The sequence below is a fragment of the Saccostrea cucullata genome, unplaced genomic scaffold, assembly GCF_032062105.1.
Source record: "Saccostrea cucullata isolate Sc308-1 unplaced genomic scaffold, CSIRO_AGI_Scuc_v1 ctg934, whole genome shotgun sequence".
In the NCBI taxonomy this organism is placed as follows: domain Eukaryota; kingdom Metazoa; phylum Mollusca; class Bivalvia; order Ostreida; family Ostreidae; genus Saccostrea; species Saccostrea cuccullata.
In genome coordinates, this window is record NW_026923633.1 from 34021 (window position 1) to 176695 (window position 142675).

General features: G+C 33.7%; 9 protein-coding genes and 1 long non-coding RNA gene across 16 annotated transcripts; 5 read left to right on the forward strand and 5 right to left on the reverse strand.

The window, feature by feature from the left end:
* Positions 1–4601: 4601 nt before the first annotated feature.
* Positions 4602–46310, forward strand: LOC134264537 (uncharacterized). Of its 5 annotated transcripts, XM_062746830.1 has the most exons (14): positions 8092–8304; positions 10012–10119; positions 10857–10919; positions 11621–11659; positions 13599–13723; positions 14196–14397; positions 15093–15190; positions 16567–16784; positions 19769–19899; positions 24122–24185; positions 28239–28268; positions 37177–37389; positions 39260–39351; positions 44772–46310. In XM_062746830.1, exons 1-14 carry the CDS (start codon positions 8179–8181, stop codon positions 44889–44891), a joined length of 1629 nt encoding a protein of 542 aa, XP_062602814.1. In that variant the 5' UTR covers positions 8092–8178; the 3' UTR covers positions 44892–46310. The 5 variants fall into 5 exon arrangements, with proteins under 5 accessions (XP_062602813.1, XP_062602814.1, XP_062602810.1 ...); XM_062746829.1 differs by lacking the exons at positions 28239–28268; positions 39260–39351 and adding an exon at positions 4602–4669 and having other exon boundaries at positions 8042–8304; XM_062746826.1 differs by lacking the exon at positions 28239–28268 and having other exon boundaries at positions 8093–8304.
* A 2035-nt stretch (positions 46311–48345) lies between these two features.
* On the reverse strand, positions 48346–52094 carry LOC134264542 (uncharacterized). Of its 2 annotated transcripts, none has more exons than XM_062746835.1 (4): positions 51920–52094; positions 51217–51324; positions 50292–50417; positions 48346–50144 (listed from the first exon to the last, which is right to left on the reverse strand). In XM_062746835.1, exons 1-4 carry the CDS (start codon positions 51968–51970, stop codon positions 50112–50114), a joined length of 318 nt encoding a protein of 105 aa, XP_062602819.1. In that variant the 5' UTR covers positions 51971–52094; the 3' UTR covers positions 48346–50111. The 2 variants fall into 2 exon arrangements, with proteins under 2 accessions (XP_062602819.1, XP_062602820.1); XM_062746836.1 differs by having other exon boundaries at positions 51226–51324; positions 51920–52088.
* Positions 52095–53231: 1137 nt separating this feature from the next.
* On the forward strand, positions 53232–86487 carry LOC134264539 (endoplasmic reticulum membrane-associated RNA degradation protein-like). The gene is made up of 17 exons (XM_062746832.1): positions 53232–53435; positions 59550–59710; positions 60277–60378; positions 62977–63069; positions 69443–69540; positions 69827–69957; positions 70066–70277; positions 70909–70938; positions 71261–71329; positions 71895–72077; positions 75966–76046; positions 76257–76327; positions 76504–76644; positions 78119–78391; positions 84132–84227; positions 84354–84529; positions 86404–86487. The coding sequence occupies exons 1-17, from the start codon at positions 53273–53275 to the stop codon at positions 86406–86408; spliced, it is 2085 nt and encodes a 694-aa protein (XP_062602816.1). The 5' UTR covers positions 53232–53272; the 3' UTR covers positions 86409–86487.
* LOC134264538 (uncharacterized) lies at positions 55182–58999 on the reverse strand. Its single transcript, XM_062746831.1, has 2 exons — positions 58957–58999; positions 55182–57679 (listed from the first exon to the last, which is right to left on the reverse strand). The coding sequence occupies exon 2, from the start codon at positions 57429–57431 to the stop codon at positions 55962–55964; it is 1470 nt and encodes a 489-aa protein (XP_062602815.1). The 5' UTR covers positions 57432–57679; positions 58957–58999; the 3' UTR covers positions 55182–55961.
* Positions 84381–88069, forward strand: LOC134264540 (alpha-2A adrenergic receptor-like). Its single transcript, XM_062746833.1, has 2 exons — positions 84381–84522; positions 86409–88069. Exon 2 carries the CDS (start codon positions 86426–86428, stop codon positions 87701–87703), a length of 1278 nt encoding a protein of 425 aa, XP_062602817.1. The 5' UTR covers positions 84381–84522; positions 86409–86425; the 3' UTR covers positions 87704–88069.
* A 7040-nt stretch (positions 88070–95109) lies between these two features.
* On the forward strand, positions 95110–95558 carry LOC134264543 (uncharacterized). 2 transcript variants are annotated; one of them, XR_009991547.1, is made up of 4 exons: positions 95110–95188; positions 95258–95291; positions 95394–95427; positions 95530–95558. It is a non-coding gene; the product is annotated as an uncharacterized LOC134264543 (long non-coding RNA). The 2 variants fall into 2 exon arrangements; XR_009991546.1 differs by having other exon boundaries at positions 95462–95543.
* Positions 95559–96817: 1259 nt separating this feature from the next.
* LOC134264541 (potassium channel subfamily K member 16-like) lies at positions 96818–107600 on the reverse strand. Its single transcript, XM_062746834.1, has 5 exons — positions 107106–107600; positions 103262–103423; positions 100892–101224; positions 97854–98026; positions 96818–97072 (listed from the first exon to the last, which is right to left on the reverse strand). The coding sequence occupies exons 1-5, from the start codon at positions 107260–107262 to the stop codon at positions 96887–96889; spliced, it is 1011 nt and encodes a 336-aa protein (XP_062602818.1). The 5' UTR covers positions 107263–107600; the 3' UTR covers positions 96818–96886.
* A 7564-nt stretch (positions 107601–115164) lies between these two features.
* Positions 115165–126864, reverse strand: LOC134264544 (aftiphilin-like). Its single transcript, XM_062746837.1, has 8 exons — positions 126837–126864; positions 124632–126568; positions 122359–122486; positions 121665–121785; positions 121174–121311; positions 119692–119749; positions 117258–117329; positions 115165–115630 (listed from the first exon to the last, which is right to left on the reverse strand). The coding sequence occupies exons 2-8, from the start codon at positions 126492–126494 to the stop codon at positions 115422–115424; spliced, it is 2589 nt and encodes an 862-aa protein (XP_062602821.1). The 5' UTR covers positions 126495–126568; positions 126837–126864; the 3' UTR covers positions 115165–115421.
* A 772-nt stretch (positions 126865–127636) lies between these two features.
* LOC134264545 (WD repeat-containing protein 91-like) lies at positions 127637–132690 on the forward strand. Its single transcript, XM_062746838.1, has 2 exons — positions 127637–129655; positions 129965–132690. Exons 1-2 carry the CDS (start codon positions 127637–127639, stop codon positions 130310–130312), a joined length of 2367 nt encoding a protein of 788 aa, XP_062602822.1. The 3' UTR covers positions 130313–132690.
* A 1667-nt stretch (positions 132691–134357) lies between these two features.
* LOC134264535 (CB1 cannabinoid receptor-interacting protein 1-like) lies at positions 134358–137481 on the reverse strand. The gene is made up of 3 exons (XM_062746824.1): positions 137140–137481; positions 135456–135615; positions 134358–135203 (listed from the first exon to the last, which is right to left on the reverse strand). The coding sequence occupies exons 1-3, from the start codon at positions 137298–137300 to the stop codon at positions 135039–135041; spliced, it is 486 nt and encodes a 161-aa protein (XP_062602808.1). The 5' UTR covers positions 137301–137481; the 3' UTR covers positions 134358–135038.
* Between the last annotated feature and the right edge of the window lie 5194 nt (positions 137482–142675).

Consider the following 142675-nt stretch of genomic DNA (forward strand, 5'->3'; position numbering starts at 1 on the left):
TTCAACAGTTAACGTTTGTGTAGCTTTGTAGCTGTAGTTATTAATAACAGAGTCTCCACACTGACCAACATTCATAATCATAATTAATACGTTACATTTTTCAATATTCAAAGTGATATTTTGTGTTTAAGAGATTATGAAAAGATTAAGGTCTAACTTTTAAAGCATGAACTGTTCTTTTTATCCGTCAGGGCCCCACTGGATCGCTTTATTTTTTCATTTTGATTAATTAGTTCGCAGTAGTACAGTAGTGTGTTACATGTACTTTAGAACTACAGGTGCACTTTACGGGGACAAAAATCTGCTAGTAATGAAACATTGGCGTTTTCAAAGTAAAATATACAAAAATCCAAACGTGTTTTGGAATAAGGGTAAAACAGTATAAATAGACGTTAAAATGTAGCACACAATTCCAGACTCTACTGAAGTATTTGAACTCTTCAACTATGTGGCGTATGTCCTTAATTGTGTGTGTATAGTCTAGTGGTGTATGATGAACTGTTTTTGTGTTTGGAGTCTCCGGTTAAACCCCCACCAAACCCCTATTCCAGATTTGATATGTTTTTCTTTGAATAAAAGCATTAATTTTACCATTTCTCTGAGTCATCCTTTTTAAACAATGGTTTCAGCTTTGAAAGGCTGATATTAGCTCTTAATTATTTATATTAATTTTTTTGTATGCACAAATTCGTTATATCAAGATTATCCTAATAAAACAAATATCTCATTTCTCTTTCAGCTAGTTTAATTCTTGAGCAATTTCTTTTACAAAAACAGTTCATCATAATCATAAGCATTAAGGACATACGCCACATAGTTGAAGAGTTCAAATACTGCAAAAGTGTTCAAGATATCGTTTAGAAATGAAAGTGTTACACGCAGGAACGGAGGGACGGACAGAAGGGCGGCGGGGGATGGCAGAGGGAGTTATGGTATAACATTTAATTGCGAAAAAAAATTCAAAAGCTTCTTGAGATATCTCCTGAAAATGAAGTTTTACACATACACATAAAATGCATGGATTTACGACCTTGACCTTTGGATCTCAAATTTAATAGGGGTCTTCTTTAAACCATTGAGAGTTGTGATTTGAAATATCATTGCAAAAGCTCAAAGGTTAATCGAGATATTCTGCGGAAACAAAACTGTTAAAACAGAGATATTTTTTTAAAAATTTATGACTTTGACCTTTTGACCCCAAAATCAATATTTTTCTTCCTCAGGTGTGTAAGATTTCATTGCAAAAGCTCAAAGGATTCTCGAGATATCGCGTGGAAACGAAAGCGCACACACCTAGCTGTAGACAGTACTACAGACGGACGGACAGACCGAAATTTATATCCACCAGTTTCAGTTAGGGACAAAAAGTATGAACCATGTAGAGCTAATCTTTTCAATATTCAACATATCCATAAAAATTACTTTTTTATATTATATACTAGTATTTTAACTGTTGTTGCATTATTGTCGAGTGCAAGCATCCTTAAAAAATAATGCATGGAAAGTACCCTGGTATATAAATTCAAATGCATTGGAAATAAATAAATCACATACAGTTCTATATATACAAATTGATCTTTGCGAGCATGCAACAATATCCGCATTGTTCAGTACTCACGACAATTGAATATTTGATTGAGTGCATATGCATCATTTGAATTTATTATATGATTAAGTATGGAACGCCATAGCTGCCTTATGTGGCTATTTCATATTATGCTGTGGTTATTTTATATGAAGATGGTGCTCTATTATATTATGCTTTGGTTATTTTATATGAAGATGGTGCTCTATTATAAGAAGATGGTGCTCTTTTATATTATGCTGTGGTTATTTTATATGAAGATGGTGCTCTATTATATGAAGATGGTGCTCTATTATATGAAGATGGTGCTCTTTTATTTATATTATGCAGTGGTTATTTTATATGAAGATGGTGCTCTTTTATATTATGCTGTGATTATTTTATATGAAGGTGGTGCTCTATTATATGAAGATATTAGCTCTTAATATTATATTGGTTTTTTATATATGAAGATGGTTATATTTAATACGCCATTGCAAGTTATCTCTTTTTTCCATAGGCGCTTTGTTTAAGTAGGAATGGTGTATTTTGTGTATATTTTTTTTCCAAACTGTGTCCGAATAAACTCGATAACATACTGTAATAAAAAAATTACTTAAATAAGTATTAGTCTATAATATAAAAAATGAAGTTACGACAATTGCAATCTTCGATATTACTAGGTGCCAGGCTCGGTTCACTCTTGATTTGAATCAATATCTACACTTTTCCTACCAGTTTCGGACAGAGTTTCGGGTGAAATCTACATTTAAAAATGATTAAATAACGCCCTTCAATCGTCTACCAATTTGAACTTGTCGTATAAATTATGCTGTAAACAAAAGCGTCTTGATATTTAGAACTGAAAATGAAAGCAATTGGAAGTGACGATTTATAACTACGTAGAATATAGAGGTGTCCCGGAATGACAGAGACAACAAAACCCTCTAGATTTTCCGACAATGGCAACTGTCGTACTGTATACAGTAAAACAAGATTTTTAAAAAGTGTTATAATCTAAGTGATCGGGTTTTTTTTTTATGTTTTCGAGTGTATTTAGTCACACCTAGGAAAAACATTAATACACAAAATACACCAACCTGAAACCAAGGGCATAATGGAAAAAAGAGGAATTAGCAGTAGTGTATTCAAATGATTTTAATCACACCAATTACTAGTACTAGTATTTGTTTTACTTTCAACCTTTTGAGATAATAGCTCTTAAACTCAGTATTAAACTAAATCTTCAAAAATATGAGGAATATCTTGACATTAAAAATATTCTTTTAAAAATCACCTTCACATAAAAAAGCACCTTCACATGAAATAACCACAGCATAATATAATAAAGCACCACCTCCATATTAAAAAACCACAGCATAATATAATAAAGCACCACCTCCATATTAAAAAATCACAGCATTATATAATAAAGCACCACCTCCATATTAAAAAACCACAGCATAATATAATAAAGCAGCACCTTCATATAAAATAACCACAGCAGCACCTTCATATAAAATAACCACAGCATAATATAATAGAGCACCATCTTCATATAAAATAACCACAGCATAATATAAAAGAGCAGCATCTACTTATAAAATAGCCACAGCAACATCTTCATATAAAATAACCAAATAATATAAAAGAGCACCATCTTCATATAAAATAACCACAGCATAATATAAAAGAGCAGCATCTTCATATAAAATAGCCACAGCATAATATAATAGAGCACCATCTTCAATCAAAATAACCACAGCATAATATGAAATAGCCACATAAGGCAGCTATGGCGTTCCATAATTATGCATAATATTTTAATTATTGATATCACGAAATAAAAACTATTAATATTTTCATTTTTACTCTACACCGGTATCAATTTGACGCTGCCAAAATTCATGCACAGGCCTTCCGCTTCATAAGATTTTAATCAAATTTTGCTTATAAATACATAAATATCAAAATATCAACACAATTACATACATTTAATTTTCCTAGCAAATATCTGCCTACTGGCAAATCAAAAATGAAATTGAAATCTCAGAAAAAGTTTATTTCAACAACTGAAATTTTTTATAGCTCATGCAGATAATTCTCATCCATTATGGCAGTCAAGTAATTTTTGAAGGCAACAAATAAGGCCATTGTCAAATGCTCAACTGTTTTCATTGATATATCCTACAAGAACTTACAGGACAATATTAATAAATTTAACCAACACAAAGTGAAAAATGACTGCTTGTTATGTAGAGAGACCACAGAGGACAGATTACACTTTCTACTAAAATGCCCCATCTTAGACTCTATTAGACAGCCATACCTGACGAAACTAGGTCATTACCTACAAGAAAAAATTGGCACACAGCAATCAAATTACTTTTTTATATTATATACAGTATTTTAACCCTTACTTCACATTTTCAGAGATTCCATCCTTAAAAAACAACAAAATTCAGTATATTTATTGAGAAATAAATAAATCATACATGGTTATATATATACATTGATCCATGCGAGCTCAACAATTATTGTTAGTACACATTCTACAACCAACAATTGAATATTTGATAAAGAGGAATATAAAATTATTTTTAGAGTTGAAATAATTTTTTACATATCAATATTATATGATTATGCATAATATTTTAATTATTGATATCACGAAATAAAAACTATTAATATTTTCATTTTTACTCTACACCGGTATCAATTTGACGCTGCCAAAATTCATGTCTTTTCATCAGGCCTTTTATTTTTAAGATTTTAATCAAATTTTGCTAATACATAAATATCAAAATATCAACACATCTACATACATTTAATTATACATGCTGAAATTATCTGGGTCATTTTTTAAGCTATCAGAATAACAGTTTATCTTTTTTCCTTTCAAAATTTTTTAAAATTTTCCGTTTTGTGCCTTTACGGTGCTTTTAGCAACGCATTGTTTGCTTTTTCGGACTTTGCTACCCGGGACATTCGGTTTCCCTCGTCCTTCATTCGGAAGCGTCGTGTTGCTAGCTGACGTCATTTTATGGAGAAAGTGCACGATATTTTCCGATTTCAATAGAGATTTAAATTTACTGACGTATTTTGGTAGGTAAACAGATTATTATTTTCTTATACCATATTTCATAGAGATGTTTTGCTGAAGTATGTAGGAATAGCATGTCATTTTCATCATTCAATGTTCAAAAGGCGGGAGACAATGTAAACTAAAACAGCCACCAAAGTTAACCATGTTAACCCGAAGTTCCTAAGTCTCAAATCTTCTTAGTAGGTGTCAAGACTTACGGGCTTAATGCTCCGTGAGGACAAATGGAAGTCTGATTTCAGACAAAACACAAACTTTTTATTGAAGATATGATATGAAATGAAAAATAATTAAGTATAAACAATTTATACATTATAATGCAACCCTGTGAATAGAGTTTCACATTTGACATGTTAGATAGTTTTTTTTGGGGGGGGTCGTATATTATAATCATGAAAACTATGTGTATGATAAAATACACTGTCTTAAGATATGATTGTATCATTTATATTAACTGTACAACCATCAAAGGTTTTTCCTAACTTTCAGTATCAATTTAACATACTTTGCAATACTCATGAATAAAGTTGCACTTTCATATATATTGCACCCGCCTGCTCTTCAGACAAATGTAAAATGGGAATACATCAGTTTGGGACAAACAGCCTGAAATACTATTTACTTCAGGGAGATAAATATTACACACCAAAAAAAAAAAAATAAAAGTAAAAACTGAATTTGACTAAAAAGTGTTATGTACTGTATAGCATGAGTAGTCCGAAATATCTTACATTTTCCAGACTCTTTTTTTGTACAGTCTTATTTTTTACAGACCAGGAAAGCGTAAAATATCAAAATTGTGAAAAAAGCCTGGAAAACAACAGATAATGCAGACAATTTAGAATTGAGATTCTGCAGTCATTCTAAGAAGCAATGGTGTCTTTGTTCAAAATTTAATAGCTGATTTAGCTATTTGTTGCCTTAGATCATCTCCTGTTGACATTTGGAATGATGAAAAACCTGAGCCACCAGGAGTCGTTACACTAATAGTTTTTTTAAGCCTGCAAACTTTTGACTCCTGTCATTTTAATGCCACTGAATGACATCAGTAGCATCTGAATACTAGATGGATTTGAAATGTGGATATTATTGCTTTTTCACATGAATTGAAAAGATAAAAATGAATGAAACATGAATAATAAAGTTATGATCTGCATTATCATGATTATACTGGGGAAATGATGGTGATTAAAATAGCTACAATATATGTACTGTACAACATAAAATAAATCTCTTTCCTGATAGCAGAAAATAAAATGAACATAAAATTCATCACATTTTATTCGGTTTTCCATGCAGGCACACGGTAGATGTGTTATGAGATTTCATTCAATTTTCATTAATTACAAGCACCTTTAGTAGCAAGAGTGTAAAATAAAACAGAATAATATATATATATTTTTGTAATGTTTTTGTTTTGTTTGATAAAGGAAAAACTAATAAATTGAGTTCATTGACGGAAATAAAAGCATGAGGCTGAATGTTAAGACTAAATGTCAGATATATACTCAACAAAAAAAAGAAACGCATATTCAGATTAAACATGATAATCTAAATTTTCAGTTTAATATATTTTAAGGGTTTTGATAAAAATTCTTATGTTTGCTTTTAGTATTTTCAATACAAGATGGACTTGATTATCAAAGAAAAAGTTCACTTGTTTGTAAATAAATATATCTGATTAAAATGAAAAAAGTTTTTAATGTGAATTCTAGTTGAAAATTCATTCTCCACTGTATACAGATAACAGATAACCTAGCTACCAGGGGGACAGAATTCTGGTTTCTACTTAGGATGGTGCACAAATTTCAATTTTATTTTTATGTTTTTGACCAAAAATAAAAGTTTCTGTTACACTTATATCACTTGTTTTGATAAGTTTGCATTTGATCATGTGACCTCGGTGTCCTTTTATTTTTAGCATGTTGTAGTGGTGCATCTCTCTTATAAATATATATTTGTTGAAATTTTTAAAAATATGTCATATTATGGTGACTCGATCTGGAGTAAAATCCTATCAATAATGTTCAAATGTTTCCTGTGATTTTTTTTTCTTTCAATGATTGGAACTTACACAGCTGAAAAGCGTATTATCAGATAATATAGATTTAACAAGAATTTAAATGGCGTTTTGCTGTCAGAAAGTCAGTAGACCCCCCTCAGCTTTTAATAAATTTGGTTATTTTGTTAAGCAAAAAATAAACCCCCAATAATCAAGGTGATTCAACTTTTAATGGATCAATTCATTTTATTAATTTCACAGATGAGTTGATTCCGGTTAAAATAATCTCGGGAGCTATATAGTCTAAGGAAATAAATTTATTTAATAGGATCTTTCATTCTTTTCTGAACTATGAACATTATGACTTTTTTGAAAGTATTCTCTTCGTAATCTTGTTGTAAATGCAGTTTTGGGTGCGTAGTAACTTAGTAAGGCCTAATAATTGTGTTTTGATGACTGCATGAAAAGCAGCCAATGACAATGTGTCAAAAATTTGTGAGGAATATGAGATGAGGTGCCATTTTGTCACCTAGCACAGCATCTATTTTCTAAAAAAAACATATACTCCATTTTTCTTTCTGTCAATTGGGCCATAATAATGCGAGTACATACAAGTACATCATCTTTATTTGGCACTCCATCCATACATTACAAAATCCATTTGACCATGCACTCAAAACAAGGGGGTTAATTTTTTTTAGAATGTCAGAGATTCCAAAAAGTGTAGTAGGTATGAATCAATCGGTAAGCTACAATTTTGAAGGTTATATGCTATCCTAGCAGCTACATAGGAATAGGAAGCATTAAGATAGCTATAGTACGTAGCCTTAGGCTAGCTGAGCTACACTAACTGGATTCTGACACAGCCCAGCCATATATAATAAATGTCAGCATTGTTTTAGTCAGAAATCCTTTGACAAAGAGAGATAAACCTCAGTGATTCATGCAACCCTGGTGTGCATTGTGATATTTGTCCCATTTCATTCTGCAGTATAATCGATAAATGCATTCTCCGATCAATTTCTATTCTTCTGGAAATTCAATAACAAAAAAACCTTGAAATGAAGAGATATTACTGATAAACTTTGGTATACTTGAGCCCTCCGTCTTTAGTAGATATATTACCTAACTCAAATGTATAAGTTCAATACAAAGCTCTGCCCCTGAGATGCCTGGGTAGATATCCCAGAAGCGTAAGAGCTTTAAATTAAATCCCAAAACATAGATTTGTCTGTGTGTTTTGGCATTATGTGTTTTGTAAGCAATGCTTTGTCATTTAGTACTTGATAACCATTTGATATTTACATTGAACATAGTCAAATTAAAGGCCCTACTTTAAATTAGTTGAATTCTTTTTTCTGTTTTTTCTCAGATCAAACCAATGGTTGGATATAGAAGACTTTGCATCGAGATTTTGTGGAGTTTTTACCATTGGCAAGTGAAATGATTTTGAGGATGTAAGCAGTACATTGGTAGACCAAGTACCGGTACATCAAGGAAAGTGAAATCATGATGCGGGGTTTACACCCTTCTAATGCAGGGGAACTCCCTATGACCCGGAATATGCCGTTTTCCACAAAAACCATGCCGAGCAAGTCCCACAATCGCAATATGACTGGAATCTACTTGGGTCTTGTAAGTACATGTATCAGGCAAATTATCTTCTATTTACCATTATATGTATGTGTGGCAATTTCAAATTGCAAATCTCAATCACTATTGGTATACTGTGAAATTACTAATTTTCGTGGGGAGTTGAATTTCATTGTTTTCGAGGTCTGGGAAGACCCAGGAATTTATGACCACCACAAAATGTAAGATTTCAAATGCATTAATTACTACTAAGCATTTTCCAACAATGAAATCAAATCCCGACAAACCAATATTTTCCCCCAAAATCTCGAAAATTTGACTGCACAAAAATATGTGATTTTACAGAATGTAGTGCATCATGTTTGTAGGCTTTGAAAAATACATATAAAGAGTGTATTTATTTATGCTGTTTTCATCAAATTAGCACAAAGCTGGAAAATGTTTCCTGATCATGCATACATGTACAAATTAAGTGCTTTGGTTACCGGTATGCTATCCTAAGATTTTGTTAAATATGTCAAAAGATGGATGAAAATGATGATACAGTATAAATTTCCCCTAATCATTATAATTTTGGTTCCATAATCAGGTTTTTCTAGATATGAAAGTATTAGGTAAATGTATTTGCAAATTATTGACTTGTGTTTTCTTTAAATGTCTTGTGTTTGTAAAGTCAGGAGCACCTATTTGATCAGAACTTCATAAGTCCTAAAATTCGGGACGACGTTTTAAGTAGTCATTCAAATATTTTACATATTTTCTATGTTGATCTATTACATAAATAAATAAGTTCTTCATTTTTCAATGAAATGGTTTGCAATCGAGCAGATAAAATTTGACTTTTTAACCCATTACAAGCCTCCTTTTAATATGGAAAGAAATTTTAAAATTGAAATGAAAAATCACAAAAGAACCGTTTTTATTTGATTTTTGTGAGTACTTGAAGTGTCTCTAATCAAAAAATGCAATTCCGTTATTATCTACAACTCAGATTAGAAATGTCATGTCAAGGTACTCAGTAAATGTGTGCACAGGGTGCAATATATATCTATAATCTTTGCTTGGTGACATGCAGGTGCCTTATTTACGGCAATAATGACCATTGAATCCCACGATAAATGTGTCATAAATATCTCTTTGATTTATCAGGCTACCAGGTCTCAAGTCACTTTGAAGAAAATCTTATATTTCGTTTTAAGGCCTGTGTCATTTCAGTATTGGCAACTTGTCATTTGTTTGTTATTAACATATGTGTGAACAAAGTCAGCCAGGACTTAAAAGGCAAGGAAATACACCGCTATCTTGCCAACAATGATATGATAGCTAGATACTGTCTTGTAAATATTTTGGTGCTAAGTTCTCAGTTTACGGTTACCTGTATTATGAAAGTTAATACATTGAAGTTTTAATAAAAAAAAATGAATGTTATATTCTGTAATAAAGATATGACAATGTGAATTTATAAATTTTAAAGGGGCTTTAATTATAGTCTTCAAACATAGCATAGTTTACGAATTGTAATAGATGTGTTTCGATTTAATTATTTTGATTATGTTAAGATTATAAAAATTAAATTCTATATATGTGTACAGTATGTACCTGTTTCTTGATTAATGTATGTTTCTCATTTAATTATGTACAATGTATCATATAACTGGAAAGAGTAATATGATATTTGATTTATCCAGCATTAATTACATGCTTCAAATATAAAAAATAAAATGATTGTATTTATTTTTTGTTATATAGGAAGGCAACATTAAACCTCCAGCTTCAAGGTCACCTAACGTCCCTGTCATAGCCCGGGGGAGAGGAATGTCCCAGAGGATTAGGACCCCCACAGAGCAGAGACGATACGTAAGTGGGGAGGGGGGGGGCTGTTATAAAAGATAGAATATTAATACTTTGATTAGAAATCCATTTATTAAATTTTTTCCTGTTTTAAAGTGATTTTCCAATCAGCACAACTTAGATGTTAAAATGGTATTATATACTTGTATAATTTATGGATAATAAATATTGAAATTGAAATGTCTTTAAATATCATATAATAATCAAAACAAATTAGAAAGCATCTTTAAAAGCAGTGGTTTTAGCTTTATTAGGCATAATATGTCTGTTGAAATTGTCTTTGCATATAAACAATTATGTAAAATGATATTTGTAGTTTTGGTGTAATTTCAATATTAAATTTAAGCCTTGATAAATTGCGTAGGGATGGTATCGTAAAATACTGTAATTGTAGTTAGATTTTTTTTAAAGGATGCTACAATGCCTAAGTTTTTGTCAGATTTCAATGAAACTTGTTACATTAAGAGATTAAATTGATTCTGTACAGTACATACAATAGAAGATGAGAATTGCACTAAAGGAGATGGGCAAACATAGTGTGCAGAAAGCTTTATACCGGTATATAGTTTCAGATATACTATAGACTTTTTAAAATGCTCATCATGTTCCCCGATCTTCTTTGAGCATGCTAATTTATGTAGGTTTCTGTATTTGAACATGTATGTGGGTTTCTGTATTTTGACATGTATGTGGGTTTCTGTATTTTGACATGCAGTTTTATGATTATAATCTTTAAATTACAGAAAATGGTGGAACAGTTACGCATTAAAGAAGAGAAGAGAGGCTTTGTAGGACAACCACTCAAGGTTATAAATCTTAATGACTGGAAAAAGGAAGGGGGATATTGATGTCATTTAAAGAATAAAACCAAGAGACTAGGAGGGGTCTAGTGATTAAAGCCAATCAGAGACTGAAAGCTGTGTAAAACCTAGCTGTTTAAATTTATTGTAATTTATTTTATTTCAATTCTAAGCCTCATTGATGTAATAATTAACATTTTCATTTGAATGCCATGGAAAAATTTCACAAAGGAATTTAATTTTAAATGTCAGATGATAACGAAATAATTATGAACATAACTGACAAGGAAATTATAGTACATGAAATTATTTTTTATGAAATTCAAAATGTCCATGCAAGATTTTCAATATAAAGATTGACCATTATTATCACATTATAAGAGATACCTTTCACCACTAAAATTCCTTTCATGCAGTTAAAATATGGAGGCAATATAAAAGTAATATCATAAAATCTTGCTTTTAATTCTGCACCACCTAAATGTAAAGCAAAGTCAACAGTGTGAAAGATATTCCTCCAAAGAAATTATAAAATTTTGTTTTGGACACTGATTTTTTTTTTTGTGTAACATATTATTTCTCCAAATAAAATGATAAATTCTGATTGGATGGATATTTACGGTAACATTGTCTTAGTGTTGAGTCTCTAACCATGTTTCGATGTTGGTAGTTTCATCTTAGCAGTGCTGATTCTTTCCCTTTTGTAGAGCGCTAGGCGGTCACATTCAGCCTTAGACCCAGAGGAGGTACAATATTTGCATCCCCTTTTATTGGCTTGCATGATTTTACCCTAAATTTTGCATGCATGTTTTTACTAAAAAACGGATTTTTTATTCAACTATAATACAGGTATATAGATAAAAAAACAAATAAATTTACAACAATTTTTTTGGCTAATATACATGTATGATTCAAGATCAGTAGAGCATTTCTGAGCATTTTTTTTTCTGTGTATAGGCCTGATTCATTTGAATACACCTAATCAAAAATTCAGAAACATATAGTATTTTAGTCTATCTAACTGTTTTCTGTGCAAACACAAGTACTTTATAAATTAGCCTGTCTATAACATTAGAACAGTTGGCGATAGATACAGAGTTTTTGTATCCTTCCTTTAGGTACCAACATTTTTGCATTATGTCCTTGACCTTTGACCTACTGGTATACTTTTATTCTACATTTGTAAAACATTAATAAACTTTTGCCATGATTTTTGAAAACTTTAACCTTGACTATAATATTTTAAATGGTTGGCAATAAGACTTTCATACTTCACAAGTGTATTGCTTTTCACAAGACCTGCCTTCAGAAACCAAGAATTTTGACCTTTGACTTAAAGAGATCGAGACAAATACTGTAATAGTAGTCAGTACAGTCTCAGTTTATTATGCATGAGCAAAAGCAAGTATTATTCTTATGAGTTTGCACACACATAAGATACGTTGCATTTAGAAATTAAGCATATATAAGACTTGAAATAATATTGATAAATGAATTTTTTTTATTTAAATGAATGAAAGGTGATGGTGTGCATGAGGGGATTTCATTTGTTGTATATTGAAATTAACACATTAACTGGAGTTTTATGATTTTTTAAATTTTTCAAAATTTAACACATTAACTGCTTTTCTGATCACAGTAAACTTTTATGAACCACTTTTTTGACCAAATAAATTTTTGAAAAATTGTTAAAATAAAGGGCCAAGTCCCCTCACAAGGGGAGATAATCAAGAAAAGACAAAAATAGGGTTGGGTCATTAAAAAATCTTCTTTTTTTTTTCCTAGGGTAGTGTAGATTCTAAATTGTTAAAATCATGACCCCCGGGGGAAGGGCGGGGCCACTGGGGAATCAAAGTTTTACATAGAAATATATAGAAAAATCTTTGTTCAAGAACCACAGGGCCAGAAAAGCTGAAATTTGCATGTAAATTGTTAAAATCATGACCCTCGGGGGAAGGGCGGGGCCACAATGGGGAATCAAAGTTTTACATAGAAATATATAGGAAAAATCTTTGAAAATCTTCTTCTCAAGAACCACTGGGCCAGAAAAGCTGAAACTTATGTGCACATGGAAGGATCATGGGGTAGTGTAGATTTCAAATGTCTAAATTATGATCAGTTGGGTAGGGTGGGGATGCATTATGTATTAAGGGGGAAATCTGGTAAAGAAGATTCAGGTGAGCGATGTGGCCCATGGGCCTCTTGTTTTTTTTTTCATTCCCTAGTTTTTCATCACTAATGTTGATAGATTTGTTATTTGCATGTTTTTATTGATACAGTATAAATATTAAGACAAAAAAGGATCTATTTCAAATATAGATATTCATCTGCAGTAATATTCTGATCTTGATGCCCAGCTACTATAACAGTCCCTGGGATATATACATGTACATTATTATATAGGTGTTCATCATGTTTTTGTTTATCAAACAAATGTCTTAGTTCAATTGTAGTAATTCACTTGCACCTCATTTAGTTACCTTAATTGACACCCTCTTTGTCCTTGACCTAATTTTTCTGATTCTATTTTTCTCATTTTCCTGAATATTGTTAGAAAATTCCTTCATTCATCTTCATTCTGAAATATATCTTGTTTAGAGTCCTTACCCCACACAATCATCTTTAATGGACATAATATTAAAATCAAAGATTATTTTTAATATCTCTGTTGTGTGTTATTTTTAGAGGAGGAAAGCCTTAGGTGCCCCCGAGATCCTGCCCCCAGCAGATTTAAGCCCCAGGACTGCGGCAGCCAGAAAATGGGGCCCAGGAAAAGCAGTGGATAGGAACCAGTTTTATGACTTAATCAAGTAATTTCAATATACTTACAACATGATAAAAAAAATATAAAAACAAAAACCTAAAAACTACTAACACATAATTGTCTAAGATATAGTCTCAGGAACAAATCATGTCCATAATTTAAGAAAAATTTCAGGATTCAGAGAAAGATTCATAAAATTTCTTACACAAATTTGTTACACAATGAATGATTGATTATTCATTACATTTCACATTCAAAATGTGCATTAAAATTAAAAAAAAAAATCATTAATCTGTATATGTTTCCACATTTGCCCTGTAATGGTTTGAAATTGTCTTGGCTTTGAATTTTCTCAAATATTTTACAACTGCCACTTCATACCTGTATTTGATTGAAACATGAATCAATGAATCAATTTTTTTTTAAATAAGACAGTTGTGAAAATTTAAATTAAGGCACGGAATGGCCAACAGTTCATCCATTTTTCATGTTAAATAATATGATGACCCTCTTTGTAGAACAAACCCTCGCAACTATACAGTGGTGGTGAATAATGGAGTGACACGGTCAGAAAACTTGTCAGGACTGATGAGTTTCTCCATGGATCACCCAGACGGAATCCCGCAAATGGTGGACACTCTTGCTGAAGAGGTCAACCGAATCTCAGCAAAGGAGGAGGAGGCAGTGGGCCTGGAGGAGTGCTTCAAGAAAGTCTGCAAGGTCAGTAAATATAGGTCATAATCAAGGTCAGTATAAATAGGTCATAATCAAGGTCAACAAAACTAACTAGGTCATAGCAAGGTCAGCAGAAATAGGCCATATCAAGGTCAGCTAAAAGTGGGTAACAAGGTCAGCAAAAATAGTCATAATCAAGGTCAGAGAAAATAACTAGGTCATAGCAAGGTCAACAAAACTAGGTCATGTCAAGGTCCAAAAAAAAAGTTAAAAAAGAGAGCAAAAAAAATAGGTAACAACAAGGTCAGTAATTAAAAATAGGTCATAATAACATTTTGTCTCTTTGGTACAGGTTGGAACTATTATAATATTAATTACCCAGATGTGAAATAAAAACTTTTTTGGGGATATGATATCCTAAATGAGATATGAATTTACAGTGCAAAAAATTGAAACTTTTAATTTTGACTTTAAGGATCATTAATCTGCATCAAAATACTTAAAAGGAATAACTTTAAGCAAGCAAGTATTTTCTGCATACCTACAGTTTGTTGGATTGATCCCAAAGAAGTTATTAAGGAATGTCCAATGGATCATAAATAATGGCCATACATAGTGACCTTGCATATGTGTCAATTAATTTTTGTTAGAAATATGAATGGTGAAGATTTTGCTGTTATAAGACATATTTATTCCTTTACTCACAATGCAGATTCATTATGGCCTCATCTTTATTGCAGGGTAATGTGGAATCTCTCCAGTCTCTATTTCCATACAGAAAACAGCATTCTACTCTCCAACGGGAACCTTCACAATTCAGCACGGGATTTACCGTCAGGTATATATAGCTATTGTAGACATAGAGACTCTTGTTTCTGTATAAAATGTAAGAATGAAATACTGTAGATGTACATTTTTCCATCCGATAATAATTTACTTCCTACGCTACTCTGGTGCACGTGTATGGTCACAAATTTCTGCGAAAGTTTGTCTCAATGTATTGAAAGTATTGAAAGTATAATTAAGAAATCTACAGATATCTAAAAAAATTATTATTAGATTATTTTCTACCGGCATATTCAACAGAAATTATTATTCCCCAGAATTTTGACTTCCTGGAAAAAAGTATGTTTACGGTATTTCATTTAAATAAATATAGATAGTTATATACATGTTGATAGTCTTTATTAAGAGAAATTGCCAGTGTATTTGTATTTGATCTAACTTTGTCTTATTTTATTACATCTTTGGATATTTCTATACACATGTATTAATTAATCTCCTTAACATAACGTTTCCTTCATTTATTAACAGCATTCACTCCTCCGTCTCTAGGCAGCCCTACTCATGTCCGATTCGACCCCCTAACACCCCCAAGACTCGCCCTGGAACCTCCTCCACCATTAAGAGGGGTCACGTCGTGTATCGGAGCGCTAACTCGGCGCGCAGCATCTCTCTTAGCTTCACTCAACCTGTGTAGTAGAAACTTGGGCCATTCTTCTTTGTAGTAGATAGTTTTTGTTGTGTGAATAAGAGTTACTTCCCTTTGACCATTTCTCTAAGCTGAACGTGCACTCATGTTTGTGATCATTTCATTATTTTGGCATTTTCCTTATCAAGTTGTCATCATGGAGACTTCCAGTGAAATCAATTACAGGTAACTCGGGCTGTGATTGGTGCTTGGTTGCGCACAGCTTTGTTGTCATGGTTACAGGTCTGCACGGTCCAATGGTAGCAGAGCCCTATAGATGACTGGTACTGACTTTGCACTCTATTTTGTGATGAATAAAATTTTAAAAAATTACCAGCAGGTGGTGGGAAGGCATGGAATACCGGTACATCATTTCCTTTCTTGTCATCTGGTTCTGAATTGCAGGGTTGGGTTTTCTGTGTTGTTTTGATATTCTAGAATAGGAATCTGAATTTTCTAGATTCCTTATGATTTCAAAATACCATATGTGTAAATATAGGTATATTGTTCTCACACTTTAAAAAAAAAAATAATGGAAGCTTTTATCATGCATTAGAAAAAATAATTTTAAAATATTTCTATTTTACATTTTGACATTTGTCTGTTTGAAATAAATGTCTTGAAGGAGTAATTAAATGTACAACAAACTGATAAAAGCTTCCAGTTTGGTATTGTCTATAAAATTATATTTAAAAAAAAAATGAATGTTATTTTATGTCTTTTATGAAATTTTTATTTTGTAGGAGTTATAGAAATCCAAACCAAGCCGAAATCATGGCCAACTTTTCTGAGGGTAATTCCCAGCGCCCGCGTACAGTGCCTGTCGACTCTACACATAATCGCCCTATAGTTCCTAGTCCATACTTCTTCCGTCACTATAACAACCCCTACAATAAACTTAACACTAGTGCCTCTAGTGCCAAGTCTCGCAAATCTGCACCCTCTCACATCAATTTTGATGGTAAGTATTAAAAATTCTTAAAAATCTTAATTGTCATTGTTTAATTAATTTAATAATGTCTAATTATTAAGTTCATGGAGGCTATTCTTACCTAGTGAAGCAAGTCTGTCCATGAGCCTCTGATGATGCCTAAAATGAACATATTATGACATTACCATACATGTGTTTCTGTATTCCTTATGCGTACATGTATTCTGAATTTTTATTGGTTGAGCAGATGTATGTTGTCCATCAGTTGTAAACATTTGAATATTTTCAACTAATTTTGGTTAATTGCATCTATGGGTAACAGGGAAGCAACATTTTGAAGTTCATGGGCCCTACGTCCCTGGGGCTTAAAGGATGTGGACAAAATCAATGCAATTTTCAAAAATCTTCTTAACCTCTGGACTTGAAGATTGTCTTGTATAGAAATTTGTAATACAGTATAACTTGTTTTCTCTCTCCTGAAGTTGAAGGAGACATATGAATTAGATAATGATTACTGATTCCTCACCAGGCTGTAAAATAGTTGTCACACACATCAGGTATTCCAGCTTCAAATATAGCCAATGTGATTTTTTCCTAAGACTCTAATGATACTCAGGTGACCATGAAGGCCCATGGGCCTCATATCTATCATGGAACCTCTCAGATTTTGTAGCTTGAATGAACATTACATTGGGAAGACAGGATAGTGGGATTAGCAAAGGTTAATTTTTGAAATCTGAATCTTTTAATGGAATTTTGAAATTAAATGGTACTGTTTATTACACAATCTTAATGTCATTAAATGATTTTGTTTATGGGACGCAAAATCATGAAACTTGTGTGAGAAAGTTAAGACCATCTTAAGGGGCTATGACATCAGTTGTCAGTGAACTATAACTGATGAGAACGGGGGTTGATGAGGAGGTCAAAGCAGTGATGAAGAGTTTATAGGAGACTTGTGATTATAAAGGGCTAATAATGTCATTTACCTCTGACCATCTGTCATTGGGGATAGTGATAGAAAGCTGGTTATAATCGCGATATGTTTTCTATATATATTCAGAGGAGAGAAAAAAAATGCGGGTAATGTAATCATTAGTTGTCCATATCTTATACGATAGAGTGACCTGAGAACAAAGTATGGATAATGGATGCACATTGTATGGGCTGTCATTGACTAAAATTTGTATGTAAAATGGGCAAGATGATCGAAAGAAGAAAAGAAGGTCAGGATTGGGAGACTAGGTCTTGGGATGGAGGGTGGGGGTATACATAATTTTTGCTCGGAAACAAATTTTAGATTTCATTCCTGTAGAGATCTGAAAATTAAAAATGACACTATTAATTACCAAAACATATCTCCAGTTATCTATGACTTAAACATTATATTCATTCAAACATCATGTATACTGGTATTTCATTCAATTATATACATGTATATACATGTATAAGTATTATTGATGCAGTGTCTAGTACCATAATGTGATAGCACATGTTTGTCGTGGTGAATTTTGATTGCATGCTTATACAGCGATGGCATGATTTAGAGCGAATTTAAGTTTTTATTTTCTGCATGCATGATGTTTGTGATTTGACGTCAGTGCTTCTTTATATTTTTTTTTTTGGTTGACCATACATATACTGCGCTTTATGATATTCAAAATCCCAATATTTTTTATCAACTTTTCATGCATGCCAGGGAAACAGTGACGTAGAAGTCAATATTTCTTTCATTTTTTTTAAACAGAGTTAAAATCAGATAAGTAAAATTTGCCATCCACAAAGAATTGTAGTTCTAGTTTGAATAACCTTAACCCTTGCTTTTCTGAGGTCCAGTAACACTTTAGGAGAAAAAAATTAAAATTTTAAAATTCAAAAAAGTTTTAAGGGAGCTTTGAGATATAAGACGAGGAGGAGAAAACTCCTACCTGCTTTCACTGAATTAGATCATAATTGAATTGAAAAATAAAAACAGCACCAGAATGATTTAAGTAGACAGGAAGAGCTATTTTAGTTTAAAATATTGTTATTTTTAAACTTCATTTCTTTTAACATTTGGAGCTGCCAGCCTCTAGAATTGTGCCTGCACAATTTGTATGATACGTGAGATGCAATGTATATAATCATGTTACCCTTCCCACATGTATAATAAATGTTTTGGTATATTATCTCCACTACTTTTTAGGTACAAGCACAACATTTCTATCTATGAAGTGTGTTATATAACCTGATATTATCTTAGTTATATGGCTTTCATCTTTCTTATATATCATACAGGAAATGGTAGATAAAATCAATCTATGTTATCTGATATGAATTAATTTTTATTTCAATTTCCTCAGCGTTACTAAAACAGTCTTATTCATAGGAATGGCATGAACTCTTTAACGGTGATTGCTTTTTTACTCTGAAAATACAGCCACCAGGCCATTCTAATCTAGCAGCATTGCTTCTGCATGGCATAATGCTTTTGTCTCTGAAATGTCACGAATCGTGGAGATTTCGCATCTCCCTCTCTGGCCAAGCTCAGCATCAATTTGAAGGGGATTTTGTCTTGATTTCCTCCCTATCTTTTGTGGGGAGATAGAAAGAGGAGGATTTGAATTTATTCTTGAATTAGAGAACTAATACAAAATCACAAAAGAGTAGAAAATAATTAGAGATCAGTAGTTGGTAAGAATGATTCCGAGGGTGTTTGACAAGTAATATATGTTTGCACACGTATGCAGTATCCCTTCAATTAGAACAAAAAAGTCAAATTCCTTTATTTCATAATCATTTTCTATAAATTTAGACATATACAGTGTTCTTCCATTAAATTTATCAGTAAATTTCAGGTAAGACATAATAAGAAATTAATTAAGATCTTAATTGTTATTTTGTCCTCAAATAATGTATTTTAGTTTTTAAAAAAAATACCAAATGACATGTCTTTTGTATAAGGTTTTTTAAAATATGAAATGAGGACATGATATTTTAAAATATTTGTTTCTGATGTGAATTTGACCTTTTAGGTCAGCTATCCTCAGTTCCCGGAACGTCACGCATGGCTGCACTTCCTGGGGCTGGTGCCCTGTCACGGTCCTTGAAATCTCGATCAGCGGCCTGGAGTGAGAGTGACTTCAAGCTTCATGGAAAGCTACATGTAAGTATCCCCTAGCTCATCAAAGCATTTTATAGCTATATATATATGTTAGCTTTGTTGTTTTAATATATATATAGCCATAATTTAGATGATTCTCTAACATGGATGTGATATAAAAATGTTAAGTAGCTTTTATAAATACTGTATTTCAATTTGGAATTGAAAGTAATTGTTTATTTGGGGGGGGGGGGGCTCAGAATATTAATTTAATCAAGGTATGTCACTCATGAAATTTGTTAAATCAAGGATTTTTTATGAAGTCTTATTTTGGATAAGTACCAGTACTCATATATGTAGTATATGACAGGGGTCAGTGTGTATATTACTGAGCTACGTACGGTACAATTAAGTTGACCTTTTTGCACTTAAATTTTAACTTTTTGGTTAATTACTTTAACCTTCATCATATTTTATCAGATGTAACGATGGCAAAAAATATAATCTTATTTTACAAAAAATAGTTTGAATAATATTTATCATTGAACAAATCTTGCAAATTAATGCGCGTAATTTATTGTTTTACCTTTTTGCACTAAAAAGTAACATATTTGGGGTATTAAAAATCTAAATAGGAAATAAAATATTTGCTTGTTTCAAACTTTTTACGATTTAAGTGCTGATCATTCAAAAGTATCAAGAATTTTAAAATAACGAAAGAAAAAGTTGGGGTCAGTGATGTTAATTTTGAAATATTGGTCAAAACATGTACCAGGTAATTTTCAGGCAAAAAACGGTGTAAATTTTATCTTGACTTCTTTAACATATCTTCATTTCTCAGCAAAATTTGATGAGGGAAGGTGTAAAATTTGTTCTAAATATATAAATTGAAACCTTTATTAAATATTCATAGCATATCATAACGGAAAATATTTCCTGAGTAAAAGTATGTGAGACTAAAGTTCCAAGATATTAAAATTAAGAAATGTGCAGATTTGCAGAATTTTGTGTTAAATAATCTTCCACCACAAGAAATAGTCCCTCATAAATCTTGCTTCTTTGTGGATTTTTGAGCAGTTTTTTCATCAAATTTTGAATAATTTACATAATTTTAATATGTTATAAAAATTGAATTATAATAAATAGTTTTGAAGTAAGAAGCTCTGCACGAACTTTTCTAAAAAGCTGACGAGTGACATACCTTAAGAGATAATTATTTACATGTAAAATATTAAGGTATATCATCCCTCTTCCCATTGGTTAAATAAAAATTCCATAAGGCTTATGATTATACAGAAAAAATATAATTGAAATACGCACCATACTAGCATACCTTCCAGGACAAAATTTTACAGGAATGGCCCTTGGACTTGACAGTTTTATTTTTAGGAATAATGAATATTCATGTATTGCCAGTAAGAGTTATCTTTCTCATAAGAGTATCATTGAACCTTAAATTAAATGATTTAAGGAACAAGCATTTTCTTGTTAAACTTCATTTAAATTTAGCAAACTGCCAATTAAATGGTAACTCTGATTCATATTTAGAAAAAAAAAATGCACTGGAAAAGTTTTCGTTTAGCAAAAAAGTAAGGCATTTTTTTTAGCTCAATAAACATGCAGATACATTAATCCATGAAGCATTATTTATATTTTTTGTGCTTGAATATTGTACATTACCTAGACAAATGAAATTTTTTTCTCGATAACATTGTCATGGATAACACATTTTAGCAGATTTTAATCTTGCTATACACGCACACATACTAATAATCAGCTGGTTTATATGTAAATCTGCTTGTGGCCTTTTTCTTACAGCTTCTCTTACATGAGCTATTTTTCTGCATACTAGGATATTCGTGAGTGAAATATTACTTTAAAAATACTGCATGCTGCATGACAGGGCAATTTATTTCTCATTTATTGATTGATATTCACAATCTACAATTCGGTGTCTTTTCCTAAAAATACATACTCTTTAATGATTTTTCCCTTATTTTATTCCCCCTTTCTGCAGGTCACTTATTTTTATCATGATTGGATGTAATTGGAATCTTTATGGTGTGTTATAGAATGTGTTGCCAATCACGTACAAATTGAGATCTGATATTTCGGCCTTAAGCAATAGTCTGTATAGTAGTGTAGGTCTGCAATAATCTCGAGCTAAGAAAGCACCAAATCATGAACAGTTTGCCTAACATTTTTTGACAACTGTAGAACTAAAAACAGCCATATTTTTACCTGTAATCAAGTGTAAGAGACTATTGGTATCATGTTCTGAAAAGATGATATGGATAGTCAATCAGAATCTGTGAGGATTGACTATTGGGTGTGAAAAGGGGCCAAGACGAAAATAAAACCACATTCATTAACCTTGATGAATTGATACTAATGAAAACTTCTTGTAATATGAGTAAAAAGGGGCTATAGTCGCTGCTGAAGAGACAAACAATAGATTCTTGATCTAGATAAAATGGCAAAAATAATCATCCATTTTTCTCCAAATCCTTATTGAGCAAACACATGTTAAGAACAGGTTGGTGATGTTCTGTCGATACATCATTGATTGGCTCTGTGGGCCACTTATCTCAGACTCGTAAGACTGGTACGACCAGATTATCAACAAACACTACAGCACCGTATAAGGTCTTTGTATAAAAAAAAAATCACCGATCTCAATATCAAGGATGTAAACGCTAATAACATCTGCTTTATTGGGTTTTTTATTATATTCTCAACCTTTTATTAATTCCTACTCTTATGACTGTAAAATTGTCCCAAATATTTTTTTTCCCAATAACTTGCTTTTATTACTACGGATGCATATAATTACCATACTAGCAGATTTTATAGATTCATTTATTCAGAAAAAAAGGAAAGGGGTTCTTTTGATATCATATTCAGCCTATTTTAACTAACTCGCTTTTTTGGGGAAGCTGAAGGGAACAAGATCAAAAATAGAAGCATCTTTCTAAAATTTAAAATGCATTGACATTAATTGGGGATCACCAAATTTCCTGTTTATCAATACAGCGTCAGTGAAAAAAATATTTATAGCTGATCCTAATTGTGTCGCGGGTTTGAATCCACCCTGGAATGTGGAGACCAGTCCTTTGGTTAAGACTGGAGAAATCGAGGCCATGTGTTGTACTGGTGTTGGCAGAAAAAAGATCCCTTAAATCTTCATACGAGGGATGTTAAGCAAAAAACAAACAATATGGCCCAGAGATACACCTATATAATTATAGATAAGTCAGAGTTCTCTGATCTTGAGGAAGTATTTCTAATAGATGTATTGATCCAGTTTCCAGTTTAAAAAACTTGGAGATCAGATTTAGGATAAATAATGCAAGGTTTTTTTTTCAGAAATAGGCAATCTTTTTTTTTAAAGATATATGTTTAAATTGGTAACCTGAATAATGTATGTCAGGTATTGTGGGAGCATTTTGTAAGATTTTGAAATAAGGTTGAAAAAGTTGTTCAAAATTTTGTATTGAATTATATATAGAGCGACAAAAAGTGAGATATCTAAGCAAAAAGAAAGCAGTGAGAAATCTTGGATTTCTAGACTATTTTTCAAACATTGCTTATTTATATATTTAGATTTGAAGGAAATTTCTTGAAATGAGTAATTTCACATTATGAAAATGTGTTAATTTTGAATAAAGAGAGTGGAAAAGAAGAAGACCACATGAAATTACTTTTGTATGCAGTTTAGTATCTTACATAAAAAATTGTTTAGAGAGGACGAGATGACTTTTGCATGAGTTTGATGTTTTGCATGGGAAAACTTTGGTACAGAAATTTTCACAGATTTTTTTTTTGAGTTGGTTAAGTTTTATGTTAGAAAGAGTGAGAAATTGAGTGAGTGAACAAGAAAGAGAGATCAAGGTAGAACGAGAGAGAGGGGAGAAAACTCTTGATTTGGATTTTAAATTTCAACAAATACTGTATTAGCATACATGTATTAGGTCAGCACATTCAAAATTAAGTGCAATTTTCCTTTTCAACTTGTTGGTGCAATCATAAATAAGCACACTTGATTATTGCATTATGTTAATTACATTTTTTATTCATATATGTATTTAATTTAGCTAGAAATCAAGACATGATCAACAACAACAAAAGGAACTAAGATATAATAACCTCTAAAATAAGTAAAATTTTCAGTACAAAGAGTTATAAAGTAACTGAAAAAACTTCATATAGAGAGACCTGAACTGATCATAGATATTATTTTTTGAGTTTGTTTCAGGCATCTGATTATTTCATACTGTCATTTCAGGGTACTCCAAGAGAAATCCTACCTAGACCAGAAGAGAACAGTGTTATGGAGTCTGTCGTGAGAGGTAAGGCTGTCTGTACTGTGAAGTAGAAGCCATGTTCTGTAAATGTAATAGATTTGGTGTGTACAATATTTGGCGATTATTAATATTTCAACAAGTTAGCATAGATTTGACTTAAAGCTATCTAAATATGCTTGATATAAACCTATGATGAACAAGACATCAAGAGATGCGCACTACACTGCTAAATGTAATACCTTTACTGTATATGTTACTTCCAGGTAGGAAGCCTTTAATACAAGGGTTGATCCAAAAGTAATATCACAATAGCTTTAAAGTCTTTAATAATCAAAAATTATTTTTTTTATCTTTTTGAAATGTTGAGATAAGTACAATGTTTATAGTCAAAAGAAATTTTCAGGCAAAAATCAAAATAAATAGTGTTATTAGTATTAAGTCAGAATTTGATGATAACATTGAATTATTAAAGATTTTATAGCAATTGTGACATTACTTTTTGATCAACCCTCTCACAGAGTAAACAAAGTTGAAGAGAAGTGGGTGATACAAATTAAGTCATATTCCTAAGTACAGTAGAATTTTAATCACATGATAAAGTACAGTGAGGAAATTAATCTACCGGTAATTGTCTGTCTTAGACAATGATAAAAAATAACATACCTTACAGTGTTTTTCTTATAGAAGCCCCACTGAGAGAATGATAAAGTCTGGTGTTTGGGGGAGAAAAGTCTTTAGAGTTTAGTTATAAGAGGATTCTGTAAAGTCTTTCGGTCATAAGTGGACAACTAAGACAGTTTTCTTGGTCAATTTTTCAGGGAACTGATGTACATCTGTGTTTGAATTGGCCAGCTCATAAAATTAGAATTACAGTATAGCTTTATAGATACCATGCTTTATTTACTAATATAACCCAGAAGAAATGTTTTAGTACTCTCAACATAGAAAGTTTGCTGTTTGTATGACTTGTGATTAAATTTTGACATATGTTTTCTTGTCATAACACAAAGCTTTCTTAATGAACATCAAAGCCAATGACATATTGTGTAATGATACATAATTCCATCGGGTTTCTACAATTGACTTGATGTGTCATCTTTAATATACTAATGATGTATAGTCACTTTGATTACTATTATAATTTGTACCATGATCCTCAATATCCAAAAATACTTGCACAAGTTGTAGTCTAAAGAGACTCTGCTAGGTTGTGTTGGAATATCTCGGCAGATTTTAAACAAAGCAATTTGCATTTCTGAAAAAAAAACACACACAAATAATTTTTTTTTTAAGAATTAGGCAAATCACTGCAGCAGCTAATTTTTTAAGTAATAAGATGAAGCTGATGATGATCTAGATGTTATTGAAGGGGACTCTGGTAGTCAGAGTTCTGTGAAACGCTACACTCAGTGCTTTATAAATCTGGATCAATAACATGTTATAAGACGGGAGAGTGAGATAGATGGATTTGTGTGATGGCTAGTCTCGCACTATCTTAGCTTGGGGATGTTCATGTAAGTAGAAAGATTTCCTGTAAAACGGAATTAATTCTGGCAATTTATTTCTTGAATTTGAAATTTGAAAAAAAAAGAATGAAGATTTATCAAAACCGCTCACCTTTTTTTTTAACATTCGAATCTTTATGGCATTTAATATGTAAAATTTTTCGTCAATTTTTTCTTTGCTTTATTAAAATGATATTTTTAGGTAATATTTTTTACCACTATTTGTCTTAGTAAGTTATTGGTCAAACTTTTGGTTCAAGCCATGTCTTTGATTCTAGTCCAATTTTCAGACACTATTTTAAACAAGGATTTCTTAAATTTGAAATTAGATTAATAGCTGTATATGGTACTTATTTTTCATTTGAATGCAAAAGAATGAAATTAAAAGAAACACAGCGAAATATTTTTCAAGACATCATAACATAAGGTTATCAGCCTGGATATACAGGTCAAACTTGTCACTTACTTGTGAATTTTAAGATGGATATATTTCGGAGATCAGATTTTACAGGGGAAAAACATTTAAAGATTAACAACAAATTTAAGATTTGTATCTTCTTGTTCATGAAGCAGAAGAAATATTTTATCATAAAAAAGTGTGCTATTGCAAGACTAGTATCTGATGACTCTTTATAAGTATTGGGTTGCAAGCCAGTGTCATGAAAGTTTTTATTTTTATAAGAGCCAGAAATAAACCTAACCATATAACAGCTAGATAATAATTAATGATTACACAATCCTGATCTGAAATACTTGGCTGTGAACTTTTCAACTTAAATTATAGTGCCACGGATTAAATCATTAATTTTTTTTAGCAAATGAAAATCATATTAAGTTACAAAGTTATAGCCATATTTAATATTCATAACAGTGGTATAGACTGTGGTGAAAGAATTACAAAGGTCTTAGACAATTCTTACGTAACAAAAACAGGGATAATGTACCTAGCTAATTAACCAGGAGCTTAGAGCGTTACGTCTAATGAAGTCAGGTGATTTGTCGTACAATCTAGCCTATAACCAGAGGTAATCTTACACTGACATCTAATTTTTCTGAATTAATATTATTTTACCTCTTTGAGTGAGACAGCATATAAGTAAGGTATATATTTATTTATTTAAAACATGTATGAATACTATACAAGTTTATGTCTGGCAAATTTAATTGGGATTTAAATTTCTTATCTTTCTAAGAGTGCTTGAGTTAATTTGTATGATTATATTTCTAGAACTCTGAATTTTCCTGATATTTGTAATGTTTCCAAATGATCATTTCATTCATCGGTAAATCTTGCTTCTTAAATGACAAAAAAAAAAAAAATCTGTCAGTCTCTTTAGTCTGTTTTGGATGCATATCTTTTTTCATTGTGTTAGAGATATCACAATTCTTTTTCTGCATGTTTTAAGAGACGAGATCATTGTTTTTTGTATGGTCTATGAACCATGATAAAAAAATATTCAGTCTCGTTAATTTTTAAAACCTTTTTTTGGCCTCTGGAAAGCAAGGGACTTGGCAAGAATAAGACAATATTCATACAAAAAGTGTTTGCCTTTCAATTCGGTTAATGTGTGGTATATATAAAGTTGTCTGTCAAAGGTACGAGAACATGAACTTTGATGTTTGTCTGTCCAAGGGCTTCAATTCACGAATACGTTATTTATAGCAGGGAAAAACCCAAAATAGACTTGGCTTAATGTATCTTTGCCTAGGGTTGTGAAAATATATCTGACTGTTATTTTTATATGCAAGGATAGGTGTAGAAATGCACTCCATTGATATTTAAGAGAAAGATAAGCTTTTTTTAAAGTGGTAAGTTGACTTTATGTTCTTTTTTTCTGTGTGTGATGTTCACATATTTTAGTAAAAGAAGCATAATTGTAATAAAACCTTCCCATTTCTTTGAAAGTGCAGTGTGCATGCTTAACTCACGCAGCACACTAAAACAGATGTTAATATTTCATTTTTAAATAAATTAATTCTTTTGATATCGATAAAAGCAACTTGACATTAAAGTTTTAGGTATATGGCGTAAAATTCATTTTATGAGAAATAAACAAGGTGAAAAAAGATTTCTCAAACATTTTTTTTTTTTTTGGTTATTAATTGTGATAAGATTTATCCCCCATTTAAGAGCAGCATCTAGCATATTAGGGAAAATTCTTCATTATCTTTTTTTGTAATGAATGATATTGATTATACAATTTTTCAGAATACTGAAATAAAAGTTTTAAGATATGCCCTGAATGTTATAAAAAGTTATTTCTAGTTCCACCAGGCCTATAATTTTATAAAGTAGGGTTATTTTCAGCTTCATAATAGTATATATCTGGGAACCTTCTTGGTACACCCAGTTTTATTGCAGTTAATTGCCAAAACATTTTCGAACTTTCATAAGTGACTACTGGAGATGATAAAAATTGAATGTTGTAACAATTAAACAAAAAACAGTGTGATAGCTCGATCTATAGGTTAAAGAGACCAAGAATCCTTGATAATCTTTATGTGAATTTTCTGATAAGTTTCATTTGATATCTATATTGGAATAAAGTAAATCTGAAATGCAAGCTATATTTAAATAATATATTTTTCACAGGTGCCATGATAAAAGGAAGCATTGGTTCAAGTAGGTACATCAGCCCCCCGCTGGTTTCTCTCTCTAATTAGCTGTCATTTTCTTACCCCTCTGTAGAGAATATATACATGTATCCTCTCTTGTAGAGAAATGCAGAGTTTTTGTACATTCAGTTTTAGTATGTTTTATTTATATCCTTCTCTTCTATATACTTATGCATTCAATATGAAGAAAATTAATATAGATGTAATATTGAAGACATAATTCTCTCCAAAAAATACCCCTCTTTAAGCTTTGCATTGGTTTTTAATGAATTTGATTCAACGATCCTTTTAACCTCCATTTCTTTGAAAGTGCAGTGTGCCCCCCCCCCCCCCCCCCCCCCCCCAGGATGTAAGTGCTTAATCAGACTTTAATAGGATAAAAAATTCTATTTCTGCCCTCTGTTAACCACCCTACCCCCACCCCCAATTTTTTTATTCGAGGATACAGGATTTCATTTCATATACCAGTACCCCTCTTTCTAGATTTGTGGATTGACTTGCAAGTGTTTTTTGCAAGACTTTTCTGTTTCTGGTTGTAACTTTTCCTCTCCTCTCTCTGATACCTAATATAAGCTTCTGATGGCTTGTTACGATCTACCACAATGTAGGACTTGAAACTTACACCTTTGAAAATTAAAGTTCCATGACAATCCTAGTCAAAAAATAGATAGATTAACCAAATTCGAACTATTTATTTTGCTGTGTATTTGTATAGAATGTTTCATCGGTTGTGTATCATTGGCAGTACTAGAAACGCATAAAAGATGACGCGAATAATAGTTGGTTTACAGTATTCCATTGGAGAAGTTAAGATCCTTGAGAAGTTATTTATAGACGGAGGAAATCCAATGTTTTACATCAAGGGCCTGGGATCATTCACCATGATTCATTAACCAATCGATGTCCCAGGCCAAGTCATGTTCCCCGATCATTCAGAATTGGCACTGATATTGATGTTAGGATCAGAGGGCTTGTTATGTAGTACTCTGTTATTAACAGAAGCCATCCTCCAGGAAGTACAGATAAATTGCATTTTAAAGTTTTAGAAAATTGCTACTGAGCAGTATTATTAAGATTTCATTAACTGGATTGTTTACGCACCTTAAAATTGTTTGTTCCAGCTGCGTTAGGCTCATTAAATATGCACTGTAAAAAAGGTTTCAGACAAATTGTCGGATAAGTATCTGCTCAGCAGCATTTGTGGTCGAAAAAACACACCGCAGTCATGAATTCACTCAAAAATCATAGCATATTGTAGTTTTTGTCTAGAATTGGAGACGGATGTATAAAAATTCTTGTTCGTTTTTTGAAAATCATCAAGACCCTTTACTTGTCTAACAACTCACGGCTTGAAACCTATAACAATTTGAACTATCCCTAACATCACTGGTATATATGTATGCCAGATGCAATCTTGAGCATGTGGCAAAGTGATTTTTAATGTAAATTGTTAGATAATTGTCTCTTTTTATTGTTTTTTATCTGCTGTGAAAACTTTCACAGCTTCTAAAGTTTGTTTCGGAAAGTTGGCTAAATTAAGTGCTTCTGCCACTATTATATGTGCACCAGAAAATATAAGCCAGAAAGATTCATTGAGTGCGTGCTACAGAGCCATCTCTCTCCCAAGGAATATATAGTATTAGTCTATAGCATGTCATATACATCATAGCAGCACAAAGCCGGCAAAAAGATGTAAAGACTTATTGACATTTTCTTTGGATTATTTCTTTATATTAAAAGATGACACATCGCTAGATGTTATGGTGAGTTAATACTATACGTTCTATGACATTTATTTATTTAAAGAATCGATTGTAGTTAGTGCCTTGATAGATGACTGGGTTTAATGAATATACTACATGTACTTTGATTTCTGTGGACTGACTGGTAAAGACTTAAAATAGTGATTGTAATAGGCTTGTGTTTATAATCGTCTCAGCTCTTTCTTTTAAAATTATTTTTGGATGCTATTTTCTCAAGGCCAGCGAATTTATTAAATAGTGCACATCAAGTGGGAAGTTCCTATGTTAGAAAAGGTACAAAATAATGCTTTCTTGATTATTCAAATTATAGAGTTGAAATGCCTCTTTAATCCATATTCTTGTTTTTTTTTCCAGGCAAATTGTCTGGGTAAAAGCAAGAAGGTTATATAGATTATCTACCAACCCTTAGGAACCCAGAAAAATAGCCATATTTCAACATTGGTGCTATGTTGTCCTTTATATACTTAATCTTTGTATAAGCATGTGAATTAAATATTGGAATTCCCCTGCAGTTAAAAAGTATTTTGATTTTCAAAATTGGGGTTCTAATGAGCTACATTGGCATGCACATGTGGGTGAAATGGGAAAAAAATCAAAAAGTTTCTCTGGTCAAAACTCTATGGGGAGTAAAATTAGTTTAAAGCAAAATGATATATTTTATCAATAACTGGATTTATGATAAGCATTTAAAAAAAAATGCCTAAAACTTTAAAAGAATAAGTGTATGCAGATTTGTAGCAGGAAAAAAAAAATTAAAGACCTTTATTTAAAAGAAAATTAAAAGATGGTCTAGATTTGAATTGGCATATAAATGGTTTTCCATCCAAAAGTGCTGGCAGTATATGATATATAGTACAGTTTTCATTGTTTTCTCTGGTTCCAGAAACACTATTGCATCATTGCCTTATCATCTTCTTGTTTTTGTACAACACTATTTTGAGATCATGATTTGAAAAACTGTCCTGCATTGATAATGCTCAGCATGGGTCAGTTTGAAGCTACGTCTTTTCTAGCCTATAGATATGATTTTACCACAAGATAAGCAAATCCTAGCTTTTTTTTCTCTATGAGCCAATTTACCGTAATCCCAGGCAATATAGCTCCGGCCCTGACGCGAAAAACACTACGAGAGACTTCATATTGTGCTGACATTCAGATAGTAAAACAGTGGTAGACATTTATTGAAATATCTAGGTAGAGGAATGAAAAAATATTCGGAGCTGATAGTGGGATGAACCAGGAACGAACGTCACAGATTGGTGTAGTGTATCAGCCGAGATAACAATTTGATAATTTCCACAGGAAGTAAAGAACAATTGCGGTATGTTTTACATCAAAGGGCACAGGTGCTGGCTATTTACGATTCCTGGCATTTATTTATATATATTTAGTAGATATTGTGAGTAAACTGTACAGTGTTTCAAATACATATATACCCAGGATCAATAAATAGCCGTTATAAGATTTAATAGCCCCCAAATTATGTGAATGTAAAAAAATCATAGTGGAATTTGAGTGATGGAAGATCATTAACTTACTGGGGATTTACAAGATTTGAACAGGGACATTTTTTTATTTGCTTATACGAAGTGGACATTCTACAAGTGGACAAACGGTTCCCAAATTTATTACGTAAGTGTCAATAGAACCATTCATGTAGGTACATACAGCATAATACAGGTTACAACGTTGTGTTAGTTTAGAGTGCAATGAGTTATGCAGATTTTGATGGTTATATATGCTTTTATCTGGTTTAGGAGATCTAAATTCAGTGATAGAGCTCTTGATGTGGCCAGGTTTACGACATGTTATACATGTCTATAAGTAGATAATCTGTAATCTATAAGTGTATTGGATAACCTAGCTAGCTAATATCCTTTGTTATCGGAAAACTTGATTGATCTATCAGTGAGCTGGGATTGAAAACGTTAGCAGTGAGTTAGTCAAATCTTCATTTATGTATTACTCATTCAATGTTATTTTTGAGCTATGCATGTATAACCATTAAGCTGAATTTTATTTTATACATTTCTGACTGCATAACATTTAAAAATCCATACCGTTCTTTGATTTTTATTTTTAGTAGTATCTTTTGAAGTATTACATCATACATCATACATGATTACATCATAGTGCGGGTTACAAATACACCTTCACAAATCCGGAGCTTTTTGGAAGATACGGGTTTACGTTAGTATAATATAAAACAAGTCAAGGCCTGTAATACTGTGTGGTTTCCTGAACGGATTGTCTTGGGAAGTGTTTCTATGTGTTTCAGCCTCTTATAAACATGTTCCTGTGGTTTGTAATGTAAACACTGACATCCTTTGGTGGGAGATTAAATTATTAAGATTTTGACGGCCCTCTATTGTTTATGTGTCAGAAGTGGAAGCTCGGGATTAATCCAGGTATGCGGAAATGATAACAAACGAACAGTTTTCAGTAAATAATTGTAAATTTGGTGTAGCAGCTAAGTTCTAGGAGTACCGCCTTGATGATAATCTTGTGCATGAAGGATTTTAAACTTTCATTTTTTTTTTATTATATTAGTATGTAAATGTTTTCATAGGAAAAAAAGAAAAATAGGTACCTACTTTAGAGATGGAGCTAAGAGAGAGAGAGAGAGAGAGAGAGAAATGCAAATCATGATGGATATTGTGAGAAATGATTTTTTAAAGGGAGGATTAGTTATTTTTTAAAAATTCTGCAACAGTTAACAAGAGATATTTATAGAATTTCTTATATATCAGTTATCAGAGTTTTTACATGCTTGCCTATAATTTTTTCCTTGGCAATTGTTTTATAATTTCCTTATTTTATTTATAGAAAATCTTTAACTATCATCATTACCAAATTTAGATGCTACAGAATCAATAATGATGCCATGAATAGACTATTTCTGCTACTTTAAATAAATCTTGCTTCATTTCCAAACAGAATGCATGCAATCAAAAATAGGAGAGGATTTAATTGTCAGGTTCTTATAACTGATAAAGAAAAAATAACCTCACAATCCAATAGATGTTAGAGATGCTCCCTTTCTCTCTCTCTCTCTCTCTCTCTCTCTCTCTCTCTCAATCTCTCTCTGCACATCTCTCTCTGTCTCATGTCTCCTCTTGGGTCATGATTGTTTGTATACTGTCACTCTTAAGAATTTTTCACTCGTATGGAGACGCCACCTGGCACCACTTGCTGATGGAGACCGAGCTGAAATTTTTGTCCTATGCTCGGTACTCAGGGCCATTGAGCAGTGAGGGATCTTTTTTGTTCCAACACCAACTCTCTTTCTCTCCAAAAGACCGGTCTCTCTCTCTCTCTCTCTCTCTAGAGCAGATGCTCTAACCACTTCACCACCTATTGGATCATGATGATCGAGGTACAAGTTATGAAGTCTAAGACATTGATTTTGGTGTTTTGCTAAAGGGTATGAAAAGGTCTGTATAATTCTTTTTGAAAGGAATCAGATCTTTACCAATCTGTTTTTCCCCAACATCCAGATCCTAATTACTTTTTTTTCCCTTCTAGATCACCATGGTAATAAGAAAATTATATCAAATGACAATTTTGGTTGATCAAGTACATTTTGTTAATGCTTTTATTTGCTGTGTTAGCATGATCAATTTGTATAAAGAAGTCACAACAGGACAAATTTATTAAAATTACTTATAAAATATTAAGACTTTAATCTTGCTCAATATTTGAGTTGATAAAGCAAAAAATTTATGCTGTCTTATCAAATATATTCATAATGGGTTTTGGTTCAATTTTAGCATGCGCAGTCTTCAATTAGCAGAATTAATTGAAAAATTTCCTGCCAAAATAATATTACACGTCTAATTATGATGAATGAGCTGAAACACGTCTGTCAGAATTAGCAGTATCGGAGTTCCCGATACTCTGATGTTGCAGCATCGAGAAACTGGTGATTTCTCCGTTCCATAGAATACCACTTCTAGTCCACAAAGATTATGTACTTTGGACTAATAGCATTCCAAATTATCAAAATTTGATTTAAGCATCAGGCGGTCTAGAGTTGATATTGCCCAATCAGTCAATAAAGTATTCAATACGTAACTTTCTTTACATTTAATAAAATTAATAATTCATTTTAGGCAATAAAAGTCTTAGATTTTTTTTAAAGTGTTTGTCTGGCTTAAACAGAGCCCTATAAATATGTATTTAGCAGTGATTTTTTCATTTCATTTACAAGCATGTTTAAAGCCCCAGCTTTAGATTACCCTGGTTGCATTTGCGTCAGAAGGGTTCAGATTTATAATTTAATGTCGGGTCATTTTTTGCTCCATCGCTTTCATGTAAGTGACAATTTTCTTTTTCGTTCTGTAGCGTAATTTGGTAAATATTCTTTGCTAATGGAAACATGGCTAATCGTGTAGACTCGTTCTTTTGTCAATATTGAAGTTTGAAGAAGCAGATTTACTTTCATGACTTACTAAGAATAGACTTCATTAATACTATGTATGTGGACAAGAGATTAAATTCCATGCATCTTTAAGGATCCAGCATTAATTGATTTTCTTTTTCCTTCTGAAGGATTCTGGTAAAGATTTTTCAGTTTCTTCTCATAATGATGGGCTACTTGTCTTGGCTTGAAAGGAGAAAAATGCTATGGGCTATTTTCTTAATGACTTCATATGGATTTTTCATGATCCTGTCTTTTGTAGTGTATACGCAGACCTTTTTGGACTACACTTCGTTGGTGTCTTTACGTGTATAACTGTGCCATTTAATTGCAGTCCATTTAATGTGGTCAGAAATTTGTGGGGGTATTTAAAGCTTTACCCTGTTTACGTTTTTCATTCCTATTATCAGATTTAATTAAGCAATAATGAATTAAGCTTGCGGAAAAGTGTATTTGCTCAGTGTAATAACTTTCTAGTTTGCGGTGAGGAAACTTTAATTTCCTGAGGGCCTATAGGATAAGGTCTCTACTCTGGTGCAGAACTATCAGATACCTGCTGAGGAAATTCTGATCAGAAATTAATTAATAAAAAAAAGTGAATGTGAAAGCTTCGGATTCAGACCTCTGGGTCTTTGATGTTTGAAGAAGACCTGAGGAGCATGTTGTTTTTAATTTCTTGTCTTTGACTTGACTGTCTCTTCGTAAAGAATCGATCTACTGCCAGCTATTGATTACAGGCACCTATAGTGTGCATCATATTTCTTGCTGCTTTACCGGTAATACATTCCACAACAAATGAAATTTGGGGGGTAAGGGGTGTAATGATTTAACCTAGTGTCCTTAGACAGAAGATTTCTCTAAAAGTTATAATCAATACTCTCTCTTTAAATCAATTAATATTCTTTTTCCTTAACTTTGCAGAAATGTTAACATTATCTATTCTCTTAAATCTTACACCTTGAACATGTATTTTGCAGATCAATTTATCACAATCTCAAACAGTTTTGGGTTCATAGGTTTCATTTACATTTCTTCCTTGACAACATTTTCATCTAGGACATCACTGTTAACTACAGAAACTTTAAGCTCACTTTGTTCAAAAGTTGCTTATCCAGAAATATCAAACCAACTATAAAAACCAGACCAGTCAAGGTTAAGGCAAAGCGGCTTTTTGAGAACAAAATTCTATGACGTATTAAGAGAAACACACAGATTACTCAAGGCCAGGAGGTCTGTCATATTCCTAGGCTAAGGTCATATGGACAAAAGGTCAAGGTCATATGGCTCATAAATTTTTTAATCTTACTTTATTGGAGAAACCTGACAAAAAAGTATTATCTTATTTAAGGAAAATTACATGCCATTAAGACAGTTCTAGTTTCTCTCAGATTATAGTCTGTGAAAGTAGGAGAGAAAATTAGTATTGATTTCAATTAATGTAATTGATTGATTTCTTCATGTGTCTTGATTGATTTTTTTTTAAAGTACATGTACTACTGTGTGCACCAATATAATTGCTTGCCAAGACATTTTGGTCTAAATGTAAAACCTTTAAAATTACAGTCAAATCCCAATTAACTGAACTAATTTAAGAACAGCTGTAAATTTTTCTTCATTCATTATCTGAAAAAGAGGAAGAGAGATTGAGCTGTATGATTTAGGTTTTACTTATAATTCATTGTCTGACAATTATAGACAAAAGCCTTCGGAACATATTTCAATCCATTATTATTTTACGCTGATTAGTCAGTGGCTAATTGACAGCAGTAGAGTTGTAATTGACACTCGGTGTAAGAAACGGAGAGGGAAATGCAGCAATTTGCTACCGAATTCTAAATCTTGCTGAGAACTCATAAAGCTTACCTCGGAACAGTTTACGCTGATAAGTTTGGAGCATGATTTATTGTCTGTGTCACTCTGTCTTATTTTTCAGGTTAACGTATAGTTATGATAATGATAACAAATCATTTTCAATGTCTGTGTTTCTTTAAAAATGTTAACAACAAGTTATAAAAGTGGAAAATGAGCTGCATATTTTCTCAACTTATGCAAAATACATGTATCAGTGATAACTGTTGCTGAATTTGAACATTATGTTTAATACAAACTAGGTATTTCAAAACTTCTAATAGAATAGCCCTTGACATTTTCTTATAAGGATTGAATGCACCTTATTAAAATCTAAATTGTATGACTTTCTCTTTGTTTGAATTTTTGAAGAAAACAAATGTGTAATTTAATTAGTTTCATAGATTCTGAAATTTTATGGATTAGACAATTAAATAAAAATTATTAAAGATTAAAAAAGCAGTTTCCATGATGAGGACTGAAAATTTACCATTGTTATAGTCAAGAGTTTGGGATACATGACACTCTGATGTAACAAATTTTACTGTACATATGTGAAAATGTTACTCTTTAATTTATATAAATCTATTTTCTGTATTGGATTTTGCTTGCATGTACATGTGGACTAGGTATATTTTCTGCTCATTAACTTGATTTAACATTAGAATGTTAAGTTTTGGGATGGTTTCATACAGGTTGTTGTAACATAGCAACATAGAAAAGGTAAAATTAGGCAAATTTTCAGAATGAAGGTACTCGCTAAGCTGATAGAGAGGACAAAATTTTATGAGAGAGGATCAGAGATTCAAATCTAAGGAATTTTATGAGGTGATAAAACTGCCTTTGTCCAAATCAGATTTCACAAAATATTTATTTTTTTGTAGAAGGAGGAAAACAAGTACAAATCTCAATGAAACTAAGCACCGGCCAAGACTCTGGCAACCCCCCAGACCAAACCAACCCCCCCAACAAAATGATGGACACCGTGGATAAGACGGAGAGAGAGAAGAAGGACAACTTCGAGATCGAGGTCGCAGACGAGCACGGCAAAGCCGGCCAAGTCGAGATAGATTCACCCGAGGAGGAATTACAAGAACGTACGTAAATCGTAACAGGTTTTCGACGACCTGTGCTTCTACTAGCATATTAATCAGGCTTGCAGTTTTCATTTTTTATGTGTTTTAATAATGTTTTTTGTATCTGAATTTAATTTTTAACTTTATAACTATACATGTGAATTGTTTTTGTGTTTCTTAATATCTTGTATATGTTTCAAAATTTAATAAGCATACAATCATCTGCCTACTTGTAGGATCAATAGAGTACAATTACGGAATAGGTAAAAAATCGTTACTTTTCAGAGTTTTAAAAAATTCACCAGGGATCATTTACTAAAGATAAATGAGCTAATTTAATTGTTGTCCCTACGAAAAGAAAGCAAACAGAGGAATTCGTGATCTGTTTTTAGCTTTTTTCTAATGTTTCATGTTTTTTAAAATTTATATGATCCACTGTCAGTTTTGATAGATAGGCGAAGCCAAAATTAACCCAATGTATTCGTAAAAATTTATCACCCATGAAACGGTTTCACGGTACAGAATGTTTCAGAGGATGTTTTTTTTTGTGTGTGTGCACTATTGTAAAGATGTCATTCAGTACTGCACTTTTGTAACTTCTGAGAGATTCCGAGAGAGAGATAGGGATGAAGTGAAATACTTAGATCTGGTAATGTAATTGTCCTTGTACCAGTATTCCCTTGGTTCTTGTTCAGACAGAAGTTGAAGAGTTAATGTGTTCTGTTCAAGATCATTGCTCTATTATTGTTTTATGTAGCCTCAAACTGACAAATCAAAACATTTTTTGATGGTTCATCTCTCTTTGCTGTAGAAGATAGGGTGAATAATATGTGTATTTTCTGATAAAAATATAGGTAAGGCATTCACCTTTATGGCGAACAATGAATTCTGATTTTCTTACATGACGTACTAGTGAAATAATATCGCTCAAAAGCTAGCTACCTCAATCTTCTTTGCGTAGATTGGATTTCTTTCTTTAATCAGAAGAAAAGTATCAAAATTCAATCTGTAGGTACATTTAATTAACCTAGCTTTTGCAAAAGAATCTAGACATTTACCTGACTGCAGAATCAAAGGTGAATTACAGTTATTTGGTACTATAATTTCTACAGGGAAAATAAAATTGGAATCAAAAGGGTGTGGCTTAAATAATAAGTCAGGAAAAAGTAACCTGGTAAATGAATATTAAATTTAAACATCAAACGGAGGTTAGCATCAACTTAAAATAATTCTGCATCACTGCAAACTTTTTTATAGCATGTTCTCTATTTTGCAACACAATTTGAGCATATCTCGGGAAATGTACCATTTTTTCTTTTTTTGCACAATTGAGACACACATTTTGTTACATAATTTGAGCATATCTTTAATAAATGTACCATTTTCCTGAATGTATGAATGAAACACAAAACAATTGATATGTTTTCCTGATCAATGGGTTGGGTCGTCAAGGGGCGGAAAAGCAGCAGCAGAGGAAATTAGTCTTCAAGATCTCAAGTAGACATAATCGTAGAAACGAGACAGTAATAATATCTGCTGCTCTTCCCAGAAGAATATCTATGCAAGGAGGAAATGAAGAATTACAACTGCTTTCAATGTAAAAAAATAAAAATGCAGACTGCACATTTTGCTGAAAAAAAAATATTGCTGGAGAAAATTAAGTGTGTTTTTAGCAGGTGGTCTAGGTTGATTGGTAGCAAATATATGTTTAGTTATACATGTACTGGTAATTGTAGAAAATTGTCATTCATTGATTCATTTGTAATACCTTCCTATGTCTGTTATTCCCCTACAAAAAAAGGTTCTTGGTACTGAAGTTAATTGTCTGGGCTTGAAGGTCATGAAGGGGTTAGAAATTATACAATACATCCCAATCTCTCCTTTCTTTTAGCCACACCCATTAAAGGCAATGTCCGTAAGACTTCAATAAGTGAGAAAGTGGAAAGGACGAGAATGTCTGAGGCCTACATTGAAACCATCAAGGTAATCAACAGTTCTCTCCCCTTACTTTTGTAGCCTCTAATTGTCTCCCCTTTTACTAACAAGTTAGCTCTCAGCAAAGAAGTAGCATGTTCTGTATGATAAAATTTTGTGACCCTACACAAAAAAGCATGTTATGATAAACATTTGGTTTGAAAACTTTGTAGAATTTTTTTTGTCCAGCATGATTGCTTTTGTCTTCTGCATGTAGATATTGTAAAGTTTTTAGTTCACCTGAGCCAAAAGCTAGATTGAGCTTTTCTGATTGAAATTTGTCCATTTCCTGTGTTGACCGGTCGGCAGGGGATGCTCACTCCTCCATGGCACCTGATCCCACCTCAGATGTTTTGGAGGTCTGTGTTTGCTCTGCTTCTATTTTGTAATGTTTTATATGGACTTTTGAGCTTGAATACTGTTCATTATCTCCATATATTTCGTTGTTAAGCTTTCACATTTTATCTTTTTCTCCAGAAGCACTGAGACCATTTCAACCAAATCTGGCACAAAGTATCTTTGGGTAAAGGGGATTCAACTTTGTTCAAATGAAGGGGAACACTCTTTTCCAAGGGAAGATAATTAAGAAATAGGAAAAATTGTGTGGGGTAATATAAAGATCTTCACAAGAACAACTGGGCTTGAAAAAAATGAAACCGCTAGAGCTTTCTAGGGAAGTGAAAATTCAAATTTACATATTCAAATCATGATGCCCATTGGGTATGATGGGTTCACTATTGCCATTCTAAGTTCTACATGAAAAATCATAGGGAAAATCTTGAAATTCAGAGCCATGAGTAGACATATTTGTATGGGAAAATCCTCAGGTAGTGTAGATTCAATTTTATTAAACCTATGAAACCCTGACTAGGGTGGGGCCACTACCGGTGATTGAAGATTTACATAGGAATAAGGAATACATAAAGACAAATCTTTTTTTTTCTTTTTTAGATGAATGAAGTCAAGATTAGTCATAATTGTATGGAAGCATCTGCAGGTATTGTAGATCAAAGCATGATCAAATCATGACTGGATTGGGAAGGGTTGGACCATATGAAAGGGGATCAAATTCTAAATTAAGAAATATCTAGGAATAATCTTTTTCTGGGGAACAGTAAAGCCTTGACTAGTCATATTCATATAGAAGCATCCCAACATTCAAGTTTGTTCAAATCATATGACATCCTGGACACAGGGTGGAGCTGGGGAATTGTGGTGCCACAATATTTTATCTTTATTTTACATAGGAATACATAGGGGAAAATCTGCTAAGAAAGAATAAGAGCCATAGTTACTCAGGTGAGCATTGTGGCCTAAGGGCCTCTTGTTATTTTAGACATCATGAGAGGACTGATAATTATGGATCTTGCTTGATAGTGAAATCTTTTTGTATGATTACTATCCTTTTCTCTTTATTAAAAGTCAATGCTTCATTTCTTTTACTTCTTTTTCATTTACGTCATGGCTAACTTAATTGCCTTATAGGTAAATGGATCATCAGATACACAATAATAAGGAATAGTTTGTAAGAGAAAAACGTATTGAATAGTTATAATGGAAAGACGTCATGTTACATAATTTCTTACTGACTTGGGTTTCAATGGTTGGATTTGCCTAGATTTACAACTGTGTTACCTTTAATGAATTTTACTGTTAAAAAGAAAAGCCTGTTACGGACTTAGAATATGTCAAATATTCCTTTTATGGACGAACATCTATATACTGAACAAATAAATATTGTGTAGTTTAAACTTATTACATGTGTTTCCAAATTTACTGAGCATTAAATTTAATCTTTGGTGAAATGGCATTCTGGCCCTAATAATGGTTTGTTAGTAAACAAATTTATTACAAAATAGTTAAGTATGGGTATAGACTAATCCACAAATCTGCTTTTTGAAATCCTTAGCAAAGGGGATCATTTGATTGTTTTTAATATGAAATAAGGTTTCCTTTTATCCCCTTTATTTGCCTTAATGAAATAAGAAAATGTGTTTTGAAAATTAAATTTAGAATTAATATGTCTTTTTCAAAAGTTATAAATGAATTTTCTCATGGTAATCATTTGATATCAACTTGATAAGGCTGTAGGACTTGCATTATAAGTGGAAAAGATTAGTAAAAAAAGAATATGTGTTTGTGAAACACTGATGCCCCTGAAAGGTAGCTTATTTTTCTCAAATGGAAGTCAAACTCCAAGGTCAAGTTCAAAGGGTCAAAATTGTTGGTATCAAGAGGAAGGTCTTTTAATTGACAAGAGAAACACTTATTAATTTAATCCCTAGTACTTACTGCTCAAAAGTTATGGCCAAGGTTAAAATTTTACAAAAAAAGTTTTTCACAAAGTGAGTCACACTCATAAGGTCAAGGTCAAAAGGTCAAAAATGTTTAAATGGATTGAAAGGTCTTGTCACAATGAATACACATGTGAAATATGAAAGCCCTAACACCAACTGTTCAAAAGTAATGGCCAAGGTTAAAATTTGGGGGTTTTTTTTGTAAAAATGGGTCAAACTCCAAGGTCAAGGCCAAGAGGTCAAATTTGTTGCTACCCAAAGAAAGGTTTTGTCACAAGAAATACACCTGTGAAATATGAAAGGCATAGCCCAGCAAAAAGTTGTGGGCAAGGTTTAAGTTTTTGCAGACAAACCGTAATTAAAACAGATAAAAAGACAGACAGACAAATGGATGCGACAAAAACTATATTCCCCCGAATCTTAAATTACGAGAGCATATTACGAGTTCAATTTTCATTGTTTCCAGAAATTCTATAAAAATTGTATCAATATAGCCAAATGTTCTGGTAAAAAAAATATGGTTTTTGCAAAATACAAGCATTGTTAAGGTTGCTCCATTGTTTTGTTTTGATACAATGAAAAATAAAGGTTGCCTTTAATTTGCTTTGACCCACTGCCTTTGCTGTGACCCATTGACATTTAAATGAGCCAAAATCATGTTCAATATGAAACTATGAAATATTTGCCTGTTATTAATTGTAAAACATTTATTAAACTCAAAATTATTCTTAAAAAGATGTTCTTTGTCACAATTTGATTATAATTAAGGTTATGTAAATACCAATGTTTACCAAAAAATAAAATTTCTGCAAAAATATTTTGAAATATCTCATCTGTAATTGGAAATTACAACTCTGATTCCATGATAATACCTTATAATACCCAATGGGTTCACATTTATAACGTGAGCCACCTCCTGCAAGCAAAGGACAAGGTTACCACTGACGTCATGGAGTTTAATAGCCGTACAGCCTCTTGTCAATGAAAATAGATTAATTCCAACAGAAGTGTATGAAAAACTAAGACACAGAGAACAAAATGACTTTATATTTGCCTTAAAGGAGTTAAACTTTGAATGATTGGCTTTCATGAAGAAGGTATAAAAATATTAAAACTAAAAAGGCATGCTGCTTTTGTGGGGTGAATTATGAGTGATGGTGTGTGTTTAGGTAGGTGATAAATGGTTTTAAAGCTCTCACGGAGAGGTAATGACGACTTGATAGTGCTTTATTAGTCGTTAATGAGATGGTTAACCACATCTCCCTCCTATAAATCTAGTGACCAAGTTCTCCCAGGGCTGGGTATATCATTCTCATCTTACCATTCAGTCAAATAGTTTATCACTGTCTGTGTGTTTGTTGGTAACCATGATATTGAAATACATTGGAAAACTTTCTATTGTTAAAATTAATGTCCTTTGATAAAGTTAATTAATCAAATTTTTATTTTCTTAAGAATCTGTTGTATATACATGACTGTATATATTTTGACCCATGCATCGACCTCTTGTGCCTATAGTTGTACATCAAAGATAAGTTCAAATCAATACCACATCAAGTTTCAAACTAATTAACTAATAACAATAATATTACATGTACCTGTATATCATGTATATTAAATGTATAATCTCAATGAAATTTTTTTACAGGGAATATTTCCTTTCAACATTATCTGTATAATTTAAGCCCATATATTTTAAAGCCAATCATTAGCAGGATCTTTAACTAGAAAAAAAGGTTTCCAAATTTTCCAATAATTATTATACCCTGAATTATTTTCATTTATACAGTTAAGGCCATATGTAGCAATGTAACTTTGGTTTAATTTTTTTTTGTCTGTGACTTCATCAATTCCTTGTCAGTATTAAAAGGTTTGCAGGGCTATTTGTTTTGCTTTATACTTTTGCCTTCTTAATTTTTTAATTGTCTGAAAATTTAAAATCACAGAATGCAATTTATTATTTAACAAATATTTAATTTATATCATTTTTATTTATTTACCTTTGTATCGTGATGTAGGCAACATAATTGTGGATTTGCAGAAACCTAAAATCAATTATGATATGCCATTTTAAAAAAAAATGTACTTGTATATAAATATTTCCCTAAAAAAAATCTCAGATATTATATTGTACCGTAATTTTTGGGTCATAGGTCGATGGGGTATATAGGTCGAAAGGCTCATTTTCAGCCTTAATTTTTGCTAAGATATACTGTATAAGACGAGGCTTTGTTTCCCGTTTTCTAAAGATTCTTCATTACCGGGGTAATGCCGTGACATGAACGTATCAAGAAAACAAACAGGTATTTTAATGAGTACAGCATTTGAATAAAGTTTTTAAAAAAAAAATGTAGTTAAAATTTTGAATATAAAATTTGTTTCATACTGTTGTTAAACCAGAGGCATAAATTAAACACGTTCTTACTTTCTATAATGAGATGACTAAAATCCATTTTGAAAATTTAAAATCACAGAATGCAATTTATTATTTAACAAATATTTAATTTATATCATTTTTATTTATTTACCTTTGTTTGTTCTTTGTATCGTGGATTTGCTAATCATGTATTAAACCAACACATGTTGAAAGGTACACACATAATTGTGGAATCATAAAAATTTGACAGATTATAAATAAATAAAATAAAAAATATATAAAATGTGGATTTGCAAAATATATTTCTCTCATTTTACACATAAATAAATATAAGACTGTCACAATAAAAAAAAATAATACTATTTCAATTTATCCATCTACTAATAAAGTAAAACAAATGTAAAATCGTATTTTAAATTTTTATGCAAGATGGCTACCGCATGATGGCAATGGATAACACGTTGAAAAAAAAAATGTACATATGTAATGTATATAAATATTTCCCCATAAAATAATGAAAAAAGTTATGAAAGTGGCACAGATTTGCTTTGAAAAAAAATCTCAGATATAATATTGTAATTGAAATACATGTAATGCACATGAATGACAGGCAGCAAATGTAGTTGTATAGTTGTACCCTTTTCCCACAGTGCATGCATGGGGTACATAGCTCAATTTACAAATGGCTAATAAATGAACAATATTTGTGTTGTCCTTAAAATAAGTTTTCATGATTTTCAAATATATGCTTGTAGGAAAATGCTGAAAAGAGGAAAAAGCAATTTGAACAAATGCTGGATGAGCATGCAGAAATTGTACAGGAAATCGGAAAAGCAGGGAGCAGGGAGGATTTAGAAGACCAGAGAGACCATTGAGCCCTCCCGGCATCTATCCCCCCTACAATCAAACCACTGTGTCATTGTACCACTTGGAAGACAACATGCTATATATATAGACGTGTTACTATATAAGGAATCACATTTAGTGGGTTTTTGTGATAGAATTGCCATCTGATATAGAGACTTCATCATAGAAGTGATTATGAACAAGAAAATGACCATCATTTGCAGTTATTTGTAAACTTTATTTAGACTCTGTCATTACCTGAGCCGACAGGAAACTGCCATTAGATATCATCTACTCCATTTTGTCTTCCAGACAACAGTTGCTAGGAGACAGGACGCTGTGATAATTTTATCGCCATGATGACAGATTATTTCACCATGGTGACAAGTTGTAATTATATTGGATATAAATGTCTTAGTTTTCACCCTCCAGAGATAGCGGCCATTGGCTTCTAAATACTGGAATCTCATCGGATATTCATTATTAATAATTTAAGAAAAGTATTTTTGGCCAATACAGCATTGCTTTCTTTATTGTTGCAGGATGTCGACTGCAGCAATATATAGGAAATCTGTCTTCAGTCTGAATTCATAGAAGTGCAATTTCATTTTTTTTTTAGTACGGATTTTTTTCTGAAATGTCAACAGCTTTTGAATGCTGTTTGCATTCAGTCTGTATAGAAACAAAACCATTTTATAAATTCACCAAAATAGAAGAAAAAATTATTTTTAGAGTTGATTCTAGCAATGGTTTCATTGAAAGAATACATCTTGTGTGTTAATTAGGACTGGTATGTTTGTATCTTATTTACTATGGCATGTTTTAAGCTTAAATCATGTTTTTACATTGAAAAAGGAAACATTGTTCATCCTGTTACACTGAGTGAATGCCTTGTGGATATGGTGTGAGAGTGTCATTAGATATAATAGATGCTCAGTTATATAATTGATATATATTCACGAGATATAATTGTGAGATGTTGGTATAAATATATAGGGTCCACATTCTTGAAGAAAAAAAGAGAATATAGTTTTGAATCAATAAGGGTATGACTTTTTTTTGTAATAATGAATATTTAAAATAATTTCAGCTTGATTGTAGATCAATGACAGTTATTTCCTTGTTTTTAGAAATATTTAAATGAATCTTTAGACAAATACATTGCTTCTAGAAAATTTAAAGCAGGTTAAAGTCAGATTTTTTTATACTCCAAAATCTAAGGCTATCTGTATAAAATGCAGTTGAACTTCAATATCGTGAACACTGATATCTGGACTACCATGGGTTATACTGATTAAGTGATTTGGAAGTCCTAACCATGTATGTCTTTAGTGTTTTAAAATTACCCTTGATATCTGGAATCCTTGGATATCTTTTTGGGTCCCATGGAGTTCAGGATAACAAGGCTTGACTGTACTTGTAATGTTATACTCAAACAGCTATGCAGAGGAAAATTCAACTGAAAGCTTACCATTTCGAATTTCCCATAAGTTTTTTTTTTCTCTCATGTAATATTTTGCAATATTGACTTTTGATGACTCAATCTGGTATGAATTTTGCTTGGTTTAAAGGTAGTTTGCACAATTTTAACAATATGAAAGTGCACACAAAAATTTTAGATTCAAATACTGTATACAGGGTTATTTTCGCCCCGTTTTATTTTCGCCCTTTCAGACTTGCAACCAATTTTGCCCAGTTTTAAATTTGCCCAGTCACAGTTTTGTTTAAGAAAATACATTGTATATTTTTAATTCGCCCCTTTTTAAATTCACCCCTTTTTAAATTCACCCAAACAATGTAAGGGCGAAAGGGGCGAAAATAAAACGGGGGTGAATATTTCCCTGTATACAGTACTGTGAAATCACTAATGTTTGTAGGTGTTAAATTTTCATGGGTTCTCTGGTTTGGAGAGACCCACAAAATTTAAATTTTCATTCGAATAACTAACCCAACTCTCCTTTATCCATGAAATCAAATCCCCATGAACAAATTTTTTTCCTTAACCCATGAAAATTTGAGCCCACAAAAAGTTCAGTGATTTTAACAGTAAATGCAGTGAGCTTTAGAATCTACGACTCTGGCCTTCGAGATCATGATATGAAGGAATTGTGGTCTAGGTGCTGAGACACCCGTTTGTAAAATGTATTGTTTATTTTTAGCCTGTGACCATTAATCATTACAGATTAAATAAAGTTACTTATTATAGATCTAATCACCTTGTTCTTCTTTTTATTTCCAAGATATAAATTCAAATTCTCTGAGGCGATGTAAAGATATCAATGTTTTTGCTATCCATTAGTGCCAGTGAGTACATAATGTTAAATGAATACAACACAACCAATGTCAGGGCAATTTAAGGTCATTACCATGCGGTAACGATTCTATAGATTGACCATGTCTGTCCACCTCTTCAATGTCTGTCAACTGTTTTGTTAACGTCCATGTTTACTATGGTCCCCTGGCTAATGTCATTTATAGATCACTTGTCAAGACTGCATGGCACAGTGGTTAGAGCGTCTGCTCTAAAGTTAGTTGATCCTTACGTCATGGGTTCAAATCCCACTGGGGGACATAGAGACCGTTCCTTTAAATACCATATAAACCATTATTTCCTATCTAGCTTGTAACACGAGCTTTGATTGGTTACAAAGTCGGGTGTAAATGTCCGTGCACCCGACTTGAGCCGGGTGTAAATAAAACGTGACGTCACAATGCATAGTTTTTCTATAATACAAAGCAAATCGATATGTTGAGACACACTCTAAAGCATTGTTATGGGTACAAAGGAAATAAATTCGTTATCCAGGTTCAATCAAGGGTGCACGGGGATTTACCCCGGGTTGTATTCCATACACCCTTCGGCCTTCGGCCTCAGGGTGTATGGAATACAACCCGGGGTAAATCCCCGTACACCCTTGATTGAACCTGGATAACTAATAAGGTCCTGTTTTACAGTAGATGCTGGCACGAAAAAAATCCCCCACAGCTCAATGGCCAAAATGCTGAGAATAGGTAAAAATTTTGCAGCTTTCTACTGGCAAGTGGTGGCATCTCCATATGAGTGAAAAATCTTGAGAGGGACTCAAACAACAAAATTAAGATATAAACTGAGAACAAACTTGAGTCAAATTTATATAGCTTTTAATTTATATAGTCATGATTGCATTTGAATATTCAACAAATTTGCAATTGTCTAATTAACATTAGACTAGTAAAAAAAAAAAACTTCCATCTCTGCTTTGGATGAATTCAGATCTTCTTCAAATTTTACATTTAATTTATCCAAATAATGCAAGGTGAGTTGACTTTGACCTATAGATTTGAAATTTTTTTTTGAATGAAACATTTGTAAATTCTTTGAAATCTGACAAGACCATCTTTAACGTTTCTTATTTTTGCATGTTTTGTATTTTGTTAAACAACAATTTCAAAGGCCCACTAAATCAAGTGATGTTACACAAACACAGAAAAAAATGACACTGCTACCTTGTGAACAATGAATTAAAAGTCTTTATTTTCACATCAATATCAAACTTTGTTAGATTATATGGTAAATGGACATCAAGACTTGATCTAAACATTAAAAATGTGACACAACGTAACATGTATTACAGAATCCACAGAGACCGAATATTGGCCAATAATCATAAAAAATTCTTATAAACCTGGTAAAACATTATCTTCACAAACAAACAAACCAAAAACAAAAGATAAGAAAGAAAAATAATTCATTAAATAAAAACAAACAATTGAAAAAAACAAAATTTTATAGAGAACGCTTAACTAAGGGTCATAACTCTGATTCTAGGCTAGCAATGACTATTTGTTCGGATAAAAAGATTGTCCATGTATTAAAGTGGATAAATTTACAGTAAAATACTTGATTACTATCTTGAAAAATATAAGGCTAGTAATATAAAGGTAAATGTAAGGAAAGAGGAACTCTCTATCACATTTTTTTCCCATGCCCAAATATATATGAATTTCAAGACAGTAATTCATGCATTTTGTTTACCCTGCAGTAAAGTTTTACACATGATGTCCAAAATGAGCTATATACAATACAAATGATGTTATAAATGATGTTTTCAAATACTATGAAATGCACAGGACTTTTACTGACTGAATAAAGCTTTGATTTACCTTCAATTGGTCAATGCAAGCAGTAGCTGCAGGATAAAATTTCATAAAAAACGCATAAAAATTTCAATGAAGCAAATTTCTGACAAATAACAGAAAATCTTTTTTTTCGTTAAAATAATATAAACAGAAGATAAAAAATATATATATATAAAAGAAAGGAAAACATCATAATAAACAGAACATCATGATACTTATACAATACAAGGTTGAAAACCTGGTTGTCTCCCTTACACATGTAACAGAGCTCTAGGTGCTAATTTTGGCAAATGCAGCAACTACTGATCGGCATAATTTTCAAAAATTATTCAATTTTCTCTAGATCAAAAGCACATTTTGGTGCTTGTTTGTTCAACCAATTGCAAAACAAGTAGGAATGCAGAATAAAATCCTCTGTTAATAAACCAATCCAAGACTTCTATTAAATGTTACATACATGTAATTATAAAATTTTAAAAATTTAGAACAGTATAAGACTTTGATTATAGAACAATTTTTTGTAGCATTTAATGATTAATAGACATTTAAAGTTCAAAATACCAAAGATTGGGTTATTTAGTAGAGTGTTAATTATTTTAATTAGTTAAATATTCAGTCTTCTTCAAAGACCAGAGACAGATAGGTCACTTTAAGTTTGAGATCATACTTTACATATACAGTAGTCTTGTTACAAATTATCCTAGTCCATTTATACGATAATATAAAACTAGAAATATTAAAGCACCTTTTTGACATAGAAAAAAAAATGCATAAACCCACACAAACACTTCCTGAATTTGAATGGAAACCAGTTATCAGAATAAAATTCCACTATCTTTGCAAATAGATATTCTCTTCATTATTTTTAATACATGTATTAAAAACATGATAATGAAAAAATAAATAAAATGCATGAGAATAGTCATTAAAACAAGTGTTTCATGGATGCTGCATCAAGGGGGACAACTGCTACTGTGAGACAAAAACCACATATGTGGAAAAAGAACTTGACATTTATACCCTTATTACAATGTCTGAGGTGGTTGATCTCCAAGAGATGTGAGTATTCTTTTTCCATCTAATCATGTCAGCAAAGTGATTTATTCTATTATTAACTCACTTCATTAACGTCAACTGTATGTCTTAACGTGCCGGAAATGTCCCTGTATAAAAATGTAATTAGAACATGAGAAATGGTGAGAAATTGAGTTGTCATCTATTCATAATTGTGAAAACATGTACACATGTATAAAGAATTAATAATGTTCTAGGTGATATATATATTAATTAAATCTAGAGGTCTACTTTACCGGTTCACCTGCTAGGCACCTCAAACACTCTGATTGGTTATTGTTATTATTGAGGCCCTGCAGAGGGAAACTGTTGATGGGAAAGTTGAGATTATTGCCCCCTGTGTGTGGCCTCTGAGATTCTGCCTGCAAAGGAAGCATAATAGTATTTTTAATTCCAACAAAAACATTTTTATGGCTTATGAGCCTAACATAAACCACTACATCATAATTTCGTAAAATTTAAATTTCTTTACTATATCATTCAACAAAATCATTTATGGGGTATACTTGAACTCCACTTACCCAGTAAGTGAAAAAAATGTTCTTTAATTTCTTATCACATAATTCAGCAACATTTTATACGAAAGGGAGGAAAGTTCCTACTATTCATTTTTAGCGAGACAGCTGGCTAGAGCTCTTTACTTGAGGTTTACTGTTTCAATTAACCAACTTCATTCAAGACTTTAAGATTTTAGCCTCTCATGCGTATAAGTCTCCATGGTTTTGACCCCTTCAAGAGGTTTATAGAGAAACTGTTTCAGCCATCTCCATTCTACACAGAAGTAAATTGATTGATAGTATTTACTATTTTGTTTTTACATCTCAACTTCCATTTGAGAATTTTTCACTCAAACAGAGTGTTACTACAAATTTTGACCTTTTCTCAACACTCTGAGCCATTGAGCAGTGAGGGATCTTTATCATGCAAATGCCTGGTGCAGTGACACTTTGCCTCAGTTTTTAAGGTTTCACTCAAAAGACCCACAACTTTCACTTCAAAGTGCAGAGTGCATTGTGAAGGAACAGTTCATTTAAACTTTTTTTTATTGATGTAGGTTAGTTGCTTCTGAGATTTGAAACAACGACCTTTCAATATCAGATAGCAAGTGCTCTAACACGTTACCGACTGAGCTACGTAGTGTGCGGAGGTAGAGAATTTTACTTGAAGTACCTGAGGTGTGACTTCCATCTCCTCTGTCACTTGAGATTCCTGCTGTGTTAAAAGATGTAACATCTGCTGCCTTTCTAGAATATACATGCATTGCTTTTTCTGTAAAACAAAAAGATAATGGATTAAAGAAAGTATTTAATTTCCCATTTGTATAAAAAAATTCTTGCATATTAATGGAATTGCTCCTGGATTAAACTGTATTATATTTCATTTAAAAAAAATGGCTGGCCATGGTAATCTCCGGATACCACGGGTGCACCACAGGTGCTCATTATTTTTTTTAAAGAAATCATCGTAGGAACATACTAAAGACCTGATATACTAAAGACCTGATATTTTGACCTGATGAAATATAAATTATCAATTTAAACTTTTATTTCATATTTTTGAGGAAAATTATTGATGATAATAGCTGAAACTTTATTAAAAAACATTTTCAGTGGATACTATGTAGATTATTTTGCTATATACTATCAAGGTATATTCACAAAACTTGATGACCTGATAATTTTGAATGACCTGACATTTCTACTTTAAAGACCTGATATTCTTAAATGAAATGGAATTGCTGCAAATATTCAAATTTTATAAATTTTAACATTATAACTGTTTTATTTTCCTGAAAATATGTAATATAAATAATAAATATGCTAACAACTTAACTCTCTTTTCTTAAAAATGTCTTTTAATGTACCTTCAAAGATTCGTCAATGCCCTCAATGGTAAATTTGCGTTTCGTAGACATGTCGTGTAATATTATTGATCAATAAAAATACAACAGCATGTTTTACTTCAGATTTGATCAATTTGAAAATTTCGGCGTGGGTTTCTCTTTCCTCTTTCTGTTTGTAAATATTTTTCTAATATTCAAGTTTTACAAAACTGTAATTTCCGGATTTCCTTCGGAATATTATATCATCTCATGTTCTGATAGATTTTTAAAATGTTTTCTCAGATTAATATTGTTTCTCTTATTAATTATGTCGTTTTCATAATTTCAATTAACTTTTGGAGTGTTCGTGAAATGAAAACGCCAAAATAGCTTTTTTCGAATATGTTCTGGATCGGGTTAACCATTTTTGTTATCACATTCGAATTATCTCTATTTTCACTAATGGACAAGGCAACACACAAACAAATACGGTGATTTGTTTGTATATAGATTTTTAGACTGTCAATACAAAAAATTGTATGTTTAAAACTGTAATCATATGTATTCATCTACTACATGAAAATTTTTATACAAATATGCAAATACAAATTTATTGGCCAGTTTAGTGTAAACGCAATATTGGCTAAAGTTCGTAATATAAGAACCATCAATTGTTCATTCATTTATACAGCAATCTAGAATGTGATGCTATCCATAAGTTATACAATAATTTGTAAATAATTATAAATGTAATACAATCATCTCTTAGAAATATGACATTTTTATATGGTAATATTAAAAATCAGATGATTAAGCATGAAAATATTATTAAAAGATACATGAGACTTTACTTTACCGGTCCCCAGATCTGCAAGATCCTCGCGCTCATTGGACTATGACATAACATTTACGTCACTCAACTGATAAGGGTTAAATTTGCACATTATTCGACTGATTTAAGGGTTAATTAGTCTCACACCCACACGAGAGATTAGGGTTAGTCCTTGCACAATTATTCGTCTGATTAGGGTTAGTCTCGCATCTATCCGAGAGATTAAGATTAGTCTCGCACATTATTTGACTCTCAGATTAGGGTTAGTCTAGCGTAAAATTTAAATATAAGTTTGTTTTTTTTTTGCCTTTTGATCCCAAAATTCAGAATTCACGGTTAAATGTTTTGGGATCAAAAGGCAAAAAAAAACTTGTATTTAAATTTTTTCGATCGCTCAAGCAATCTCATACATACGAAGTCGCCTTTGGCAACACTACGTTTATGTGCGTTTTTCCAGGGACCAGTAAAGTAAAGTCATTCCGATACATATATGATGTATATACCAGTTCATGATGCAAGCGACAATAGCAATCATTTGTATTTTGTAGAAATTACAGCAACACATGGAAAGCAATGTACAGCTCAAAACATGTTTGTCTCCAAAAGTTCATTTTTTAATCACAAAAGCTGGAGGAAATAGAGATGATTTGAAAATTGTGGGGGCTTCTTGGTGCATTACACTAGATGGCTTTATTATTTGGGATAAAGCTTGCATTTGCCTACCAGGTAAGTTTAATATATATCAGAAAATAGAAAATTGTGGATGGATTGAATCAAACCAGAGATATGTGCTTAAAAGGTTTTCTCATAGAGATCGAAGTGTAATTAATAATCTAAACACAGAAGTTGTAGCTAGTTGATAGTCAAAACTGGATGGACTTGAATCCAGTCCTCCTCTTTACATTAAAATATATTAATCTATTCAAGCTTTTAAAATCTAAAATTATAAAAAAAATTCCCTGGCCTTGGGTTGGCAAAAGATATAACAGAATGATGTAGATTCAAGTCAATCAGATAAATAGGACTTGCATAGAAAAGACATAAATTAATGTGGATATTGTAATACATGTACTGTAGAGACACTTTTTTCTACGGGGTTATAATTTTGTGGAATCTCAATTTCTGTTTAATCTGCAGGTAAAAAATTATGCAGTATCTTAGACTCTCACTGTAATATGCCTTACATTTATATGAAGTACACTTGGGCAAATTTCCGCGGAAAATTTGTGACCGCGTATATAGCGTAAGTTTATACCACACGAAAAAAAATAATTCTACAGTACCTGAATTACTCCTACTACAAAGAATATACATTCAAATCTCATCTCAAATTTGCTATGACTGTCCTCATGAAAACAATTTAAAATTTCCGAAAATCTGAGATATCCAGCCCAGGGTAAAAGAAATGAACGTTTGGGACTTGCAAATCATTTTGATATATCCATGATATTCCAGCAATCAGCTGTTCAAGATAACCAAAAGTTGATTAAATATAAAAATTGACATTTGAAGTGTAAATCCTCATTCTCCCGCATTTTTTTTTTCTTAAATATATTTTACTCCTTATTATATCAGTTTATCTTCAGGGAATTGTCAATGGAATAATTACCGGTATGTCAATATCCCAAGAAACAAATACATGTAACTTTTAAAATCAAAGGATATTGTGATATTTAGACAAGTTCAATGGCTTATGACCATATAACTCAGTTGTTAGACAACCCGTCCAGAAATTCAGGGACCCATGATCTGACCTGGTCTGTTGTACAGCAAAACTTGTTTAATACGAACATGGATATTACGAATTTACAGATAAAGCAAAGTTATCTTGAATACCCAGCTGTTTAAATTTAAAGAATTTCTTACACTGATATAACGAATTACAGATATAGTGAAGTAATTTCACAGGTCCCATCATAATGGGATCGTTATAACCAAGTTTTACTGTACTTTCATCCTTTCATTTATAATGAGATTGGGTCCATGAAACATATGGAGATAAGAAACAGTATTCAACTCCTTAAAACAATATAAAATAGGAGCAAACACGCACCTCCCAAACATCAGAGGTGGGATCAGGTGCCATGTATTTTGGTATAGATCAATATATTGCTGTTGATTGGCAAATAATCACAATGATTTTAATTTCACTATGTTTGCAATACATCATTTTTCTGCGAAATTAAACCCAATGTGAATGCTATCATCCTAAATGAACCTAAACCCAATCTCTGTAAGACATTTCATGGTGTCAGTGACTTTTCGCGGACTTGTGGTGAAAACCCTGCCAGGAGCAAAACAATCTTGGTTGCGCATCTGCATAGTATATTTAAAGTGAAAGTATGTAAGGGTCAGAAGGATTGATTGCCTGTGACTTCCTCAGTTAATAAAGAAGACTAATTCACTGTTTCTTGAATTTACAGATTTATTAACAAAGTGACTATGTATAGCAAAATAAAATACTGTACACCAAAATTTCACAAAACCTTATAAGATATGTACATGGTACTTATAAACAGCACAGCATTTTCTCAAATTCTGGTAATTGCTTTACATAAGCTAAGCTAGAAAATCTATACGCATGCAACAACAAAATTTTTGTGAACAGACAGTCTTGCATCATTATGCAAAAGTAAAGTTCTTGTGAATAAAAAGTGATTTACAGTACTTAAAATCAATTTTTTGTATCAGTTTTCAGTTGATGCTTTTTAGATCAACTAAAATTTAGGCCTATTGACCTAATTCTAGAAATTTTTTTAGTTATGTCTTAAATCTAGGTCACAAAGAGGCTTAGGATCAGCAAATTTTGTTGATTTATCCTTGGATATGTCAACAAAAAATAGGTCACAGTGACCTGCTCTTGGAATTTCTTGGATATATCGAATATTTCAGATGATAAGAGGCTAAGAATCAACATTCTTTGTCAGCTAATGCATCATGGGTTCTCAGACTGTGTTAACCTTAAAGTAAAACAGGGTAACATACTTTCGGAATTTTCAGGCTTTATTGAAATATTTAGCAAGGATACTAAATGGCATAGAATAGAAAGACATAGAGCTGTACAATGATAGATGAGCTTGGGTTGTAGAATTTATCAGAAGAGTGATTCTAAGTCCTTGATCTTCTCATTAAAGTCTCATCCAAAAGACATGTCCTGTCATAAATTTCGACCATTTGAAATATTCACTTCCTTTCTTTTAAAAATGTCTCGTGTGTCTTTATCTCACTTGTAATCTAAATTGGTCATTGATTTCATTGCAGATATTTGATCATCTTCACTTTTCTGTTTCTATATTGAGCAACAAACAGATTGTCATTTGTATCTATACACAGTCCCCGGGGAAGACTCAGTCCACAGTCTATGTAACGGAGGAACTGTCCATCCTGGTCTATGATGTGGACACAGTCATTGTCAATATCAGCTGTAAGGATGTGACTCTGACTGTCTGTGGTGATTCCTCGTGGATAGAATGGTTGGTTCTTTGGAGCAGGAGTATGTCCAGTGTACCTAAATCTCAGTTTCCCAGCCTGATTGACCACTACTACTACTGCTTTAGCTCCACTGTCAGACACACAGATATCCAGGTTCCTGTTGTCTGTTAAGTATCTGTAATAATAACCAGATGAATAGAGAGGTTTACCTTTATCATCAAACTGAATGGTTTGTTTCTCTGTGGAGCCAGAGTAATGGACAACTTTTGTTTGTTTGTTATCATCACTTTCCATGATAACCAGGAGGTCACCAGAGGAGGTACTACAGACACCTTTAGGATTCCAGTTCTGTAGTCTGATCACCTCCTCTATCTTCTCATTCTTCACAATGTTCACAGTTCTATCATCATAATCAGTATAAACTAGATCTCCACTTTTTGTCACTGCTATGTCACATGGTGTGTTCCCTGACTTGGTTGTGATTGACTTGAGTTCTGATCCCTGATTGATGCTGAAGAGTTTCATGGTGTTGTCATCTCCTCTTGTCCAGATTTCTTCATCACTCAGACAGGCCACATTGTAAAGGTATTCTCGATACCCAGTGTCTATGGTGGTGACTGTCTCTGATTCATCAAGCAGCTGTTTGACGGGAGGAGAGGATCCAGCTTCTGGTGATTTCTGTGTTGTCTTCATGCTGTAGCCATGTTTATCTGAAGAAAAAGAACTCGATGATAAGGTACCAAACATTTTACTAAGTTCTTCTCCTTGTTTTCTTGCTGGAATGAATTTTGGTAAAGATGGAACAATTTTTTGTGGAAGATTTCTGTATGTGTGTACATTAGGCATGACACTAAATAGTTTTGACAAGTCATTGGTGTCTATTGCATGTTCCATTGAATTGATTTCATCCTTGATGTCAGACATTGTCTTATTTATTTCATCCAGATGTTTCTGTAGAGTTTGTAACTGTGTGTTTTTCATCTCATCAACTTCAGCTTTAAGTTTCTGGACAAGTTTGTCAATTTCTCTGTGCCAGTCCTCTCCATGTTTTGTTATGGCTGTTGAGAGATCTCCATATTCTTTTTCTAACTGACTCATTCTGTTTTGTACATCAGAGGCAATGTCCTGGTAGATTGGATAGATCGTTTCTGTCAATTCAGTTTGTTCTTTCATGAATTTATTCTTTTTCTCATTCGCAACTTCCAAGATTTCTGATACTTTATGACCTAGATGTTGATCAGATGCAATGCACTTTGTACAAACTGGAATGCCACATTGTTTACAGTACATGGTACATTGTTGTCCATCATGAGTGGTACATCCAGGAGAAAGAGGGGTAGAATTTCTGTCCTTGAAATGTACAATTTTATGAGGTTTAGAGGAGTCAGCTGTAGCATGTTCTCCCACACAGGCCTTACACAGGTTGACAAGACAATGTATCACAGTGCATCTGTACCACAGCGGTCTCACACAGGTCACATCGCATCACGTCCTGGGCACTGGTACGGGGGTCCATGATTAAACGTGACTCTGTGACTCTGTAATAAATAAATGCTTGATCTGAATATTTCAACTAGTCATCAATGAATTTTTTTTTTTGTCAACACATTTTTAGCTCACCTGAGCTGAAGGCTAAAGTGAGCTTTTCTGATCAAAATTTGTCATTGTCTGTCATTGTTGTTTTCACCATAATTGTTAACTTTTTAGAATTTTGTCTTCAATCTTCTCTCTAGAACCATTGGTATAATTTCAATCAAAATAAAAAGCCACAAAGTAATGTATTCAAATTTGTTCAAACAAAGGCCAGTGGCCCGGGCCTGACACCTGTAATTTTGTATTTTTCCTGGATTTCTGTTTTTGAAAAAAAGAAAATGTATAAGCGGATCAATCTCCAGAAGTTCAGATCCTGTATTTTTATCCCTTAATAAGTTTATTGTGGAAGTACTTTGGCAATGCAAGATTAAATTTTACTTGAGGCTTCTTAGATACTGATACTTCCTCTGATTGTCAAATGAATTAAAACTTTAACTTTTAATATATAATTGTTGACAGAATCAGGGACCTATATACTTATTCTAATACATGTATATAATTATATAGTATATAGGTCCCTGACAGAATAGGAGAAAATTAAAAAAAAAATTACTAGTAATTAAAGCGAAAAGTTATGAAATGTACAAAGGAAAATTAAGCAGGGTTTATTGCAAACCTGAAATTACTGAGACAAAGCTAAAATGATATAAAAAAACCAATTACACTGCAAAATAGAATAAATACTCCAATCTTTCATTGACCTTTATATATTATGGCTGTATACTTAATGTTAAATATCTAATTTATAGACTTTACTGAATTATAAGTAGGACTTTTGGGAATCAAAAATGGTTCATATATTACCTAGCTACTGACAATAGTTTTATCAGAGTCACAATGTAAGACTAAGTCCAATACTTTAATAGTTTTTTCCCTAAAACAATTCATGTACTTATTATTCCACAAAAGCATATTATAATTTTTGCTTTGAAAAAAGAGTTGACACTCTGTGGGCATCCATCTTTTCCTTTAAATCACATATAAAAATAGGCCCTCAACAAAATGAACTGCTATTTTTAGCTGTTATTGATTACAGGTAAGCTTTTTTTTACCTGTTCTTCAAATTTACCACCATTATTTATAGCCTGCTCTTAGCTGTGTTTATTTGATCTCTGTACATGTTTTCAAAACTGTGACAAGAGCAGTAAGCTTACATCTACTTTAGTATTTGTTTTTAAGCTATTTTTATCAGCATTGAATTAATTAAAATTAAAATGATTACCTGGCTAACGATAAGTATGGCCGTGTCTAACCTCCATGCAGTCTAATATCTTATTCCTCGTTGCTCAGATCATGTGACTCAAAATCATATTCCACTGGGTCAATGTCATATGCAATTGAATGATTTAAATATCTGTATTCTGAAGCTCTATACAATTTTGTTTTAATGATTTTTTTCATCTTTAAGTTTTAAAAAACTTGTTTTATAAAGTAGCTAGTAGACAAGTTGGAGATTTATCTGTGCAAATTACACCATTTATTGAATTTGATGGAATTTATGAAAAAGCTGGTGACTGGTTCATATATATCACAAAGGCAGATCCAGGGCTGGCATGCAGGGTCACAGTGCCCCCCTCTGACTACATTGCCTGGATCTATTTGGGGTTGGGGGAGGGTTATAAAATGTAACTACATAGTAAACTAACTAAAATTGATCTTGGATCCCCTCTAGAGAATATGCCCCCCCCCCCCCCCCTGAAAACACAGATTTGTGTTAAGTTAGTATGAAAAGTCATGGATAAGATGCTTTAGATTCAATGTTTATTACTTAGAAAAACTCTCTTGTTTGCATTAAAAGCTTGCTTGTGTTTACAGAAACATCCCCATCAGACGACTATGATTACTTTGTGGCTTGTGTCCAGTCTCTGTCACTGGTATTCTTGGAAGCAGAGGAAGTATTGCACACCAATCACTGGCAGGAAATCTGGATCAAACATAAGCCTTACCTTAGCTGGATAACAGAGGCTCACCAACAGGTTATGGAGATTTATCAATTATACTGTAGATTCCTCATTTTATGTGAGTACATATAATTATACAATATTATATTGCAAACTAAATCTAAGATATAAAATTGCAACAAAATAAGTAACTCCAAGGATTGCAAGTGCACATTTACAGATCTGAAATAATCGTATAGAACTTGTACAAAATGTATTTCATTGGTATACCCCTCATCTTAACCTCTTGGCAGATATAAGTTGTACATTTCTGCCATCTAGCAAAAAAATTCAATTATCATTTATAAAAGCCTTGCACTTTAGATGGATAATCTGATTTTATTTTATGAAAAAAAGGCTTCATATCAGAATGAAAAAAAGGTTTAATATGTGTTTTTCTAACACAGTTTCATTTGATTGGATGCCTTGGAACATCAAAGTGTGATCTTTGAAACTGTAGTCAAATCAGCCTATGGGGAGATTAGGGGAGACAAATCGAATGCCTGGCTAGGGAAGTTTGTGTTGGACAAGCATATTGTTTGGAATGGTAGCCTTATTTTATTAAAAATTTGATTTTTTTGTGTATTATATTTTTTTTTCAGGTTATAGAAGATTCACTTAAGTTTTTAACATCTTCAAACGAATCCCATCACATCCTGGGTTTACAGCTGGTTTCCTCTGTTTTAGAGAGAGCTTTGGGTGATGTAAGTATTTGTCATAATATGTTGACAGTGCGACCGTTAGGGCGAACGCAGATTTCATTTAGATCGGACTGGTCAAACCGCACGTGACATTCGGTGCGTTTAAGACTCTGATGTCACATGATGTCGTTCGTTGCTTTACCAAACCTAAGCCTGAACAGGACTGATATCAATCAGCTAGTATATGACTATTTTCTGCAATAAACAGCTAGATAATTTCATTAAAACCAAGGCAATTTTATTATTCATTTAACTTTTGTCGTTATTCTCGCGAGAACGTTGCTTTAACGTTAGTGCACAAAGCGATGCATTGTGGAACCAATTTACTGTGTCAAAAAATTCTATGGAATGAATGTGCAGTAGCCCGAATTTTCTCTTCGCCCAGGTGTTGTCGTTAGAGCTCGCAGTTACGAGCGCTCGCTATTATCATATGATCGTCAATTTATAAAATTGCAGAATATTAACAATCGCTCAATAATTCTTCTGTTTAAGATATCTCTCAAGTTCGGCATTCAACAATGTTGCTTGTACCGGGGTAATTTGGTCATGTTTATGTCCTTGTTGAACATCTCTTCTGAGAATTCTTCACTCATGTTGATATATGCCACCCCTTGTCAGTGGAAGGCTGCAAATTCTCCTTGCTTATCAGGGCCTTTGAGCAGTTAGGGACCAAAGGACACATCTCCATGTCCAAGTGGAATTCAAACCCATGACCCAAGAATCAACTCCTTATATTCTGTGACTCTAGAGCATTAAAATGCTCGAATCACTGTGCCATGTTGGAAACTATTTTGATTATGACCTTAATTGACATATGAAATATTAAGATTTTTTCTGTCCAGTTTTATTCTGATATTTTCCTTCAGTTTTATATATAGAAGACTAAGGTCATTGTCATTACTGTAGAAATACTCTTGTTTATGACAGTTATGGTCCCAGTATATTACTTGTTAATGTATCGATGTAATCCCACATTCTTGGAAGTTTGTTTCTCATACCTTGCCCATGTATTTTTTTACATTCATAAGCTAAAGGTTAATGTTATACATACGAGGGCTGTTCGAAAATTATTGAGACATTGTGTATATTTTGCTTTCTAATGAACGTCTTTCGGTGAAAATTTGCATATATGTTTGACATACACTAAGAATTTATAAAAGCAAAAAATATTTTACAAATATTAAATATTTTCTGTACAATGGTATATATATATGAGTCAATAGTTGGGGTACCCGGAGCAGTCACGAAATCAGACATTGAAAATATGTAACACCAACGTTCTAACTCTTCGTGGACCCATAATAAGAGCGAAAATAATTCAGTTTATGTGTATAATTTTCCAGCTTTATTTCAAATTCATGTTGTGCAACTTTGTTAGAATTTTGATCAGAAATACGGAGATCATAAAAAAATTAAGCGCGGTAGTGAAATCTGCTAAAAACGAAAAAATGGAATTTAACGTCTAGTGCGGAGCAGCCAGCATACCTAAAATTTTGTGTAGAGCAATGTAGAACTCTTTCCAGACTGAACGATCTGCTTAAGCAGTAAAAATGAGAAAAAAAATAATGTGTTAGGGTTTGTTATTTCATTGGTATACATTTTTTTTTACAATTAATTCAACCAGAGTAAAATCAACAGCTCAGGACGACCATCAGTTATTACGTACGGTATTAATATCGTTACGGTATTATTATCATTGACGTGCGTTGCATAAATCGGTACTGCATGATTCTAAGTCATCCTTTCCGACAAATGAAAATTTTACACTGGGATAGAAATAGCATACATTTTTAAAGAATAGTTTAAGAAAATAATAAACTGTTTGATTTTTGTAATGTAATATGCAATAACAAAGAGGAAAAGTATTAAACACATCACGAAGGTTTTACATGCGAAACAATCTCCGGCTGACGTGACGTTAAATGACGTTGTGATGCTGCTCGGGTCGATAGACATATGCATGTTTATCATTTCACCAAAAATTTTCCCATTATCATAGGAATTAGAAATTTTGCATAAATGTTTTATTCCTTCTTTATTATATGTAGATGAATTTTCGTGACATTATCTCCGTCGTTTATGGAGTAAATGTAATTGTCTCAATAATTTCCGAACAGCCCTCGTACATGATTGTTGATTGTAACTGGCAAATTTGTATATTTATAAGTATCAAGATGGATTTTGATTCTAACCACCAAAATTCCTCAGAAAAAGTATTTGATGGCATAAAGATTTATTTTTAATAAAAATTATGATACTAGAAACGAAATGACTGGATCTTAAATGGAACACTTTTAAATTTATTTGGATAAAATCCATTTTGATTGAATGGAAATTAATTAAAAGTACTTTATACCTTTATAAGTAAGGTCCAAAGGTGAAGAGGAAGCTAAGAAGGTTGGGGGGGGGGGGTAAATACAGGGGCAGGAAATAATGTTTTTAAATAAACCTTACCACCCCCTTTCTCTCTTGTGAATATTGTTTTATCACAGTCCTCAAGACATGCACATGATATAAGAAGTAACCATCTTTAATTTCATTAAAAATGTATACATCACCATTTAAAATTTGTAAACTTCTTATGCTTATTTTCTGTTGTAGGTTTTTGAGGATGTAAGTTCCATGCAGTGTCCCTCTCTCCTTAAAGACATTCTGAATTCAGGGGAAATAACTCAGGTGTTTGGAACAAATGTGGTAAATGTTAACTTTTATTATTTACGTATATATACATTAATCATGCATGGGCATAACAGACAGATATCAAATACATGTTAACATCTGCGCTTTTCATTAAAAAAAAATAATAAACAATTGAAATTCACTTATTAAGTAGCTGTTAATTTTTTTATCTTGTCTGTCATTGGACATTTGTTCTGTCGAATTGGAATAATTCCTATGCATTCACTGAGGATACTGTCATCATGTTATGCAATTACAAACAATTTCTAATTTAATATAAGTGATATACCTGTAGGCAGGCAAAACATTTTGAAGATATAGACAAATATCAATATTATGACCAATTCAATAACAAAAATTTGTTTATTTATTACATAATAAAATATAATCAAATCAAATCAACAAAACTTTGTACTCAGAAGCACTTGTTTGTACTTGCTTAATATTTCAATAGGTAGGTTTTATTTGTTAATTACAAGGCAGCTTGAGGGATCCTTTTGTTTTTATTTGAATATATATCAAAACCAGAAGTCTCTGTCGAGACTGAAGCTCCACTGGTTTGTACTTATAACAAAAGAAGAGAAAAGTAGCAGTTGGGACCTGAAACTTTACAACAGCAATAAATAGATTAATGATCCTTGATTATAATTCTCTTTTTTGGCAAAATATTGCAAAAACTGACTACAAGTCTGTAGGAGGAGCTTTTAATAAAAGTTTATAGCATTTTCAGTTTTAGTTACCATGGCAATATCATTCAACAAAATAAAAAAAACCCCAACAACTAGAGGTACTGTGAGCAATGAGCACACCAAATAATACCCCCCTCCTCCCATATGATAATAATGGGAGTTGCCCGTGATTTTTTGTGGGAAACCCAAAATATGTGTCAGATTCAAAAGTAGAATAGGAGGTGCACATTGGCAATATGTAATAAAGATTCTGTGAAAGTTACATCAATTTTCATTCAGTGGTATGAGAGGAGTTGCGGATAAGAGATGGGTACCCCAAAGCGTGACAGACAAACGGATGTACGGCTAGATGGACGGACTGACATACCAATTACTGTATACCCTCCCACTTTTCAAGCAGGGGGTATAATAAATAGAGAATATTACATACTAAAATCCATATCATATGTCATATCAGCCCGAGTGGCCCCATATCAGCCCGAGGGCCGAAGGCCCGAGGGCTGATATGGGGCCCGAGGGCTGATGTGACATATGATATGGATTTTAGTATGTAGTATTCTATTTATCATATATTTAAAATACTTAATGTGCGAGTTCATATATTGTCATTGAAGAATGTTTCGTGCTTGTTTATGACATTTTTCTTTAAAATCTAAAAGAGCCAATTTTTGGTAACTGGAAAAAAAATAAGACCACAAATGTCATTACAGAAATATTTTACATGAATATTTAAATAAAATCAACTAAATTAACTTTTGAACTTAATACAAGCGTTACTTCCGGTTTGATATGGATTTTCGGCCCGCCGGTCCGATACGTGATATGGATTTTCGGACCGGGCCGTGATATGGGGTATTGTGACGTCACCCGTATCACGCCGTGCAGAATCGGTGTATTTACTACTAAGTATATGATAAAGACAATTATGTATCTTGGTGTTAGTCTACTTGCATGCCACATTATATTATAATCAGACTAAATCTGTATTTGGAGTAGCATTTTGAGAGTATTTTACAGACATTTCTATTTTGAGTAACCACAGCAACAATGTTCATTGAAATCAAAAACAAATAAACAAAATTATGTATCTTAGTGTAGTCTACTTATGTGCCAAGTTATATTGAAATCAGACCAAAACTGTAGGAGGGGTAGCATTTTTTTCAGTATTTCTCAGAAATTTCTAATTCTAGTAACCACGGCAACACTGTGGCAACACCGTTCATTAAAATAAAAAAAATGATACACAGAATTATGTATCTCAGGCCAGGTAAAATTAATCTTTAGATTCTCATTCTAACTTGCTAAAAATTGCGGCGGGTGGGCATATTTTATTTTTCATAATTGTTTATATAAGTTGTAAGTATCAACAAAACATGGAGTCTCGTAAACATTTTTTATTATGTTAATGCCAATATGAATAGATTTTATTCTTTTCATATTCTTTAAAATATTTGAAGAAGATTCTTGCTTTAAAAATTATTTATATATTTATTGATACCCGTAATTAACAAAGTATCAAGTACACATGTACGACAAATGCCAAAGAAAATGAGGCCGGGATACCAATAAATTGTGTATGCAAGTCTTATCATCGGCCTTTCCCATAATACCTTTTAGTTTTACCAACAAATCCTTCTGTTTTCTGAAAAATGTCACAATTCCCACCTTCCTCATAAATTTGATTATCTTTAATCCTTCACATGTTCGACATTCAAATAGGTCATATTTGCAAAATCTATAAAATATTCATATAAAACATTCTACTGAAAAACCTAGGCCTGAACAGTTTTAAGATTTAACATTTTCTTAGCACTTAACATTCTCTAAAGTCTGCCTACAATGTTCTATTTTTTTCAAAGCAAAATCACATACAGTGGACATGGTTTAAACTTGACCAGGTGTTATTTTCCTCCACTATTTTTACCTTGTTAAAATCTCTCTAAAAACTTGCTCATGCCAGTGATGGTATCTAGATGTGTTTAATATGCTATTTTTTTTCTCTGCCTTCTCTATAGTATAATACTGACAAATTATCTTTTCCCTAACATATTTAAATTGCTTTTATTGCCGATTTTCTCCATTCTTCACTTGGCTCTTTTGCTATAAATAGCGGCACACGACTTTTAATACAGACGGGAGATAACTCTTAAACTTTGACAAAAATTCTTGTTGAATAAAAATACATGAAAATACTTTTATTAACGCCCAAAAATCAAAATAAAAAGCATCGGGGCAAGACATTTTGAGAGGAGCAGGCGGGGATGAGAATCTAAAGATTAATTTTATCTGGCATGAGTGTAGTCTACTTGTGTGCCAAGTTATATTGAAATCAGATCAAAACTGTAAGAGGAGTAGCATTTTTAAAGTATTTCACAGAAATTTCTATTTTTTGTAACCACGGCAACACCATTCATCAAAATCAAAAATAGATACATAGTATTATGTATCTTAGTGTAGTGTACTTGTGTGCTAAGTTATATTTAAATCAGACCAATACTATAGGACCTGTAGCATTTAAATGTATTTCACAGAAATTTCTAATTTTAGTTACCATGGCAACACCGTTCATCAAAATCAAAAATCGATACACAGAATTATGTGTTTTAGTGTAATCTACTTGTGTGCTAAGTTAAGGAGCATCTCGTGTAGGGATGGGTATCGCCAAAAATTTTGTATCGTGATAATTATCACGATTTTTTCCAAAAATATCACGATGATAATCATGATATTTTTACAAGCAATTTTTACAATGATTTTAAAAGAAATAGTCATTATTTCTCTTAAAATTATGCTAGAAAAACAAAATTTAAAGTTTTTGAATTTTTTATGTACATAAAATTAATCATGTCTGGATTGTAAAATGCCATTCTTTTCACCTTTTACAACATTTTTAGACTTTCTATAATTGTAATTTGAAAGATGGAACAAATAAATGAATAATTTCTGGACTTTATAATATGTACCTAAATACCGGTATTTGCGTCTCCGTATCACGATACGTATCGCGCAACAAAAAATCGCGATATACCAGTATACCAATAAAATCGCACATCCCTAATCTCGTGTGACTTTAATTCAGAATATAAATGATCTTTAAAGGTCAGTTGTGTTACTTTTGACCATGACATTGGTTAATGAAAAACATCTCTAGACTAATACATGCCACTACCTTATCATTTAAGCTAGAGAACACAAGTATACGAGGGTCGAGGGGTTATCAAAAAGTTCGTGGACTGAGGCTATAAAATTAGCACTATGTATTCTGTGCTTTCAAAATTTATAAGGGACATAAAGCAACAAAAAATAAAGAGATGCGGAAAATTTGAGCTTGATTCATTCATTTTTTGCTAAAATATGATAAAATAAAAAAGACATTATATGGTTACCCGGCGCCGTCGCCATTTAGTTTCATGACGTCCCACAACGTCATTGTTTTTCAATGTTTGCTTCTTCTACCTCATACACTTAATTTGATGAGATTTCCTGGAGTTGATTAAAGACTTAAACCCGTCTTGTTTTTATGACTTTACAATGTCAGGAACAGCGACTTTAAATGCATATAATATGCAAATGGATTGATACATTGGGAGAGATCCTCTCTTGATTGTGCCAGCATATTTTGCTTTTGGGAGTTTAATATCTACAACATATGATCAATGTCATTTTTTGACGTGAATGATTTTTCACACCTTGACTAGGAATCAACATTAACTGTGCATCCCTTTTCTCTCTGAACCTCTTTTGCATTAAAAAACAAGTACTCCGGATGCATTAATTTTCTCCATAACCAGTTTAAACATTTCCTAGGTCTATACCACTTTTTTCAGGGCCAAAACTTTATAGAATGTTGGAAAATAAAACCCCTTCCCCCTTTTGACGTCATTTTCAAGGACTTATTTGTTTAGACACTCCATGTCAAATTTACGATAAATTTTCATAGAACTTTCAGAATGAATTGAAAACTTCATATTTTAGGAAGCAATAGTGTCCCAACATATACCTGAATTAATCAGATTTTTGGATGTCAAATGTTCATATCAAAAGAGTTTTTCTCAGTTATGCTTCGGTCGAAAAAACGCCGTATTCGAGTTGCGCCGCCTGGACATACCATAACTTACAAAAACATTACTAATTTATTTAAAAATAAAAGTTATGATCTGTGGTTTATTCTATAGATAGAAAAGATGATGCTAATCAAATATTTTGAAATTCATTGATGTACCTAAAGCGGTTTTAATTTTATGGCGCCAGTCCACGAACTTTTTGATAACCCCTCGTATATCCTGCATTTTTATATTCAGATGTCCTCTTATGTCTTAAAGTACATTGATGATTGTAAACAAAACTCCTACACACCAGCTGTCTTAAAGTACCACATTAATTAACAGCTTGTAAATTAATGAATATAACTATAGACATGTGCTTCCAATTTATGTGGGGGGTATTTCTGTGAATTCAATTGCATGCAGTTTTTACTGTTTGATTATGTTCCCACCTTGATTCATGAACAATATTATAAAAATTTTGTATTTAGCATCTGCGTTTATAATGTAAAAGACAAATTTTAATTAGAGTAGAAACATTATCAAAAAGATCAGTTTGTGAAACACTGATGTCCCATAAGACAGATTATATGGCAAAAGTTAAAATTTTTCAAATGCATGCAAGTAAAAGTCCAAGGTCAAGATCAGGTTCAAAAATATTATTTCTCAAAGAGAGAAATTATCTCCATAAATATACTTGTAAAATATGAGAAGCCAAGCACCAACTATTCAAAAACTTCATGGTCGTGCTGGTTAAAGTTTTATTTAATAGTTGGTCAAACTTCAAGGTCAAAGGTGCAAAATTAATGGTACCCTTGGGAAGGCCTTGACATAAGAAATAAGCGTGTGAATCGTGAAATATAAAAGCCCTATAAGCACCAACTGTTAAAAGTTATGGCCATGCAAGATTAAAGTTTTTAAAAAGTAGGTCACACTCCAAGGTCAGGGTCAAAAGGTCAAAATTGTTGGTGTCAAGTGAAAGTCTCAGCACAATTAAGGAATACAATTGTAAAATACTGTAAACATATTACATTGAGCGATGTATTCTATTTAGCAATTTTTGCAGAAAGCAGAGTCTGTCTAAACCATGTACATCGCTAAATGTCTTGTACAGTATATCATACATTCATATCTAGCACATTCAAATAGTGCTTTTTGTTCTATTGGACCATTCTGTGAGATATATTTCAGAAACTTCTCGTACTGGATAAAAATCTTGCATATAGACATCAAAGCTACAGTTTCTTTGGAAACCTGCAGCTGAAGTGAAGGGGTAAATTTCCATGCAATTTCCAAATACAGTAAAACTCATTGAGTATGAACACGGATATTGCGAATTCATGGATATAGTAGAGTTATCTTGGATCCCCAGCTATATAAATTCAAAGAATTCCTTATACGGATAAAACGAATCAAATTACAGATATAGCTAAGTTATTTCAGAGGTCCTAGTGACTTCGTTATGACTGATTTTACTGTATATCAAATTGACTGTGCTAGGATGTCACTAATATAGAGCTCATGCAATGGAAATGCAATGTAGTTTTGATTTTGCCAGTCAAAATATATATGTCATTACAACTTAAAAAGTTTAAATTTAAAACTTATTTGGTCAGCTTCTTTATTTTCTGATCTGCCTAATATTCTATTGTACAGATCCAAATTTTACGGGTTTTGATTGGTCCCCCGACATCTCTTAACCTGAGAAATATTGTCTGGCATGGATTTCCAAATGTTGGGGAGATACCAAAGAGGTATATATGCAGTCTAATATTCTTACTTAAATTGTGACCCATTTACCAGTAATCTGAAATTCAAAAGGATAGTCCTTTTTCATTCAATATTCTTCTGTATAATTTGTACCACATATACCAATAATCTGGTATTCAAAAGGATTGTCCTATTTCATTCAATGAAAACTTACTGTATAATGGAGCATGAATTGAACAGTAGATAGAATGAAGTTTCTGACTTGAAACTGATTTACAGTTTAGTAGAGTCAGGATATCCTTTATCCTTTCTTGTAAACCTGCCTTATAGATATGGATGTTTCTTGTATTTCACCCTGCCCAGTTTGGGAAAACTCCTGGAAGAAAGGGGTAAACACTTAAAGGTCCATAGACAGCTGATGCAATTCAAATTAAATGGGAATTTCACCTCAGATATTCCAGGTAATTATTTTCCCTTTGAATTTTGGAACTTTTATCGTAAATGGTATGGGCCTTCCTTGTATGTGTATGCAGTATAACCCAGTATTATTGTTTTGTTTTACCTACTAGATGTGAGGAAAAAAGTGCCCATGGTGAGAGAGTTTGTGGAGTTAACTCAAGGCATTCATAGTCGCCAGCATCTGATATTGAATTCCTTAGAGTTATTGGCTGAAAAACAATATTCCTATGCCACCATCTTGTTGTTCCCCCAACTGGAGCATGTGCTAAGACTGGTATTTACCAAAGAAAATGGCTGCTCAGAGAGACTTCTCACAGCAGAGGTGAGCTCACCTGAGCTGAGAGCTCAAGAGAGCTTTTCTGATCATCTATTGTCCAGCTTCCATTCCTCTGTAAACTTTTTAAAATTTTCAACCTCTTCTCAAGAACTATGGGTCATTTATAACCAAGTTGGCAGAAAGTATTATTCATTTGGTTAAAAAGGAGATTCTAATTTTTCAAATAAAGAACCAAAAGCTGAAAGAAAATATTTTTTTTTACAACAGTGTGATTTTTCTTGCTCAAGGATGCAATGTAAGCATTCAAAATTTTAGCATATGATACTCTTAAATTGCTTGAATAATTACTCATGTTATTTCACTATAATTATGGGATATCAACTGACTTATATAAAAATAACCTGAACAATATACAGTCCAGCCTCATTAATCAGGATTCTTGTATTCCAAAAGCAAAGTGACTGCATCAATGAAGCCTTCTGATCTTAAAAACTATCTTTTATTATCCGTAGGTAATTGGTAAAAAAAAATATGCATCAATGTAATTTCTATTCCCTAAGAAATTCACCTGGATGGTGAAATGTCTTCATTATTGGCATCCAGCCTACTTACGCTCAACTGTACAAATATCCAAATTTATAAATCTGTTTAATATCTTTTGTTTTTATTTTTTCAGTCCACTACACTCTATACCACATTTGATGAGGTCAGAATTTTCCATTTTTTTCTTCTATTTTTTATAGAAATTCTGTAATTTAAAAGTTTCGTACCTTGTAATTATATTTTTCATTCAGTGACTGTTTTTAATATTATGAGAATATTATGACATAGTGAATATCCAATAAATTTTCACAACCTAATATTTCATTTTGTATATACATGTATAAGTAAGACAAAATTTTCCAGAATGGATTATTGTATGTTTTATATGAAATTCTTTGGAGTAGACTAACTTGTAAAATTATGTTAAAAATGATGAATAAAAATTAATTAAAAAATAATATTCAGCGATTTTTTCTCTACATTAGATTTTTGACAGGGATTTACCAAACAAAGAAAGGAACAAACTTCCAGAGATGCTTGGAGAAAATCTCATGGTAATGACTACTTTCTATTTATTTTATCAGCCATTTCAATTACATTGAAATATATTTCTAATTCTACTTCAGATATTATAGATCTTGAAAACTGTAGGAGGAGAAGGTATCCAGAAAAATGTGGTATCCTATGTGCAATATTTTGTTTTATAAGAAGAAAGCTGTAAATGTTACAGCAAATCAGGTTTTCTAATTTGTGTGATCAAAACTTTTTTTCTCTAGAAATTTATAAGTCTGTCATAAGTTTTACACTTTTTATACCAGCAATCTTTAACTTGCTGGAGTGATCTGGTCCAGGTCATAAAACATCCATCCCTGTACCAAGATAAGTGTGATAATGATTCCAATGATTTTCCATTACGAAGTACCAACAAAGAAACAAATTACTTTTCTGCTCATGAGCTCAAACTTTCTGGAATGAAAATGGGCCAAGGTCATGACAATTGAACCAAAAGGATAGCCCATCAAGTTTGAGAAAACAAGTTCTGACTTTTATTGTGTAGAGTGTCTTCAAGTGTCACTTTTTCATGTATATTCATTTGTTGAATTGTATTTGATTTTTCAGGACCTGCTATTTGACCTTTTAGTTTACCCTGAGGGCCCCAGGGTCAGAGACAAAGTCAGTCATGGAGAGGTTCTCCTGCAGGATTTCCCAGAATCCTTAGCGGAGGCTGTTCTGGTTGCCATGGTGCTTTTAATTTTGAAGTGCTCCAAAAGTGCAGACATTCATAAGGTACATGTATATCAGGTGATTTTGAATTTTGACATGCTGTGGTTGTCAAAAGAATCCAGAAGCAATTATAGATGCAAGGTATTTTCTGGTTTCATCAATTTTTTCCGCTTCCTGTTAAAAAACACTGAGAAAAAGTTAAAGTGTTGTACATTGAACATTTAAAATAAAAATTTTTCACACATATATTGATTGGCACCATGTTTTTTTATTTTTTAGAATGCTATATAACTTAAGGTTTTCAAACTCTTGACCTTGAAACTTAACCGTAGAGCTAATTTTCAATATACGGATTAAAGTGCAGATATACATAATATTTTTCAACATTTGAGAAGTAAATCTGTGCTATTTTAAGCATGTACATGTACACTGTTATCAGACGAGATAACAATTACCAGCATTTCAGTCGACATTACCTAACCTTTGACCTACTTTTCAAAAATAATTCAGACAGTTAATTTAATATGGCATTTGAAATTTGAGATTCATGGCAAGGTTACTTTTGATGGGTCAAACTTCCATCTCTCAGTCCTATATAGCAAAGCTATCTAGCTCAAACTCACAACCTCAAAACCTTCGATTTCTCAAAGTCAAAATGCAGCCCTGTTGGTCAAATTGTTTAAGTAATACTGTATGATTGTGTACTTATTAAAGCGAGCTTCATATTTTTGCCATGTTGGTGCTGAAAACGATGGAATAATTTATTAATACTGCTACAAAATTATGTATGAAATAAATAATAAAACACTGTGACTGGGTGGATGTATAATAAGCGCTCATTTTATGATTTCACAAACAAATCCATACCCTATGATTGCTCTAAATTTTATGGTGATTTATGTATACGTGCCGTATTATCCCTGATACCTTGTTGTTATGTATACCTAAAGCTTGGCCTAATTACCACCTTGACCTAATTACCACCTCTACCTGGACAAGGAAACATCACTACATGCAGACACGTGTACACTGTACCTGAATGTTAAAACAATTATGTGTCAGCATAGGCAGACAATAAAGGCCACAATTAATACTCATCAAATAGTCATTACCTTACTCATATAAAAAAAATCATTTGATACTACCAGTAATATCAACTGAACAAAGATCTTTTTTTCTAAGAAAAACATTGTCATGGGATAGCAATGAAAACTCATATACTGTATAATCACATATTTTTGTGGGGGTCAAATGGGGGTCAATTTTTTGAGGTTTGAGGAAAAAGTACTGGTTTGTAGGGAGTAGTGGGTTAATATGGGACTTCAGAGAATGAGACTGCTGATGAGAGGGATGACAACCCTTTGGAACACATTCTGAAATGATTTTTAGGTCACCTGAGTAAACTCAGGTGACCTATTGAGGTCACCTGAGTAAACTCAGGTGACCTATTGCTATCTGTTTTTGTCCGTCGTCGTCTGTCGTCCGTCGTGCGTTAACATTTAAACATTTTCAGCTTCTTCTCTGAAACCGCTGAACCAATTTCAACCAATTTTGGCATATAGCATCTATGCGTGAAGGGGAACAAAAATTGTGAACTTCGTGGTCCCTGCCCCCCTGGGGCCTGGGGGGTGGGGCAAAAACCACTAAAATTAGTGCAATCTTTAAAAATCTTCTTCTTTACTCCTGGACATCAAACAGTCAAACTGTTGGTATGGTTGTAATCAGCATTAAGTCCTCTACCAAAATTGTGAAATTCATGGCCCCAGGGTCAGGGGTTTTGGTGTTAGGGCGGGGCTCTATTGATTATATAGTGAAAATGCATTAAATCTTTGAAAATCTTCTTCTCTGCTCCTGGGTATTAAATAAACTTGTTAAGTTCATAGTTATGATGAGCAAGAGTGCCTCTACCAGAATTGTGAATTTTATGGCCCCAGGGTCAGGGGTTATGGTGTTAGGGTGGGGCTCTATTGATTATATAGTGAAAATGCATTAAATCTTTGAAAATCTTCTTCTCTGTTCCTGAGTATTAAATAAACTAACTAAGTACATAGTTATTATGAGCAAGAGTGTCTCTACATAAATTGTGAAATTCATGGCCCCAGGGTCAGGGGTTCTGGTGTTAGGGCGGGGCTCTATTGATTATATAGTGAAAATGCATTAAATCTTTGAAAATCTTCTTCTCTGCTCCTGGGTATTAAATAAACTAACTAAGTACATAGTTATGATGAGCAAGAGTGTCTCTACCAAAATTGTGAAATTCATGGCCCCAGGGTCAGGGGTTCTAGTGTTAGGGCATGGCTCTATTGATAATATAGTGAAAATGCATTAAATCTTTGAAAATCTTCTTCTCTGCTCCTAGGTATTAAATAAACTAACTAAGTACATAGTTATGATGAGCAAGAGTGCCTCTACCAAAATTGTGAAATTCATGGCCCCAGGGTCAGGGGTTCTGGTGTTAGGGCGTGACTCTATTGATTATATAGTGAAAATACATTAAATCTTTGAAAATCTTCTTCTCTGCTCCTAGGTATTAAATAAACTTATTAAGTTCATAGTTATGATGAGCAAGAGTGCTTCTACCAAAATTGTGAATTTTATTGCCCCAGGGTCAGGGGTTCTGGTGTTAGGGCGTGACTCTATTGATTATATAGTGAAAATACATTAAATCTTTGAAAATCTTCTTCTCTGCTCCTAGGTATTAAATAAACTTATTAAGTTCATAGTTATGATGAGCAAGAGTGCCTCTACCAAAATTGTGAATTTTATGGCCCCAGGGTCAGGGGTTATGGTGTTAGGGTGGGGCTCTATAATGATTATATAGTGAAAATACATTACATCTATTACATCTATGAAAATCTTTTTCTCTAATTCTGGGTAATAAGCAGATGAACTATTTATTTAGTTTTGATGGGTTCCTCTTCCAGAATTGCGAATTTCAAGGCCCCTGGGTCAGGGATACCAAAATGGGGGGGGGGGGGGCTCTACTTATATACTGAAAATGAATTGTTTGAAATCTACTCCTTGGTATTAATCAAGTAATTTTGATAAGCAAGTGTGCCTTTTCAAAAATTGTGCAGTGTGTAGACTTAGGGTCAGGAGTTCATGTGTGGTAGGAGCACTCCTGATTATTGCTGAATATTACGCTGAATATTACTGATTAGTTGACATACATTTTTGTTCCCCAACCCTGCTTATGGGTATTAAGTAATCAAACTAAACAATTGCTAAGTGTAAAGTTATGATTAGCAATGGTGCCTCTTTCAAAATTGTGAATGCCATAGCATCTAGCTTAAAACATAAACCAAATTCAATCATTTGAAAGTTGTTGCATGATGCTCAGGTGACCTATAAGGCCCGTGGGCCTCTTGTTTAATACATAATTGTGTTTGTTGTCCATGTTTTCAATATTTTTAAAATGGCCGTCTTTAGACTAAATGATCCAGCTTTGGTATATGTTTAGAAATTTGTTCCTAAACAAATCTTTATGGAAAAAAAGTCTAACATTTCTAATGTTTTGCTGAGCTGGCATAAAAAAATCGATGTTTGACTGCTGAGTGAGATGTTGGACCTGTTAATGACATGTTGGACTGCTTACGTCAAACAATGGGCAGAGCATAATCTCATTTGCATTTGTTGATGTTTAATGGTGACGTATCTCAGTTTAACATTAAGGAAGACAGTACAATATACCGGTACATGTATGTCAAAAAAATATCAAAAGGTATAACAAAACATTTATTGTCTGTGTTCTCGGGCAGATTGCGTTTTGTCGACCCTCGAACCAAACAGTCTGGTTGTGGCCTAATGGCCTCAAGAAAACAGTTTGGTTCTTGAGTCCAACAAAACACTGTCATGTTGCCCTCAAACTCATTCAATAAATATATAATAGTTGGGATAATATTTGAGATGTCAGTGTTTAGGATACTGAAATTAAACTTCAAATTTCTTTTTTTATCATAATTGCAGAATGGGTTACTGGAAGAACTGACAGATTTTGAGTCACAGTACTGCTCTGTTTTCCACCCTATATCAATCATCAAACAAAAGGTAAATGTAAACCTATGTATAGGGAAATATTTTAAAACTTGAATTCTTTGCGAATTTATTTTTAAATTAATCTTTATGATTCCCCATGAAAGGGTTTCATTGTACGGGTAGTGTTTCAGCCATCATTTGGCAGTAAAAAAGTAGAATCTATGAATAAAAGGTATTGTTTACCTAGTATTGTATAAATTTGATACTTTTAAACAATTGCAGATTGTAGAAAGTGTGAATATTACTGCTTCTTTCCCTGATGTCTTGAAGTATGAAGAAACATTGACTCTAAGGCAAGATAGTTTTTCAGAAAAAAAATTTTTTGATTGTGATAAAATACTATGATTTTACAGAGAACAAGGAAGATTTAGAGAATTGTTAATGGGTATGAAAAAATGAATCCTTTATTTATTAATTAATCTTGCACTTAATTAATTAATTAATCTTGCACTAAATTAATCTTATACAGAGACCATCGACAACCATTTCAGTTGTACCTTGCAGAGGACAGAAGGGTATATGATGAAGTACAGGGTGTCACAAAAGACATTGTTTTGTGTGTCTGTGAGAACTGGTGTTTTCCTCACTCTGCAGAAGATATAAATAAAAGGTTCTACACACAACATTTAGAATTTAGCATGTGTCTAAATAGCTTAATCAGTTATTTCTGTGATTGAATTTTCATTAAAGCAATATGAGTTGCATTTTTGAAAATTTAATTTGCTGTTAAAATGTGTTACTAAGATAAATGTGTATGTAACTTAACCTATATGATCAATTAGACTAAAATAAAGCAGGAGAAAGACTTCTATATACAGTCCAATATACAGTTTTATAGAAGAAATCATTATTGTACAGGATTACAATAATGTTATTTTGATCCAATAGAAACTTTTTGTAAATAGTTCTTCCGTTGCAAATATGATCAACAGAAGTTTATTTACATTATTTTTTTTCTGTTATTGAAATAATTACAATTTTGCAACAAAATATTCAGACATCAAAGTTGCAGCTCATATTGCTTTAACATACCAATATACCATATTAAACACATGTAAACCATATTGCTTTTGTCTCAAACATAGCCCATTATAGGGTAAGTTGAAAGTACTAGTATTGCTATTCATATACAGTCAAACTTGTCTAATCTGGATGTTATGTATTCTGAAACCTTGTCTAATACGATTAAAATTCAAGTCTCTTGAAGTAATTTCAATTGTTTAAAATGTTATGTAATATACTGTACAATTATTTAATGCCTGAGCAGTCAATAGACCAGAATATTTTTCCCGAGGTGCAGGGAACAGCTCAGTGTGTTCTATTGCCTGAGGCCAGCTACCTAATTTTATTTTCCGTATCCTTTAGTGTTCACAATTGTATATTCAGTACAGAAGGTTCCCGTACCATATTGTAAATTTATGCCTAGATATGGTGCATCTTTAATATTAATTAAAGATTGATAGTATAGACTATTGGTTACATTCCTCTCAAAAAATTTTCACTCATATGGAGACGCCAACAGTGACCACCACTTGCCAGTGGAGAGGGACCTTTTTCATGCTAGCAGTGCACCTACTGGGACACGGGACCTCGGTCGATAGAGGTCTCACCCGAAGGAGCGGTCTCCACGTCCCACAGTGTATTAATTAAAAGTAACTCTCATTAAATAAAATATCCGACCATTGAAATCACACAATTTTTAAAACCAATGTCGAAAGATCGAATAAGATGATTGTTTACCATGTCTGTGCAGTGTTACAAACAACTAAATTTGAAACCTGGATCAGTTTTTTCCGAAATACGTTGCCGGTCAATAGAACGTGCAGTCTACTGACCGGTCAATAGATCGCTAGTCAATAGATCGATTTGAAAAGATAAGAAAAACTAAAAACACATACAGAATAGATGAAAATATTTAATTTACAATAAAACAATAAAATTTATTGGATTAGGTAATAAATCTGGAATATTGCCTGATCTGGCCAATTTCTTTGAAACCAATGGTGGTTGGATTAGTGTCAGGTTTTTCTGTAATTCCATGAGAACTCTTGCTCTCTATTCTTAACTCACCATTGGTGGATTAGTCTGTTTCAGATGTTCAGTGATGGGAGACCCCTAGTCAGGGCCCTGATGAGGGAGAGGCTGTCGACACTCTACAGACTTCAGGCCAAAGATACGAGAGTTGAGGGAGGGGGGCGTGGGGAGGCTGAAATAGTGGGTCTATTGTCCCGAGTTCTTTCGGAGTTACATACAGTCCTACAACAGGTTTTTGACTCCCTTAGAACCAAACAGGAACTGCTGGGAAGGAAAGACCTCAGATCAAGACAGAGGCAGAATCTTAGGTCTCTTATAACAAGGTATGGTTTGAGGGAAAGAGGCAGAAGAAAAATTAGCTGTCTTATTATTAAGGAGGTAAGAAAACTCAAGTTAATACAGATTATTTAAGAATATTAATGTCTTAAAAGGAAGTCAGAACTCTGATCGTGTAGACAGAGACAGAACCTTACATGTCTCATAAGGAGGTTATAAATCGTATCTATAGACAGACACATATTGTATGTTTTATCAGGAAATTAGAATTCTGATTTAGATAGCAACAGAACCTTGTAAGGAATTTAGAATTCTGATCCAGTATGAATTATTTTTGATGTTACAACAGTTCATTTTTCACCACTGTGCCCATATTTAATTTCTGTTATTTTGATTTTACAGCAGCCCATTTTTCAACCACTACGCCCTAATGCACTCAGTACTTTATATGTTATTTTGATGTTACAACTGCTCAGTTTTTTTTACCACTGTGCCAATAATGTACTAATTAAGGTCTTCCGTCTTCACGGAAGACCTTCTAGGGATTCTACTGTTTCTTATTAAGGTCTTCCGTCTTCACGGAAGACCTTATAGTGATTCTATTGTTTCTTATTATTAAGGTCTTCCGTCTTCACGGAAGACCTTATAGTGATTCTACTGTTTCTTATTATTATTCTTATTATTATTATTATTATTCTTTTTTTTGACAAAATTTTGTGCAGGCGATTTCTCGAAAACTATTCAGCGGTTTTTCATATAACTTTCACAAAATATGTGTTATTATATGAAGTTGTTACATCCAAGAGAAATTTGGAAAATTCTCTTCTGGTGCCAAGTTATGGACAATTTCCTGATTTTAAAATGCAATTTTGTCGCCCCTTTTTCTCAAAAATAGCTAAGTATATGAAATGGAGACTTATTGGAGATGATAGATCATGACTTTCTGGTTTGCAGAATCACCTTTTCGTGCGTCGTCAATACTTCCGGTCGTTACGAGATGCAAATTAAAAAATATCGTATTTTCTAACTTTTTTGTTTTTCAATATTTTTCATTTATTTTTGGTATGTTAATAGAAACCCTTCTTATGATGCTTACTTTATAATTTGTTTGAATATTCATTAATCCAAACTCCAGATAAAAGCATTCAAAAATCTAAAGCGGGTCCAAAATGGCGGCTGTCTCCGGTATTTCGCAATCGGGGTTTACGGAGGCAGCTGAGCGTTTGCTTGAACGAAGGTATCATAAGGATAAATGAAATGTAAAGGAATTCTTGGGTTGACACGTCGTAGTTACGTCGCAATTCTGTTTCAAACTAACGTATCTTCTATAATGGGTTTTGGCTGGATCTCAAAGTAAAAAAAAAAGAAGAGACATAATAATATTATGCAAATGAAATTCGATGCTTAATATCTTGTGCACGACGGAAAAACAGATCTTAAATCATAATTATAAGTAATACTCTCTCAGAAAGAATATCAATGAAATTGTAAGTATAAAACTTAACCACTGTCTTTCCGATGCACATTCGTGTCATATTAAACTAATAGAAAAGACAAAAATAAGAGAACCATTTTTTGACAGATCGTTTAATGGAGTTTATATCAGCATTCTTGTCTCAAAGAGCTGATTCAAGTTATTGAGCATAAATGGTATCCAATTCCCTGACCGTCGTGAGGCGAGCATTTTCTTCGGCGAAACAGTTCAACCTTTTCATGAAAGTTTAACTAATCGGGAGAGTTCACTTCGGGGATAAACAGGGAATTTTTAAAAAGTTAAAAAACCATAGCTGTTTCACCGCTTTAGTGTCACTTGCTTACAAACGATATGGAATTTGTAAAATGTGTTAAATATACCGGGTACTTTCTAATCCTCGAATTTTAGGCTATAAGAACACATTTTTTATTTCATTGAAGCTATCACACCTATTTAATAAAACATTCCAAAGAAAAGGCGCTATGATTAACTCGTAGCGTTTGGCGCGAAATTATGAATAGTGACTCGCCTTTCATAATTCTAAGACAAAAAGCACTGTTATACAGAGGTATATACAAGAAGATTCAGAGCAGAGGTCCCAATACTGTAATATTTAGCTCGTTGGATTTTCATGCTGGCAACTCAATCCCTCTTGTGTGCAATTTTTGTTTACTTTTTTAGGTCGATTTTACGCTGTCTTACCGGAATCGGACGGAAGACCTCTCGTTGCTCGCAACGAGTTTCTCATCTAGTTATTATTATTATTCTTTTTTTTTTAGACAAAATTTTGTGCAGGCGATTTCTCGTAAACTATTCGGTGGATTTCAATGAAAATTTCAGGAATAATAGGTCACTATATGAATTTTATATAAAATTCCGTTTGTTGGAAAATTCGCTACCAGTGCCAAGTTATGGGCAATTTCCTGATTTTAAAATGCAATTTTGTCTTCGAATGTTCTCGAAAACGGCTCAAGATAGTAACTGGAGACTTGTTAGAGATGATAGACCATGAGTTATAGATGTGCAATTTTGCCTTCGTTTGCGTCGTCAGTACTTCCGGTCGCTACAGGAAGTGAATTCAAAATGTGCACTTTTTCAACTTTTTTGTTTTTCAATATTTTTCTTTGATATAATTAAAGTTAATGGAGACCCTACTGGAAAGGCCTAATATATAATTTATTTTAGAATTGATCAATCCACACACTAGATATTCGCATTTAAAAATCTGAAGCGTGTCCAAGATGGCGGGGCGTCTCCGTGAACTCCGCCATTAAGCAAGTCGGGTTCTAGAAGGTCAGCTGAGCGTTTAGATGAACGAAACTTCTACCAAAAAGATTTATGAAATGTAAAGGATTCTTTAGATTGCTACATCGCAATTACGTTGCATTGAGGATTGTTTTAATATGGGTTTTCCTCAAACGTCTAGTGAAATTGCTTTTGTCTGCATTTCAAAGTAGAATACAACATGACTACAAGTGGAAATACGATGACAACAATTTTTTGTTTTGCACCAGGGAAAACTTATCCTAAACCATGGTTATAAGTAATAGCTTTTCAAGAAACTTGCCTGCCTTAATATTCACTATGTTTCTGAAGTAATACTTGACTTCTGTTTATTTTTCCACGCAGGCTTGTGACATATTAAATGAATAGAAAAGACAAAAATAAGAAAAACATTTTTTAAAAGATTGTTTATTAAAGGTTATATAAATATTCTTGTAATAAATGCAAGTTATTGAACATAAATAGTATAACATTCATTGACCGTCAGAGGGCGAGTGATTTTTTTTCAGTGAAACATTCCAGTCTTTTCATGAACGTGTAACTCATCTCCACTTTGGGGGAAAACAGGATACATAATTCGTGGAAAACACTTTAGTGTTACTTGGCCGTATACGATATTATATTTGTATAATGTGATAAATATACTTTCTAACGCTCGAAATTCCGGTTATAAGAACATACATTTCTAATTTTCATTGAAGCTATCAAATCCATCAAATAGGTCAAATATTTCAAAGGAATAGCGTTAGGAACTACTTGGGACGTTTGGCACGAAATAATGTATCGTGACCCGACTTAAGTAGTAGACAAATGGTGACAATAGTGCAGAAATATATAACATTGTCATGCCTGTTTATGGAGTTGCATGGAATAAAAAGTTGTATACATATCGGAAAAAGGAAAGAAAACAGTATTATGTGTTCATTACTAATAGATTATCTACCTAAAAGTTACTGTTAAAACTCAAGTAACAGATTCCGATGTGATCATCTTGAGCAAAGTTTAGCAAGCTGGCTGTCATTTTACAATTCCAAACTGAATTTTAAAAAAATGTAATGTATGTTGGAATCAAAATAAGCAATCTCGCAATATTCGCATGTTAAATTTGAAGCGGGTTCCCAAAGGTGTAATGGGTACCGCAATGGATTTTCACGTTGGCGACCCGGGTTCGATCCCCCGTGTGTCCGATTTTTAAAATCACTTTTTCAGTTTGATTTTACTCTTTTTTTTCTGAATCGGACGGAAGACCTCTCGTTGCTCGCAACGAGTTTCGTTTCTAGTTATTATTATTATTATTATTTTTTTCCCCAAAATTTTGTGCAGGCGATTTCTCGAAAACTATTCAGTGGTTTTCAATGAAACTTTCAGGAATTATGCGTCATTATATGAAGTTGTGGCATGACAAGGAAAATTTGGAATACTCACCTTCGGTTCCAAGATATTGACAGTTTTCTGATTTTAAAACGGATTTTTGTTCCCCCTTTTTTTCAAAAATGGCTTAAGATATTAACTGGAGACTTACTAGAGATGATAGATGATCACTTCTAGATTTGCAGAATTACCTTTTTGTGCGTCGTTACTACTTCCGGTTGCTATCGGAAGCGAAATTAAAAAGTCCGTATTTTCTAACTTTTTTGTTTTTCAATATTTTTCATTTATTTTTGGAATGCTAATAGAAACCTTTCTTTTAATGCTCACTGTATCATTTGTTTGAATATTGATAAATCCAAACTCTAGATATTAACATTTAAAAATCTGAAGCGGGTCCAAAATGGCGGCTGTCTCTGTCATATCCGACATTTCGCAATTCAGGGTTTACGAAGTCAGCCGAGCGTTTGCTTGAATGAATGTAAAATAGGATAAATGAAATGTAAAGGAATACTTGGATTCTCACGTCGTTGTTACGTTATAATTCTGTGTCAAACTATGATTTAATCCTTGGTCGTCTGAAACGTCTTCTATAATTTGTTTTGGCTGGTTCTCAAAGTAGAAAAAGAAAAGACTAAATGTGCAAATGAAATACGATACCTAGTATCTTTTGTTTCGGAAAATTAGATTTTAAATCATAGGTATAAGTAATAGTTTTTAAGAAACAATATGGATGTACATAGTAAGTATTAAATGTAACCACTGTTTTGCTCATGCAGACTTGTGTCATATTCAAATAATAGAAAAGAAAAAAAAATATAAGAAAATCATTTTTCAAAATATCGTTGAATGGAGTTCATATTAACATTCTTGTCTCAAAGATCTGATTTAAATTATTGAACATAAATGTTATCTGATTGCCTGACTGTAGTAGGCATGCTTTTATCAATATGTTCTTGGTGGGTATGAACAGGAAATTAAAAAAAAGGTAAAAAGTTTACCAGATTCACTGATTTAGTATTATTTATCTATATACGATATGGAATGTGTAAATATGCTAAATATACTTTCTTAACATTGAAATTTAAGCTATAAGAACGTTCTTGTTTCATTTTCATCGAAGCTATCGCACCTATTTAATGGAACATTCCAAAGAAAAATCGCGAAGATTTACTCGTGGTGTTTGACACAAAATTATGAATAGTGACCTGTCTTTCATTATTCGAAAACACATGTACTGTTGCAGAAGTATATACAAGTATATTTAGAGCTTTGGTTCTTATAGAGTAATAGTAAGCGGTTTGGATTTTCATGCTAACGACCCGGGTTCAATGCCCTTTGTTTTCATAACAAGTTTTATCACTTTTTTCAGCTCAATTTTGCGGGGTTTTTTTTCAGAATCGGGCGGAAGACCTCTCGTTGCTCGCAACGAGTTTCTTTTCTAGTTTGATTTCTTTTATTTTATTGTCATACCAGCCTATTTTTTTTCAGCAGTGTGCCCCAGTGTTGTACTTATTTAGATGTGATATCTCCCCATTTTTCCACCAGGGTGCCCATATTTTTGTACTCATTTCATATCTGTTATTTCAATGTTACATATGCCCATTTTTTCACCTCTGTACCCATTTTGTAGTATTTGTATGTTATTTTCAATGTTACAGTTGCCCATTTTTTCACCACTGTGCCCACATGATTCTACTGATCTGCACTTGGAAGCTGTATACCCTTAGTACTCACACAGGGTCAAAGGTCATCAGGTACAAAAAACTTCACACATGCTTTACAACTTTGAAATTTTACAGCAGTGCTGAGGACAAAAGTTCCATTGAGACTTTTCTTGTTTATTTTGGGTATTCTAAAATATTTTGCATCTTTTACTTCAGGTTTTTAAAGCTTCTACTACAGTTTGTTGAAAATCTGAGAACATTCACCAGACCGGAAAAAAACAAATGGATCGAAAGCAGAATCTTATACTGCGAGTTTATACAAAAGATCAAAGACACTATAATAGCACTCAATGAAGCACCTGAATCTGAGAAAAACTTAGGGGAGGTTACAGGTATATATGTATATAAAAATTAATTATTCTCGTTTTGAAAATTTTGAAATTATTTGATAAATTTTTGCTCAAGTAATTTTTATAGTTGGTTTTATGGCTGCTAGATAAAATAAACAGGTAAAGATAACGTCAACGGACTCAGTTGCAAAATCTTCAAACTTCATTGCTAAAAGAATGTTCACTATAAAATTACATCGGAGCTTCACTATTTCAATTATTGATACCTGTATATCGAATATTATGGATATGTGAAAGTGATTTGGAAGTCCCAACTATTTATTTTTTAGGTATTTTACCCTTGATTTCTCTGATATCTTGGAGTTTTTTCTAAGTTTCATAGAATTCAACATAACAAGGTTGGACTGACTTTGTCTTTGTAAGGTAGCCTGTTGGTATACATAAGAGTAGGAGGCATGATCAAATCCTTTTATTGTTCACTGCGCCACGTCAATTCTAAGACGTAAACATGGGTAGTGACTCTTCCTTTGCCAAAGGCTTGGCACCAGAAGTGAAAGTCTTGGCTCTTAAAAATTAAGGTCCCGTGTCACGTTTGAGGTTAGCATGTTAAAGAACCCTCATTTCTCCTTGGCCTTGGGTGCCCAGTATAGGTCTAATTTTGAAACCCTTCGCCTCGTATTTTTGCAAGTGAGAAAAATTCTCGAGTGGCACGTAAACAACAATTTATGAATCACCTTTGTAAAGTTGACTTGTTTAGATCGGACAAAAACTGTAGGAGTAATAGTGATTTGAGAGAAATCACTTACATTCATGATATTTATGACCACAGAGGAATAACGCTTTGATAAATTTACAAATGAAATGTTTATTTTTAGTAAACATAGCAACACTTCCGTCGAAATGAAACCTGAAACAGAATAATCGCGTCTTTAATAGTACATATTCTACAAATGTTCTTGTGTCCCAAGGTTTACTGAAATGGAATCAAAATCATATGATAGTGTTTTGGGAAAAAAATCAGATTTTGTTTTTTTAGTGACCATGCTAAATATCGTTTCGGAAAAGTATCGTTTTTGAAAATTGAATAAATTCAAACAGTTCTTAAGCATTTAGAATACGTACAAAATTTGCGTACATGTACATGTTTATTGAAATGGGATCAAAATCGTATGATAGTGTTTTGGAAAAAAATCACAGATTTTGTTTTTTAGTGACCATCCTAAATATCGTTTCGGAAAAGTATAGTTTTTGAAAAATGAATAAATTCAAAAAGTTCATAAGCAAAAAATCTTTTAATGGTAAAGTTAATGGTTAGCAATCGTTTTGAAGAGAAATTGGAATTGGAGTTAGTTTTTATTTTCGTTGAAATATGACTGCATATTACAAAAGACTGATATAATATGATACACGTATTAAGGATTAAATGTTTATTTATAGTCTAAGACTACTAGTATACTAGTTGTTAGATATTGATTTTGCTAAAGAAACAAAGAACATTGACATCGCTACAATAATTATTTTTCTTTTTTTCCCTACCTGCCTCTTTGCAAAATTTAAAGCAGATTTATTTTTTCCCTTTAAAAATATACCTTGAAAGCTTAATTAAACAAATTGAGGATTACGATTTTTACTGTACAGGGGACTTGAAAAAAACGAAGGGATAAACTTACATAATTTACATGCAGGTAAGAACTAAGAGAAAGTCCGTGAAAGGTGTAACTCGGAGTCAAAAATTGTTTTGATATTTTGAGAACGCCAAGTTAATTTTAAAACAAGGAACGTGCAACATTGTAGGTCGATGACATTCGAGCGTTAAAACCAGTAGCTTCCATACATGGAGTATGGAGAAAGACGTCACCAAAAGAAGGTGATAATTGATGGGTCAAATATAAATATTAACTTTTTATACTTTTTAGATTAGTTGTCAGATGATAAGAAATGATGAAGAACGTATCTTCTTCGTTGGAGGGTCCCCCTAGTCACAGTGCCCACAATTTTACTATGTCGGACTACGGGTACATCGTCATCACGGCGCTGTTGACGCCCTCTGTCCTGTCTTTCAGCACTCTGGTGATCGGAGTCATACGGAAATTCAAACGCCTTCAGACGCCTACTAACTTCTTCATTGCATCGCTGGCTTCCGCAGACATTTTGGTGGCTCTGATGATTCCCGTTTTTACTACCTCTTTACTCCTGCCGGCGAACTTATACCACGATCTCGTCTGCTCGATCCCTAATCGTCTGCTGATCTTGTCCTGTGGTGCGTCCATCCTCTCTCTAGCTGCAGTGGCCTTTGACCGCTACATTGCTTTGACGAATTCTCTGGAATATGTTCAGATCATGACAAAGAGAAAGACTTACGTTCTTATAGTGTCTGCTTGGATCTATTCAGCTTTGATTGTATCTCTTCCAATGTCATTCACTAAAGGCCATTCTGTTCGAAAGAATTGCGGGTTCGGACATATTCACCCTCGGGGTCATTTGCTCTTTGCAAGTATGCTGTTTTTCCCGGCATGTGTGCTGATATTTTTCTGTTACTATAAAATATTTACAATTGCTAAACATCAAAGTAGAGCTATTTATGACCAAGAACAGTCCATAGCAAATGCAATTCATATGAGATACGTGAACCGAGACTGCAAATACGCCAAGACATTGGCTATTCTTATACTGGTTTTTATCGTTTTCTGGTTCCCATTTCAGTTTACACTTCTCCTGATTGCTCTGACGGATATTCAGGTTTGTGACGAAGTTTTAAATTACCTTTTGTATCTCGCAGCATTCAACAGTGTGATGAACCCATGGCTGTATGCCTACAAGAACACGCATATTCGGTCTGCCTTCAGGAAAATATCTTCCACAGTGACTTCTGCATTCAAGCAGACTACCCGCCATTTATCCACGACCAGTCCAAACGAACCTTCTCTGTCGTCTGATTACAAACTGAACCAGACAGACAGCAGAATGGAACAGGTGGACATCAAGCACCAGCTCGAGCTCAACTCCGACATGTTTGCAGACGAGTGTTGGGCATACGAACCCAAGAAAATGTCCGTGCATTCCGTAGGATCTACCATAACCCATAATGGACGAAAAATAGTTGTTCCCAGTTTGGTTATAGAAGACATGGAGGGGAGTTCGGACCTCAATTTGCCGAAAATAGAATCGACAACGTCTATGGAGGACCAAAATACTGATCTTATGATTCATATGTAGTAACTAGTTTGTTTCGGGATTCATTTCACGTGTAGGTGTAACAGAAAAATGTGCCAATCCTTGCTGTCCATGTAAGTCGTGTTATAAACAGGATGCCAGTAATCTTTCCATTAATATTGTGGAAGTCAAACACTGATCGTGAACCAGCTTTGATTCGTATTGGTTTATTCTGTAATTGACTTACCAATCAGAGTAGTCTATCAAGGCAATGCTTTTATGATTACATGCAATCTTTTTACGTTAAAGAAACACTTTCATCTTCCCTGTGATAGCAAAATGGATGCTTTTATGTATACATGTAGAAATTGCAAAGATGATATGTATTTTATTAAGATGAATAGAAAACAAAATAAATTGTTGAATATACTTTATTCTTTACTTATTTCCTGCAAGACATAATGACTCGGACCCGCTCGGGAAGCTGTTACATGACGCACGTTGCAGTCTATAATGTCACTAGATTGAACAAAATAGCTCTTTAATGTAGTTGAATTAGTTTTATGACATTTCAAGTCTTTTCTAATAAAAAATTATTTGCCCGAGTGGTTCATTGGTTAGAACGTATGTGTAAAGGTAAAGTAGGGAGTCAGTCCTTACTCTGACTTGATACAGTGTATGTTGTACATGTAACATTTAGCTCTTTAATAGTTCTTTTTTTCTGTCTTGTTACCAGTTCCTCTGTGAATCTTCTAATTTCTCAAACCCCTCCTGATTTGACGTCACAAGTTAATACACTATACATAATTTCAATTTATTAAACAAAAGTTTGGTTTGATTCGCCTACAAATATATTTATATATTATATATGTGCAAAAGACATTGATGGGAAAATAGCAATTAAACTTTATGATAAATATGAAGACTTTAACATCCCCAATTTAATGTAGCAATACATCATTATCACCTGTGTATGTTGTTCATATCTCTCAGTTGATTTGATACAAATACAAGCAAATTCAAAGAATTGTGGTCCGCCAGCTTTCGGTGTCTTGGTGGGTAAAATGTCATTTTTATGGCATGTTGAGTCAAATAAATTTACATCCACTGAATAATTTCTCCTTTATTTCTTAAGAAAACCCATTGCATTTATCACTGCATGAACTACATTAGGCATGTCGCCTGTTCACAATATAAACAATAAAATGTCTTTCTTTGTTTGTTATTACTGGAATTAACGGTCGCAGCTTGCAGAAAAATTTACATAACCCGCTTACGCGGGTTATGTATTTCTGCAACAGCTGCTTCCGTTAATTCCAGTAATAACAAACAAAGAAAGCATTTTATTGTTTAAATGAACGCCCTTTCGTAATATCATTCAGAAGTTATCATCAAAGTTGAATTTTTAAAAATTAGGTCAATCGTGAAGGTGAGGAGGTCAGAAATCGTAGTATGTTCAAAGATATCTTGTCACAGGAAATGCACATGTCAAATATGAAAGCCCTGTCTCTTCTCACTCAAAAGTTATAAGGAAAAAACATTTTTTTAAAATTAGGTCAAATTTCAAGACAAGGTCACAAGATCGAAATCATTGTATTTAGAAAGGTCTTGTCACCAGCAATACACAGGTTTGATATGAAAGCACTATGTCTTCTCATTCGAAAGTCATGAGCAAAGTTAAAGATTTTGAAAAGTCAAAAAGTCAAAGTGTATTTAGAAAGCTCCTGTCACATGTAATATACAAGTTTAATATAAAGACCCTATCTCTTCTCATTCAAAAGTTATAAAAAAGTAGATCAAACTTCGTGGAGTCGAAAATCATAGTGTATTTTGAAAGGTATTTTGTGATCGGCAATACAGAAGTTCAGTATAAAAGCCTTATCTTTTCTCATTCAGAAGTAATGAAAAGTAGGTCAAACTTCAAGGTCAGGGTCACGAGGTAGTGAACATGTATTTACATTTTTTTTTTTTGTAGAAAGGTCTTGTCACACGTAATGTACATGTTTAACAAGAAAGTCATATCCCTTCTCATTCAAAAGTTATGACCAAGTCAACGTAATAATTGATTTTTTTAAATAAGTAAAACTTCAAGGTCAAGGGTTCGAAAATCATAGTATATTTAGAAAGGTCTTTTCACAGATAATATACATGTGTAATATGAAAGCCCTAATCCCTTCTCATTCAAAAGATATGACCAAGGTTAAATTTTTGCCCCCCTCCATTTCGCGAGGGACAATAAAATCAAAATACAAACAATCACTGAAAGAAGACCCCATTTTACAGAGCCTGAGACGTGCTACTACCCTAAACGCACGCTGCACGAATGGTACACGCTTGCTTCACGGTTTGCAAAAAACGCTGCACGGTTTGCACGAAACGCTACACGGTTTGCACGAAAGGCTGCACGAGACGCGTTGTACACGTTTCTCAAACGTTTTGTACACGATTCTCACTCGCTTTGGTTTTATTATTTATAGATTAATTAAATCGCAATCTTTCACAACACGTTTATAGCAGCTGTTTAAACACCAGCATTATATAAACCGATAGAAATATATAATATACTTTGACAGTTGTAATTAATTAATAAATAACTGTCAATAAATAATTTGTATTAATTTATCCAATTGTTTAGAGATGAAATGCCGATATCATACATTTCATTCGCTAACTGAATCACTGCATGAAAAATATAATTTTTTATAAATTTGTCATCCATTACAATATTTATCTTGCATTTAATTTTTTTTATATTTTTAAAAACATTTCCAACGTCTTTGTCCGAGAAAAATTACTTTTTTCTCCATCAATGCAATGGTTCATCGATAGGCGCGGTTTGAAAAAAAAATCACGTGCGGGGCGGGACGTGAAGCGATAGAGACAGAAGCGGGGCTTGTAGCACGTGGATTTGCGTCCAGTCAAGAGCATGTAAATATAAGGAATAACTGTCAGATTTTTTTTATTTCATGACGATGATCAATCGATTGGCATAAACACTTAGGCGTAATAAACATTATGCAAATTATCACACAAGCCACTCGATTGATCACATCATGAAATTAAAAAAAATTAGACAGTTATTCCTTAATTATTACACATATAGATTACTAAATTAAACAAAAATTCGGTTTCTTACTGCAGGAATATGAACTCATTTATTGATTTTAAATAAAATTGAAAAAATATATTATCATTGAGTCAAATGCTGACTCAGTCTGACATTTTTCATCCTAATTTTTAGTGCATTATTTTTATACACCGAATTAATGACGGATTTTTCCGTTATTTCCCAATCATGACAAGGGGCATACGGCGGGTGTGACCCGTCGACAGGGGATGTTCACTCCTCCATGGCCCCTGATCCAACCTCTCATGTTTTGGAGGTCCGTGTTCAGTGTTGTTTCTGACATAAATTTTCCCAATACATGTAGGATATTAAATGAAATTATACTTCGACAGAAATTGGTTTATGCACTTTTACTTGTATGTAATATACATCTTGCAATAAAAACATATATCCTAAATTAATCGTTAGTCGGATAAAGTTTATAGCCAAATTTTATTATTAAATCAAAAACGAGAAAAATAAATTGTATATATATTTCCTGACAAGGTCATTGTATCGAACAAAGAACTTACGAAATGATGACTTTAATCGAGACTGCAGTGCTAATATTCTTATTTCATCAACTTGTTAGTCAGTAATTTACCTCGTTGTAGAAAGTGTTCATACCATAGACCTAAAGCGATTCGCTTTAGGTCTATGTTCATACTTAGAGCACATACGCTCTTGCGTATCGAATCAACTGAGATATATAAACTCCGTATGGAGGTATATTGATGCATAAGTGAGGGAAGTTGACGATAGAAAAGTTAAAGTCATCACGTTTATCATTAAGCTTGGTTGTTAGTTTACCATTAACGTTTCTTTCAAGTAAAATATCCAAATATGAAACAGATGTGTCAGACTCTGTGGTATCTTTTATCGCAAGCTCACCAGGATATATCGATCGCATAAGAATGGAAATTACCATTGTTAATTAACGACACGTCGTCGATATATCTAAATGTCGAGTTGAAGGCCACAACAAGTGTTTTCTTCTTTTCACGCATGACTTTTTGCACAAATTCTGCTTCATATGAATACAAAAATAGGTCTGCTAGTAACAGGGCTCAATTAGTACCCATGGGAATTCCAAAAGACAGTGTCAATTGTCAATAGTCAATAAGCAGCAAAGACAGGTCTAAAGGTGAATATCAAAAAGACAGAGGTAATACGCTTCAAAACAAACAGCAAAAACCAGTTACTCTTGGAGAGCACAACCTGAAAGACGTAGACTCCTTTACATACTTAGGCAGCATCGTCAAAACCACTGGTGGAACAGATGAAGACATAACAGCAAGAATTAATAAAGCAAGACACGTCTTCATCAACCTCAAGCCTGTGTGGAGTTCAACAGCACTGTCCACACGCATAAAACTTCGGATCTACATCACCAATGTTAGATCTACGCTCCTCTACGGGTCTGAAACATGGAGATTCGCCAACACCACCTCCAACATACTACAAATCTTCACAAACAGTTGTCCCCGCCACATGCATGTACTAAAATGAGATTGCCAGAAAATATAAACAACAAGAACTTGTGGGAAACAACAAACCAAGACCCAATCACTAAACAAATAGCCCGTAGAAAGTGGCGGTGGATTGGACAAATCCTCAGAAAACCATCGAGACACATTACACGCCACGCACTCGAGTGGAACCTCCAAGGCAAACGTCGAGTTGGGCACCCCAAGACAACTTGGCGAAGGTCACGTGAAGAGGAAATCAGAGAGTGTGGACATAGCTGGGAACAACTGAAAATTGCTGCTCAAAACAGGGTGCGATGGAGAACTGTTGCCGAGGCCCTATGTTCCACCAGGAACCAAAAGGAACCAATATCCTAGTGAGGAGTAAAGAAAGAGACTTGGTTGTACATTTACTGGAACCCGCTATATGTATCTTGGTTTGTAATTAAAGATTCTTATGAATTTTGGAATCCAATATATGTATGGTAAGTCAAATTCATTTTGGTTCTTATGGATATTTAAAATATTTAAAACTGACATATAATTTTGAAGAATTTCCTCCTTAGAAAGGGAACTACGAGTTGGATGCACATCTGTTTTTTTAGTCTGTACATGTATCTAATCAAATAACAGCGAAATACCCATAATCCTGTAAAATCCTTAATTTCAAAACCCGACTAGACGTATGTGTGTAATTAACAGTCGCGACATTTGACTACACAATCAGCTATATTACAAGAAAACGGGAATATCCTCGAAAACATTACGTCATTTATCAAACAAATAATAAACATTTATTCACGATTTTAAACTTCTAAACTTTACAATATTATTTTCAGAAAAAGGCTAGCAAATCAGTTATATTTATTTTCCTGTTTAAGTCTAGAACCTTGGCCAAATTAACTTTTGAATGAGAAGAGAAAAGAATTTCATATTTCACGTGTGCATCACCACTGAGACACCGAAGGCGAGCAGTGTAATCCGTGTGCCTAGACCTCTCTTTGGATACCAATATTTTTTGTCCCCCGCTTTGGCGAAAGCGAGGGGACATTATAAATCTCACTTGTCTGTCTGTCTGTTTCAAAAGGTTAACCTTGGTAATATCTTTTGAATGAGAAGAGATAGGATTTTCATATTATACATGTGTATTACTCGTGACAAGACCTTTATAAACACACTATAATTTTTTTACCCCAAGACCTTGACGTTTGATCTACTTTTCAAAAATTTAAATATTACTTTGAATTGACCATAACGTTTGAATGAGAAGAGACAAGGTTTTCGTATTACATAGGTGTATTGCCTGTGACAAGACCTTTCTAAATACACTATGATTTTTGATCTCTTGATCTTGGCCTTTAAGTTTGACCTACTTTTCAAAACTTCTATCCTTGGTCATGACTTTTGAATGAAAAGAGGTAGGACTTTCATCCTGACGTTTGACCTACTTTAAACAATTTTCTTTTCCTTATAACTTTTTATTGAGAAGGATACGACTTTCATATTTGACATGTGCATTACCTGTGACAAGATATTTCCGAGCATGATATGGTTTCTGACCCCTTGACCTTCAAGATTGTCCTAATTAAAAAAAAAAAAAACCTTGATGATAAATTTTGAATGGCATATCACATCTGAAAGGGCGCTCATAGTTTACACAATGTCATGAATAATGACATTTCACCCATAAAGACACCAGAAGCGGGGGACCGTAATTCTTTGAATTTGCTTGTTCAGACCTACATGTACTTTTAAAAAATTAACCTTGGCCATTTTAACTTTTGAACTGTTGGTAATAGGACGTAAATATATCATAAGACAGTGTGTATTCTTTATGAAAAGTCCTGCATTTAGGTAACAATACTTTGGCCTTTTGACATTGACCTTTGATTTTAATCTAAATTTGTAAAAAATTAAACCTTGTCTACAACTTAAAACAAGGAATTTTAGGGCTCTCTTTTTTTCTCTTTACGTATTTCTCGTGTCAAGGTCTTTTCTTTTATACCAAATGAATGTTGTTGTTTTTTTTTTTTTGTTTTTTTTTGACATCGTGGCCTTGATCATCAAGTTTGATTAACTATCCTTTGCTTTAATCTGTGATGCAGGAACATCAGTGTTTCACAAATCTATAATCAGGTTTTTTTCTTGTTCTTTTTACATTAAGACGGAGGAAGGGGCAAAAATTCTTAATCAACTTTTCACTTTATTTTTTACAAGCGTTTCACCTTTTCACGGATATCTTTGTATTGCAGATATGGTACTTTAAATTTTTCGTATAACATGTATCAGTATTCCATGCTTCCAATATGCACAACAATTAGTTCTTTTAATTCAAAATCCATATCCGACACTTTGTATCATGGGAAAAATACAGTGATTAGTGATTCATGGGAAGAATGCAGTGAATTATGGGAAAAATACAGTGAATCACCCTTCAGAGGTGAATATTCAGCAGTTGGTACAAAGGTAAGAGTATCTAAGAGGTGGGTCTTCCAGTCGGATAAGAGTATCTAAGAGATTGGTCTTCCAGTCAGGTAAGAGTATCTAAGAGGTGGGTCTTCCAGTCAGGTTAGAGTATCTAAGAGATGGGTCTTCCAGTCAGGTAAGAGTATCTAAGAGGTGGGTCTTCCAGTCAGATAAGAGTATCTAAGAGATGGGTCTTCCAGTCAGATAAAAGTATCTAAGAGATGGGTCTTCCAATCAGGTTAGAGTATCTAAGAGGTGGGTCTTCCAGTCAGGTCAGAGTATCTAAGAGGTGGGTCTTCCAGTCAGGTTAGAGTATCTAAGAGGTGGGTCTTCCAGTCAGGGTAGAGTATCTAAGAGATGGATCTTCCAGTCAGGGTAGAGTATCTAAGAGGTGGGTCTTCCAGTCAGGTCAGAGTATCTAAGAGGTGGATCTTCCAGTCAGGTGAGAGTATCTAAGAGATGGGTCTTCCAGTCAGGTCAGAGTATCTTAGAGGTGGGTCTTCCAGTCAGGTTAGAGTATTTAAGAGGCGGGTCTTCCAGTCAGGTAAGAGTATCTAAAAGGTCGGTCTTTCCAGTCAGGTGAGAGTATCTAAGAGATGGGTCTTCCAGTCACGTCAGAGTATCTAAGAAGTGGGTCTTCCAGTCAGGTTAGAGTATCTAAGAGGCGGGTCTTCCAGTCAGGTAAGAGTATCTAAAAGGTCGGTCTTCCAGTCAGGTGAGAGTATCTAAGAGATGGGTCTTCCAGTCACGTCAGAGTATCTAAGAAGTGGGTCTTCCAGTCAGGTTAGAGTATCTAAGAGGTGGGTCTTCCAGTCAGGTAAGAGTATCTAAAAGGTCGGTCTTCCAGTCAGGTGAGAGTATCTAAGAGATGGGTCTTCCAGTCACGTCAGAGTATCTAAGAGGTGGGTCTTCCAGTCAGGTTAGAGTATCTAAGAGGTGGGTCTTCCAGTCATTATTTACGTGTTGCATTCAAATCAAGGTTATGGAAGAGTGCATAGCGAGTGTCCGAACCTGGATGACTGTAAACAAACTCAAACTGAATGATGCAAAAACCGAGATAATGGTGATTTCCAGCGCTCATAACCAGAACCGTGTTAAGAACATTCAGCTGAAGATTGGTGACGCAATAGTGACATCTCAATCTACTGCTAAAAACCTCGGTGCTACCCTGGATGCCACCTTATCAATGGAAACGCAAGTCAAGTCCATGCTAAAAAAGATATATTTCAACATTAGGAGAATCTCCAAGGTGAAACAACATCTCACCCAGGAAGCGTGTGCAAAGGTCATCAATGCAACAGTCGTATCCCATCTCGACTATCACAATGCCCTTCTGCTTGGCATAACCGATCGAACCATGCACCGATTACAAGTGGCTCAGAACAATGCTGCGCGTTGTCTCACAAAAACAGGCTACAAACAACATATCACGCCAGTACTTCAACAACTGCACTGGCTGCCTGTAAAACAACGTGTCGTGTTTAAAGTACTGACAACCATGCACAAGTCTCTACACTCCTCCTCAGCATCACCATATATGAGAGAGTTATGCCCTACTTATCAGCCACAAAGGACTTTAAGATCATCGTCTGACAAATGGAAAGTAATAGTAAAGAAATCATCGAACAAATATGGTGCAAGAGCCATAAGCACATTAGGAGCACAACTGTGGAACAACCTGCCTTTTGAACTACGAGAGCTAGAAGCACATGGATCATTCCGCAAGAACCTAAAAACACTCTTGTTCAAGCGTGAATATAATCTATGAATGTAAAAATTCCAGCATAACACCAAGGACTCCATGTGTACCCTCTCGTATACTCAACTCAGAAGTACTTTCCTGTGTACATAACAGTTTTTTTTTTTTTTAATTTTCATTTTATTTGCCTTGTCTACGTTAACCAATTTCATCTTACTACCATGTTTTATTTTAAGGTCCCTTTGTTTTATCGATTATTTACTTTCCATAACAGATTTATAGGTCTTATTAATTTACATTGTTTTTAAATATTAGCAAAACCATTGTACAGCGCATAGAAACTATATGTGATTTTGCGCTTTATAAATTAATAAAATAATAATAATAATAATAATAATAATTGATTGCTGTTTCATTTTCACTTGCACTTAGTAATGATACTAACTTAAAAGTTCATTTTTCTCTCATACACACAAACACACAAACAAATGCACTATAACTTAGTATAATCAAGTTTCTTCCAGTTGAGCTATTCGGAGCAGAGTTACACTTCCGCTTTCTTGATCAATGCCACTGTTGTTACTAGAGGGCGCTTCCCACATTTTGCCCTTAACGCTGGATTTTACGTTTGCTGCCGTTTTATACACTGACTTTCCAGTTTTTGCTAATTCTTGTTGTAATCTAGAAACTTCAGCCTGAAAAAAGAAGGAATAAAAATTAAATATTTGATTAATTTTATTTCACATTAAATAATGAAACAAGGTTTGAGGAAACAATTCATAACTTTAAAATTTCTTTTTAAAATATTTTAATTGAACTAAAAATTAATCTGCCGCTTTCATCAGTCTGACTAAAGCCAGCCCCTACTATTTCACTGTGAAATAGTAGGGGCTGGCCTTAGTCAGACTGCCGCTTTCATCAAATTTACTCCAACCGTTTACTTTAAGTTGATGGCCTGGTTACTGGAAATTGATCTTACATGTACCAACATATTAAAGCGATACAAGAAAATCCATAATTCATATATCTGTCTGCGCGTAAATAGTCTGAAGGTACCTTTCGGAAAATATTTCTAAAAATTTACTTGAACTTGGAGCAAAACTTTCCTTTCATCTTGTTGTCATATATTTATAAAGAAAACAAAACCTTGGTATGGTTTATTATATTTCTATCCCCCCCCCTTTGCAAAAGCGAAGGGACATTAAATTTCATTCGTCTGTCAGTCTGTGTGCCCGTCTAGCTGTCCGACTGTCACGGAAATTTTAACCTTGGTCATAACCTTTGATTGAGAGGAGATGAGGTTTTCATATTTCACATGTACATTGCCTGTGACAAGACCTTTCCTGTTTAACCTAATTTTCAAGCAAATTAACTTTGGCGATAACTTTTGAATTACATATGATACTGCGTTCATATATCCACTAAGACACCGAAGGGGGGCACAATTCTTTAAAATTTGCCTTTGCTGGTATTTACCTCCAGTTTTTCTTTTGTAAGTCTTTCCATTTCTTCGGCCTTTTTGATGAAGACGTTCGAGATATAGTTAATTAGGAGGGATAGATAAGCCAGGCCGAACAATATCCACACGTACGTCACAATTCTGTACAGGTCGCCCGTACCACGATGATCTATGCGATTCTCTGAAATAGCTGTAAATAAATGAAAAATAAAATCATGGGTTTTTTTCCCTTCATCACGGAATGATAAAGGAATATGTTGTTATTTATCTAAATCGTTCTTGGTATTAAAATTTATTAAAAAATCCCGTGGAACACAGTGTTATTTGATCATCCTTTTTATAAAGATGTACAGTCAAACCAGTCATCTTGAAAAAGGATATGGAGATAATGAACAGTAATCAATATCAAAGTCCATTAAACAAGGTCATTGTATCGTCCATAGAATTTACGAAATGATGACTTTAAACGAGACTGTTGATATTCTTGTTTCATCAACTTGCTTGTCAATAATTTACCTCGTTTTAGAAAGTGTTCATACGAAGAGCATGCTCTTGCGTATCGAATCAACTGAGATATATACACTCCGTATGCAGGTGATGAAGGTATATTGCTGCATAAGTAAGGACAGTTGACGATAGAAAAGTTAAAGTCATCACGTTTACCATATAGCTTGGTTGTTAGATTACCATGCATTAACGTCTTTTTCAAGTATCAAAGTACTCAGAAGTACTGAAAGCCGCGCTCATTTACAGGGTAATGAACAAAGACCGCAATGACAGTTAAAAAACAAGCTGATTCAGACATCGAAAAGATGATCATATAATTATATCTATATATGTCATATATAGCTGCATTAAAAAGCTTTAAAATTAATTAAAATGTAGCTATCATTTAACAGCGTAAAATACGTGTCACATGTATCATTTCGGGGTTTTACATACCAACAAAAGTAAATGAACACTGATGCAGCAAGATTATTTAAGGTCAAACAATTATGCACAGATAGTTTTATCAAAGCGTACATCAAGTCATTAATGGTGTTCCCCGCATTTGTATTAGTACACCCTTTATTTATAGAATATGACGCAGACAGGGATACCTGATGAAAACTTTTCGCATATTTTAACCAAATGATTAATCATCGAAAACGATATAAAGTATTTTATTATAATTATTTTTTGACAATTTTAGATAACTATGAAAGTTTAATTCAGTGTTTGTATTGCCTCAAAGGTGATTGCGCAGACGTACTATATTCTAACTCGTAAATTTAATTTGGCGGTGAAGAAGCAGCATTTTCTGTTGCTCACCGTTGCAATAGCCGGGCATTTCTCTACGAGAAATGAGCCCGGCTAAAAATATCCAAGTATGAAACAGATGTGTCAGACTCTGTGGTATCTTTTATCTCAAGCTCACCAGGATATATCGTATCGACGTAGGAATGGAAATGACCATTTTTAGCCGGGCTCATTGCTCGTAGAGCAATGCCCGGCTATTGCGACGGTGAGCATCAAAAATGCTGCTTCTTCACCGCCAAATTGAGTTTACGAGTAAAAGTATAGTACGTACGCCCAGCCGCTGTTGAGAAAACAAAATCCATTCAAACACCTTAAGAAATAGAAAATCAAATATTTTTATCAAAATATTAAATTAATATTTTCCCTGGCTCCTTTGACTAATATTTTACAAAGCAATTCAAAAGGTGCGAAAGGTTTTCACCAGGCATCCCTGTCTGCGTCATATTTTATAAATAAAGGTTGTACTATCAGGCTAACACAAATGCAGGGAACATCATTAATGACTTGATGCAAAACTCCCCGCTGAGGACACATCAGTGCATAGTCATTTGACCTTAATTAATCTTGCTGCATTGGTGTTTATTTACTTCTGTTTGTATATAAAACCACGAAACGATACATGTGATAAATATTTTACGCTGTTAATTTCTAGCTATATTTTACTTAATTTTTAAAACTTTTTAATACTATACATGCCATTGAGATATTTTTGTGTGTAACATATCTTCTAAACGTCTGAACTTGATTTTAAATTGTCACCACGGTCGATTTTTGTTCATTACCCTGTAAATGAGCCCGGCTTTCAGTACTTCTGAGTACTTTGATTAATTGACAATACGTCGTCGAAATGTCTAAATGTCGAGTTGAAGGCCACAGCAAGTGTTTTCTTCTTTTCACGCATAAGATTTTGCACAAATTCTGCTTCATATGACTATAAAAATAGGTCTGCTAATAACGGAGCGCAATTGGTACCCATGGGAGTTCCAATAGATTGTTGGAATACCTGGTCTCCAAAAACCACATAGATATTGTCAATCAGAAACTCAAGCATCTCTTTGATGTCAACTTCAGATTACTTGAGAACTCAATGGTGTCGAGAAATCACGTTATAAAAAGCCAAGTTGTTTGGACTACACTGTCGCATTTTGATGTATTCGAAATTCGATGTAACTTAAGTTCAACTGCACATGTAATATATCATTTTTATGTAACTCAGGATACTTTTAATCACTTGGGTGTTTAGAATTTGGTAAACTAAAAGCAAATTACTTCAGCGTGCTTTATAGTGCATGGAGTATTTACGTTCTCTCGCCATTTAATATTTAAAAAAATTATATTTAATAAGTTCAATTTTATTTCAAGGAGTTACGCTTTGTTGACAATAAGAATAGTACATGTATTTTGGACATAATAATGTCAGCAGCTTTGGTGTACGTGACATTAAAACACAAGTGATACGATTTTTTAAAAAATCAAACCTTTAATAAAGCTTATATCTGCCCAACTAGTAGAAAGGGCTGCAAGTCATAGACATACTATTAAAAGCTTCTTTTTATCTTAATGTTTGTACACTGAATTCTTATTAATCCGAAGGCCAATATTCCGGACACCTCACCTGCCGGACAAAGTTTGTTGGAAACATTTTTTTATATTTACCAAGAAAGTTTTAATTGGCCTGACGGGATCACAGGTGTCCGTATAAACGGGACTCGACTGTATACATGTACGTAAAATTTAGTCTGCAGTAGCCACTTACCTGCTATATAGTCGCCGAATCCTATAGTACTGAGGGTCACAAAACAGTAATACAGTGCCTCTAAAACCGTCCAATCCTCCACGTAACTGAAAACCGAGGCCGGTAGGATGAATAGGATAGTCAGCCCCAGGGTAACAATGAGGACCATGTTCAGTATTTTGTTCACCAGAGGTTTGGCCGAGCAGAGTTTACATTTGTTGACCCGTGTGGAGAGGCGGGTCAGGATTTGACCCAAGTAGTTCAACATGATGAGAGTGATGGGAATTCCTATGAGGGCGTAAACCACCAGAGCCACTTTACCGGGGTACGTTTTGGGTGCCAGGTTTCCATATCCTTAAAGGTAAGAAAATATAGGAATTTTTGCATTCATTTTATTTGCTGTTAATTTTCACGTCTTACTAGTATATCATGTAGACCAGAAGATACATACATGTAGGGATTTGATATTTAGCATGTATACGACGTGTGCCGCAACTATTTTTAATACTTTTTAATTGACATATAGAAACCAAGTTAAGCTGCAATTGACTTAGATGTATGGATATATGACAACATGTACCTAGTGTAGTTTCTTTCACTAATTAACAATTTTCAATTGCCGATGAGTACAGAATGAGTCATATTCATTGACAGTTGAAAATTGTTAATTAGTGAAAGACATTAGCATATGTATTGATTCTCAATATATCTTTGTATAGAATTAAATTCAGACTTAACGGAGCATTAATTTTGTGCTGTTTTATTTTTAAGTTTGTGAGAGTCCAAGGCCCATGGGCTACAATAGTCACCATCAATAGATAGTTTTCAGTAAACCCAAATTAACATGAGTTATTTCCTGTTGGCCACCATACTGGGGGTCAACGTACATGCTCATATTCCTTCATTATTCAACCAACTTTAACTTTTTATACCGGAAATTGTGGGGTGGTAAGCATTGTTTTTCTTAAAAATATACATTTGTTAGAGTCTCCTTTATTTTATCATTTTTGTTCCATAAAGATTTCCCCCCAAATATTTCTGCTACATGCACTCTCTTATATTTAGTAGGACAAAGAGGGAAAATTACATGGTTGACCTCCAAGATGGCCTCCAAAGGGAAATAACTCTTGTTTATTTGGGTCTACTGAAAACTATCTATAAAATTTGCTCTGCTGTTCTTTCGATGTATACCGGTACATCGATGTTATGAGAATTTTCAAAAGAGGTGTTTCTTTTTTATTTTCTTTTATTTTGTGTGCCCCTAAACATGCTAAATATATAAACACGGCACTGACACCTTACGTCATTAAGTCAGTATAACCTTTTCTTTTATTGCCAGATGGCAATAAGATTTTTGTATCATCCTACTCATGTGTTGCTATGGTATGCGACACATCTACATTGCCACACATTAATTTTCATCCTTCGTAACAAAGCAGATGGCGAGATTCTCAGGGTTTGTATACTGATGTAAACAGAATTGACAGTATGCCGAGTACGTAACCCTGTTTCTAGATTGTTATATACTTGTTACGCTAATTTTTTTTCTGTATGTGCAATAAATCAAGTTTCTCTTAATATCAGAGTGTGTGTAGGCATTATCTTTCTCTCTTCTTTCCCTTATAGATGTATACCGCATATACATGTATTATCTTACTTTATATTAAATTTTTGTTGTATGTTTAATTTCGTTTTATTGGATAATACTCAAACACTGCTTTAGATATGCCGCCAATCACTTTTATTTTCTTGCGTGTGAAATTACAATAAAACCCGCCTAACCCGGATACCACTGGTTTCATTGAAATTTAACGGGATAAGACCTCATTCCGGATTGGTCAACATTTAAAAAACATGAGTGTGACTAAATGTTTAAATCGATTTACAGCAGTAGTATCTTTATTGGCATATACATTACATCGTTATAGGTACGATTTCGGATACACAGCATTCGAATTAAGGGACTCCGACCCTCAGCCAGCAAGGACAACTCTTTAATTTATAATTTAATTCAAAAAAGTCTTTAAATGAAGCTTGAAAATTAAATATTTTCATGCAACAATTTTCATTATATGCCTCTCAATGTACTTCAAGGTTCTTTGCAAAGCTCCATAAATCACTTCTAATTTCATATCATGTTAATAAACATTGGTATCTAAAAATGCTTTTTCGGGATAAAAATTTCTACTTTTAATTAGACCTTTCTGAGAAGTTCAAAGAACCTTGTTCACATTGAGAGGCATATAATGAAAATTGTTGCATGAAAAGATTTAATTTTCAAGCTTCATTTAAAGACTTTTTGAATTAAATTATAAATTAAAGAGTTGTCCTCCCTGGCTGAGGGTCGAAGTCCCTTAAAACAATTAGCATAACAATTATAAAATAATTTACCTATGGTGGTTACCACGGTAACAACGAAGGAAAATGAACCAATGAAATCCCACTGTGTGTATACCGTCGTGTTACGTAAAGTGTTTAAGGCGAACGTAAATTCCTGATCCACCTGACGTAATACGTTGATTAGGTCGTCATGCTTTACACAGGAATGGTTACCTTAATAATAATAAAAAAACAGATATTTCAAATATCATATGAATAAAAAATGTGTTTTTATTACCAATAAGAAAAAAATTGTGGTTGTAAGTAGACAATCTTATATGCACGATTTCTTTTTTTTAAAAGCATTGTATAAAAGTACTAGTAAAACAGTTAATTAAATCTTAGTGGAGACAATTAACATTGTCGGTGTAAAATGTGAGAATGCAGATACCATATAAATATGTACATTCTTTAAGGACATGCATAATACATTTTGAACTTTTTACCTGGTGTTGAAGAGTTCCAATACTTGATGGAATTGTGTACTACATTTTAATGTGTATATATACTTTTGTACACTTCTAAAATATTGGTTAAGAAATAAATAACATTAGGTACTTTAAATTGTTGTTGACAACGATGAGACGACTTAAGCTCCACCTCTTTGCCGGGTGAGACAATGTTATTGGTTATTCGGTACATTCATTGACATTTGCCCGAATTTCTATCCCGTGTGTGGCGGTCAGCCGGGTTTGATCGCCGGTAGCCAGATAGCTCAGTTGGTAGAGCACCAGACCGGAGTTTCGGGGGACCCAGATTCGATCGAGTCCCGGTCTGGTCCGCTGCATATTCTCCTCTCCCGTTACATTTGGTGCCGTGCCATTCCATGCAATTGACAGGTGAGAGGCCTGCCAGAGATGAGCCTCGGTTGGGGTCTTTGGGGACCAAAGAACTTTAAGGAGGGAGGAATGTGGCGGTCAGATGGGATTGGTTGCCGGTAGCCAGATAGCTAAATTGGTGAGCACCTGACCGGAGTTTCAGGGGGCCCTGGATCGAATCCAGGTCTGGTCCGCTCAATTTTTCCCTCTACCGTTACACTTGGTGCCGTGCCATGCCCTGGAACTGACAGGTGAGAGCCTGCCAGGGATGAGTCTGGGCTGGAGTCTTTGGGGGCCAAAGACCTTTAAGGAGGGAGGAATGTGGCGGTCAGCCGGGATTGATCGCCGGTAGCCAGATAGCTCAGTTGGTAGAGCACCTGACTGGAGTTTCAGGGGGCCCGGGTTCGAGTCCCGGCCTGGGGCCATAAAACTTAGACGAGCTCACTTTTGATCTCAGTCTCACTTTTCAACTATATATTCCTTTGGAAAAATTGAGACTGAGATCAAAAGTGAGCTAGAGATTGTTGTCTATGTCTAAACCAGTTTTATGCCCCCAGGAAACCAAGTTTAAAATTAATTTCCCAAATATTTGTTGAAAAATCCCCTTTCTCCTTTTCCTCTCTCATAATATCTGGTATTTTTCACTATACCCGCTGCATTTTCTCCTCTCCGTTACACACGTATATTTCAACAGTGAATGAAAGCTGTGTAAATTTCAGATGCTAATTATGTAACGTCGAGAATGCCACACCTTACTTAGTACTCAGTAAGTTACTAAAAGGCGAAGCTTAACTGAGAATCGTTGTAAGAATATCTTGAAAAATTATCAATGAGTAAGGTGCGTTGCGTATGTCCTTAAATTGAGAAAAAAATTATTGAAAAGGTAGATATATTTTTTCCTACTTACTAATATGGAATATTTCCAGAAAGACAAATTAATGGGGGAAAAGAGAAGCCAGAAGTGGCATGGGCAGAGTCAGGACAGCGGTCCTGGGTTAATATCATATTTATTTTACAGATGTTCATTTAAAAGTTTGAGATTATATTTTTTGAAGAATTAATACCCTAAAATTGAGAGAGAGAGAGAGAGAGAGAGAGAGAGAGAGAGAGAGAGAGAGTATTTCAAGTATATGCTATAATAACTTATATGTTTTTATTAAAAAAAAAATCACACTACATATTATCTTTGAAACGATGAAAATGTAACTATATGGTTTAGACAAAAGGAACAAAAAACGTCTGAATTCACAAGTAAGCTTATTAAAGTAATACGAGTTTTTTCTTATATATACTAGTTGTCGATGAGAGGAATACAGATTGGTGGCGCACAATTAAGGATATCCGATCCTCAGCCAGGAAGGATAACTCCAAAAATATTTTTTTAATTTGAAATGCACCAAAATGAAGCTTTAAAATGAATTTTTTTCAAGCAACAATTTTCATTTGATTCATCTTTATAAGATTCAAGGTTTTTGGAAGTCTTAGAAAAGGCCTTATAAAAGTTCTAATTTGTACCCTATAAAAGGAAAAAAATAATACAGTTTTAGAGAAATAAGATTTTCTTGAATGCAGCCTTAGATACCAATGCTTATTAGCATGATCTGAAATAAGAAGTGATTTGTGGTGTCTTGCAATGATACCAAAAGCCTTTTACACTATATATTATAGAATACATGGCGCAAATAGAAGACAAAAAATACCAAATAAGTTTAAAAATCATGACAATTTCTCTGAATGCCTGGATACCTATCGTTTTTTAACCGTAAATATATTTGTTGATCTATTTGCACTTAGAAAATGCATTGCTGATATTCCCATTCTCTTTTTCTGCAAAAATAATGGAGATTTGACAATTTTCCCTATATAATATGATTTTCACTTTAAGGATATCCGAAAGCGATCCTCAGCCAGGAAGGATAACTCCAAAAATTAATATTTTATTTGAAATGCACCAAAATGAAGCTTGAAAATGGAATTTTTTCATGCAACAATTTTCATTTGATTCATCCTTATAAGAACCAAGTTTTTGGAAGTCATAGAAAAAGTCTTATAAAAGTTGACAATTGTACCCTAAAAAGGGAAAAAAAATTAATGTAGTTTTAGAGAAATAAGATTTTATTGAATTCAGCGTTAGATACCAATGCTTATTAGCATGATATGAAATAAGAAGTGATTTGTGGTGTCTTGCAACAATAGCAAAAGCCTTTTACACTACGTATTATAGAATACATGACGGAAATAGAAGACGAAAAATACCAAATAAGTATAAAAATCATAGCAATTTCTCTAAATGCCTGGATATCTATCGTTTTTTAACTTAAAATATATTTGTTGATCAATTTGCAGTTAGAAAATGCATTGCTGATATTCCAATTCGCCTTTTCTGCAAAAGTATTTGAGATTTGACAATTTTCCCTAATATATAATACAAATGTATAATTAACTTAATTTGCTAATTTTATAAACCTGAGGATCGGATTACCTTAAAAATTTCACTTGAATCTAAAAGAAAAATTACGATCGAAATAACTTAGAGCTTCAAGTATTGCTTCTTTTCCACAAAAGGTGCCATTGCATCGAGGATAGCTTATTGAAAACGTAAAATGAAAATGAATTGACTCTTTGCGTGTTTCAAAGTATTTTCCATTAATAGGCTACACGTGTAACTAAAATTCCTCAGCCTCGTAACACGTGAGTACAATCATCCTTGAACCATCTTGTTACAGATGGACAAACATTCCTGAAATTTGTAGCAAGAATGCACCTATTAAGGGTATTGTTCTCTTGGATTGTTCATGAATATTTTACCGTTGTGTGGAACAAAAGAAACCTATTTCCACTACACATTAGGAGTAAATTCCTATAAAAGACAATGGCACGGATTTCTACATAGCAATGGGTTATTTTTCATATTGCGCCGTCGCATAGATTTAAGCCTATTACAGATAATTGAGAGGAATTCTACAAATTTCAAAAAGGAACGAAAACTAGCAACAAGTTGTTTACGACATAAAATAAAGGATAACTAGAGATTATACCTATGAAGTTTCTAAGGAAGGCCTCTAACCGAAGTCGTCGCTCTATTTCGGGATCGCCCTCGATTTGACTGAAGATAGCGGCTCCCACGCACAAATACACCACCACCAACACCAACAGAACCACCATTCGCTTCCACCCTGGGCCTTCTGACGTCATCTTCCAAGAGTCAAACGGAAAATAAAATCCTTAAATTAACTTTTCTTGCTTTCAGGTGACGTCAATTCTTCATGACATTATTCAAAATGTCTTGAACTTAAGGTATTCCAGACATAAGTAATTAATAAAGCACATTGTTGTTCCAAACTTTTTTGTAAACAATTCTATGGAACTTATTATTATTTTTGTTTTGGAAAGATCACACGGTACATTAAATGAGTATATATATCCAACTAATTGAAAGGTTTCCATACACTAGGTAACTCCTTTTTACATCCAGGAATCGGACAGAAATCGCGATCGGTGAGATATTTTATCTACTGATATGTTGGCAGTATTTCTGTTTACGCTACTCGTGCATTATTCTTCTGTTTCTGATCGACAGGCCACCTTATTCAACCAGACGATGTCACCAAACCTTCTATTTATATCTACTCCATCGCTCTGCTGATGCAGCTGATTTAGTTGTGTCACTTTTGTCGCTGTTATTCAATTGTTTGGACAATTGTTTTTCTATGACAGGCCCGCGGCACTCATTCAATCAAGAGAAATTTTTTAAATGAAAGTGGCAGAAACACATCAAACATATGTAAGTTAATTTTAAGTATGCAAAGGTGTAGAGACAAGATATTTTTTTTTAATTAGCAAACGTACATTTGATATTCTCTTTGAAGAATGTTCTAAATACCAATACACTAACTACAGATGGTTCATTAAGAATTAGGGGGAATGGTAATTACACTAGAGTGAGAATATTCTATTCTCATCTTTTTGTTTTGTCGATCTTGTTTCTTGCAATCATAAGCAGAAAAAGCCAGTATGTATTTGTTATGAAGATGCATGATTCCCGAGTCTTGTACACATATTTGACATGGTGTATCATTATTAAGAAAAATTCTAACACTATTTCGTTTTTAATCTGGATGAACTCACTCGTTTTTCATAAATCGATAAAGTTCCTCGTTTAAAGGTACATGTGTATTCTTAATTATACATTAGAAGGTCCATAAATGGTTTTAACTATCACTTGGTCATGTAAGACTTTAAAATTTTATAGCTATTTAAAATCAATTCTGTTTAGAGTTAACCATGCAACATATCCACTAAGCTAATACAGACAATTATGACATGCTTATTTTTCTCAAACTGGGAATATGTAGATGAATAATGCATGTGACTCTGTTTGACATGAATTAATCTAATATCCGGTATATAAATATCATAAATACTGTATCTGTCATAGTTTCGGTGGTATGTTCATAAATAAACGATTCTGTGTGGGTTTTTTGATTTCGAATAAGGGTGTGGTGCATGCATATGGTTAATTAAACAAGAGACCCATGGGCCACATCGCTCACCAGAATAGCTTTGACCATATGCTGTTCTTAATTTACCAGATGTTCCCCTTGTAAAACCATCTGTAACCCCACCCTACCCCAAGGGTCATAATTTGGACAATTTAAAATCCAAACTACTCCACGATGCTTTCGCAGAAGTTTCAGCCTTTCTGGTCCAGTTGTTCCCGAGAAGTAGATTTGTCCTATATAGTTGGATATAAAACTTGGATTCCCTATTGTGGCCCCGCCCTACCCCCCCCCCCCCCCGGGTCATGATTTGAACAATTTAGAATCTACACTACCCAGGATGCTTCTACGTAAGTTTCAGCTTTTCTGGCCAAGTGGTTCTTGAGAAGATTTTCAAAGATTTTTTTCTGTATAGTTCAATGTAAAACTTGGGTTCCATATCGTGGCCCCGCCCTAACCCCGGGGGTCATGATTTGAACAATTTGGAATCTACACTCCCCCACAATGCTTCTACATAAGTTTCCGCTTTTCGGAGATTTTTTAAATTTTTTTCCTATATATATTTCTATGTAAAACTTTAATTCCCTATTGTGGCCCCGCCCAATCCCAGGAGAGGGTCATGATTTGAATAATTTAGAATCTACACTGCCCCAGCAGAGGCGTAGACACAAACTTAAAAGTGGGGGGCTCAACTCCAGAAATTCTTTGACAAGCAAAAAAAAAAAAAAAAAAAAAAAAGAAAATTGAATTGAAAGTTCCCCAAACTCGAAAATCCTATTTTGTGTGTGGTGGGGGGTGGGGGGGGGGGGGGGGGGGGGGGGGGGAGTGGCCAACTTTTTCAAAGGCAAGTTACTTTCTATTCCAATTTTTTTCCCACAATTCTTCGATATAACTATGCTAGGGTCAACAAGTGGGGAGGGGGGGGGGCCAACTATCCCTTCAATGAACATTTCCTATAGTAAAGGTAAAGGGGAAAATAGCTGTGATTTTGTTCTTCATTTAAAAAGTGGGGGGGGGGGGGGGGGCACAGACATACTCTTGCCCCCCAGATCTGAAAGTGGGGGGGGGCCCCCGCTGCCCCCCCCCCCCCCCCTGTGACTACGCCTATGCCCAGGATGCTTCCACATAAGTTTCAGTTTTTCTGGTTCTGTGGTTCTTGTTGAGATTTTTAATGTCGTTTTAATGTCATCGGCTCAGGTGAGCTAGAAAGGAAATTTTATCAGTACAGGCTCGTAGAATGCAGGGGGTGGATGGGATGGGGGATGAGTATAGAGTCTTTTGGTAGTCTCAATATGTAAATTTCATTTAGATGCTGGTCCACACTCTGCACACACTCTGCTATCTGTTTTTGTCCGTCGTCTGTCATCCGTCGTGCGTTAACATTTAAACATTTTCAGCTTCTTCTCTGAAACCACTAAACCAATTTCAACCAATTTTGCCATGTAGCATCTATGGGTAAAGGGAAACAAAAATTTTGAATTTCGTGGTCCCTGCCCCCCTGGGGCCTGGGGGGGTGGGGCAAAACCCACTAAAATTAGTGCAATCTTTAAAAATCTTCTTCTTTACTCCCGGGCATCAAGCAGTCAAACTGTTGGTATGATTGTAATCAGCATTGAGTCCTCTACCAAAATTATGAAATTCATGGCCCCAGGGTCAGGGATTCTGGTGTTAGGGTGGGGCTCTATTGATTATATAGTGAAAATGCATTAATTCTTTGAAAATCTTCTTCTCTGCTCCTGGGTATTAAATAAACTAATTAAGTTCATAGTTATGATGAGCAAGAATGCTTCTACCAAAATTGTGAATTTTATGGCCCCAGGGTAAGGGGTTATGGTGTTAGGGCGGGGCTCTATTGAATATATAGTGAAAATGCATTATTTCTTTGAAAATCTTCTTCTCTGTTTCTGAGTATTAAATAAACTAATTAAGTTCATAGTTATGACGAGCAAGAGTGCCCCTACTAAAGTTGTGAATTTTATGGCCCCAGGGTCAGGGGTTATGGTGTTAGGGCGGGGCTCTATTGATTATATAGTGAAAATGCATTAAATCTTTGATAATCTTGTTCTCTGCTACTAGGTATCAAATAAACTAACTAAGTACATAGTTATGATGAGCAAGAGTGCCTCTACCAAATTTTTGAAATTCATGGCCCCAGGGTCAGGGGTTCTGGTGTTAGGGCGGGGCTCTATTGATTATAGAGAGAAAATGCATAAAATCTTTGAAAATCGTCTTCTCTGTTCCTGAGTATTAAATAAACTAACCAAGTATATAGTCATGATGAGCAAGAGTGCCTCTACCAAAATTGTGAATTTTATGGCCCAAGGGTCAGAGGTTCTGGTGTTAGGACGGGGCTCTATTGATTATATAGTGAAAATGCATTAAATCTTTGAAAATCTTCTTCTCTGCTTCTGAGTATTAAATAATCTAATTAAGGACATAGTTATGATGAGCAAGAATGCTTCTACCAAAATTGTGAATTTTATGTCCCCGGGGTCAGGGGTTATGGTGTTAGGAATTGGCTCTATAATGATTATATGGTGAAAATACATTACATCTATGAAAATCTTTTTCTCTACTCCTAGGTAATAAGCAGAATGAACTATTTACATAGTTATGATGGGATGGGCTCTTCTTCCAGAATTGTGAATTTCAAGGCCTCTGGATCAGGGATACCAAAATGGGGAGGGGGGGGGGCTCTACTTATATACTGAAAATGAATTGTTTGAAATATGCTCCTTGGTATTAATCAAACATTTTTGATAAGCAAGTGTGCCTTTTCAAAAATTGTGCAATGTGTAGACCTAGGGTCAGGGGTTCATGTATGGTAGGAGCACTCCTGATTATTGCTGAATATTACTGATTAGTTGACATACTTTTTGTTCCCCTACCCTGCTTATCCATATTAAGTAAACAAACTAAACAATTGCTAAGTGTATAATTATGATTAGCAATGGTGCCTAGCTCTTTCAAAATTGTGAATGCCATAGCATCTAGCTTAAAACATGAACCAAATTCAATCATTTGAAAGTTGTTGCATGATGCTCAGGTGACCTATAAGGCCCATGGGCCTCTTGTTGTTTTTATAACATTGAACACTGCCAATTCCAGCATTCATTTCTTTTTAAATACAAATAAAGGCATATATTTTTGTGTTATTTTAGAAACATGGGAAGTCTCCAATATAGTATAGTCCTGCGTAATTGTTTTTTAAATAAATCTACATTAACTAGTTAATAAAATTTATACTTTTTTGAGAACCTTTATGTCCCTTCACAGCTTTCGTAGCTCACTATGTGTGCAACATGCTTTGAAAGAAATTTGTGGGAACGAATTTTTATTTCATACGAACGAATTTACTAATTTCGTGGGATCGATTTAATATTGTGGGAAAGAATTTCTATTTCGTGGGATCGAATTTAATTTCGTGGGAATTAATTCTTATAAATTTCGTGGGAACGAATTTAAAAAAAAGTCATATAGCAGTCACCGTATATATACATGTATATGGAATGATGGAGCAAGGAAGTCGACATCACCCATGAATTAGGATACAAGTAGTTGAATGTGGACAGTTTAGGGTTGTTACTTTTTTTGTTTGTCTTTTGCATGTCATATTTTAGGGAAAGAGGGGTATATGCCCCCTAAAGACCTTTCTATAGTAGTGGTCTTGGGGACAGGTCTCTGTATGGCAGTGGATTTAAACCCTCGATGTGAGGATCAACTCCCTGGGAAAAATGCTCTAACCACTGCACTATGCCAGCGAGGATAGTTCTATCTAGGTTTTACTGCCACGTACTAAGGCTTACAATCAATATATAATCTGTGATCTTTCGTGATACAATCTCATCTTTAAAAACAAAACGATTCATATTTCATTTAAATTAATTTTTTTAATTATTAAGACATTTTATACATATTTCACAATGAAAAGTTTTATCAGTGGCATTTTTATTCAGTGTCATTGATTATGCTTTAAAACAGGATGACAGTCAAACACAGATATCACACTCAGACGTACAGTTAAACTCGGTTAGTACGAACACGGATATTGTAAATTCACGGATATAGCAAATTTATCTTGGATCCACAACTATGTAAATTTAGCAAATTTCTTATACAGATATAACAAATTACAGATATAGCGAAGTAATTTCATAGGTCCCAGTGACTTCGTTATAACCGAGTTTCACTGTACTGATATCATGTTCCGAGATATCTCATGTTCAAGATATTAGAGTTAAAACTTAAGTATACATGATTTAACCTAATAACAGTCAAAAACCGATACCTCAAACTAATAGTACTGATATCATGCTCTAAGATATCAGATGTTCTGATCAAGACATTTAAGTTAAAACTTAATATCATACTTTGAGATATCTGACATTCAAGATATCAAAGTTAAAACAAGACTTCAGCACCAACAGATAAACTGAAAAGAGTTAAACTCAGATATCGCAAACTAAGTAAAACTGATCATACTGTAGCATACTATGTTATATCTCAAGATATCAAAATTAAAATTTACACTTTACTTATAAAACACCAGTCAACCTGGATATTCCAACCTCAACAAACTGACATCATACTTTGAGATATCCAAAATTTTGAATTTTTGAGACTTTGCAATACAGTTTAGGTTGTAGATCATGTTTGACATAACCCTGGTATTTAAGATATCTGTGTTTGAATACTTTTAAAAGTATAATTATAGTCATAACAAACATTTCTTAGGTTTTCAATATTTTTCAATTACATGTACATGAACTTTTCAGTATTGTAAACAAAACAAAAAAATTACATGACAGAACACATCTAGATTTCCACCATGCTACACTGCTTGTAGAGTCTTCTCAAAAGTATATGAAGCAGAGATAAAAAAAATATCATACATACATGTACAATGTACTAAATTTTTTCATGCAATAATTGCATCCCCCTTTTTTACAATTTTTAACTGAAACCATTTTTTTTGCAACCCCCCCCCAAAAAAAAAACCATGCAGTAACAGAAATAACAATATCATTTTGACTTATTTCCTTAACATTTTAACAAATTAGAACTTTTAGGCCCTCTTTTAAAGAGTATGAAATCTGTTATTTTGAACTCTGCAAGATTTGACCAAAGATAAAAGATATCCAAAAGACTTCATCTATATACCTTCAGTATTCTACATCTAGATGAAAATTGAAAAATAAATTGGAAACTTAGATGTAAGGAATGTTAAGATTATTGGCTTAAAAAAACCCATTAACACACTTGCAGAAAATTAGGCATCATTGATATGTTTAAAGTGTAGATATATTTAAATAAAGCAAAAAATTGACTTAATAAATGCAATAAAATACAAATACAATAACAACATATGGATCTGTAAACAAAACAAAAAAATTCTAACATTTCATGTAATAATGAATGTGTGGTTTAAAATAGGGGGAGTGAAAGGCTTGATATATAGAACAGCTTGGGCAGTAGGTGAAAAGCACGAGATAATTATATTGAGAAAATGATTCAGCTTCTGGCTATTTAATATATATTAGGATCATAAAATGGTAATAAAACATTAAAATTTCAAATTTTAAGGGTAAGTATAGTTCCCAATAATTAACAAATGCAAAAATTGACGTTTACTCAATAATACATATTAAAGGTTTAACACATTGCTCATGTTTACCAAGCAATATTGAAAATGTTATACACATCAAAAATTGTCTAACTCTTCATTAGATATTTAAATTACCCAACATGATATTTATTTTAATAATGACATAATTAACATGATTAACTTACTGTGAAATCACAAATTTTCATGGGGATTTAATTTTCACATATATTACTACAGTACTGAACAATTCCTAAACCACGAAATCAAGTCCCCGTGAACCAATATATTTTTCTCAAACCACGAAAATTTGACCCCTTGAAGATATGTGATTTAACAGTAATTAACAATCATCTACATAGTCACATATAACAACGGAAGTTCACTTTTTATCTTTTTATAGATATGAAAAGAACTTTATTCGGTAATAACCAATATTTGCCCCCCAAATCAAACTTTGATGGAGGTATATTTAATTAAGTTCGTAAACAGGGGAGTATATGCTGACTTCAAAGCACTGAATATTTTCATAAGTAATGACGTCATATGTACGTAATGACGTCACAAACATGACGTAAATTTCAGATTTTTATGAATTCTACAGAAAAATGTACAAATTTCGTCGATATTTTGAGTAAAAGTCACCGAGCGCATGTGTTTTCAGGATCAATATTTTGATATAATGTGTAGAATGATAATATCAATGAAATATGTCAATATTGTTCCTGAACAAACTTGCCCTCTATAAATTTTAAAGCTAAAACTGTTGAAATTTTGTCCATTTTGTCCTCTTTCTGAAAAAGGATATAAAATCGGACTAGTTTGTGACATCATAAAAACAAAAATTGTGAATACACAGCTTTGAAACTATAATATTTTCTGTTAATTTATATTTCTCATACAATTTATTGAATTCAGCACATTTCAGGAAGTTTTCAAAATTTTTGACTTTTGTGGGGGCAAATATATGCAATATACCGCATATAGTTCTTTCTTGTAGATGTCAGAGAAACATATTTTGAGTAAATTACAGACAGTTGATCCCATAATTTGATGTAAAGGGCACTATATCCCATAGGCTGCGGTAAATTACAGTAAATCCCAAGGGTTGCTATAAATAACAGTAAATCCCGAAGGTTGGTGTAAATTACAGTAAATGCCATAGATTACTGTAAATAACAGTTAATCCCATAGGTTGCTGAAAATGAAAGTAAATCCCATAGGTTGCTGAAAATGAAAGTAAATCCAATAAGTTACTCTGCTTGGTGTCTGATTGGGAACATCAATACTTTAGCCTGCATGAAGGACAGGTCTGGTAAAGTCTTAATGATTTTGGTAGCCTCAGCCCCCAGTTTGTCTGTCTGTCTGTTCTTCTTCACTGTGCTGACCTTGAGATTAGCCAGGATGTTCTCTAATGGCTGAAGGTTTGGTTTCTGTCCATGCATCAACTCTGAATCAAACACTGAAACATGGAAAATGAAGTTTACTATACTGAGTAAAACCAGAAAGGCGTTAAATCTTGCTTTTTTTAAAGATATCTTTGGATTTGCAAAATGTCCTAGTTCTGTACTCTCTTGAATACCTATTAATTGAATTCATCTGAAAAATTTAATCTAAAGAAAAATAATTGTTGCAAACATTTACAAACAAGCAAGCACAAAGTACACTGACATTGTAAATAGGTATACAACATGAAGGAGGGGTTTTGGAATAACCCTGAGTTTACCAAGAGAAAAACATGCACAGGCTATCATCATAAGTTTCATTCCATATACTGAATTTTAACCAAGTTACATGCACAGACCTGACTTCTATATCCTTCCCATTATTCCCCCCATCCTCTATGTTTAAAGTTGTTTTGTTTTTTGTTTATTTTTATATAAATTTTCCATCAAACCCTTGGAACATATCACACTATATTGTTTATTACCATAATTTTGATTTATTTACATGTAAACAATCCTTAACTTATAGTTTGGTACATGTTTGTCTATAAGTATTAATTAAGATTCTAGCAAAGAATGAAAAAAAATACACCTTAATTTGAGTAATTTAGGGAAAAAAGCATCATAAATTAATTATAAAGAGGATTTTAACCTTCAGAATATAGGCACTTTCAATAGCATTATTGAAGGGATGGAATGTTTATCAATTTCTTTGGTTTGGGACAGGCCGGGGTCTAAGTGTATCATCAAGGGTAGTTAATTAAATTAATTTCTACTTTGGGGATTTCTGCCTTTGGCTAAGGTGCGTTAAAATCATGTACACATAACATGAATGGGAAAGGAAAGAGGGAGATTTAATTAGCACAACCATGAAGCTAACTGACCATACACATCTTTCTCATCAAACTACCGGTATATATATAATTGCATAATTTATTGATTTAATTTTTTTTACATGGGGTTCTTGAAAAGAGTGGCATTCCAACCCTCAAAGATTTTTTTTTTAAATGAATTTAATGGTCATTATCAAATCTGACAACACGTAATGCCAAAAATTTGTAAATTTCCAACAAAACACCAACACATAATGAACGATGACACTGATCTTACCCCAATCCCACTCTACAGTGCATTAAAATTAAACAAGAATCGTTTTAGTTGTGCATAACAACAAATGTTATATACAAGAAGTATTTAATATCAAAATTGATTTATTGCATAAGTTTTTACAGTGTAACGTAAATTGGATATTATGAAGGCTTGAAATTGAATTTGGAAGATAAATAAAATATTTTTATCAATTAATTTAAACCCATGATGCCAAACAGTTATGTTCCATTTAACCTGCAGATATCAAAATTGTCCTATATATTCTCTCAAATTAACATTTTCAATCTATTCTTAGTTCCAAATAATAGCTTCTACATGGGTCACCCCTTCCCCCACTTAAACAAATCAATAAGAAGAAATGATTGTGAATTAATATACATTGTAATGCAAGAGAGTGTGAGTGTGTTGTTAGTAACTGGTATTAGTATTTAAGATTATTATTTGTAGAATGTTAAGTTTTATTAGTCCTGACATTGACGAGACACGTAGAACATGGACTGGCCTTACGACACGGAATAAATCCCGAGTCCTTACCTCCAGATCTCCCCCCAGACTCCGTCTCCTGGACCACCAGGAAGTCCAGGTCCAAGGACTTGCTGCTGTCACCTGGAATAACAGAGGAGTTTAAGGTGGCCTGACCCACTTGACAAGATAGATAACTAACACAACTAACAGTAAAATCTAGTTCTAAAATTCTGAAATCCATTTCAATGAAAATTCTGATCTTTCTTTTCATTACAAGTTTCTGTTTTCTATTTTCTTTGACATGTGCAATCACGGACACCCTTTACAAATACAATATTTTTGTCCTTGTACCGGTATATATATCAGGTTCAAAGTTTCACTCTTCTTGCTTGTAATGTCTTCAGTTTGTAAGGGATTTAATGAGTATGGTCAGACAAAACTACATGCATTTTTGAAAGACATTCAGATGACTTGATAAGTTAATGTTAAGATACATAAGGAAAGAAATTATGAAAATTTTCTCCAAAACAGTAAAGCAAATTTTAGTCATACTGATATTCAGAATCCTCATGTACAGGTTGTATAAAAGTTTGGTTGTGTAATAATAAGCAATTTATAAAATGACTTAGGTGAACTTATTGATCTTTGCCTTCATGTTCTAATTAAAAAAAATATTTTTGACTATCAATTATTAATAGAAAAAGGACAAACAAACTATTTTTGTTTTTAATTTCATTTATATTCACTTGACCAATCCTCTTAACTGACAAATGCTATTATTGCTAATTAAGAGATAATACAGGTGACTCTCGATGGCTCGAACTCCAATCTCTCAAAGTTCTCGATCTCTCGAAGTGAACCCCCGGTTCCGTTTTTTCTCTATATAACTAAGCAATTTTACTTCTGATCTCGAGAACTTCTATCTCTCGAAGTTCTCTATCTCTCGAACCAAGACCTTAGTCCTGTTACACACATTTCATTGCTTTTTTACTCTCTATCTCCCAAAGTTTAGATTGCGCGTGCATGCACGCCAATCAAACGTGATATTAATGCAGCTTGGATTTACCTGGATAATAACAATGAATGCCTGGGGCTGGTATGGAAGTGTTAATTGGGTGTTAATTTACATAGATGAAACTACACATGTGGGTCGTCCGTGTGTAAATATAATTAATTGGTTATAATTGATAAATTATAAACGAATCGCTTCACAACTTGTTTGACTTGAAATCAGGATAATAATTTTTAGAAAATAATTTGAAAACGTACGTGTCAATAAGTTCCCACAAGACTATGAACTTTTATTACAGTCTATATAATCCCGGTATGTCAAACTTTGGACAGAAATCCTTTCTCTAGGATTGAATACTGATTGCGAGAGATCTGGTGAACACTAGTGAAGGACCCGTTCGAGCCGCAGAATAGCCAAACTGACAATTGCTATTTAGGTTTCATGTAATCATGAAATAAGAACAAATAAAAACTGAACCTTCAGGAAATCATTTTATTTATTCAAAAAATGATAATTGTTGATTTCAAGTGAATTACCTGTAATATACGATTGAAAACGTGCAAATGATTTTATTACATATACTTCCGGTATCTATAATTGTAGAACATTGATGATCGGAACTGAAAATTACGGATTTTATTTACTTCCAATCACTTGAACCACTCGATCTCTCGAACTTTTCTTATGGTCCCCTGAACTTCGAGAGATCTCGAGTCACCTGTATGTATTCATATCAAAAATTTTTTGACAAATATTTATCAACTCTGCTAGAAAAAGTGTCAAACCAGAAGTCTCTGTCGAGACTGAAGCTCTACTGGTTTGTACTTAGAGCAAAGGAAGAGAAAAGTACTTAAGAAGTTGGGAATTGAAACTTTACAACAGCAATAAATAGAATAATGATCCTTGATAAAGTCTCTTTATGTTCCTAATGTAGTCTACTTGTGTGCCAAGTTATATTGAAATCAGACCAAAACTGTAGGAGGAGTAGCATTTTGAAACAATTTTATAGACATTTTTATTTTTAGTAACCACGGCAACACCATTTAAGGAAATCAAATCCGATACACACAATTATGGATCTTATGTAGTCTACTTGTGTGCCAAGTTATACTGAAATCAGACCAAAACTGTAGGAGGAGAAGCATTTTGAAAAATTGTTTACAGACAGACAGACAGACGGCCGGACGCATTACTATCGCATAAGCTCTTCTGGTCTCTGACCAGCAGAGCTAAAAACAAGTCTGTTTTCACCTTTTCTCTATACAGTGTACTGTATATAGGGTTATTTTCGCCCCGTTTTATTTTCGCCCTTTCACACTTGGAAACAATTTTGCCCTGTTTTAATTTCGCACAGTTATAATATTCTGTTTAAGAAATCATGCTGTGTATTTTATTTTTAATTCGCTCCATTTAAAATTCGCCCACCTGTAGGTAGGGCTAAAATAAAACGGGGGCGATAATTTCCCTGTATACAGTAACTCACATACTGACCTTGTAGAGGATTAACCAGTCCACTACTGGACCAATCAAACTGCACAGGTGGAATATCCTACAAATTAAAAATAGAAATTATCAGTACATCCAATGAAACCTGACAGGTGGAATGTCCTACAAAATTAAAAATAGAAATTATCAGTACATCCACTATATGCCTTAAGTTTTAAACTTGTCATTCTCTGAACCCCCAGTCTCAACGGGCAAAAAAATTGTTTATTGGTGGCATAATTTTCTATCTGATAGCATATTATTTCATATGTCAATGTTTTGGGCTTATAATTATCTCACAGCTGGAGATTCTTAAGAAGAAGGTTTGCAGTACATTATCAATGTACGTAACACCAATTACATGTATCACTGATGTCATAGTTTTTCAAACTTATCAATTTAAGAACACTCTAAACACCTGAAACACTTGTGAGATTTTTTTTTTATTTTGAGAATATACCACATAAAGCTATACATAGTTAACCTAGTTTATTTTAAGCATAGGATATTGCCCGTCTTTATTTTCCAAGAAAAAAACATTGCATAAAAATAGAACATTAGTGATCTGAAATCCATGTAGTATAGTTGCAGAATGGAAAAAAAAAGAGTCAAAATTCAAGTGATTTATATAATCTGATCACTCACTAGTACTTTATCTTGGTCTACAGACATAATCTTAAATATACTACTTACGATTCTGTCATTAATAGGCACGGGGAGGGGGGCTTGGGGGCTTTTGCAAAGATAAATGAAATATAAGCATCGAAATTTGTAGCTTTGTCTCCAGACATTTTTTGTTTGTTAATTAAGCTCCTACCTTCCCCACTTTCAATTTGCTTCCAAAACCTTTGGTCATTAATGAGAGATTCCCATTTACTGCATCATACATGTAAGTGCAGATCAATCTATCTGCATTTAACTATCTGTTAACTATCTCTTGTAAATTATTTAGCACTTCCTTAAAAAGTAAAATGCTTACAATTTGCCCAAAGAATATAATTTGTTTCTTATAATTTTCAAGAATTTTGAATAATGATGAAAAATCCTTTAGTCAAAGGTTCTCCATCACATGTTAATTATCACTTTGTAAAGTTCATTAGGCCTAAAAAATATAAAAAAAAAAATGTGTAGAAATAATTTAATTCTGGTTGTAGCAAGACATCTCATTGGATATACAAATTCTCGCATATCAAAAAGCTTGAATTTCTTCTATTATCTTCCCTGGTTAGTTTTACCTATCTCCAGTGACAGTTCCCCTTAATTTAACCCCCCCCGTCACATTTTCTGTCCTGTAATTATACCCTTCCCTGTTTATTTTAACTGTCTCCAGTCACATTTCCTTTCCTGTAATTATACCCTTCCCTGGTTAATTTTACCCTTCTCCAGTCAGAGTTCCTTTCCTGTAATTATACCCTCCCCTGGTTTATTTTACCTATTCCTAGTCACATTTCCTTTCCTGTAATTATACCCTCCCCTGACCTATTTTACCTGTTTTTGCGGTTCCTCCTTGTTGGTGTCCACCAGGGTTGGTTCTGGTTTTGTGGGTTTAGCCGGCCCTTTAGTCGGTTCCAGGAGAGTTAAGTTAGAGGCGTAGATTGGGACTGACGGCTTTTTGTGTCCTATCAGCTATATTCAAATAAATGAGATAGAAACCTCATGATTTTTGATTTTATTCATTAAACCTGTGTTTATATGTGAAAATATTGTTCAAATGTTTTCTAAGGAAACTACAATATCACAGCATGTGAAAATTTCTGTAATAGCTTCATACATGTACAATATTGCAGTTGTCAATAGCTTACATTATTATTGTAAGCATTTCAAAAATTTTTACTTACTATAATTCACGTCATAAAAATCTCAACAGACAAATTACAAAATATGTATATGTCAAAATATGTACAAGTACACATACGCATACAAGTTTAAGATCTCAACCTCTCTATTAGCTTACGATATTGCGGGTGTCAATAGCTTACGATATTGCGGGTGTCTATCTTGAGGCTTGAGAACAGCTGTTTGTTGCTCCGTGACTGGGACCACTTGAGCGGCGACTCCGTTGCTTGTTTGGTCAGTGAGCCCCACACCCTCGAGGACTTCCTGGAAAAAAAAATCAATTTAAATACAGTGCACTTTAAAAACGTTCTAAGGAGGTCTTAGCTGATCTATAACATGTTAATTTTCGACAACTTTAATTAATGATCCTATAATACTAAATTTAGAGATTACCCCTGAAATGCTAATTACCAACTCATAATATAAAAATATTGCATGTAGTTGAGTGTAACATTGAAAATTTTCACTCCAAGAAAACCATTGTCAACCTCGGCTCAACTACATGCAATATTTATTATATTATACTGAATGTTTTATACAAATACATGTACATATAACAGTGAACCGTGCGGGCATAAATTCTGCACAGTCTCTATTTTTTGGAATATCACCCGTCAACAAGCAATGGTGACTGTTGCTACGCTGGAGGGCGTGGCTTCATTATTCAGCAGGTAATAGTGATTTTTAACAAATGTTTCTCAACCAATCAGATTCAACTAATTTACATGAAAGTATAATATTGTAAATTATATTTAACATATTACACAATCACGACAATGCATTGTAACTGCACATTAGTTGTAACGTAAATGCAGTGGTGTTTATGTGGAGACTTACTCAGGCGATGGATCGGATTCTTTGTCGTGGACGTAGTTATCTAATGATGTGATAATGTTCCCTGGGTCTCTATCGTTTACATCACCATGGAAACAACTTGTCACAGCTCTGCTTGATAGTTCGTCCACCTAAACAGTATTATAAGATATAAGATCAATTCTATTAAAACTTAAAACAATCATGGTTCAAATAAATATCTGACATATACATTTAAATGTCAAACTTTATGCACAAATCATTGGCTTCAGATTATCATTAAATAACAAGAGGCCCATGGGCCACATCGCTCACCTGAGCACCAAGGGTAGGACTAGTATAAAATGGCTTTTTATTGTAAAGTTTAAATCCAAAAGTAGTCCCATGACCAATCATGGATTTGCTATTTTTTAGAAAATGATTGAGAAGAAGATTTTTAAAGAATTTTCCTACATATTTCTATGTAAAACTTTGGTCGGCCATTTTGGCCCCACCCTACCCCCGGGGGTCATGATTTGAACAAAATTGAATCTACACTACCTGAACATGCTTCCATATAAATATGATGAATAATGGCTTTGTCATTCTTGAGAATAAAGATTTTTAAAGAATTTTCCTATATATCTCTATGTAAAACCTTGGTCGGCCATTTTGGCCCCGCCCTACCCCCGGGGGTCATGATTTGAACAAACTTGAATCTACACTACCTGAGCATGCTTCCATATATATATGATGAATTATGGCTTTGTCATTCTTGAGAAGAAGATTTTTAAAGAATTTTCCTATATATTTCTATGTAAAACATTGGTCGGCCATTTTGGCCCCGCCCTACCCCCCGGGGTCATGATTTGAACAAACTTGAATCTACACTACCTGAGCATGCTTCCATATAAATATGATGAATTATGGCTTTATCATTCTTGAGAAGAAGATTTTTAAAGAATTTTCCTATATATTTCTATATAAAACTTTGGTCGGCCATTTTGGCCCCGCCCTTACCCGGGGGGTCATGATTTGAACAAAGTTGAATCTACACTACATGAGCATGCTCCCATATAAATATGATGAATTATGGCTTTGTCATTCTTGAGAAGAAGATTTTTAAAGAATTTTCCTATATATTTCTATGTAAAACTTTGGTCGGCCATTTTGGCCCCACCCTACCCCCGGGGGTCATGATTTGAACAAAGTTGAATCTACACTACCTGAGCATGTTTCCATATAAATATGATGAATTATGGCTTTGTCATTCTTGGGGAGAAGATTTTAAAAGCATTTTCCTATATATTTCTATATAAAACTTTGGTCGGCCATTTTGGCCCCGCCCTTACCCGGGGGGTCATGATTTGAACATACTTGAATCTACACTACATGAGCATGCTCCCATATAAATATGATGAATTATGGCTTTGACATTCTTGAGAAGAAGATTTTTAAAGAATTTTCCTATATATTTCTATGTAAAACTTTGGTCGGCCATTTTGGCCCCACCCTACCCCCGGGGGTCATGATTTGAACAAATTTGAATCTACACTACCTGAGGATGTTTCCCCATAAGTTGCATCTTTCCTGGCACAGTGGTTCTTGAGAAGAAGATTTTTAAAATATACCACTAAATTTTCATTAATTCCCAATTATCTCCCCTTGAATAAGGGCGTGGCCCTTCATTTGAACAAACTTGAATCCCCTTCACCCAAGGATACTTTGTGGCAAGTTTGGTTGAAATTGGCCCAGCGGTTCTTGAGAAGAAGTTGAAAATGTGAAAAGTTTACAGACAGACGGACAGACAGACGGACAGACGCCGGATAAAATGTGATCAGAAAAGCTCACTTGAGCCTTCGGCTCAGGTGAGCTAAAAACAGATCAACATTTGTCTAACTCTAGATATCATCAAAATACATGTAATATTAGTTATCCAGGTTCAATCAAGGGTGTACGGGGATTTACCCCGGGTTGTATTCCATACACCCTGAGGCCGAAGGCCGAAGGGTGTATGGAATACAACCCGGGGTAAATTCCCGTACACCCTTGATTGAACCTGGATAACGAATTTATTTCCTTTGTACCCATAACAATGCTTTAGAGTGTGTCTCAACATATCGATTTGCTTTGTATTATAGAAAAACTATGCATTGTGACGTCACGTTTTATTTACACCCGGCTCAAGTCGGGTGCACGGATATTTACACCCGACTTTGTAACCAATCAAAGCTCGTGTTACAAGCTAGATAGGAAATAAAGATATGAATTTATGCATGTTGAATAGTTTAAAAGATTTACACATAAATATTGCAAACCTTTTCCTTCTGTATTGGTTGAGTTGGTTCTTCATCAAAATCCCCAAAGTCCCCGAAATCATCCCCACCCCCTTCTCCCCACTCCTCATCCCCTCCCTGCTTCCACTGATCCCCACCCTGGGTATCATTGTTACTCCATTCATCCTTTGACGCCTTCCAATCAGAATCTTTAGCCTCTCCGCTGTCGCTGGTTTCCTGAAACGAGGCCCAGTTTCCATCACCGCTGGCAGCAGAATCTTTAGGGAAGGACGCAAACTGATCACTTGATTTGGTATCTTTTTCTGTCTCCAAATCATTTGAAGGCGCAGAATCGAAATCTGCAAAGTCATTAAAATCATCATCATTTTCCTGTTCATCATGAACAGTTATTTCTCTTTTAAAGTCTAAATCATTTGATGGTGCAGCATCAAAATCTGCAAATTCCTCAAAATCATCATCATTGTTTTCTTCTCCATTATCGTCCACAGTGACTTCTTCTTTTTTAAATTCTAAATTATTTGATGGTGCAGAGCCAAAATCCGCAAAATCATCAAATTCATCATCTTCTCCATCTAGTCCAGAAGCAGGATTTGTTTCAGACTGAATACACACATCATCAATGTCCTTCTTTCTATCCTCGGTATTTTCCTTTTCCTCATCAGTTGTATTTTTTTCACTTTTGTCTAACTGACAAGGATTTTCTTCCTCATCTAATCCTTTATTGTCCTCTCGGACCACAGGGGTCCAGTCGGCATCTGGTGCCGTAAAATTTGTTTCATTAAAGTCATTATCAGTATCTTCACCTTCACAAACAAATTCCTTATCCTTGTCTAAAGACTCAGAGGAATTCTCACCTAATTCACTTTTTATATCACCCTTAACAGTTTCAGTTTCCTCTTCCAAAGTCTCTTTTCCTTCAAATTTATCTTCAATATATTTGGGTAAGTCTGTTAAATTTATATCACTCTCTAATTTGGGTGGAAGATCTTTCTGATTTTCACTGTGTTCCTCTGTGTTATCGGTAGGATTTGCTATGGATTTCTCGTTAACTTGGTCAGTGCCTAAATTTTCTGATGTTGCTGAATTTACATTTTCATTAATTTCCCCAAAGTCACCCCAGTCATCATCATCATCTTTTGGAATAACTTCACTACTTTTACTTTCAGTTCTGAGATCAACTGAAGAAGAATCCAACACAACATTGTCTATACACTCCTGATTTGCACTAATGTCTTGCACTGATGATCCATTATCATCAGAATCACCCATGTTAACAGAATCATCTTTCTCAACAGATTCGGAACAATGATCCATTTGATTTGATGAAACAGATGTCTGTATGTTTTCTGATTTATTCATAATTTCAGAATTGTCCTCTAATTCCTCGTTACTGTCTTCATTTGATGATTGACTAGACTGTTTAGAAACATCACAAGCTGTTGTGGTTGACATAGATTTTGGATCTTTTTCATCACACACAACAGATCCTGGATCACAAGGTGAAACTTCTGTGCTACACAGCCCTGAGTCAATTTGGAGCTCCATGCCTTGTCTATATTCTTTAGAAACAGTAACATTGCTGCTATCTAATTCTAACCCTGAGTCACTACCACTTATTACATTACTACAATTAAGATTAAGCTTAATGTCTGTTTCGGTGGGTTGTACATTTTCCTTTTCCTGAGACAAATGAGATGGACTAGCGGAGTTTTCTCTCGTAGCTGGGACAGAGTCTGGGAATGCTGCCCAGTTTCCCGTTTCACTGTGTTCTGATACATTTTGGTCTGCTCCCATAAAGTTACCAAAGTCGGCATCCCAATCATCACCACCGTCTTCTTCAAAGGGTGGAGGGGATGCCGACACCATAGGAATAACACCTGACATCTTAGGAAAGCTATCCTTGTTGAATATTCATCACAGGTTCATTATTGCAAGTCCATGATAAAAAATTGCGATATCTGCAAAAAGAAAACGCAATTTAGAGCAAACAATTATGTCAAAGGACCTATATTTCCTGAAGATAACACGTTACAAGCTGTATAACAGCTGTTCAAAACACCTGCCCATATTCATTGGACACTGATGCAGATAAGACGTGGTAAACCTCCCAGAGAACAATTAATCCCGATAAATCAGTGGATGGCGGAGATGAGCAATAAGCCATGTCTTTAAATTTATGTAAAATTTCATTAACAAACCTAGAAAAAGCACACCAGGAATACTTACCTCACCCCTCAAATTTTGTCTGTATTTTTTGACAACTCCCATAATGCACACGTACTTCCTTGGTAGTAGATAACTGGTACAAAAAAATAGTCGTATAGTGATTTCGTTTTTTTTCCCTTAAACCAGGTCCCTGCTTAAACATAATTTTTCAGAAAAGAAGTTAACTAATATCGGAATATGAATTAATTTTTTTTCAGAAAAGAAATTTTTAATTTCATAAAGTTATATTTTTAATTATCAGATAGTCAGAAAACAGTAATTCTTTTTTAATCAATAGTAAAATTTATTTACTCCCTATGAGTTTTTATAGTTCATTGGTTAGTACATATATTTTTTACCCAGTTTGTCTGTCGTGAACGGCTGATGAATCCAAAAAAATAGGAGGCTAGAGAAACATAACAATGAACAATAAAGTTATTTCTATAATCTATTTATGTTAGACGTTCTGTTAGAATTTTTTTTTATTTCATTCGTTTATTTATTTATTTCAATAGGTTTTTTGTTAATTTTAATTTTTCTTAATTTAATCAAATCATTATCTTATAATGAAATAATATAAATTTTATGACATAAGAAAAAAAATACTTTTTTATCCCTGATATCAGACCTAAACAATGCCGATATAAAAAAAAAGATATATAAAAAAATGATTTTCTGAAATTTATGAGAATAATTTTTGTAATAAATATTATTGATAGAATTTGAATTCTTGATATTAGCAGAGACATATAATGACAAACCCCCATCTCTCACCCTCAACGTGGTACAACTTAACAATATCTACTTTCGTTTTGGAAAATATGGCGGCTGCAGCTGGGCGAGTTGATGAACTTGTAAAAGATTATTTATTATTCAGAGGATGCACAGCGTCTCTAAGAAATTTTGAGTATGAACTGAAAACAGACAAAGACAAAGGCTTGCGGGCTGACAGAATTTTGGAGCAGTTTCAGCACTATGTAGGAAATTACAACCTCCATAGTCTCAGAGATTTCTGGGCTCATCTTAACAGTCGGCTCTTCTGTCGCTTAGAACAACGGTATATTCAAAGCGTACGAAAGTTAGAAGTGGGGCTTTTGAAGCTTTACATCGTTAATGCAGCCCATAACAACAGAGCGGATAAAGTGACCGAATTTTTCGAGAAAATGACCAACGATTTGCACCAGGTTCCAGAATTTAAGGAATGGTTTTGTTTCCCGTTCATCAGAAACCCGGAAGAAAACAGTCACTTTTCAATGTATTTCACCAAACAATGGCAGGATATGTTTTATTTGTCCCTTTTCAATTTTCTTAGTGTGATTATAAATGTAATGCCAGCACCTATTCTATTGAATTTTGATATTGAACATAAGAGAATGAAAAACTTGCAGGAGGAAAATGACATGTTGAAAACACAGCTCCTCTCAGCAGACAAAGCTCCAGTTCTAAAAACGCCTAATATCAGAGAAAAGGAGGTCATTAGGAGAGGTGCAAATTCCGTAGAACTGCAATATGACTTTAGTGAACTTGGTGACGATACTTTGGAGATACAGAAACAGCAGAAAACTGGTCGAAAATTTCCTTTCTCAGCATCACCGCTACTCAATAAAAAGCCAAATTTTCTCTCATCAAATAATAATAAAAGCCCAACAAAGTCACAGAGCAAAGCAAAAGCAGCTAAACCACAATCTGTAAACATACAAAAGAAACAAGGAAACTCAGGGTCACCGTCCAATCAAGGTCATCCAGAGTTCACCAATAGGTCACTCAGTAGTGGTGGAGCCATTCAGAAAGTTGGTCATCCCGACACCACTGCAAGATCATTGAGTTTACAGGGAAAACCTGCTGCCTCTGAAACTTCAAGACACAAAACAGTGCCATACCAAGGGAAACAAACTAGTATTACAAAAGCTGATGATTCTGCTGCAGCTGATAATGTACCTGGACCAAAACAAGAAAATCCTGACCAAGACAAGACTTCAAAAATTCAAGGAGAGTCCTCAGGGGAAGCAACTGTAAACCCGAAGTCAAACTTTGTGAACAGTGAAACTGCAGAAGATTTAACACCAGTGAATGATAACAATAACTTTACCGGGATCACAAAGAATCAAGGTGTAATTGATAAGTCTGATTATCTACAAGAAGGCCAGGGTCCCTTTCTCCTCCTTAGTCAAGAAGACTACAAAGAGCACCACTCAGCGGTATCTTATGCTCGATTCAGCAATATGGGTCAGTATGCAGCCAGTGTGGACATCGATGGAATTGTCAAAATTTGGTCATGGAGCCCACAACCCCAAACCTGTGCCACAGTTATGTCAAAGTCTGCATTTCTTTCACTGGATTGGGCAAGCAAGCAGGATCGCTGGCTACTTCTGGGTAATCGCTCAGGCAATGTCAGACTGTTTGATGTCAAAGAGATGAAATCATTTTACGAAGCATCAGCCGATTCCAGTTATCCTCGAATCGTGAGTCTGAGTTCTAGTCCCTCCAGTGGAGCGTTTATTTGTTCTGCCACTGTCAACAGGGCTCGTTCGAGCTCTGGGAGTGACCTTGGGGCAACATCCTCCGTAGCTCGAGTTGGAAAACTGACACTTTGGGAGCTTCGCAGCATGAAACAGACAAAGCACCTAGAGATACAGCCAGGCCCTGTGGCCATCAACTGCTGCTCATTCAACCACAATGGTCATCTCCTGTTGACTGGGGGAGTGGATGGAGCTATTCGACTTTTTGACATGCAGCAACACAAAGTGATCTCACAATGGGAGGCCCACTCAGGGGAAATACAGAACCTTCAGTTCAGTTCTGATGAGACGAGCTGTTACAGCATAGGCACAGACGGAAGGGTAAAGTTTACAGACTCCCATTTTTAATTCACCATTTTATTGCTTGAGAAAAAAACAGAGAAATCTCTTTTGATTTATAAAACTAAATGCAGTTAAATGCTTTTAAAATTAATTTCAAATTTACAACAATATTTCAATTGAAATTGTTCCTAGATTGATCTTTTTTCTATTATTTGAAATAGAGAATGATAAACAAAGTTTACTCTATTCAAAAAAACATAATGAAAGAAACTTCATCCTTTTATTTCCATTTCTGATATAAATTAAATTTTCCAAAGTTGACGTTTTATTTATTTCCTATTGTTTCAGCTGATACAATGGAGTATGCACAAGCCTGGAGTCCAGAATGACCTGCCTATCCATAGTGGTGCCTCCCTTCCATACCTGTCTGGCCTGCCAGGGGGACTGAAAGAAACGCCCCGGGGTCAGATCTTCTCCTTGGATGCAGAGGGAGAATACATGTTGACCTGTGATAAGACCAAAGGAAGCATGTACCGAGTCAAGGACAAATCACTGACCCATGTCATGAATATTCAGGGTCATGGGTCATTTCTCACCACGGTTGATTGGTCACCTAATATGGACACAAAGGTTTGCTTGACAGGATCCATGGATGGAACTATCAAAATATCAACTCTCTTATCTACACACATGTAAAGTCAAGTTAAAACTAAGACTAATGTATTTATTTAAATTTTTAAATTAAATTATTAAATTTTTTACTCGAATCATTCCTTGTCATGGTTAATTTTAGTCTGTTGAAAGAAGAGAATGTAGAAATACTGAAGATGTATTTTGCCAGTGATAAATACGTTTTCCTGAGAAAATATTTTTAGGCTCAGATATGCACCAAGCTATGTTAACTCTTTCATTTATCTATTTATTTTTTGGGACCACCACTCTTTACATATTGTTGTATATTACATAATTATATACAAGCATGATTTTTTTCCTTTATTCGCATTCTTTTTCCAAAGTACATACTTGTCATGTTTTACTAGACCATTTTCTGTCTGTTGAATAATGCTAATCATGATATTAACGGGTGTTTTTTTTTAAACAGGTGAAATACAGTATTACATGTATTACATATGTACAGTTTTCATTATAGAGTACTATGTCACTGGGTAATTTATTTCTTGCAGATAAATGTATATTTTTTTTCTATTAAATGGCATAGCATTATGGGTACATGTATGTACTGCCATAATCTATAGAATGATATACAGTAAAACTTGTCTTGTTGGGATGTTTTTTAACCTGAAGTCTAGCTACATGTAAGTGCTATGTAAACTTCAAGTCCTTTTCAGTAAATTCAGTTATGAACAATTTCATCTCTGGAATGTTATCTGTAATCCAGATGGTAGAAACCAGTGGTGTCCCAATGAAATGAGATTTTTTTCATTCGATCAGTACATGGACTTCATGATCAATACATGATTATCTTATGGGCTACATATTTCTAGATTCAATTAGCATCTAGAATTTGGGTAGGACTGGATCCAAGTTCTGATCTGACTCATTCCATTTGTCCCTGTTGCAAAGGATTATGTAAACAATTCCTCACAAAAAAATAGAATACTAGTATTGTGCAATTAAAATATTTTTATATTGAGCTGACCAATAGTTCATCACCAAGAGAAACAGTAAATGTCCATTCTGTTAGTAATGTCAACAAACAAATTAGTGCAGATGTACTTTCATATCTCAATATCTAGAATACGATTGAATTTTCAAACTGAATTAGAGGTCTTGCCCACTTTTTCTGTATTAACCTTGTTGGCCTTACTAAGTTCAAGATAATCAGGTCTGACTGTATAACAGATGGTGGATGATGAAGATTTAATCCTTTTTAAGTGGTGGATCTGTTTTGAGTGGAATCGGTAATGGACGCAGTCATAAAATGTGCAATACTAGAGTATAAATGGAATTACTTATTAGTTGTTATGGCAATAAGTAGTATATGGTATTGTTGTTGTGTGAATTGCTACAGATAATGTATTTTGCCTTTTAAAAGTGCATTTTCATAGTTTATTGTAAGAAGATTACATTGTATGTTGTTCTGATTGAAGTTTTTGATTGATAATTTTAGCATGTAAAAAGGAATTTGTTGATGGATATAATGTTATTTTAAGACTTTGTCTCACAAAAGGGATAGAAGCTGTACAGAGTATATGTATTCAACTTTACAGCAGTCTCTACTTGTACAAAATAATAGTGGTAAATGACAATAGGGTACTTATGCTCCCACTTACTGTATTATGGGCTATCCAGCAGCCCTCAAATTCTTTAAAAATTTCAATTTTTTTAGTTGTGCTTTATATTTTCCTTAAAATAATTTTGAATTCAAGAGGGAAATCAAAAAAAACTTGATTCGTGTTTATTCCTATTCTTTTAACAATTTCGAAAATGGTGCAGAGCAAACATGGATCTCAAAAAACCAGAGGTGGGATCATCAGGTGCCATGGAGGAGTAAGCATTCCCTGTTGTCTGGTCAAACTTGTCATGTGACTTTTGTTGTGATCAAGTAAAACAAAATGCTGACAATTTATTGTTAAATTAAACAGGACTTTTCGAGACACTTTTCCTGTACTGAATTGTGACTTAATGTAAAACCTGCAAAGGTAAATCAATTAAATTGTCTGAATTTCTCAGAATTGATTATAAAATTCCTAACTTGTTGTAAATTAAGCTAAAATTTTTCTATTTTATCTCTGAATCTACACTTAATTTTTGTGATGCATTTTGCTGGACAGCCTGATATTACAGAGATGAAATATTTTAATTTATATATACCAAGTAGTACTTACTTATTTGAATATGTAAAAAATTAAGACATTTTTCATATCAATGTAAAATGTCTGAAAATTGACTCAAAGCCAAAACCAAAGCAGCTGTAGCAAGTGCATTTATCAAACAAGCACATGTTTTTTGTTTTATTTATTTATGATCAGTTGTCATGTAAATTATTTATTTGGTAATAATGTAAAGTAAATTATTTATTTGGTAATAAATATCACAAATTGATTATACATTGTACATGGTTAAATCATTATTTTTGTCACAGGTGTTGATATAAGTTATTTACATGTGAAAGCCCTATCTTCTCTCATTCAAAATTTATTACCTATGTAAGAAATATGCATTTATTGGTTCAACTTTAAGGTGTAGGTTACATGGTACAGTGTATTAAACCAGACTAGACTTGAGTTTAGTGAACAGGGTCACACTAAATCATATTTCATTTATGTATCTTTATTTATTATACCCCCCGCAAACGAAGTTTGGGGGGGGTATATAGGAATCACCTTGTCCGTCTGTCTGTCCGTCCGTCCGTCCATTTAGCTGTCTGTCCGTCTGTCTGTGCAAACGTGTCCGGTCCATATCTTTCTTATGGAGGAACATTAGAATCTACTACTCCACACAAAGATTGTCCATGACCTAAGGGTGACCTTGACCCAAGGTCATTTGAGGAAGTTCAAGGTCACTGGAAGAAAAAATTCATAATTCGTGTCCGGTCCATATCTTTCTTGTGGATAAACTTGGTAGGTTCTCATTTCACACAAAGATTGCCCATGACCCAAGGGTGTGTCCTGAACTAGACACAAGGTCATTCGGGGAAGTTCAAGGTCACTGGAATAAAAATTTCATAATTTGTGTCCGGTCTACATCTTTTTTATGGATAAACTTGGTAGGTTCTCATTTCATGCAAAGATTGCCCATGACCCAAGGGTGTGTCGTGACCTTGACCCGAGGTCACTTGAGGAAAATCAAGGTCACTGGAAGAAAAAGTTCATAATTTGTGTCCATTCCATATCTTTCTTATGGATAAACTTGGTAGGTTCTCATTTCACGCTAAAATTTCCCAGGACCTAAGGGTGTGTCCTGACCATGACCCAAGGTCATTTAGGGAAGTTCAAGGTCACTGGAAGAAAATTTTCGTAATTCGTGTCTGGTCCATATCTTTCTTATGGATAAATTTGGTAGGTTCTCAATTCACACAAATATTGCCCTTGACCCAAGGGTGTGTCATGACCTTGACCCAAGTTCATTTGGGGAAGTTCAAGGTTACTGGAAGAAAAAATTTACAATTCGTGTCTGGTCTACATCTTTTTTTATGGATAAACTTGGTAGGTTCTCATTGTACACAAGGACTGCCCATGACCCAAGGGTTTGGCATGACCTTGACCCAAGGTCATTTGGGGAAGTTCAAGGTCACTGGAAGAAAAAGTTCATAATTCATGTCCATATCTTTCTTGTTGATAAACTTGGTAGGTTCTCATTTCACACAAAGATTGCCCATGACCCAAGAATATGTCATGATCTTGACCCAAGGTCATTTGGGGAATTTCAAGGTCACTGGAAGAAAAATTTCATAATTCATGTGTTATACATATCTTTATTATGGAAAAACTTACTTCTGAAAAAAACCAGCGGGGGGTATTTTGTCCCGTTTGGACAGTTCTAGTTTTACCAAATTGTAGGACTAGAGGTCAGGAAGGATAAAAACTGGGGATCCCATGTAAATCCGTGTAAACTAGTTATAAGATTTTTCATTGAAATCCCTGATTTGTGTGAACCCCAAACTGGTTTAGAAATCATTTTATGGCCCCTTGGAGCCAGGTAGGTCCTTTTTACTGAGTATGGGTATGGTCGGGGGAGAGCAGGAATTTTCACATTTTCTACGTAAAGAAAACGAATATTTCATTGGATGACCAAAATTGTTCCGTTTTATTTACATGAAGTTATACAGGTTAATAAATGATAACATGGTTATACATGTACATATATACGAAATGGTAATAAAGAAATCACTGTCTAGTTAGTAGAGTATGCTAGGGCATCAACGATAGTTGGAAACCTGGGATACTAGGATGTCCGTGGCATACTATACTAACTAGCTAGACAGTGATTCCTTAAATTTCCATTTCATTGTAAAATAAAATTATAAATTCAATAGACCCCGCTCACTGACGTTACACACAAAAACAGTCACCTGAGATTTAATGCATATTACGCCCCCTTAGCTCCTGACCTATCGCTTGGCGAAATTCACATGCCGGTAGAATGATGAAGAAATCAACTCGACTAACTTTCAAAGAGTTGTCACAGAGAAAACAATTACAAATGGAAAATATTATTGCTTGTTTAAATGAAAAAAATACGATATTGTCCAAAATTTAAAATTATAATTGTTAAAATTATCAAATTACATGCACAGTAAAATATGCTAAGCAGTGTAAAAAAAAAAGCAGTCACTAGTAGACTGAGGTGTCTTAAAACCTTCTCAATCAATCATGCATAAAATTGTAAATTGGTCAAGGTAACTATGCAACCACTTTTAAAAAATCCCACAAAATAATTCACATTGCTATGGACGTTGTCATACAAATTTGTGTTTGTTGACTTGAACTCCGGTCTGGCCCTCTGTCAGAGTACAGTCGTACTCGATCCATGTGAGACTAGAGCCCCACCTACAATGTTCTATCTCACTCTGACTGTAAAACTTGCACTGAAGTAGAACAGTTAATGCGGCGCCATCATCAAACTGAAAAAGAGGCTTAGAAATGAAAGTCTGTTTTAAAAGGTCAGGGTCACTGAATATTTCATTCAGAAGGTGACCTTTTGACCTTTAAAAATGAGCCGTACCTATTGCTTACCTTAGAGTACTGTATACTTTTTGTAGCAAAATTGAGACTGAAAGTTCAAATAGTATACAGTACTCTAAATATCCAGTCTGCAAAGACTTAACTGTTAACAATTTCAATTAATTTATTTTAATTTATTCACAAAAGCTCACCGTTAGCGCCACTGCAATGTCTTTCCGCCCTTTCTTCTTTTCTGCTGCGTACCCGGTGGTGTTAAAATTGGCGGAAAATTTTAAAGAGTCATCAGAAGTGTTCGATTTGTCTCGTTTCACTTCCGTTACTTCACACCTCTCTCCATGGATTATCAAGTCTCTGAAAACGATAACAAGATGGAAAAGTTAACGATAGAGAAATGGCAAAACAAAATTATCGAATTCACCCCATTTTAACTTCAAAGACTTGTCTTGATAATTGACACAAAAGAATACGTAAAAATCAATAGGTTCTCCAGGAACAAGAAATATTTTAAAACCTTTAGCCAATTAAGTATTTGGTAATGATTTTTCCGGTTCCACGCCATAAAACTGATCGAGCTAGCTGCATGCAGGTAGCTTGCTAAGTCCAGTCTCACTGCAAGTACGAAAGGTTGTGTAATGGATAATACGCGAGAATGAGATGAAAAATAAGCCCATCAAAAGTTTTATTGCAAAATATATAAGAGCCGGGACTTTGATGTCTATCATAGGCGTCGGAACCGGAGGGGGGGGGGCTAGCTTTTGCAAAGATAGACATTTTCTTTGCATAGAAAATTGGAGTTTACCTTTTTTTTGTTGGTTTAACCCCCACCCTCCCACTTTCAATTTGCTTCCGACGCCTATGTCTATGCACGCAAAGGAGATCGCTCAAGCTTGGCTCAAACTACTAGTATGCTCAAGAATGAAGATGAGATTGGATCAATCTTAAGTTGAGATGATCAGCTAAAAGTTAGCTCATATTTGAATAGTTCAAACTTAGCTCAAACGAGATTGACTCAAACTTTTTTTTGGTTATGGAACAAGATGTCTTTCTCAAGGACACAAGACCACGGTCTTGAATTTTCTCTTCAAGACTGAAGATCGTAAACCCTGTCCAGGCTATTCTAATTTTTCATGCAGTCTATTCAGTATGTAACGATCTTCTGGAGATTACAGTATAATAGACGGAGAGTATTTTCTACTTATATATATGTGCATGTAATATGCGTGGATTGAACTCAATGAATACATAAATCGGAGACTGGCTAAATTATTACGAATTAAGTCTTCCATACGATTTAGGCATCTCAAACAGTCCTTAAAAATGAATGTCTGAGAGAATAATTATTGGAAAATATAGCCATAGACATGTAGAGAGGAAGCTGAAAGCATTATAAACTCCCGTGAACTTGAAGAACCGTGCAAAACAAATTTTCTTCATTTAAAATGGATTTACCAGTCGATAATGATTGAACGATGTCTTAAATCTTTCCGGTCTGCATTATAGTAGCAAATGTATATTTTTACCAGGTACAATAAATCCATTTAATTCAAATATAAAAAGGTCCTTGATATTTCAAAGGCTTTTTGTGTTACATGCAACATTGCCTCTGAAAGAAAACTAGGTCAGGGCAAATGCACTTGATACTTTCTTTATCACATGCTGGAAATTCATCAACGGGCAACAGATAAAATATTGATACAAAATGAATAATCATAACATTAAAACAGGCTAGCTGGAGATAGTATGCATAAACACGTACGTTAACAGGGGTACGATATTTAGTTTGAACTGAAGGGGGCAATCAAACTTATTGATACTATATTTACTTATCACAAGGTCAAACCGATCCGTGTTGCCCCTCCCCCTTTAAAGACTCACCTGAGTTTCCTGTTAGATTGCACGGTGACGACATAGTCCGTGTTCTGGTTCAGTTTGAGAGTATGGGGTTGGGTGAACCTCTCCCCGTCGTGTTTGTAGAACACCCCGCCGCCTCCCTCCTTCCGTTTGAGAGAGAGAAGAACTTTAAACTTGCTGGCCATTTATTGTTGCTGTATTCCCCTCATGGCCCAGTCCCCCTAATAAGATCCACAGTTCTGAGGAGACTCGTGATAGATTTACAGCTTTATTCAATGGTCTGCTATGTCGCTAAGTACTGCGATCGATGTGCGTCCCTTAAACAGCAGGACTTGCTTCATAACATGCAGATTCATTTTTAGTTTTTTTTTTTTTTGCTCCAGTAGAGAAGAGACACGCGAGGGTTTTTTCCCCATGTACTTATTTATTTTAAATCCTCATCCGCGAGGAAAGGGTGGGAGTTGGAGAGGTACTTTTCAACATTTCTTTCATTTTTTTTGGTAGAAACTTAATTCTGTCAGGATTTTTTTCAAGTCGTTCGTCCTTTTATACATGTACATACTAGTAATATTAAAAAAAAAATTCTGTTAAATTTGTATAGGACGTTTATGCTTTAAATGTACTCAAGGGCTCAGAAATGTTTTTTTTTTCTTTATAATATAGTATCTAAAACTTATAACGTGTTAATTAACTGTCTTTACTAAGTTCCCGGCATACAAAAGGATGTATGAACTTGCTGACAATTAATAACGGAAATGTAGTACATTGCAATAGAATGTGTACATGAACAATGCTATATAGCTACTTGTAGTATATACTGTTCCTTAATTCAAGGGCAAGAAATAAAGAAAACAAGCAAATTCAAAGAATTGTGGTCCCCCGCTTTCGGTGTCTTCGTGGGTGAGATTTCATTTTTTATGACACATTGTGTTAAATATAACCGCCCTATCATATGTCATTTAGAAATTATCACCGAAGTTGAATTTTTAAAAATAAAATTAATCGTGAAGGTCAAGGTCAAAAGTTATGTCCAAGGATAAGTTTTTGAAAGGTACATGTAGGTCAAACTCTAGGGTCAAAGGGTGAAAATTGTTGGTTTCTTAAGAAAGGTCTTGTCACAAGTATTACATAAGTGAAGTATGAAAGCTCTAGCCCTTACCAATCATACGTTATGACCAAGGTTATTTTTTTTTAAAAAGTAGGTCAAACTCCAAGGTCAAGGTCAGAGGGTCAAAGTTCTTGACATCCAATGAAAGGTCTTGCCACAAGGATTAAACATGTGAAGTATGAAAACCCTAGCCCTAACCCTTCAAAAGTTATGGTCAAGGTTTGTTTTTTAAAAGTAGATCAAACTCCAAGGTCAAGGTCAGAAGGTCAAATTTCTTGGTATCAAATAAAAGGTCTTTCAACAAGAATAACATATGTAAAGTTTGAACTCCACAGCCCTTACTGTTCAAAAGTAATGGCCAAAATTAAAAATCTATCATAAATACGGAAATCTCCAAGGTCAAGGTCAAAGTTGTTGGTATCCAATGAAAGGTCTTCCCACAAAAAATACATATGAGAAATATGAAAGTCCTAGTATCTAAGGTTTAAAAGTTATGGCCAAAGTAAAAGTTAAAACAAGAGGCCCAGGGGCCACATCGCTCACCTGAGCAAATTGGCTAGGAAAAATCACAGAACAGGTCAGAACTGAAAGATTCACTGAAGGGGGGGGGGGCTTGAATTTTAATACTACTTGAGATTGCCTTCATATTACTACACCATATGACTTTGCTGTTCTTGATGAAAAGATTTTTTTAAAACATTTTCTTCCTATATATAACTTCATAATAATTTGAATTTGATTCCTCATGTTTCCCTCCCTACCCCCAAAGGGCCATGATTTGAATAAATTAATATCTTCAATACATGAGGATGCTTAAATGTCAATATGATTAATTATAGCTTTTCTGTTCTTGGGACTTTTTCCTTTATTTTTCTATGTAAAACTTTAATCCACCATTGTGGAACAACCCTACCCTTGATGGTTATGATTTGAACAAATTTAATTCTACACTACCAGAGAATGCTTCCATATAAATACTATTATTACTAATAATGGCTTTGCTATTCTTGAGATTTTTTAAATATATATTTGAATGTAAAACTTGGATCCCCCATTGTGGCCCACCCTATCCCTGGGGGTTATGATTTGACCAAACTAGAATTTACATTACCTGAGGATGATTCCACATAAATATCACTAATCATGGCTTTGAAATACTTGAGAAGACAATTTTAATAGATTTCCCTATCTAGTCCTGTGTAGAACTTTGATCAGCGACCCCCCCCCCCCCCGGGGGTCATGATTTGAACAAACTTGAATCTACACTACCTGAGGATAATTTCACTTGAGTTTCATCTTTCCTGGCCCAGTGGTTCTTGAGAAGCAGATTTTTGAAAAATGCCATTAATTTTTCACTAATTCATAATTATCTCCCCTTGGAAAAGGGCTTGGCCCTTCATTTGAACAAATTTGAATCCCCTTCACCTAAGGATACTTTGTGGAAAGTTTGGTTGAAATTGGCCCAAACGGACAAATTTTGATCAGAAAAGCTCACTTGAGCCTTCGGCTCAGGTGAGCTAAAAATTTGTGTAAAGGTGGGTCAAACTCCAAGGTCAAGATCAAAAGGTCAAATTTGGTGGTACCCAAAGAAAGGTTTTGTCACAAGTAATACACATGTGAAATATGAAAGTCATAACTCCACTAAATCAAAAGTTATGGGGCAAGGTTAAAGTTTTTGTGACGGACGGACAGATTGACGGACAGATGAATGAGATTTAATGTCCCCATGCTTTTGCGAAAGCGGGGGACAAAAATGAAGCATGGGATGTCATATATCCGCATAAGACATTGGGTCAGCAAAGTACATATACTTCTCAGAAATTAAGATTGATTCTTTGCTGCTAGACAGATAGAAAATTGTGGGCTGAAAAAACTTAACTGTAAAGTTATGGACTTGTTAAACTTAATTGTAAAGTTGTTGACCCACATATTTATCTGCAAATTCTACCACCATCTTTTTTTCTATCATTTATCCAACCGCAGATGATTTTCAAAATATATGCATCTTCATCTGCTTTTATATTTTCTTGAAGAAAAAACTCAAAGTTTACTTTGTAAATATAACTTTTTATTATGAAATAAAGAAAGAAACAATAAGTAGGGCATAAAAATATACAAATTTAAAAAGGGACTTGGATAACATTATGAAAGTGAACACAAAGCAGAAAAAATGGGCTCAGAAACACACAACCCACAAGAAAATCAACAGAACACACCGTTCCCTACACCAAATTTAGTACACATGTACTAAGGCACTATCATTGCTTAATGTTCATTATAATTTTTTTTCTATATCAGGATATCTTTTAAAAAAATATTATTAATAAGGTTACTACCAAACAAAAAATTTTCCTTTAAAATTGAGTAGTTTGCAGTCAAAATTGAGTAGCAATTTGTAAGCTAAATTGAGTAGCAATTTAAAGTCTCAATTGAGTAGAAATTGGCAGTTAAAATTGAGTAGCATCTCACAGTTAAAATTGAGTGACAATAAACTTTTTTTATGCACAAATGCTCTTTATACAGCTATTCAATGCACAACACTTCAAAACCCTGTTTTCTTGTGACACATGTAATGACCATTTTACTATTGAGCAGAAAAAATATTCTGGAGAAAAATATCAAGCATTACATGAGAACAAAGTACTTGTATATGTCCACTATACATGATAGTTCACAGCTGTTCACTAATGATATGGTTTGTCAGTATTAAAAAAAGACAGTTTGTACAGGCAAGCTTATTACATGTATGTCTTTGGTTTAAAAAGTAAAACTTGCTTAATAAATACATCTTGTCCCATCAAGGAAATAGGAGCATGTAAATAGTAATATCAGAGGTATTAATCAATTTTTGACTAAAAGTAGCTGAGCATATAGTAATGCCAATGGAAGAATGAATGACTAGAGGATATAGACTAACAGAGTGCTACTATATAAATGGTGCCTGTTTTGGAGAGTAACATTTGAAATTGACACCCCAAGGAAAACCATTGTCAACCGACGCGTCAGCGGAGGTTGACAATGGTTATCATCAACAGTCCATTTCAAATGTTACTTTCCAAAATAATTTTATTTTATTATACTGAATGTCTTATTGATTTAGGACGTCAGCAAAAAATAGCCGTCGATCGTCTTTACGTTCATGTATAGAAAGCCTTCACACTCACCGGTTCACTAATCTCCTTATTGTTTGTTTGATACTCGAATTAGAGTCAATTATCATATAAAGTTTCGTTATTTCTGGCTTGCAAGCATGTTTCCTACACTCGCAAGCATGTACAGTTTTTTGTTGTTTTCAAGTAAATATATCGGACGCAAGCTTTTATTGACGTCAAGTTAATTCCGGTTCTTTCAAACGCGCAACTGACTTTTTTTGAGGAAAAATGTTTTACGGTGAACCGTAGGCGCATAATTTCCACGCATGTGGCATTACCGTTGTGTTACCCGTTGTCACGTGTGTTGCTAAGGCTCAGGGTAATCGAACGGATTGTTAACTGCGTCTAAACCAATCAGATTTTAGTATTTAACATGAAAGTATAATAAAAAATAATACTTATGGTTGAACACCTTTCTTTCCCAAAAAACCAAAAACAACTTTTGACTTCAGCAGGGACCTAATTAGTATATCATCAACAGTTCACATAAGATGAATAATTATATTGTCTAACAATAAACAAAACAGCAAAAAACTATGGTAACCAGGTAATACAAAATATATACATGTATATGATGCATGCACACACATCTGTAAAGATAAAAAAAAAAACAAGAAATTTACAAATTGATGTACAGTACATGATGATTATAGAGTGAAACTTGTTTAATCCAGATATTGTGTATTCCGAAATCTTGTCTATTACTGTAAATGTATTGTATTTAGCATGTACGATATTTGGCGAAAATTGGTTTTTTAACAAGTTAGAGAAAATCTGATTTAGTGCATTTCTCAATATTATTATTTATATCTATGTGTGCAAGATATTTAGCATTGTACATGAATTAGTGGAAGTTTCTCTCCACCAAAAACGCTAAATAGAATACACAGCCAAATGTAATACGTTTACAGTAATACAATTAAAATTTTAGTAATTTGCTAAAATGTTTTCATATCTGGAATATTTTCTAATCCCGCCTATTTCTTTGGAACTAGTGGTAGCTGGATTAGTCAAGTTTTATTGTACATTAAAAACAAAACACAATAATGCTGACATTCATCAGATGACTTGGATTTCATTTATAAAAGAGATCATATCTTGTGTATTATCACAGTTTACAGCCTGATTCTATTATCAAGGTGGGGTTAAATCTGAAAAAACTTAAATACTCAACATTGTTCAACATCGAAATCTTTTAACAAAATTTTCACGAATATTCATACATTGTATCTACATGTAACTTAAACATATGTATAAACATGTAACTTAAATATATATACGAGGGTTGATCCAAAAGTTC

Excerpts from the sequence above, each read along its gene's own strand:
- LOC134264542 (XM_062746835.1), bottom strand. The coding sequence starts at position 51,970 with ATGTCTACGAAACGCAAATTTACCATTGAGGGCATTGACGAATCTTTG. Across the intron at positions 51,325-51,919 it reads GCATTGACGAATCTTTGAAG|AAAAAGCAATGCATGTATAT; the intron begins GTACATTAAAAG and ends TTTGTTTTACAG. Across the intron at positions 50,145-50,291 it reads GGTGCCTAGCAGGTGAACCG|GGACATTTCCGGCACGTTAA; the intron begins GTAAAGTAGACC and ends ATTTTTATACAG.
- LOC134264537 (XM_062746830.1), top strand. The coding sequence starts at position 8,179 with ATGATGCGGGGTTTACACCCTTCTAATGCAGGGGAACTCCCTATGACC. Across the intron at positions 28,269-37,176 it reads AAAAGGAAGCATTGGTTCAA|AAGGAGGAAAACAAGTACAA; the intron begins GTAGGTACATCA and ends ATTTTTTTGTAG. Across the intron at positions 39,352-44,771 it reads CCTACATTGAAACCATCAAG|GAAAATGCTGAAAAGAGGAA; the intron begins GTAATCAACAGT and ends ATATGCTTGTAG.
- LOC134264538 (XM_062746831.1), bottom strand. The coding sequence starts at position 57,431 with ATGTACTGTAAACAATGTGGCATTCCAGTTTGTACAAAGTGCATTGCA.
- LOC134264544 (XM_062746837.1), bottom strand. The coding sequence starts at position 126,494 with ATGTCAGGTGTTATTCCTATGGTGTCGGCATCCCCTCCACCCTTTGAA. Across the intron at positions 121,312-121,664 it reads AGATAGACACCCGCAATATC|CTGATAGGACACAAAAAGCC; the intron begins GTAAGCTATTGA and ends ATTTGAATATAG. Across the intron at positions 119,750-121,173 it reads AGGAGGAACCGCAAAAACAG|GATATTCCACCTGTGCAGTT; the intron begins GTAAAATAGGTC and ends TTTAATTTGTAG.
- LOC134264535 (XM_062746824.1), bottom strand. The coding sequence starts at position 137,300 with ATGGCCAGCAAGTTTAAAGTTCTTCTCTCTCTCAAACGGAAGGAGGGA. Across the intron at positions 135,616-137,139 it reads CAATCTAACAGGAAACTCAG|AGACTTGATAATCCATGGAG; the intron begins GTGAGTCTTTAA and ends TATCGTTTTCAG. Across the intron at positions 135,204-135,455 it reads ACATTGCAGTGGCGCTAACG|TTTGATGATGGCGCCGCATT; the intron begins GTGAGCTTTTGT and ends CCTCTTTTTCAG.
- LOC134264540 (XM_062746833.1), top strand. The coding sequence starts at position 86,426 with ATGATGAAGAACGTATCTTCTTCGTTGGAGGGTCCCCCTAGTCACAGT.
- LOC134264545 (XM_062746838.1), top strand. The coding sequence starts at position 127,637 with ATGGCGGCTGCAGCTGGGCGAGTTGATGAACTTGTAAAAGATTATTTA. Across the intron at positions 129,656-129,964 it reads GCATAGGCACAGACGGAAGG|CTGATACAATGGAGTATGCA; the intron begins GTAAAGTTTACA and ends CTATTGTTTCAG.
- LOC134264539 (XM_062746832.1), top strand. The coding sequence starts at position 53,273 with ATGGAAAGCAATGTACAGCTCAAAACATGTTTGTCTCCAAAAGTTCAT. Across the intron at positions 60,379-62,976 it reads TAGAGAGAGCTTTGGGTGAT|GTTTTTGAGGATGTAAGTTC; the intron begins GTAAGTATTTGT and ends TTTCTGTTGTAG. Across the intron at positions 69,541-69,826 it reads GTTGGGGAGATACCAAAGAG|ATATGGATGTTTCTTGTATT; the intron begins GTATATATGCAG and ends CCTGCCTTATAG.
- LOC134264541 (XM_062746834.1), bottom strand. The coding sequence starts at position 107,262 with ATGACGTCAGAAGGCCCAGGGTGGAAGCGAATGGTGGTTCTGTTGGTG. Across the intron at positions 101,225-103,261 it reads TACCGTGGTAACCACCATAG|GATATGGAAACCTGGCACCC; the intron begins GTAAATTATTTT and ends CTTACCTTTAAG. Across the intron at positions 97,073-97,853 it reads TTACAAAAGAAAAACTGGAG|GCTGAAGTTTCTAGATTACA; the intron begins GTAAATACCAGC and ends TTCTTTTTTCAG.